The 125,806-nt window shown below is 32.3% G+C and overlaps 7 protein-coding genes across 7 annotated transcripts in view; 3 read left to right on the top strand and 4 right to left on the bottom strand.

Annotated features, from left to right (window-relative positions):
* Positions 1-1,529, top strand: part of LOTGIDRAFT_157466 (hypothetical protein) — a gene marked incomplete at both ends in the record, with an annotated part of 2,217 nt that extends 688 nt beyond the window's left edge. The window contains one exon of the mRNA XM_009049674.1: positions 1-1,529. This exon is cut by the window's left edge and continues 688 nt beyond it. Coding sequence (XP_009047922.1) covers positions 1-1,529 — 1,529 coding nt within the window.
* Positions 1,530-9,113: 7,584 nt separating this feature from the next.
* On the bottom strand, positions 9,114-35,529 carry LOTGIDRAFT_157467 (hypothetical protein; the record flags this gene model as incomplete). The annotated part of the gene is made up of 39 exons (XM_009049675.1): positions 9,114-9,303; positions 9,973-10,124; positions 10,924-11,073; positions 11,488-11,564; positions 11,855-12,023; positions 12,872-12,979; positions 13,926-14,068; positions 14,683-14,884; positions 15,521-15,658; positions 16,051-16,199; positions 16,662-16,791; positions 17,374-17,490; positions 17,950-18,102; positions 18,825-19,019; positions 19,685-19,822; positions 20,498-20,715; positions 21,206-21,389; positions 22,219-22,326; positions 22,999-23,196; positions 23,581-23,729; positions 24,001-24,078; positions 24,232-24,427; positions 24,574-24,733; positions 25,276-25,384; positions 25,967-26,193; positions 26,834-27,005; positions 27,240-27,306; positions 27,748-27,897; positions 28,140-28,282; positions 28,641-28,735; positions 28,969-29,166; positions 29,695-29,911; positions 30,535-30,743; positions 31,134-31,342; positions 32,050-32,223; positions 32,650-33,113; positions 33,489-33,639; positions 34,268-34,388; positions 34,826-35,529. The coding sequence occupies 39 exons, from the start codon at positions 35,527-35,529 to the stop codon at positions 9,114-9,116; spliced, it is 6,912 nt and encodes a 2,303-aa protein (XP_009047923.1).
* Positions 35,530-39,437: 3,908 nt separating this feature from the next.
* LOTGIDRAFT_111576 (hypothetical protein) lies at positions 39,438-46,897 on the top strand (the record flags this gene model as incomplete). The annotated part of the gene is made up of 9 exons (XM_009049676.1): positions 39,438-39,609; positions 40,051-40,229; positions 40,995-41,066; positions 41,551-41,729; positions 42,155-42,347; positions 42,848-42,939; positions 45,373-45,512; positions 46,327-46,448; positions 46,790-46,897. The coding sequence occupies 9 exons, from the start codon at positions 39,438-39,440 to the stop codon at positions 46,895-46,897; spliced, it is 1,257 nt and encodes a 418-aa protein (XP_009047924.1).
* A 2,087-nt stretch (positions 46,898-48,984) lies between these two features.
* LOTGIDRAFT_186121 (hypothetical protein) lies at positions 48,985-55,162 on the bottom strand. The gene is made up of 8 exons (XM_009049677.1): positions 55,002-55,162; positions 54,754-54,829; positions 53,874-54,064; positions 53,343-53,423; positions 52,920-52,976; positions 52,544-52,658; positions 51,776-51,903; positions 48,985-51,098 (listed from the first exon to the last, which is right to left on the bottom strand). The coding sequence occupies exons 2-8, from the start codon at positions 54,806-54,808 to the stop codon at positions 50,940-50,942; spliced, it is 786 nt and encodes a 261-aa protein (XP_009047925.1). The 5' UTR covers positions 54,809-54,829; positions 55,002-55,162; the 3' UTR covers positions 48,985-50,939.
* A 4,451-nt stretch (positions 55,163-59,613) lies between these two features.
* LOTGIDRAFT_212832 (hypothetical protein) lies at positions 59,614-70,951 on the bottom strand. The gene is made up of 14 exons (XM_009049678.1): positions 70,806-70,951; positions 69,450-69,612; positions 68,845-69,005; positions 68,147-68,254; positions 67,324-67,443; positions 66,547-66,662; positions 66,053-66,222; positions 65,441-65,603; positions 64,824-65,014; positions 63,463-63,618; positions 63,009-63,114; positions 62,545-62,688; positions 61,624-61,830; positions 59,614-60,885 (listed from the first exon to the last, which is right to left on the bottom strand). Exons 1-14 carry the CDS (start codon positions 70,933-70,935, stop codon positions 60,796-60,798), a joined length of 2,025 nt encoding a protein of 674 aa, XP_009047926.1. The 5' UTR covers positions 70,936-70,951; the 3' UTR covers positions 59,614-60,795.
* A 1,956-nt stretch (positions 70,952-72,907) lies between these two features.
* LOTGIDRAFT_99768 (hypothetical protein) lies at positions 72,908-73,147 on the bottom strand (the record flags this gene model as incomplete). Its single annotated transcript, XM_009049679.1, has 1 exon — positions 72,908-73,147. A coding segment is annotated over one exon (240 nt), but the record flags the coding sequence as incomplete, so codon positions are not given.
* Positions 73,148-79,907: 6,760 nt separating this feature from the next.
* On the top strand, positions 79,908-121,348 carry LOTGIDRAFT_212836 (hypothetical protein; the record flags this gene model as incomplete). Its single annotated transcript, XM_009049680.1, has 48 exons — positions 79,908-79,973; positions 80,367-80,463; positions 80,900-81,041; positions 82,123-82,244; positions 82,604-82,749; positions 83,325-83,416; positions 84,480-84,859; positions 85,282-85,451; positions 85,821-85,938; positions 86,733-86,908; positions 87,486-87,579; positions 87,725-87,824; positions 88,037-88,213; positions 88,771-88,993; positions 90,480-90,701; positions 91,435-91,639; positions 92,129-92,239; positions 92,818-92,977; positions 93,575-93,706; positions 94,078-94,217; positions 94,887-95,024; positions 95,456-95,710; positions 96,363-96,407; positions 96,956-97,164; positions 97,580-97,644; positions 98,397-98,485; positions 103,682-103,839; positions 104,336-104,478; positions 105,399-105,503; positions 106,080-106,210; positions 106,740-106,828; positions 107,264-107,500; positions 107,823-107,992; positions 108,550-108,727; positions 109,387-109,502; positions 109,834-109,984; positions 110,834-110,957; positions 111,896-112,033; positions 112,957-113,066; positions 113,712-113,890; positions 114,446-114,587; positions 115,464-115,598; positions 116,245-116,348; positions 117,177-117,269; positions 117,466-117,709; positions 118,153-118,228; positions 119,240-120,167; positions 120,924-121,348. The coding sequence occupies 47 exons, from the start codon at positions 79,908-79,910 to the stop codon at positions 119,377-119,379; spliced, it is 6,837 nt and encodes a 2,278-aa protein (XP_009047928.1). The 3' UTR covers positions 119,380-120,167; positions 120,924-121,348.
* Between the last annotated feature and the right edge of the window lie 4,458 nt (positions 121,349-125,806).

Raw genomic sequence — 125,806 nt, forward strand, 5'->3', positions numbered from 1 at the left:
CTGTAGAAAAGCACAAGAAAATCTACCATCAAGTCACCAATGAAGTTGTCTTTCCATCACAACCAATAAGATCTGTGGATATGTCTTATATCCCAGAAGCCAGTCGTAATGCTAACTATTCTGGTATGAACAGCAGTATGTTAGATCTAGATTCAGATCATTCTCCAGCTGGCGGCAGTTCTGCTTCCAACAGTTGTGATGGCTCCACCAATTCTACACCAGTACCTTTTAGACAATATTCAAAGGGGATGAATATAAGAAGCATTCTACAAAGGCGTGAAAAGCAAAATGGAGATGACAGCAGGATGAAAGATGTCAACAGATCTCCATCAAAGGCAAACAATGACTTTTCTGACAAGTCTGCCCAGTTGTCCAAGAATTTATATGACTTGAAAAATCCACAGAAAGAAAGAGAAAATATTCCTGAAATTTCAAGCGCTGAAAATGGTAATGAATGCAGATCTTACAAATGTGGAAAATGTGCCAGTATCTTTTTAGATGTGCGTGATTTATTCATTCACATGTCCGTCTGCCTTCAAGAAGAGGTTTCTGTCAAAACAGCTAACTTCAATTGTCCAATTTGTAGCTTCACCTCTGAAGAGTTGAACTTGTTTACTAGTCACATGATACGTCACACAGTAGATAAATTTTCCTGTGATTTATGCAACAGACCATTCTCCAATTTCAGAAATGTTTTGAGTCACAAAAGAAAGGTCCACAAAGTAGATCTTCGATGCAAGAGATCACCTACAAAGATAAAGTTTATTGGTCAAAATAAATCCAGTCCTAAATCACTAAGTGCCAAATCAAACAATCCACCTTATTCTAAAGAAACTATTGGAGATATTTCCAATATGGCTGATGAAGAGTCAAAGAAAGAAACCATGGAAACAGACACAGAACTAAAGCTAAAAAGACCGTCTGCTTCAGTTGAAAGCCAAACATCTAGTCAAGGGCAGTTAACTCTGGGCTCTATTGGTGGCGATGTGAAGGATACCCTAACATCAGGTCGCTATGCAAAATTAATATCTGATTTTGATGATTTTACTTTGAAACCATTTGCTTGCTCTCTATGTTTTTACCGTACTGAAGATCTGATAGATTTAAAATCACATGTAGAAAATCATGTTGGAAACAAAAGTCATCCAAATTTTGTTAAACTTAATTTTGAATCTCTGTCTGAGGTAGATTCTATAATAAAGACCAAAGATTATGTATATGATATAGCAATGTCCTCTGATTCTAATTGCAATCAAAATCCAGTAAACTTCACTTTCAATGATACAATTAATGGGGCTACTGTCATTTATCCAAAAGAATCTCAAAATCACACCAAACAAATAAGATATCTTGAAAAACTACTGAAAAAAACCCAATCTAAATCAAAGAATAATTTTCTTTCCAGAACTAGAAAACACCAAGCTTTGCCTAATATCAGATCTTTCCCATGTAAAATCTGTAAAAAGGAATTCAGCATGCATATTTTAGCAAAACGACATTTGGTTAGAATTCACAATGTTACAAAATAACAATAGTACTTAAAATGCAGCTTTTTTTTAGAAATCCGACTTAAGAGGTATACATTTATCTTATGCATTACAATGTTGAATATTTTATCAAATGAGATTGATTATGTAGTTTACTGAGTCTGTAAGCGAGGTAGCTATGGGTTACAACAGTTGCTATGTAATGACATTTTATTGAAAAAGAGTAACAAAGGTTAACAAAATGATTCAGATTTAGACCAAGTATTATGTTTTAATAGGAGAGGACTGTATACAGTGTTATTATCTAAACTGAACATCTAAATGAGGTTTATGTGAATGAATTATATATTAAATGTAGGCATTACATCACCATTTAAAGCATTATTTAGTCATATTGAAAGCATTCATTATTTATTCTATCTATTTGATACAAGATATATATTATATTATTATTACATTTTTTAGTTTAAAATTTACATGATTTACTACTTATATATATTATAGCATTTAGGTTTTGTCTTCCCATATTTTCATTTATTCTTTTGTGTTTCTTTTTTTATTCGAATTTAGTTGAGAATTTGATATGTATATACTTTTGGTAAAATGTATTTAGCATCTAAATTGCATGGGCTTTCTCATAAAAATTGCCATATTGACCAAAATTAGCAGTGTGACGCGAGGAATATTTTCTTGCCCTGGATAAGAGAAAATGGCCTGTTTGATGCAGCCTGGCTTAAAAGGCTACTTAGTTTTTTTAAATCTTTGATTAAAAACCCTGCCATGAAAATTTACTCTAGTGAACAGCCAATAAGGAAATCTTTAATGTTGCTGTGGTAATAATTGTTTTAAATCATCATTAAATTATTTTAAGAAATCTGATTGGTTAGAATGACACTGTCCAATCAGATCAGCTGACACTGTCGGTTAGATTTATGTTATATTACAAAGCCAACTACCTTGTCCACAAGGAGCTCCAAAATTTTTGAAAAGTGTCTTTAAGATAAGCTGGGATATGGTTTTGTATGTATAGGTTATAATTTCTTTTTTTCTTGTACATGTAAGTTAACTTAATATATGCTAAATACATTTTACTTTGATATTATTTTGAGGAAGAAGGGCATTATTGTATTTAATAGTTTAAACTTTTGTACCCATTTGATATCCATTGTGTTTCATTATTTACCACTTTATAACTCTCTGGCATACATAATAATTCATCTAGTACATTAAGTCTGGATTGTACTCCACTTAGCGAAGCACAGGTTTTTCTTCGCTTGAGCTTACAAGCTTCAAAGCTCAGCTTTCAGAGACACTGAAAAGGCAGATGAAACAAACTGGCGTTGATGTATTTGTTTTGACATCGCAAAGCTAAGCGAAGCTTCATTATCTTCCATTAGCTCTTTCACTTAGCCTTGACTGATGATATTAATGAAAAGAGTGATATATATTGACCAATCTTGACATTTATTGAATCAAACGGGTCCATCGTTGTGAGTTGTCTGATGTATGTAAATGAAGGTATGTAATGAGACTCAATGGGTCCATTGTACTTATGATATTGTTGAAAGCTTTAGATTTTTTTTTACTTTGGTACCCCTCTGTATTTTGCAATACATTTGTATACAATTTAATTAAGATATATGTAATTTTAATGAATGAAAATCTAATAGTGACACTTTTTAGAGGCATTCCTATTATGTTTATGCAAATGTACATACACTAATAGATTTTCATTGTCTAGGGGATAATCCCATTAAAGGGACAGCTGTGCCATTTTTGGGGGATGTAAATAGTCTTCAGAAGTACTAGAAATGTACGAAAATCGCACAATTCCTTCGAAAAATATCTCAAACTAGGAATTTTACTCACTAAATCTATATATGTCATAGAATATCTTAAAATGATGAGTCGTCGTTTTAACATTAAATGCAGTAATTCTGGACATACATGGATTTGAAGGCTCAAATTTTGACGGTGAGTCGTAAACACTATAATGATAGGCTTAGCTCTAGGATTTCTGAGACTAAAAAATGATTGCTTAAAAAGAATGTCGCATCTGTCCCTTTAATCCCCAAAACTTTGCAGAAAGTTCTGGACTTATCAATCTAGAGCTCATCAATGCTGCAGACACATGTTTGAGATAATCAATGCTCATCTGGACATCTTTATTGAAAATGGGGGCTAATTTTCCAAAATTAGACTTAAAGCATGAGGTTCTCTATATGGAACTCTTCATCTAGGAGGGTAGGAAATTGGTTTATTTAGATCTATATGCTCCATTTGCCTAAATTTGGTTTTTATGCAATTCCACAACCCAGTGTCACATTTTTACCATAATTATGCCTTATATATTTTTATGATTGTAACCTTGACAACTAGACTGATATTTTGAACTTGTTTATTTTAGAATTTCTGTTTAAATAGATATATAGTGATATAACCTTTTTAAGTTTGTCAAAAATCTTTTTTTCAATTTGATTTGATTGAATGCTTATTTAAACACTTTTGAAACAGTTTCTTTATACTGTGATATAGGCTTAAAAACTAAATAATATGGTGAGTGCTCGTAAAAAGAAAAAACCAAAAAAAAACCAAAACTTGACAAGCTTATATAAGTCCTTCATTTTGTAATTTATTGAAAGGCATTTCATTTTTTTTGTGACATGCACAGCTTTCTGAACCACAAGCATGTTATCTTGATTACTTATTCGATATGCGAACACTCCACAGGGTTGCCATTATGCTGAGTGGCTTCTATTGTTTATGAAAGGCAACTATGCCTTGCCTCATTACACCCACCATAGAAATTATCGTAGTGAAGCTAAATAATAAAGATTTTGTGCTATATGAAAAACCTATGAGACTGTTTAAAAATTGTGAAAAATCTGCATTAAGAAACTTTTAAAGAAATTGAATAAGAGCTGTACTTATGTTAATACTTCTATATTAGTATTGTATTCCACCTAACCTATTCAAGAGTCACATTTAAATATACTTCTTTTTTATGAGGGGTAGAAGGAAAGGGGTTGGGCAGGGGTGTAAAGCTTTTAATTATTTTGTTTATTTTATTTTATTTGAAAACATAGAAACATTACAATGTAATTACTTATATATTTATATTTAGATTGAAAGGATTTTGCTGCTGAAGGTTTTCGCTTTGGAGGTAAATCAAAAATTTTAGGTTAACCTGCAGTGAGATCAAAAGAATACTTTTATTTAGTAAGTCATTGAAGCATTACTATAGTAGGAAATATAAAATGAAGGAATTTCATATAATTGTATACAAACTGCATGTTTGATTATCATTCTGAAAAGTAACACAGGTAGATTAATTGAAGTGCTATCAACTGGTAAAGAAAATAATCAGATATCTTATAAGCTACCATGAAGATTTTCATAATACCATTGCACTAGGAAAATAGTTCAAATTACATACAAACTTGTATCAAGAGCATCTATAACTTCTATTAGCACCATTTTAATCTCCTGTTTGTTTCATGCCTGTGTATCCAGTAATTCCAGATATACTTTGTCAAGTTTCTTCAAGTATTCCGATTGGAATTATGTTGCCTGAGCATATGAAACACGCCAATAGAAGTTATATATGTCTGATATAGATTTTTGAGAAATGGTATCTTGAAATGTGCCATTATAAACTTTAAAGGGACAGATTCGCCATTTGTTTGACCAAGCATACTTTATAGGACTCTTCATTTCTTGAGACTCTGCCATATATACAAAAAAAGACATATATAGAAATAGTAGGTGAAATTCCTAGTTTGAGATATTTATGAAGGAATTGTACGATTTTTTTACATTTCTAGTACTTCTGATTGAAAGCTATTTTGATACATTCAAGACCTAAATCAACCCCCCAAAAATGGCGAATTTGTCCGTTTGAAGCTGTAAATTCATAGGTCAGTCCAAATACACATTGAAAAATAAAAATCAATTGAAATACAGAAAGTTTAGAAGTTAACTTTTTATACTGTTTATAACTGTTTGCAACATATTTGATTTTTGTGTATATTTTTTTCTATCATAGTTTCCATAGTTTTTTTTTTCACTTTAAAATTATTTAATTTTTGTTCTACTTAAGTAATTTATATAGAATATACTACAAATGTATCACACTTTTAGGCAAATATATAAATGCACGATCCAAGACGATTCAAACTTTAAAGCATAAACAGTCTATTTTTGTGGTAGGTTACATGTAGCTTAAAGGGATAGGTTCGCCATTTTTTTTGACCAATTGTATCTTAGTCTCAGAAACAGGACCTTTTTGGCTAAGCTAATCAGTAATAGTGTTTACAGCTCACCGTTGAAATTTTACCATTCAAAGCCATGTTTGTCCAGAATTATCCACGTTAAAATGACGAGTCATCTTTTCTTGAGAAATGACATATTATAAAGAAAATTGAATTCCAAATTTGTTTTTTTTTTTTAAAGGAATTTGTTTTTTTTTTTCAAGGAATTAGTTTTTTTTTTTCAAGGAATTTGTTTTTTTTTGTCCATTTCTCTTATTTCTGAAGACTATTGACATATATTCAAAACACAAATCAACCCGGAAAATGGCGATTCTGTCCCTTGAACAAACACATACGCTTTGGCCTGTAGAGATCCAATTACCATTTTTTCTAGCCAAAGACAATGTGTTTACATGTACCTATGAACAGATTTTTTATGTTTTGATATGTGCTTGTATGTTCACAAATATCTTTGTCCAATTTACCTAACACATGTATCATAATTCTTTCGGGTATTAGCAGTTAAAGTAGGATTGTAAAAAGGCATACTTGAAATTGGGATCTGATTTTGAATCTTTGAGTTCTTAATGCTGAGCTTTTTAGGACTTTTCTATTAAAGACCTGAGTGTTTAGGGTAATGGCACGTGAACAGATATATTCACTGATTTTTATCGGTGACTCAAAACTTAAGTTAAATCCACAACACGATTGTTTTATCTCCTTGTGCCTGCAGGACTAATGACAAAACTATAGTCGACGACAAAAATCAGCGACCAAGACTGTTCGTATTCCAGCACCCTAAGTTACTATTAAAATTTCATTCAGTTCTTTTGCATATTTTTAAATTTAGATTATAGTAAACATCCCAACCTAGTGATTTTGTTATTGAGGAATGAAGGAACCAATACATGTGTTAGGTATATCACATCCTGGAATACCCACAAGTGTTTTATTACATATCTTAAAAGCCTTCTTTGGTATAACAAGATAGGTGTATAACATCTTGGGAGTTTTATTACCATAATAACTGTATGTTTTAGACTTTACTTATTCTATAGTCTCCCTTGGTATATCACAGGGTAGTTGATTTTAGGAACGTAACTCTCAAATTAAGATCCTCTACTAAAAATTCAGGTCAAAATTTTGGAAATCCAATCAGACATGATTGACAAATATAAATAAATTGATCTTCATTTTAGAAATGGTCAACTTTGCACATTAAGATCATGTACTAATTTTAATCAAGATGCATGAAAAATGCAAATAGTATAGCACATTTGCATAGCAAAAGATCAAAAAATCAAAATTGCAACCAGTTATTTTGGAGATACAATCAGACATGACTGGCACATACAGATAAATTGATCTTAAGAAACATTTTCACTCGAATATTGAGATCTTGTATTAATTTTAATCAAGATTGCATGTAAAATACAAACAATATGGAGCTCTGATCAGACATAACTGGCAAATACAAATAAATCAACAACCCTGGTATATCAGGATGAATTGATTATCTTAAGATAACTATTAGAGTACTATCACATATTTTATGAAAGGTTGTTAAGAAGCCTGTGATAACTTTTGAATTTCAAGGAAGTGAGGATTATATTTAAGGGGGATAAGAAATAACAGTGGGTATTACAGGATGTTTATATATAGAATATATATTATTTGAATGAAGCCAGTATCTCTAGTCAATATCATATACGATATTATATTATTTAATAAAATATATTGGGAAAATAGTTGTATTTGTTTAACATATTGTCCAGGAGTGTCTATATTTCTGATTTTCTATCAGGTTTGCCCTGCAACTTTTTCATGTCGGAGAATATAACTGGACTGAACAGAACAAAGCGCCTCATTACCTCCCAATAATTTCAAAACTTATTCTACTTTCACTTACAAAATTGTGTTAGATGTATTCCCTGCCTTTCAAGATTAAAAAATCCATCTCCCCCACTCTATTGACCCCCACCATGATTAGTGTCCTCTAAAGTTTGTAAAGGGGAGCTGGGACTCTCCGATGGCCAACCCTGTTAATTATATACAAATGACTGCCAAGATCTGTTTAGTTCCACATTTCAGATATGCATCAGGCATCAGCTGCTTCAATACACAATAGTACAGGTACAGATTTCAAATTTTGCCTGAAATTTAGGGAGACTTTGTATGTTATAATAAACACACATAGATATGGTAATATTTCAGTTGAATATAAACCAAGATGGTTAATAACTGTCTATTTCAAAATTGTAACAAAGTTCTTTTAATACAACAATGAAATATAGCGGCTACAATTACTTCAATGATATACTTATAAGATATTCATCCCTGATTAATTAATATAGATTGTCATTTCTCAGATTGATCTTAAGCAATCATAGATAATTCAATGAAATTATAACATGCTATTATCATGATAATGCTATGATATCCTGTAAATATCTTCCAGAATCTCTTTATAACAAACTGTTCTGATGATAATGGCATTGCTATGATATCCAGTTAATATCTTCCAAATTATCTTTATAGCATACTGTTATCATGATAATGCTATTATATCCTGTAAATAACTTCCATCATAACTTTATAGCATACTGTTATCACGATAATGCTATGATATCCTGTAAACAACTTCCAGTATCACTTTATACCATATTGTACTATAACTTTTATCATGATAATGCTTTAATATCCTGTAAACAACTTCCAGTATCACTTTATAACATATTGTACTATAACTTTTATCATGAAAATGCTTTGATATCCTGTAAACTTCCAGTATCACTTTATAACATATTGTACTATAACTTTTATCATGATAATGCTATGATATCCTGTAAACAACTTCCAGCATCACTTTATGACATAATGTACTAGAACTTTTATCATGATAATGTTTTGATATCCTGTAAACAACTTCCAGCATCACTTTATAACATATTGTACTATAACTTTTATCATGATAATGCTTTGATATCCTGTAAACAACTTCCAGCATCACTTTATAACATAATGTACTATAACTTTTATCATGATAATGCTTTAATATCCTGTAAACAACTTCCAGTATCACTTTATAACATATTGTACTATAACTTTTATCATGATAATGCTATTATATCCTGTAAATAACTTCCATCATAACTTTATAGCATACTGTTATCATGATAATGCTATGATATCTTGTAAATAACTTCCATCATCACTTTATAGCATACTGTTATCATGATAATGCTATGATATCCTGTAAACAACTTCCAGCATCACTTTATGACATAATGTACTAGAACTTTTATCATGATAATGCTTTGATATCCTGTAAACAACTTCCAGCATCACTTTATAACATAATGTACTATAACTTTTATCATGATAATGCTATGATATCTTGTAAATAACTTCCAGAATCACCTTTTAGCATTTGATTGATCATGTCTTTAAAACCCAGTTCTGAAGCTATTTTATACTGTATCTTAATATCTTTACAATATGTCAATAACTTTTTAATATTTATCAAACATTGTTCTGGGCTCACTTTATTGCCTGATTGTTGATACCTGTAATAAATATACAAAAAAATGATAAATGTAGACCAACACCAACAGAAATCATAATAAAATATTCCAAACAGCCTGCAAAAGAGTCTCCAAATATCCAGCCCCAACCCATTTGCAAATAACTGCAGTAATTAACTATTCATTTACAGACTTAAAAATCTATGGTTTTTAAATTTCTCTATTCTTTGTTAGATAACATAATGTCTTGTTAATTTGAGAACTTAATTTTAATATAAACAGTAAGTATATCATTAGAACTTAACATCAGGGTCCAATTTAGAATGAAACATATGCTTTAACACACATAATTTCAGTTTTGGCTAATCAAGCTAGATTTAGATTCACATTTCATAAAAATTTGATAGTAATTCAAACTCTTCAAGCTGTAGACTTCAGATAGGTCTGGCCAAGGACATCAGTTCCTTAAGGTTATAGAAACCATCAAGAGTTGCCCTATATTTTTAGATCTGACAGAAAATTCTCTCAAAAAAAAATTAACATCTAATTTGATTTGAAGATCGTCATGGCTAATCATAGGATGGCAAAAGTGGTAATTTTGACTTGCAGACTGCAATACCATACCACTTAAATTAAACGGGGTGTCTCTTTGTTTGAGACCAGCTCAGGAAAAAATTAAGCTGAGTTTTTATTGTCTTAAAATAAACATACTTATCAACAGCATCTTGAATAATAGCTGGTTTAAGTTGAACATGAGATTTTAAGTCGTGTAGATAACGGAAATCGTTGTTAATAATAACATTATAATATATAGCTGTGGACCAATCACATCTCTTACTGTAGGCTTCACTCACTATCAATGTCTACAAAATACAAATAAGGATTTAAATTCATAACTAATGGTAGGTTGTCGTGCCTCATTCTTATTTTTCAAGACTTTTAACCCAAAATAGGTATAATGGGCAACAAGTAACCTTCTGTGGAGAAAAGTTTCTTGACGATAATTTGAGTATAAAAAAAAATTGCTTTCAGCAAGTCATATTTGAATAAATTATAGTGGGTTCAGAGGACTTAGCCGGATAAAGGAGAGCTCCCTTTACCTGCACATTTAATTTCTTGCAATTATCAGTATTTCAGGTTTGTTCAAACACAGTAGCATTACATCCTTTCAAATTAAAACATGCATGATAAACATAGTAATTTGTTCATGCATCATTATATATAACATCTAATTATATTGTCATCTGTTTTAGATGTACATGTTTCTTTTCTGTCTTTTGTTTAAAGATGGGTTTCCTTATTTGTTAGAGTCAAATTAAGCAAACTATTTCATTATAATCATTATACTCTTATTGCATATAATTAAGAGTTAAAACCAATCGTAAATTTCCATGTATGTTCAGTTTTGATAAACAAAATAAAGACTTTTTAACCTTTCTTGATCGGTCACTCATTGGAATTCTGCTGGTAATTCTCTTCTAATTTTAGCTAATTATGAATTAATAATGGACATGTGAGACAAACTGGTATTTTTCCAAGTCATTAGAACACCTCTACTTTCTATTCATATAAGTATGAGCATTACCATTTTCATACATGAAAATAAGGGAACCCATCTTTAAACCTACTTAACATTCCTTTTGTTATTTAACCAATACTTACATCTAAGAATTTAGGATGATGTTGTATAAACTCTGTAAGTTGTTCAGTAGTAAGATTAATGACTACTATAGATGAAGGTAATAGTTGTATTTGTAAAGCCACTAGTCTAGCTTGTCTAATACACTGCTGAGCATGTCTTACACAGCTATCCTACAATAATACATATCCATAACTTTACTTCATTTAGCATTTTGTTCAGTGCAACATATAATGAAACTTTCCACAAACCTAGAAGGCGGGGTCAAAACTAAATATAGGCAAATGAGGCAAATGATAAAAATATCAAAACAAGTGGTTGCCTAGCAACCAATTACCATATACGACCATTATAATGTGGTCGTATAAAATGAATTTTGTTCAAAATATTCAAAATATAAACATCATATAATGTCAACGGAAGGTGGTTTCTGTTAGAAGAAAAAATAGTAATCTGATTGGATAATAAAACTACATTAGATTTAGTGATTGACCAATCAGATGACTGTAACACTAAAATCATTTCAAATTAAGTTTTTTAGAATTAGGCCCCAGGAGAACATATAGGACTTCAAATATTCAACTAACCTTAACATATCGTTCTGCAGCATCAGCAAAATACTGGGCACTTTCTTTTAATATATCTTGGATTTCTTTGGTATTTTCTAAAATATTAAATTTTAAAATGGAAGACACAACAGATTCACAAAATAAAACTTCTATGTCCTATGTTTCTTAAGCAGCTGGGTATTATATCTAATTGTTTTGTCATATTGGGATCTTCAATATATATGATTTTTATAGTTTTTTGCTCAAAATATGTGCCAGAAAGTGCCGATTTTTCCTTTTTTCTTTCTTGGCTGGAAAGTGCCTTAAGCATTTGAAATCCGTACTCCCATTTGATGTCATCCTTCAAAAATTTGGAAAATTATTTTCAACATGACATTTCACATACCAATTGTTTTAGATTTAAGAGACTTTAAACAGTCTTTTCCTTTCTCTTCTAACATCTGGGCTATTTCTCTGTACATCATAAAATTTAAAGCTACCATTGTATATGTGTCGTTATCACTGGGATGAAATCGTGTTAAATAATCTAAAATAGCTATCTTTAACTTATCTTCCTAAAATCAAAGGTAATGTTTCTTGCATTAACAATATAATTTTCTTATAATATGTATAAAAATATTTACGTTCAAATTATGTAAATAATACTGTACAATTAATATACTACGTAACGCTGTACAGTACATGATCTTGAATATAAACAGTAAATAAGTATTACTAGTGATGATGCAGGCATACAAACAGTTTTGGTTGCTGTTTTTTGTCGCTGACTTGAATCTTGATTAAAATCTCATGTGTGCTTGCACTTCCATGACACAATTATTAGGTTACCAACAGGATTTATACTTGTCGACGATTTTTTTATCATCTGCTAGATAGACCGCCATCATCCAATCAGATTCATTGCCTTTCAATTGCATGTTCATAACATGATTATTGACATAGGGGCATATGACAGATTGGAGATTTTTTTGTTTCCTTGTGCGTTTGCAGATGGTCGGCAAAACTCACAACAGGAATCTAGTCGGCGACCAAAATCGACAACCCAAACCATTTGTGTGCCTATACGATTACTTGTTTATACATGTAAATGTAAGATGATTTTAGATGTTGATTGGTAGATGAGAAGCAGACTAGTGACCGTAGATATGGCGGTGAATCTTTTTAATTCTTCAAAAACTTGTTCAGATTATGATAATTCTATTTTGGAGCGTCCTCTTATGGTAGACTTATAAAGAGGTAGAGTCACACATATTCTAGTACCATGGAAATAATTTCTGCTTTATGAGACATTTGATTAAATACATCGTCAATGTCAACCAATATAAGCTTTATTTTTCAATCAGTAACATTAGATATAATTCTAGCACTATAATTACCACAACTAATTATAACAATGACTTACCTTTTCAATTCCCTTCTTGAGTAATCTTTCAAATTGATGGTATAATTTTAAAGCATCAAAAATATAGGTCATTTCACTAAATCTTCCTACCCCAGTTAATAAACGAATCTAAAATAGTGAAAAATAAGACAATGAGACCAAAAGCTTCGGTTGTCAGCTGGGCGATATTACTTCAAGTGGATATCACAATATTTATCATTGACTTAGAATAAACAAAATTTCAAAATTATAAACTTGGCTAATATATTCATCAGTAGATATACCTGTTGTCATAAATAACATAACAGGATTCTTATATAATCCGATAAATCCAAATAACTTAATAAAAATGCAATTAACTAATGAAAAACGCTTAATGTTATAATTAAGCGTTTTTCAATAATTACTTAGTTTTATGAATTTTCCAATTTTCTAGATTTGACATGGATTCTGTTGTAACTTTATGACACCAGGTAAGTTCACTGAATATATACCCATATTGACCATTCTTGAGAATTAAATTTTATGTTCATTCTATGACTTTAATGCATCATAGTATACTATTTTGTATAATATCTTATTGATGAGTGAGAGGGGGGGGGAGTTAATTTTGAAAAATCTCAAAATTCTCTTGTGGTGGTCCAACAGTCCCTATACAAATAAACCTTAAATTCGCAAGGAAATGCCAGGAAACCGCGTTACAGGGAGTCAAATTCTCTAAAATTTTGTAGAGGAGCTCCCTAAACTTCAGAAAATCGTGTTTCCGGACTTACAATGAGCGTCCTATCAATAAAGATAGCAATAAGTCTATAGAGAACACCACTGTAATGCGTAACAATTCATAAAGATTTCTGGGAAGCGAGGGAGGTACTTAAACTGCTCCCCTTGAAGTACTTGGCTGGCTACGGGCCTGAGGAGAAATAAGAACCATTTTTTGTAGAAATATTGTGATATATATATTTCTAGTAAATATTGTGAATCATCAGTCAGCCCAAATTTTCTTTAGAAAAATTGAAAAAAGAAATTCTAAATATTAAAATTTAACAAATAAACTCTTATAAAACTATGATCTTACCATTAATGAAAATTCTTCTGATCTACATAAAGTTTCTGTTATTCTTCTGGCAGCTCTTAAAACATGAGATATTCCCTCCATATTACAGGCTATTGTATAACAATCATGAGCTAATATCAATAGTTCAGTCTGGGTAGTCATGGCTAAAATAAAAAATTTGTTTTATTTGCTCATGACTTCTTTTTACTGTTTAGTAACTACACTACTTGGTTCATAAGTTTTCTATTCAACAGATTCCAAAACTAGCTATCCTGATAAAGATTTTGTTCCCAAGACCACTTTTTGGCAACTTGAGACAGATTCTTTTCCATTTGTATTGAACTGGACACTTTTGAGTAACTAGACATTTTTTTGGATATTGACTTAACTTGAATATTCATAACAATTTTTGTTTTTTTCATCATACTTGCACAATATTTTTTTTGAGATTTCCAGTGACAAGTTTTACACCTTCCCCTCCTTCTCCTTATTCAAAATGAGCAACACCATACAGTGTGCAATAAGGACAACTGCATTAACATCATTGCACTGATCATTAACAAGGCACAGATAGTAATGCACATGGTTACAATTTCTAGGCCCTCTCAAGTGACTAGATGCTTTTTTAAGAGGCGAAGGCCTTGATGAAAATGGTGAAAGTTGGTCTACTATCAAAACCAAGTCAGGACTGAATTTCTCGCCTTGTTTAAGTCAGAAAGCACATAATTTGCCATGTCATTGTGGCTCCTAGCTAAAAATATAGAAGCACATAGCTTACCACTTCTGGTAATTTCAGTTGAGTCTGTATTAACAGCTTGTAGCAGACGGTCACCTAATAAAGATGGATCTTGACAGAGTTTGAAATATTGTTGACCTCCAGTATTATTAATAACAGGACGTTTGGTTGGACTGCCATTTTCTAAATTACAGTCTTCATAATTTAATGTCTGTAATATGGAATCTGCCAAAAATCCTGCCACCTGAAATTGATGTCAAAGCAATGAAATAATTCATTACGAAGCAGACCATTCTTACTCTCTTTGAAACACCTGATGGTACTTCTGCGATTGGTACGATTTTGCCATACATTTGGATGAGATTTTATTTCTATTATTGGGCAAATTTTGTTGAACTCTCCTGTCAAGAAGGATGTTTTTGTGGTTGTTCTTGCTGTTAAAAACTGCATTATGCTGATCTATGCATTAATAAGAATATGTAATATTACTAGCCCGAAAAACCTAATCCTACCCCGTCCTCCGACGTGATATATATGGATGGGACATCTGCACTTTTAGGGTCAAACATAAAATGTCGCTTTTTATGGGAATAGACTTAACTACAGAAAAATCCTTCCCCTCCAAGGTTTTGTGGTACTGTTTTGGGCACGGGGGACATTGTAGAATATCTGGTAATGTCTTGATGGACAAATTTGTAGGGCTACATAATTACATGAATCATTTCACCTAACATGGTTTAATTTCTCAAACTAGTGTCCCAAAAGTTGGGTGGAGCAAATCCCATTAAATGTGAATTTTATGTCTGGTCCCAAAACGTGCTGATATCATGTCCTGGGAACGGGCAAGGACAAATCTGTAGGGCTACATAATTATACCTACCTCATTATTAGACAAGGAACTAGTTGCTAGATAGTCTTTAGCTAGGATGAATTTAGCTGCGAAGTTTGTTTTCAATAACTCCCTGAGTATATCAAACTCATTATTAACAACCACTTCTTGATATGGTAAATCTATCACCTGTTAGTGTTAACAAAAATCAGAAATGCTTATTTTCCATTATCAAAATTTCATCATGTATGTATGCAGATACAGAAAACTGTGCTTGGCAACTGATAAGCTAATATTTGCAGTAAATCCACAAAAAAAAAAACAATTTTCATTAGAAAATTTCATTGAAATGATGATGATGAAAACTTTAAAAGAAGTTATAACTCTAAACAGAATTGCTGAGCTTTATTACAATAACCAATCAATCTGTTCATAATTACCGTCTGCAATTACAGCTACTATTAGTCCCCAAAATTGTATCATGTATGCATGCAGATAAAGAAAATATCAGCAAATTGCAGTAAATCGAGAAAAAAATTTTTTTTTGTGAAAACATCAGCAACATCATTAGGAAAACTTACACAAGAAACTTTAAAAGAAGTAATAACTCGTAAACAGAATTGCTGAGCTTTATTACAATAACCAATCAATCTGTCCATAGTATCTATAATTCTTTCCTGTTCTATAGGTATACAATTCCATAGAGTAGCATTGCTGGATAAACTTATAGCTTAAATATAGATATATTCTTCACAAATAATACAGTGTTGCTGTAAATCATTTAAAGGGACAGATGCACCAATTTTTAGAATTTTTTTGTTAAGCCAATCAGTAATAGTGTTCACAGAAGAGGTGTTCTAATGACTTGGAAAAATACCACTTTGTCTCACATGTCTATAATTAATTCATAATTAGATAAATTAGAAGAGAATTACCAGCAGAATTTCAATGAGTGACCGATCAAGAAAAGGTCAAAAAGTCTTTTTTGTTTATCCAGACTGTACATACATGGGCATTTAAAACTCTTAATTATATACAATAAGAACATAATGATATAATTAAGAATACATGATAATTCATTAGAAAGACCAATTAATCAAATAATTTGCTTAATATTACACTAAAAAAATAAGGAAAACCATCTTTAAATAAATGCACCAATTTCCAAAACAGTAGAATAAAAGATACTTACAGCTAACAGAAGAAGTCATGCCTAATGGTGTAGATATACTCCTCCTGGGTGTAAACTGTGAGAGTAATTTCTTTAATACTGGATCTATCATATCAATAGTTATAGAACCAATACTTAATCTTATACAAGTCTACAATTTAATAATATTATATTTCAAAAAACACTTTTTGACAAAATTAATCAACAGGTACCCACTATCCGATGCACTAATTGCAAAAGGCCTTAAGCATATTTTGCGATTAAAGACATCATTACTTAGTTTCAGTGGAATTACAGGAACCACAGATGTCTGATAAAAAATTGGAATGGTACAAATGGATGCTATCAGTGTCCCTGATACACATAAAATTTTTTAGAAAGCCTCTTTACAATCCATTTAAAAATCTTGAACTACCTTTGTAAAATGAAAATGAAATGAATGGAGTTTTACATCCTACTTTTCTGCACCATGTGGGCTAATGAAGATGGGCAATGCCATGCAGGGTGCAATGAGAGAAATTTTGCCAGGACAGCGGCATTAGCCTGTCTTTTTCGATTTCCAACTGTCGAGGGATCTTTAACGTGCACAGCCTGTAGCACACGGGGCCTCGGTTTATTGGCCCATCCGAACGACTAGACGCTTTTTTCAGCCCCTCGTACCTGCATCACTGACAGGGGGAGAACTACCTTTGCAATAGCAATATATAACTTACAATATATAAGCACAACATACCAATATGATAGCTAAATCTTGACTGTAATGAGAGAAGACCGCAGCAACACGACAACTTTCAGATATATTTCCTTCTTTTAATAATTCTAATATTAACTCATCTAATGCTTCTTTACCCTTTAAAAAAATCAGAGAACTTCAAGTTTGCAACCATATCAATTGCATATCATATAGCAATAAACATACAAAGTAAACAGTATCAGATTATAGTACAAATATATTTTAGGACAGGCTGTAACCTGGGCAATTAGAGTGTTGAAATCTTAACAGGAATTTCCCTGGCTAAGTCAAACAAATTCTGCTTACTCTTTTCGAAACACCTGATGGTATTTCTCCTTTGAGGCGTCCATTACTATACATCTATAACTCCCAATTTTGTCTAGTGTTGGACGAGATTTTAGTTAACGGAATTGTTCAGATTTTAATGATAGTAGGTTCTAATCTTGGTCAGCTTGAGACAGTCTGGATCGCATGTTTGTTACAATTTTTCTGAAATATCTTATGAGCTACTTGAAATTTTTTCAGAATAACCTTTCTCTAATCAACTTACAAAATCATTAACCATTACTAAATTACCTTTGAGTCTAAGCTTGTGGTTTCAACTATTAAACTGGGCATTTTGCCAAAATGTAATAATTCTGATTTTTCAGGTTGTTTTTTGGTGGTTCTTTGAGACTGAAGAGAGGATAAAATCTCATCTAATGGTTCCATTATATCTGTTGATTCCTTCTGCAATTCAAAATGAACAAAATTCTTACTGTGATGTTTTGACTCAATATTTTGGTGTCTGTGTTATGCCAACTTGTTGATTTTTTTCGTCAGAAATGCCACACTATATCATATGGATCATAAATCATATGGTTCTCATTTAATACAATGAATAATTAAACCTGATTAAATTAAGCATACTTTAATAAATTTCAATGAAAATTAGACATTGAAATTTCATAAATATTAGTTTAAAGATGGGTTTCCTTATTTTTTAGTATCAAATTAAGCAAACTATTTGATTAATTGGTATTTCTAATGAATTGTCATGTATTCTTAATCATATCATTATGTTCTTATTGCATATAAATAAGAGTTTTAACCAATCATGACCTTTCTTGATCGGTCACTCATTGGAATTCTGCTGATAATTCTCTTCTAATTTAGCTAATTATGAATTAATTATGGACATGTTAGACAAACTGGTATTTTTCCAAGTCATTCGAACACCTCTACTTTCTAGTCATTTAAGTATTGGCATAAATGAAAATGAGGGAACCCATCTTTAAAGGTTGTAATGTGCATTGGAAATAGAGACCTTTAAAATCATGAAAAAATATGAATGCACAGCACAGAATAAGAAATGCTTAAAAGATAATTTTTCTTAATTTGTCTTAAATACAGATTTGCAAACCAGTAAGAGCAGAGTGATATCAAGAATAAAATACTTATAATTGTCGAACCTGTTGGATATGATGCTTCATTCTGTATTGCCACATATTTCTATAAACATCTTCTTGTAGAGTTTTATCTTTAGTTGTAGCTAACTCTTCAATATGTCGTAGACATTGCTCATAGATAACTGATTTCTCTCCCACATCTTCTATACATTCACTCTCTTTCTGTAACATAACATTCAAATTATACTTGCTCTCTTTCTATAACATAATATTAAAGAATCTGTAACATAATAATCAAACTATTCTCACTCTTTATGTAACATAACATTCAAAATACTCTAACTCTCTTTCTGTAACACTATATATAAAATATTCTCACTCGCTTTCTGTAACATAACATTCAAAATACTCTAACTGTTTTCTGTAACATAACATTCAAAATACTGTAACTCTCTTTCTGTAACATTATATATAAAATATTCTCACTCTCTTTCTGTAACATAACATTTAAAATATTCTCACTCTCTTTCTGTAACATAACATTCAAAATATTCTCACTCTCTTTCTGTAACATAACATTCAAAAAAATCTCTCTCTTTCTGTAACATAACATTCAAAATAATCTCTCTCTCTTTGTGTAACATAACATTCAAAATAATCTCTCTCTCTTTGTGTAACATAACATTCAAAATATTCTCTTTCTGAAACGCAAGATTCTAAATCATCCAATTTTTTCTGTAACATAACATTTAAAATAATCTCTCTATTTCTGTAACATAACATTCAAAATATTCTCACTCTCTTTCTGAAACGTAAAATTCTAAATCATCCAATTTTTCCTGTAACATAACATTTAAAGTTATATTATATAAACCAAATTATATCTTAATAACTCAAAATAAAGAACAGTCTAATGGGCTAACCTTAAAGAACTCAGCTGCTAAATTAACATTGACTTGATGTTGTGTGAAACAAGTTGAACAGTTTTGCCAGTAATTTCTTCTGGCCACTTTAGATAGCCACATATCACTAGATATCAAACTTTCCTTCTCTTTTTCCAACTGTAAATAAAATAATACACAATAAATATGGTGTGCACAATATACAAAAAAAGGCATATATGAAATGATGTATTCCAGTAGGAAGTAGTAAGTACCGCTTAAGTGCCGATTCTGAAACCAACAGCAACTCAAGACCAACATGTGCCCTATAGTGAAAAATATGGTATCTGCCTGCTTCTTATTTTATTTTGAATTTGCCACCATGTTGTTACCTCACTACTCAGAAACATTTGTTGCTCAAGACATACCCTACTACTTCACTGTGAATCGAGTTTCATTTGTGTAAAAGACTAATTCCTACTTGGAAACTTTCAATTTCCAACTGAATCCTTGGAACCCTGAGTGTAAATAAAATATAATATCATATACCCTGAAATCCCAAGTAATAAAAGTAAAAGCGTATGACGTTAATGTTGTATGACGTCACTTAGTAACGACCTGTATACTGGCCGCTCGGTTATATATTGCATTAGCGTGTGGCCAGTAAACAGGCTGCTAGGGTTGAAAGGGTTAAAGCATTAAACTCTCATGTGTATTGGAACACTGATAGCATCAATTTGCACCATTCCACATTTCAGTCAGATGTGGGTCTGGAATTTCAGTTAAACTGAGAATTTTAAGACATCATTATGGCAAAGGCCACTAAAATTATATAAGGCTTTTTGTGATACTGACCTGCGCAATAATAACAAAATCACCATTTATTTTGGTTAATTCACTAAATCTTTTGGCATCTTGGTAAGATTGTTTATCAATTAATAGTTGAGCAGATTTGTGGCATATTTCATAATAATTTTGGTTGCTAGGAAACAAGAGACTAGAGAAATCTTCCAGTTCTATAGAATTGGTATGAAGGATATCACATATTTTATGTAATTTACCAAATTCACAAACTGAAAAAAAAATGAATGTGTCTAAAGATGAAAGAATGGTGTAGAAATTCCAGCCTAAAGAATTCGTATTCCAGCGCTGCTGATTTCGCTCTATATGACGGACATGTCTGACATGTATCATCAGATGACTGATATTCACAAGGCTCTTTTGGGCATCAAATATAGGTTAGACATGAAGTGTCATTCAAAATCGAAGCACCATAGGTTTAGGCTCTCATGAATGGACTGCTGGAGTCTCCCTCATAAAATAATTGAAAAAACAAATTGATTTGGAGCATTCTAACACATATTTGTGGGGAAAAAAGTATAAAAATCACACTTTGAAATTCTGCAGAATTGAAATGGGGGTACAAATGTGGGTGCAAACTACATTTTAGGGGGAGAAATGTCCCCCCTGAACCCCCATTGGTGCCTCCATCAGTAGATCAAAGGTCAGGTATAGAAACTCATATAGCCCTTGAAAAATCAAGATAGCGTGTACAAAACTTACCGTCAAAACTAAAGACCAAAGCAATATTTTCATGATCTAATAACTGTAATAAATGTAGTAAGGTATATGTCTTAGATTGAGTTGTCAAATGATGTAAAATAATGTTATAAACAGTCTTCTCTATCCATTCTTTATCATCTAATTCATTCAATTTCTCTTCTTCTTTCTCTCTATTCTGTCCAAACTGCAATTATTCAATGGTCAATGTAAGAAAAAATGAACAGCAACGACCATGGTTCCAGAACGAGGCTCATAATGCAAACAAACAAAGGTATCTGCAGCCTGAAAGCCTCTTTCTCCAATCCCACTAACTCGAAACTAACAATATCTTACATCGTTAACTTTGGAATTAATTAAGTTTAACTTTCAGATGAAGTATCTATTTTTGAGAAAGGGCAGATTTATGCTCATTTTCATATTGTTGATGAAGTTTTTAGTGACATCACATAGGCTATTCATTCATATGACATTGCCATTTTATTTCCAGCTGGTCCTTGGAATTAATTTTTTGCATGGAATATGCACCCATTTACAGCTAGGTCTATTAGAATAATGATGGAAGATGATTTATTCAATAAGGTCATCAGACTTTTCACAGACATAGATTAGAACCCACTACGGCCATTTCTCCATAGTCAAGCAATTGACATTATGTAAAGAACTAACAGGCTGTGATACAGAACTCCACAAAATGTATGGATTTAAAGTAAATCTTTTCTGGTTTCTTTTAAACATACATGACCATAAACAAAATCACAATCATCATCATTGTCGTTCTATACTTTTTTGCGTTTTGAGATAAAAAATGTCAATCTGCTACTTGAAAACGGATACGAACATGCAACTTTGACTTCTGTTAAAATCATCAAGGACCAAAAACCTTGATAATTCACGATCATTCCAACAAGAAAAAAACATTCTTTCATACATTTTGTACCAGACAAAATTTCTGGTTCAAAATAGATTGTAATGGACATTTTGCTGAAATTCCCTATAACTTAATATTAACTTACCCCATACATAGCCTCTTTAAAATCTCCTAAATATAACTTACATACATCATGATTATTTCTTTGAATAAATTCAGCTGAGAACTTTAAAAATGGTAACAATGCTATCTCCTATAGAATTGGTCAAAAAAATATTAGTTCTTGAAAAACAAAGGATAACCATCCTGGGTCTGTACATTTGGAAGAAATCAAAGCCTCTAGTACATTCTTACAGCTTTCCAAAGATAATTTTTGATAACCAATTGCCTTTTGAGTTTAAACTTGTGTTAAGTATGCATTGATACATATAACATAGTACAATTAAGTAATCTCAATCTTCATGTTATGGCAAACATTTTCTAAACAGTCTTATCAAAATTAGACCCAACTCTCATTTCGTTTTCTTGTTCTTATTTTAAGTACCGCCACATCACATTAGAGTCTAACAACCAGAACATTTGTCAAAATAACCTTTAGTCAATCAAATTTACGCCATCTCCACGTTGGCATTTTGTGAGAGATCGTTAAAGTAGATGTCAAAACATTAGGTCAAAAGGTTAATTTAACAAATGTTCAAGAGTCCTATTTCTTTTCTAGTACAAGTCGTCATTTTAACATTCAAATGCAGATAATTCTTGACACACATGGACTTGAAAGCTAGAATTTTGACAGTAGGCTGTGAAAACTTTTTAGCTTTGCTAAAAAAATTCCTTTTCTGAGACTAAAGTATGATAGGTCAAAAAGAATGGCCCACCTGTCCCTTTTAGGGTATATGTTTATATTATTCCATATAAACAAACTTACTGGTTGAAATATATCAAAGGCAGTAGCCAGAGTAAAATCCCACTGGCATTTAAGATACACATCCATCAAGGCCTCCAACTCTTTCATTGACCATTTATATATAGCACTACTACCATGGTGCATTAGAAACTTCTTGTGTTCACCAGTTTCCATCATTGACACCAACCATCCACATAAACAAGGTAAAATGGCTGCATCCTGTTGAAAGATAGTTCTTCAGCCTCCAAAGACAATGGGTATAAATAGGGCACAGATCGACATTAGGGGTCAACTGTCAAGGTTGGATTCAAAATGCAGAAAATCTGAGGAGGCATCATAGTCACAAGCCTCTCATGGAGCCTCTAAGAGTGTTCTTACAAGAATATTTCGAAAAATTGATTTAGTGCATCACATACACATATTTTGGCCAAAATTTTCTAGAATTTGTTAGAAATAAAGTGAGATTACAATTTGGGCTGTAAATGCCCCCATGTGCCACTGCTTGTGGTTTTGATCCCACAAACATACAATTTTATTCTTGTTAAAAATTGATTGATTCCAAAAAACACATTGGTTCTATGGGCAGATTTATAGCAAACTTACATTTTCACAAAAAGCTAGTTCAGCAAAAAGAGGATTTTTTAAGATAACTGCATGTGTGAGGAGTGATTTCCATGGCGATGGTGTATTTTGTGCATCAAAGACAACACCAAAGACATCATCTGCTGCTGAACTGAGTGTGACTGTTGGAACTGAAAAATGATATTAGAGAGCTTGAACATGGTTGTTTGTACATTCTGATATTTCTGGACAGTTATCAAATTTTGATAAGAAGAATATATGAAAATCGGACAAAAACAGATCATTTTAATGAAAATATATCATTTGGATCTAAAATGCAAACAGCCATTTCAGATTTCCATTTACACATGTCTGGCAAATTTGATTAGTCACAGTATTGGTAAGTAAATTTGTCATTTTCAAATATTAAATGGATGAAATGAATTAAAAGTATGTTTGTACCTTCTTTTTCTTGATTAACCAGTAATTCTAATGCTGGTGGTAGAGTTATCTCCTCTTCCTCTTCACTACTCCACTCTTCTGCAACATGAAATTATTTTTTGAATTAGCAGAAGTCAGGGCAGCATTGGATGTCAGATCATGCATGGGGCGTATGGTTACCTACAGAAGAAACGAAAAAACAAAATCTGCATAATGTTCGGACTTTTATGATAAATGAAAAAGAATAGTTACCAGTTTCCCGAGAATTTGTTACACCAATTTTAGAATATAATGACGATCTCACATCTTTCTTGGTCATAGTTTTATCTGGATTACTTGCCCCTTGAACACTAGGGGGAGCTAGTGATTTAGCGTCTGCATTCTCAATAACATAATGAAGATGGTCCCTCAAATGTCTACTATGAAAACAATGCAGTAATCCTTGAAGCTGCAAAAAAAAAACAATGCTAGTATAAAGGATTCTCAAAATGAAAGTGGTTATCCTTGTAAAATATGATAGAAACATCCAATTGCAATTTGTACTAAACAATTTTCATTTAACAAATCTAAATGCAAAAAATGTTGGCAACTGACCTGTTGCCGTGGAAACTGATGATACTGTGCAAACCAAACAAATGACAACCATTTATCAGATTTAGCACAAATCTCCAGGAATTTTGTAGATAATGGTAATTTTTGTAGATGACAGAAAATAACTGCCAACGTCCACTGTTCTCCAGCCTCAAAACTACAACTAAATAGAAATAGAAAGGTACATTATATACTACTTATTGTTGAATATCTTGAGTCCAAACCCAAAAATTTGATATATTTCCCAAAAAATTGAAATGAATGGAGTTTTACTTCTTACTATTCTGCACCATGTGGGCTAATGAAGACAGGCAACGCATGCAGAGTGCAATGAGGAAAATTTTGGTCTGCTCTTTTTTGATTTCCAACTGTCAGGGACATAAGGAGACATCCAGTCAGTTGTTTTCCACTGCATCGATAATCACGTTTGGATCATGCAATTGAAAGGAAATGAATCTGATTGGATGATGATGCTCTGTCTTGCAGACGATAAAACTATCGACGAAAAATATCAAGCTGGTTTGATATTATAAATCAAGTCGGCAATGCGATAATCTTGTCGTGCAAGGGCACTCGTGAGATTTTACTCAAGGTTCAAGTCGGCGACAAAAAGCGCTGACCAAGACAGTTTGTGTGCCTGCACCATAAGATTCAATAGCTTTATAACAACAAATTATATTATTAAATTATATTTTGAATATTTACCTTGGAATGTTTTTAGATTTTATATCAGCGCATAGAGCCTCCTCCAATAATATCAAAACTTTTGGTGAATATTTTCTTCGACTTCTTATATTAGCTTGCAGAAGTGAAACTGAAAAACAATTATTGATATCAAAACCTATCATGTTGGTAGCATAAATAGTTTAAAACAGACTAAGCTTTTATTTTTAAGAAAAAATATTTGAGAATGATTTATCAAAGTGTTTCAGACATAACTGCATATTATACCTAACCTATCGGGCTGGGTGATATTGGTTCAAGTTGATATAATGATATTAAGCATTAACATATCACGATATTTTTTAAGTATGGTATTTACTGGTTTTTAATACAAAATTTTCAGATCTGGATCTTATCTGGACAATAATTTGATGATTTATCATGATAACTCCCTAATATCACGATAGGGTGATATTTTTGATATTTTTTAATCAGACGATGCTGCGATATGAATTGCTATACTGCTATTTATCATGATACTGCCAGTATATCTCCCAGCCCTACTAAATTATTTATCAATCATAGCAGAATTGAATATCGACCAGTGGTTGATATTGATTTTTGAACAATTCATTCATTTCCTTCTGATACTACATTGGTGTGTGCGGTACCTTTAAACACCACAATGATAGGATATGGTCCATTATCAAACTTGAAGAGACTATATACTCACTTATTTCTTGTTCATTATTTTTCATGGTTATTTTATGTTTCTCAATGTTTGCTACCAGACCAGTATTTTTATGGTTTAAAATGGTGCTTGCTACTTGTAGAAATGTTCTGATTAAAATACTATCTTGGCCTAACATATCAACAAAAGCTACACATGAACTGGTTACTGCTGGTTTAGTGAAATTTTTTACTGCTACCCATAAACTGATACCACATGCTGTTTGTATTCTACATTAAGAGAAATAATACCAATTGTAACAAATTATTTCTTTTGATGTTTTTAAGAATAAATTGCTTAAAGGGACAGATGCACCATTTTGGAGGGTTGAGATCAGTCTTGAATATATGTAAATAGAAGTAAAATATATAAAATGGCATAATTCCTTTAAAAATATCTCAAAATAGGAATTTTACTCTATTTCTATATATGTCTTTTCTATATATCACAGACAAGTTGTCATTTTAACATTCAAACGCGGATAATTCTGGACACATGGATTTGAAGGCTCAAATTTTGATGGTGAGCTGTGAATACTATTACAGATTAGACTAAAGAATGATTGGTAAAAAAGAAAGGCGCATCTGTCCCTTTAAAATGTGTGTTCGAGGAAAACCATGCTCTATTATCAGCAATTGTACCATACTTGGATCACTTAACATGAAAGCCAAATAGAATCTAAGAGGATAATAGGTGGAGCTTAAGTGTGCTACAACCAGTCCATTTTGATGTTATTACACACTGGAAGTCTACCCCTTTTTTAACTCATGGCTTGCACAAGCCGTGTTCCTTCCTGTCATTTTGATCCTAAACAGCATGGCAGCCTTGTCTTATAATTAAAAGAAAGAACACATTGTTACATGTGCCTACCTTTTATTTGATAGTGTAGATGTTCCTGGTGACAGCTCCTCAGCCAAAAAGGAAAGAAAAGCATAGCATGGTCGCCCTTGCTTTAAATAATAGGTGAAGCGTAATTTTTCTGCATAAGCAAACTGTGAAACAAGTTCAGGTTGAGAGAAATATGGCAGTGTTTTCTGACAATCTGTAAAAACAAAACTCATTTTTCTTACAATATGGACACCCAATGGCATAATAAAGGAGGTAAGAGAATAAATGTACATTTCACAGGCATAAAATTCTACAAGGACAGTGACTGGCTTACTTCGTCTGAGTAATGTTTTGTCTAAAGATTGGCACAAGACGAAAAAGATTTGGGAATTTGGTCTGGTAAATACTGAATTTTTTTTTTAATCAAAATTGAAATTTCAAATCTTACCTTCTCCTGCCAACACATTAGAATCTTGCCAACCAAATAATCTTCTTACATCAAATGGAGCATTATCCTGGAAACAGAAATAAGAAGATTATAACTGTGTTTCCATTGAGGGAAAAAGCTAGCTTTCGTGTGTTTCCACTGGAGAAATTGCCGAACTGTTTGGGAACCGAAAATCTCTATTTTTGCTAGCTTAAAGCAGCACCAATCATGCTTAAGTTTCAGAAATGGGAATTCTTTTAGCTAAGCCAATCAGAAATAGTATTCACAGCTCACTGTCGATTTGAGCCTTCAAATCCATGTGTGTCCAGATTTATCTTTGTAAATTTAAGACACTCTGTGATATATAGAAAATACATAAATAGAAAAAGTGAGTAAAAATCCTTGTTTGAAGTATTTATAAAGGAATTACATTTTTAATACTTCTGAAAACTATTTACATATATTCAAGATTAAAAAAACCTCCCCCCCCAAAAAAAAAAATGTTATTTGTATTATTTTGAAATCTTACCTTTAACAACTGGTAAAGATTGATGTCACTATTTTGAGTGGATTCTCTAAATGATGGTATCAAAGCTGAATACAGTTTAGGAAATGGTTTTAACGCTGATTCTAAAACTTTGTTATCCATCTGGGAAAATATACCTCCTTCACCAATCACCTACAATTTGAAAATTCAAACCATGTGTGCCAAGACATCCTAATTTATATGAATGCTATGTGAACAAGCCCATTTAGATACACAATTGCTGCTAACCATCAAACCTCAACTAAACAGTAAATTAAAGTAATCATCACAGATAGATCTGCCTTTAGGAAGCATGGACACCAAAACATCTGTATGCTTAAGAAATAAGACAAAGATATTCAAATGTTTGATATTGACAATGTTTCGAAACATACCTGATGTATTGGAGAAGGTGAATAAGACATGGTTGCTATGGCAACTAAGGTGTGTCCTTGAACTATCATATCAGCAATATCAAGGTCAGAAGACCAAATGTATCTTCCAGATGAAAAACTTGCTTCAAATATTGCATTAGGGCCTAAAAATAAGATATCTAAAATCACGAAAGGCAACGATGAATTGAAGATAAGTCAAAGATAAATTTGTTATCTATATTTGCATCAAAGATTAAGCCAGCATTTGCAAGTGATTTTATAAATTTAAGTAGCTAACAAAATTATGCGATATATATATATATACGAGTCTGATGTTGCAATATTTTGACACTAAAGTTCATAGTTCAAAGGTTAATTCAAAGGTCAGATTGATTGATGCTACTATGATAGGGATCTGCACTTCTTTTCTTCTTATAAAGAATACATTTGGGTTTTTTTTTTCTCTAAAATATGGTTTAAGAAATGTAAACAAATGCACAAAAACAAAGAAAAACATCTTACATGTGGTAGATTGAGAAACTTGGAATAATTTAGTAAAATACTGAAACCATTTAATCATATCAGCATTTTCGATTTCTATTTTCTCTGGATTTAGTCTGTAAAAATCAATATATACAAATATATTTGACATAAACAAAGTGATTTTTGTTCAGACATGATTGACAAAATACAATCTGCCTGACTTTAAAGGGGGATTCCGCTTTTCAGTCAAAAATGTTGTAAATTATACCTGAAAATATTTCTAAAGTATGCTATTTATATCTATGTATCTATATATGGCCAGGGAACAGCTGGGTGAAACCAAGCTCAGATAGCAAACAGATATTACCTATGAAGAGAACAATAACTCCATAAGGGATGAACCAATTGATGATTGACACAATAGTTAATAAAGTATAGATGGAATAAATCAATGTCACTCCAGTCTGTTAGTGGGTGTGGTACTTGCAAAACTCCTCCCACTTTCACCAATTCTGACATTATTCTTGGCATATTGACATGGAGATCTTCACTGAACAAACCATTTCTGAAAATACAATCATAAAAATCTTAAATAACATAACAACTAGAAATTTTAACAACAACACTGGGAAATACACAGTTTAACATTCAACTGTGGATAATTTTGGACACACATGGATTTGAAAGCTAATTTTTTGACAGTGAGCTGTGAACACTATTACTGATAAACTCAGCTAAAATGTTTCCAGTTTCTGAGACTAAAGCATGATGGCCTAAAAATGGCCTATCTGTCCCTTCCCAAGATATAACCCTTGCATCCCAAAGATTGAACCTACCAAAAAATAAAGTGAAAATCTGCGATAATCCAAATATTGCTCGCTTCCTAAGAATAAACCCACAAAAATAAGAAGTGAGAATTATCAACTTTCCAAAAATTAGGATGTTTGTGTTCAGTTGCAACTAAAGAGTGAAACAAGTTGAAAGTGAACTGACAGGAAACTGATTAATTGTAAGGAAATAGCAAACCAATTCAACTTCATTTCCTTACATATTGTGTTCAATTTTGGAGAAGTGACTCTGACACAAGTCTTACCTTAGTAATTCAGTAATAATTTTAGTTGATAATAGACTACCACAGTATTTCAAACTAGACCATAACCATTGTATAACACTGTGTCTATCTTCTGTAGAACTAGAGTTGAATTGTTTAATGATAATGTCTAACAATAGTAAGGCCTCTGTTTTTAAATTGTGACTAAGGACGAACTTCCACAATAACTGATGATTTTTATATTCTTTCATGTTAAAATCTACAATAGAATATACAATTCTTTCAAAAACTTTTGTGGACGGAATTACGGAATTGGGTGATGCAAATATACATATTTCACATTGGCGTATTTAAAGCGATTGTCAAAGATTTTTGTCATTGGTATTTCTTGAGAACAAATGAAAAGCAGGTGAAGATATCTGTTACTAGGGTTCCAAATTACCAAATTGAGATAGATTATTGATGACTCGATAATCAAGTATTATTTAAAATATTTCAACTGAGAAACCATGTAATTTGTTATTTTTATGTCATTGAAGTATATCATTGCTTTGATCGATTATTATAGTTTATTGTGGGTAAGTTATGTGCTGAAGGGAAACTTTGTGCAAGAAATTACGACTTGTTAACGGGTACACTGAAAAAATATAACTTTGACATATATTTGATTATGAAATTTGATAATCGATAATCAAAATTTAAATTCATAGTGACAATAATCAATTAACCTAGACCTATTTACGACCACAGAATGGAGTGTTTAAATTGGAGGACAGATATTGGTCAAGTGTATATTTGTATTGTATGATCAAGTGCTGAATAAGAGAATGGGACTCATAATATGAAAGCAGACGACAAAATTATGGACCAAATTTACCATACCTGGTTTCATGATTTGGGTTTCCAACAAAACTCTCTCTTTACTTTCATTATCCCAGTACTGTAACCAATCTAATATAAACTCAGAATAGTGTCTACTATCTACTACAGAACTATTACTTTTACTATCAATATCACCATATAGACTAGTTAGATCTGGTGTATTACTTTTTGTATCAGTTAGTTTTAGATTATCATCAGACCACTGACTACTGAAAGTCAAAATTTATAGCAATAATGGAATTAAAAGTAGCAGCCATATTTTAAAACGATAACAATTCTAGTGAATTGATTGTGTGTTTATCTGATCTGCATTTTAAAATAAGGTAAAAATGTCTAATGACTATCCATAATAATTCAAGGCCAAAATGGGAAATGAAGTCAGTCAAAGAAAAGTGTTCCGTGTTGGCAATATCATGACAAATCTTATAAACATAACATTACAATATTTCGTTTTCTTTCAGAAATCATGACGTAGAGCAATATGGTATTTTGGTATTTGCTATCATTGTTATCAAGAAACAGATCCTACATGATACGCTTTGATTGGTTACAACAACATCATTGGAACATGATTGTGATAGATTACAGTGGAGACTAACCTTGATTGAGAAGTATTTTTGATTAAAAAAGCTTGTTGAAAGGAATGTTGTGGATAATGTTGATGTAAGAGAAAGGTAAACTTTATTAAATCAGCTTGATTCTGTGATATGACGTCTGATTTCAGTAACTCATTCAAAATAAACTTCTGCAACTGAAGATCTTTTACATATAGTACAATCTCCCATAGCTTCTCTTCATAGTCAAATCCCTACAAAAATATACAAATATACGTTTTGTTTTAAGCTATCATAAGCTATGCCCTGGTTGAAAGGGGAGACCCTTTGATGGGATGGATAAGCTAAACCACAATGCCAATTGGCGCCTAAATTCAAAGAATTTCATGAATTTCTTTGAGGTTCATTTACAGTTAAAGAGATCCTCCATTTCCAAAATTAGTATTCCTATAGCCCGACAAATCTGAACCTAACCAGATTCTCCAACGAGATATTCTAATGGGATATCGGAATTGGGTTTAGGGCCAGAAGTATAATGTTGATTTTCATGAGAGTTGTTCCAATCCATTTTGGGTTGCTAGCTTTGAGAATTTTCACCAGGACAAAAGCCCAATTTGGCAGAACTTTTGGTATCCATTCAAAGCTGAACAATCAATCCAGATATTGCCAAATATTCTGCTATGCCTCTGTGCCCTACACAATACCATAATACAGTCAAGGGGTATGTTTTTCCCTGCTTCATAAAAAATGGATCAGAGCAAATCCCATGACTATATGTCTAGTCCTAAAACCAGTTTCTATATCCTATCACGTCAGAGGTACTGGGTGAGGCCAGATTTGTCAGACTAGCTGTCACGTTGCATATTTTGTGTTTGAAACACATGATGGCGGCATGAGATGAGCTATAGTGGATTAAAAGCCTGTGTAAAAATATGAGAAAGAAATAATGTTATGTATTTACCAAACTAAGTAAGACAGTTTTAGCTTCACTTGTTTGATGTTTTTCAAGGTGATTTAAAGCTGTATTAACACCCATTTTAATAATATTACTATAGTCTGATTGTCTCCCTTGTTCTAAGAGTTGGTGCTGTAGATTGGGTAAATCATTCTCATTTACAGCTGCCTCTACTGCCACCTACAAAATAAATTGAAATAAAATCGAGTTTTGCATGACCTACATTTCTGCCTCCGTTGAAAGAAAGATAACAAACACCAACAGAATGAAAAACACAAAACCTTCACCCCTGGCCTTTCCAAAAGCAACTGTTAACAAGTAATCATCTAAACCACCCAACAACCACAACCCCATTTATATGCTCTCAGTACACATTCGATTAAAAATAAAAAAATAGACTTTTCTAAAAATATCTAAAATGTTCCAAAAAATAATTTGTGTTGATCACTAAAATTCTGTACAAACAAGCCAATTCCTTAAAATTGAGAGTAAAAGTTGTATAGCAGTGGACCATAGCAGAAGCACCATCAGGTGTTTCGAAAAGAGTAAGCATGGTCGGCTACAATCTTTTTCACGATAGTATAAGATTAAGAATTTCAAACAAACCTCGATAGGCTTATCTGAAGTAGCAACTGATTTCATGCTAGAATCTTGACTACCAATACTCTGTCCGTCTGCTACATCACTCAATCTAGAGCTTCTTCTTTCAATACCTTTAGACTCCACAAGTTTCAAACAACACCGTAATTCAGCTATCAAGGTCATCAATGAATCTAAAGCCAATTCCAAATTTTCTTTCTCATGCTTAGCAGACGCAGTTGAACCTAATGACCTTGATACATCAAGACCATCATGCAACAAGCTATATAAATAGTTTAAGGTCAAGGACAGTAGATTATGTGCAAAGTTTTTTGATTGATTGTCTGCTGCACATTCTTTCACTGTTTCAACCAATAGAAATAAAACTGGTTCTAAATTCTTGATGCTATCATGATGGTCATAGGTTGGTGTCCAAAGAGATGCCTCATCTTGATGCAGGGAAGGAGAAATGGGCAGACGTTGTCTTGACACTGAAAAAACTGGAATCAAAATGTTGTAATAAAAAAACAAACCAAATAAACATATATGCCTTAATTTCACAATCAAAATTTGATCTACTAATGCAGAGTAGTGCATCGTGGGATTTGTTTATTATATCTGGTTCAATCATAGCCAAGGTGATGAAAGTTCAAACCCAAAGCTTTAGATGAAATGGCAAACCAGTTCAGCATTCGATTGTGCATTATCTGATATTAGTTTGTGTGGAAATGTCAAAGTTTAGGTTTTTTAGGTAGTAAACTGAGTTCAGTTGACAAAATCGTCTCAGAGACGCACCATGAATTGTAGATCTTGTCCTACCCTATAGAGAAGCTCTAAAATAAAACAGTAAAAATAGTTCAACTTACTGTTTTCTTTGCTTTTCAAGAAGAAAGCAACTGTGTCTAATTGTCTATGTTTTAAACCAACTTCTAATGCTGGTATAGGTATAGAACCTCTCTCCCATTTATTTAAATGACACAGGTAATCAGCTGCCGTAGCCCCATCATATAACATCATCTAAAATAGGCGAAACATTCAGGATCTCGTTATCCTTCTGGAATTTATGACTCAAAATGATGAGCACGTCTCAAGCTAACAAAACAAGTTTCCATCATTAAAAGAATACTACATCTTAAAATGGACATAGAATATAAAGCATCAAACTTGGTCAATATGAGTATATATTCACTAGTTGGACTTATTAGGTACCATGACTAAAGAATAGAATCTATATAAGACGATATATCCATTAAACTAATAATCATTGATAACGCTTCTACTTAGTTAAATGAATTATTACTAAGTTTTATGGATTTATTGGATTATTAAATTCACTGATGAACAAAGACTCATTTTGACCAAGTTTAAAAATTTCAATTTATGATCATCCTAAGAGGTAGTATACCTTTAAGTTAAGTCCTCAGCAGGTTTGCTTGTTTGAAAATTTTCCATATTTGAAGTTCTTATTTGGCAATATATGATAATTTGCTGGACAGAAGAGAGAAGTCAACACCAAGAATATTCTAGAATTAAAATTATATCACAAATTCCCATAAAAGGGGAAAACAATCAAAAGTATACACTATTGTCCTGTCGGTTAACATTTCGGCTAATTGCCTTCTTCAGAAACACCTTAGAATTTTACCTTACTAACTAATACATCAGGTTGACTATTAGATATTACGTATATGATATATTGATGTGAGATTATAATATGAGGACTATCATTATCTTCTGATAGTAATACTAACTGGTCCCTTGGTATACTGAAATAAACATATAACTATCATTAAAGACAAATAGGGCTGGGTAAAATGATCGAAATAATCGATTATGGTCGCTTGGAATTTATAATCCTGATTATTGATTATCAAATTTCATAATTGATTAAATGTCAAAGTTACAATTTGTTCACTATACCTGTTAACAAGTAGAAATCTCTTCCACATGGGTTCCCTTCAGCACATAACTTACCCACAATAAACTACATGTATAATAACCCATCATAGCAATAATAATACTTCTATGACACAAAAATAAGTCATGAAACAATTTTGGCATGTTTCTAATTTAGTATTAACAGCGTTTTTCTATAAGAGAGTATCTCTTATAAAACCTTATACCGGTACTATGTTAAAAATAAAACTGAAATCTTTCACTCAAAAGTTCAAGTTACAGCATCCTCCTATGTAAATCTACATACCTTTGAGTAGAAAATGTCTTTTTCTCCATATCTATTATAGATACGGTCTGCATTGAATCATCTTCACACACAAATGATACAGTTTCATTACAAAATACAATACTAGTTACATTCAAAATGTCAAACTTTGGGTCTAAATTGAATGTCTGCAAATATTTTATATTTGATACAGAAATCTTTGGCTTCCTTTCTTTTTCAAATCCTGAAACTTTCGCATCTGTCTTTGAAGATTTTTCAAACAGTCTCTTATACCATGGCTCTGCCCTTTTGGATTGGTCTAGATTCAAGTTGGATACACTTTCACTCCACAATGCATCACCAGTTTGATATGTTTTTAAATTTGGAGAATAAGCTCTTCTGTCAGATGTCACTCCCAAATTATCTTCCAGAAGACACAACGGGTTGGTAACTAAGTAGTTTTTCAGGCTTAATCTATGTATTTTGGCACCATTTTTCAATACCATTTCTTCCATTTCTTGTGAAACTGTCCACCATGTTTGATCATGTATGTCCACACCTGATTTGTTTAAATTGATCCTCCATACAACTGTATTCAATAAAATATTCACAGAAGCTAATGCATGGTTAAGGCAGATAGTGAAAGCAGCCCTGTTGTAAAGCTGGGCACCAGTGCTCAAGTGAGAATTAAGCCTTAGCAAAACCCTCTTCAGTTCGGCAGTTCCAGTCGACTCAGGGAGCCACATTGTCTCAGTGAGTTAGATGCTTGCTCGCTAACCTGAAGGTCCTGGGTTCAATACTGGCACAGAGTACTACAGGCTGTGCACGTTAAAGATCCTTCGACAGTTGGAAATCAAAAGAGGACAGTCTAATGTCTTTTCCCTGATTGCAACCTGCATGGTATTGCCCATCTTCATTAGCCCACATGGTGCAGAAAGGTAAGGCGGTTTGATTAATGAAAAATCACTGTTAAACTGATTCAAATAAATCTGTTTGGATAATGTGAACCACTGGCTGAAACTATACAATTAAAACGGAAAAGTATAAATCACAAAATTTTAAAAAGGATACTAATTTCTTGAGTTGTTGACTGTAATACTATCAAAGTATCTGCTACAATTTTATAAGTACTATTAGTTGATAGTTGACTCAATGGTAAAAACATAACTTCAATGGTACCAGCTTCATTTTGGTTAATGGTTATAAATCTAGAGTTATTGATCAGATATAGTCCTAGATTGTTAATACAATGTACTATCTCTAACTCTTCTATATTACTAATACCTAAAATAACCCGGAAATCATAGCTGAGAAGATATTTTTAATATAAGGTTACTTCAAAAGCATTAACTCTGGCATAACATCTAAGGGATTTAGCCAGCTCCACATTTGTTATACCAGCTGATATAGTTAAATTTCATCTGTATGTAACTCTTTTTATTATGAAAATCTGACACTTTGTTCACCTGCAATTAAGTAAAAGTCTACTACATCAGTTTAGACTTGATGATTTAGAGACATACACACATTTAGTTATTAACAATGAGGTACCTGACAGCACATGACAAAGTCAAAGTCTTTAAATTCTGAAAATTGATATTGATAGCTTGCTACAGTTAGGTAAATATCTAGATGAAATTATTGACACATTTTGTTCTTATATCCCCATCACAGTTTACAATACAAACATTAGCAGTAAGAGATGAACTACTTTCCATTTGGTTCCCTAGGGAAATGAGTCAAAAATCAAATCTTAGATCTTATATCCTGACAAATACTCAAAACAACCCTTAATTAAACAACTGTGGCTCCATTCTTCGATATCACTGATTCAGATTCAGATATTCTGACAGACCACTAAAAGAGGTACTTCGTTCAGGAATAACTGATGATGCAACTTGATTTATCAAGTCGGCATCTTTCCTGCAAGTCCATAAATCATATTTTTCATATGGTATAATTCCTTTTGACAATCTTGTGAATAAAAAAATCCCTATTTGTATCAATCAATATGATTTCTTATGAAAAAAAACTCTTAATGTACAAACCTTTTTGTGTCAGTATTTGATGCCATTGAGTAAAGTTGATATTTAATGTATTAATAAATGATTTATTATGTGGTGTATATGTGTAATATACAATATTCTTCTCATTATCAACTCCTAGTATTTTCTTATTCTTCACATCACAACTAAAACTATACATATCAACAATTACAACATTATTTCTACGTTATATTTTCTTCACGCTTTGAGTAGGGGCAATCTACTTTTGTTCAATAACATTCTCTCCATCAAAATCAGTTTTAAGGGTTTTCATGTAGCTTGATGGGTTTTGGGAAGCAAATTGTGACAACATATACAGTCGAGTAACCTAATTTCGTGGAAACCTATTATTCGTGGATTTCCGGAAAGGATTAATAATTTACATGAGCGACCTTGCGCAACCTCCGCATTAGTTTGTTTTGATAAACATGGGTTTTCTCTACAATGTCAGCTAGTAGAATGAATCCAGTAGTTGCCAGCAAGGTAAAATGTATTAATGTATACTTTGACAAATACAAAATGGCGGATTTCAGTTATTACCAAACGTCACCATTTTTTATCGGCCGAATTTCCTTATAATCCCAAGCGGTAATCAGAATTTCAAGTGTCGTCTGCTAGAATATATTTCAACGAATAAAGTCACGTGCTCAACTAGCAGTTTCTGTGTCATCAGAAAATAGCTATGGAACACAAAGTGGACCATATTCTTATGTTGTTTCAGTGACTTTTAGCAATAAATCACGCTACGTATCTTATTTTGTCAGTCACTATTTTATTTTAAATCGTGGTTCTTTGAAGGAATTGTCACTAGTTATAATGAATTGATATTAAAGATAAATACTAAGAGAAGTTAATTATACCATCCGGTATCGATACAACGTATTTTTCTAGACTTATTTATAGATCAAACATTGTACACGAAAATAGGTGAAGCATTCTGCTGCCATTGCCGAGTTGGTTGTTCATGAAATATGGGTCAAAATGAAGGATTCATAAAGAAAATCGAAATAAACCAATTTTAATTATTTTGTAGAATATCTGAGGAAAAATCTAAGACATAAAAAAAAAATTTCGTTTTTTTAACCTTGACGAAATTTGGTGTTGAATCCTTATATCCACGAAAATAGGTTACACCACTGTATGGCTTGAGTACTTGCTAAATTTCAATGAAGTCAAGGAAGGGTTCAACATGGCTTATGGTTTTCAAAACTCCTTTTAGTTTTAACACCAGTCAGTGTTAGATGGTGATGAGAACATAGTCTCAAGAAAGCACAGGCCTGGGTCACAAAGTAAAGATTTATGATAAAACAAGGTGCAGATAATTAGATACGTTAATGATAGAGATGGGAAAGTTTATCCTCAGCTCTATGTGCTACAAAGGTTGCATGTTATTTCAGGCTATCATTGTGAAAGACAGGAGGTTTGAACTGCTGTATTGGCAAGAGTTCACTATTCACTGCTGAACATTAGCCCAAATTAAAAGATACTGGTGCCAGTTTGTATACCTCTTCAAGCCAGGGTTGATGCAAATGTTACTTTTAGAGCCTGCATTGATCAAAACTGCGTCTAAACTGCCATTTTGTTGATAGACAATGATAAATTTTCCAGTCGAATCTAATCTACATTTGTTTGCAGAAGTCACACTAACTGCATCGCCCAATCGAGCTATTCTACATTGCAAATTTGAAGTATTTTCCTCCAGGTAAAGTTCATCCATCCTGTAGGCTGCCATTTTAGGTGTCACATGATTAACATTGTCATTTGGGAGAATTCATTTAGGCGAGGGAATTTAGTTTTCATTAAAATGTCTGAAATTATTTCCAGTTGAATTGTACGTTTTTTATTTTTCCGAAGAATAAATAGGGTTTTCGTGAGCTTCAGATTTTAGAGGCATCAAATATGAAAACTTAATTCGGGATAAAAGTTTTCATAGTTACTTATTTGTATAATACTGAAAAATATTTTTTGGATACGCTTTGCTAATAGTTACGTTGTAAAATTGTGAATAGTCTTTCTGCGTCCGCATACAATATATCTTGTGAAATATATTTTTTTAAATAATTTTTTTACTTTCTTGTATTGTTTACTTTTTTGAATAAAAAAAAGTCATTTCAAATCATAAGTGGTTGCTGAAATGATTGTAGTACATTTTTTAAGCAAAGAACTACTTTCTTAGACTAATGGATGAATATGGTAAACATGAACCTTGACCCGATGGCGAAAGAAATACACAAATGCAAGAAAGAGAAGCTCGATTATTCTAAGCCAAAACAACTTGCATTGCGGATCATTTGAGAAATCTAGATATGAGTTCAATCCAAAAAACAGTCTACACATTTTGTTCAAATTTCCAAAACAGGCATTTCATTTTTCACGCAAATTTTACAAATTTTCTGAACAGAACATATTTTGTTCCAAAACGCTACTTTCGATTTTCTGGACATGTCAAGTCTTTGTGGGAACCAGAAAAAATAAACAATATTGAAGCTAAACCTAAAGCTTTCCCCATCTTGACAGTAGACATAGATAAATCCGAAAAATTTGACAGAAATAAAAGCCAATATTTATTGAAGGAGAAAGAATATGAGCAAGTTTTAAATTTGGCATCTATGGGAGGAGGTGAAAAGGCCATCCACAGGCATGTCCTAAAGCAAAAGAAAATGCTGGTCAATGATAGAATAAAGTGTTTACTAGACAGTGATTCACGGTTTTTAGAACTATCTGTTATTGGTGGAATGGGAATGAAATATGGTGATGTACCAAGAACTGGCATAGTCACAGGTTACTGGGCTTTAAACCTACCAGTTAATAAACATGATAATTTTTTCAAATGGCTTTACAATAATTTCTCATCAGGTTAAAAGGGTTAGATGGTACATTTTTTGATCAATCGTACTTTAGTCACAGTAACAGGAATTTTTTAGCTAAGCCAATCAGAGATAATGTCACAGCTCATTTGAGCCTTCAAATCCATATGTGTTTAGAATTATCTGTGTTTGAAGGTTATAAAGACTAGTCGTCTTTTCTTGAGACACTGCCTGTATAGAAAAAACATATTTAAAACTTGTGAGTGAAATTCCTAGTTTGAAGTATCTTTAAAGGAATTATGCAATTATTGTACACTCCTAGTACTTCTGAAGACCTATTATGAATATTCAAGACCAAAATTAATCCCCGAAAATGGCAAATCTGTCCCTTTAAGCTTGAAGTGTATAATTTCAGGTATTGGTAAAGTTTGTAGTAAATACTGTATGATTATAGCTAATGATGCAACAGTAAAAGGTGGTTCTGTTTATCCTATAACATTAAAGAAACAACTGCGAGCCCAAGAAATAGCTCAACAGAATGGTCTGCCATGTTTTTATATTGTGGAATCAGGTGGAGCTTTTTTACCCCTTCAGGTAATTTTTTACTGGATAGTAATTGAACATGTCATGGTATATCAAGGGTTTTGTATGACAGTCAGTTCTAATCTGAGACGTTGACCTTGAATTTTTTATCTTCACTCATAATTCTAGTCAATCCAGCTGTAAATAGGTACAGTAATCCAGAAAAGAGGTTGGGCCAAGTACCAGATGTTTTTAAATGAACCTAAGTCTGTATCCATGTAAAATGTAGTTCTTTAACTTGTCCCTACTCTCTGACCACAGTGATTTGTGTTTTGAATTTTATAAGTCATTCCACTATTGTCTATTCCAAAATTTTCAAATTTGCATTAGAAAGTCATTATGAATACATACTTTAATATGAATATTTGGTTGTTATTTTACTTTGATCTAAGCACATTTACCAGAAATTTTAGTGAAAATTGCCCTCTAAATTTATATTTAGTGATATTGATGTCTTTAATTGAGATTTTCATGAACAATTTAATAATCTATAGAGTTGTCAATTCAATTCATATAGAAATGAAAAAAAAATTAAAATTTATTATGTGGTTGGATATTCTGTTTTTGTAATATTTTTTGTCAAATGCTGACTTGTTTAAGCTAAGGACAGACTGGGCGATTTTTATTCGCTGGTACTATGACCGAATTTATTTCGGCCAATGCAGTAGCACTGGACACCTTAGGCGAAGTTCGCTGGCGATTGACTTGCTCAAACCATTCGCCATGAAAATTCGCCCAGTCTGTTCGCAGCTTTAGAGCACATATCTTTGTTTTCAGGCAGAGATATTTAATCCTGGTGGTCAGACATTTTATAATGAAGCTATAATGTCTTCTCTTAATATACCTCAAGTAAGTAGATATCTTAACCATATTTACTATTTTATCAAATACGATTCTGATCAATATGATATATCATTGAGTGGACAATGGACATTAAAAATATATTTTGAAATATTTATTACAAAATAGTTATTGAATGAAGATTTTGAAATAAAGGTTATAATAAGAAAAACTTTTGCAAATAATTTTTAAAGAAAGGTATTACATAATGGAGAGACAAAAATTGAGCCCACAAATTAAAAGAAACCATATAAAACAAGAAATATTTGTCAAAAAGTCAAAACTATCTATATGATATTTTTCTGATTCTATGCGAGAGGCAGTTGAATAGCTTAGTTGAGTCTGAAAAAAAATTTAATACTTATAATTTAGTTTTACCAATTTAACTATTTTACTCTTTATTATTATTGAAACCACGAAAATTTGCCCCCCCCCCCCCAATAGGCCTATTGATGACTTCATAATTTATCCCTGTAAGTCATGTTTATTATAGTTAGCTATAGTATGTGGAAGTTGTACAGCTGGAGGTGCATACATTCCTACCATGGCTCAAGAAGCAGTTATAGTACACAAATCTGGTACCATTTTTCTAGGTGGTCCACCATTAGTCAAAGCTGCTCTAGGTGAAATAGTGAGTGCTGAAGAACTTGGTGGTGCTACATTACATTGCAGGTAACTTATTCTTAATCTAATACAATTCTTTTATTATCATTTGCAACATGTCATTCGAAAGGTTATGTAGCACAGTTGGTTACAGCATATGAAACTTTATTTTGCTTGGTTCCCCAAAACATAGTGATAACGGATTCTAATCTTGTGCATGTGAAAGTCTGGTGTTTACCTGGTTTGACCTTGAATAAATCAAGGATCCTCTTGAACCTAAGTTGTTATCCTTTCTTCAAAAAGAGAGCAGAAATTTTCATTATTTTATTTTGGACTTTTTGTTTGACTAAACTAGCAGCAATGAATGAAAGACTTGAAGGCAAAGCATTTGGGAATATGAATATTTTCATTGGAAATTTTGTATTAAAATATTTATTTTAGGAATATTTTCATTGGAATTTTGGATTAAAATCTGTTTATTTTTTTTAATACAGTACAAGTGGGTATACAGATTATTTTGCTGAAAATGAAAAAGAAGCTCTAAGAATGGGAAGAGATATAATGGAAAGTTTAAATATTGATGATAAATCTATTAGTGGAAGACAGAAAGATGTGATAGAACCACAATATGATATAAATGATATACCAGGTTTTATATCTGATGATAATAATATAGACATTTATCAGGTATATAGTGATAGTGATATGATAGTGATATGATAGTGATAATGATATGATAGTGATATGATAGTGATAGTGATAGTGATAGTGATAGTGATATGATATGATATGATATGATATGATATGAAATGAAAATTAGGATATGATATGAAAATTAGGATATGATATGATATGATAGGCCTACATGATATAATAGGATATGATTTTGATTTGGACAGTAAAAGGGGTTTTATACTAATCTAAATATTCAGCCTAAAGAGCCCGATTTCAGCTCTCCATATCTCTTTTCAAACTTAGAATCTGATCGGGGGTTCTCCTACATTCAACAAATGTGTAATGCATCAATTTCATCACTTTCAGGTCATGATGAACATTCCACTGTGCATTTATTTCCATATATTGTAGACGAACCATTCTTCGGATTTAGAAATGCTACAGATAGCTGAAAATAAGCTTGTTGACTACGTGTTTATCACTTTATAATACCATATATATTTTGCCTGTAGGTAATAGCTAGGATAGTTGATGACAGTAGATACCATGAATTTAAAAAGATGTATGGTACAACATTGAAATGTGGATTCTCTTATTTAAATGGGTATGTTAATTAATCTCTAATTAGTATATATAAGATAGCTTACTTAGTCCACTTTGTCTTGATAATGAGTAATTATAATGGACTATTTTTTTTTTTTTTAAATATACACAAATAAAGTTTTAAACAAAAACAAAGATTTCTCCCTTGTCCTTAATGGAAAAAATGAAATCAGTTTTAAAATATTAACAGACTTTTTAATTATGCTTGTGCATACTCCCCCTTTCATTCTTCATTTTACAAATTCCAATGCTATTAAATAAACCTTTCTTTACTAGACCGGAAAAAAACTATTTTTAACCTGTATTGTTCATGGTGACTTGGTGTGAACTGTTCACATTAATCTAATTAACTAATCAGTGATTAAAGTAGGCCTTCATGTAATTAAGCATGTCATTACTTGAATCATGTCATGTTAAAGTCAGACAGAGTTATAACATGCCAGTGTCAGACAAATGTTGAGTCATATCATGCTAGTGTCACACAAATGTTGAGTCATGTCTTGCTAGTGTCAGACAAACATTCATTCATGCCATACCAAAATGCAGGATATAAAAAGCAAGATTACATTTCCAAATCATATCATATCCAAATTTGTAAACAGTAAACATTTATTTGAAACAGAAACTTAAGATGGCTGTAAAAATTGTCTTGTGTTTAATTTTGGTGTCAGCCATGACAGTTTGGTGTGTTGATCCACCAAGTTGGTTTGGAAGATCTTTAAAAGTAGTTCAAACACAGAAACATAATGAAGAATATAATGTTATTCCCTTAATGCCTCAAGGAGAAAATTGGATGGCGTCTGCAATGGTGGAAGCAAGTCCATTTTCTAATGTTAGACCCAACTTAGAAGATTTCAAAGATAACAGTGTGAAATATGAGTTGGTAATACCAGAAGCAGACGACAGCGAAGAGATTGAAGAAATTGAGTGCCAAAATGGAGGTAGACTGCTAATGAGAAGCTTTTGTCAGTGTCCTGGTGATTTTTATGGTAAATTTTGTCAACACCAATCAAAAAATAGATCATGTGGTCGAATTATTCATGGTGCATGGCTGGAAACAGATTGTAATTTATGCCGTTGCTATGATGGTTTATTTCATTGTATTCCTACACCCGAAACAGATTGTTATTCTCCAAGACCAAAGTACCAGCAGTTTTTTGTATATCCTTCCAAGCCTCATAGGAACTTAATGTTTGAAAATGTAGATTCCGGTTCATCTTTAAAATTCCTATCCTCTGTATGTGTAATTTCTTTTGTTGCTATGGTATTTTTGTTATGATTGTTATAATGGTTGTTATCCTTTGTTATTTTTTGTTATTTGTTTAATACTTTAAATAGACTCATGAAAATATCAAATAAAACTTAAAAGTAGAATTCTTTCTGTTTTTGTGTGCTTTCATTCATAGATGCTTAATCAATTGAGTGAAATCATCTTCAAAATGGTCAAGGTATTAGTCATATTACGAACTTCGACTTATACATTGACCAATGGCCACCTTTCATGTCTCTCCGAAGTTTGTAAATGCAGTGATTTGATTGGATTGTACGCTAGTGAATACAGTAAATAAGAGACTTAGACAGAATATATGTAAATAAATATGCCATAATGTTTACAGACTTTCTGTCAAGAGCTCTGATTGGCTGTATTCGCTGATTGGCTGTATTCGCTGGTGTACAATCCAATCACATTGCTATATTTCGTGATAAAAGAACAATGGCTATTGTAGTCAAAGTGGAATGGAGTCCAAGCATAATTCAAACATTAAGCAGATTTTCTGCTGCTGATTTGAAGGAGCATTTCAAGATACATTTAATATGAGTAAAAAGGCAATAAATAAAAGGTTATCTAAGTGATTTTGGTTTAAGTGTTAAAGTCTGGTAACCTTGAATAAGTTGTTTTTCCTCATAATCCATTATTGGATGTTGATCATAATTATTATTTACCTGACTGTAAATAGGTAGTACAGATAATCTCTGAAAGGACAATGTGCTAAGAGGTTTGACTATGGACCATAATTGGTAGAAAGGATCTTCATGAACCTAAGTTGTTATCCTTGAAAACAATGATTGTGCCTCTCTTTCTATGACTCTACTTACTCTTACAGGGACATTCCACTTTTTTTGTGCTCAAATTTGTGAAAACTATAACCAAAATTTATAGCCATTATAAAGCTAATCACCAAAACTAGGTCAAACTGCTTAATTAACAATTAGTACTCTTAGTTTTTAATTAACCCTTTTAAAACAAATTCAGTTTAATCAAGTAGATTCATAGATATAAATAGCATAGGTATAATTTAGGACGTTTTTTGATAATGTCGAAAATGTTTTACAAAAAAAGCGGAATTGCCCCTTTCAGATGTTGAATTGAATGATTTGGTATGATTTTTATGCTGGGCAGTCATTATTAGATACAACTTTTTTTATTTTTCAGTTATTTAGTAGGTATTATTGGAAATCAGGGACCAGTAACAGAAGAAGCAGCCTTAAAAGGCAGCCATTTTGTACAATTGTGTAGTGAAAGGAATATTTCATTAATATTTCTACAAAATACACCTTTAACTGATGAACATAGTATAGGTACGTAAATTAATCATATTTTAGCTCAGGGGCAAACTTAAGGACATCTTAAGACTAATGACATGCAACTTAATTTAATCAATCAGAAATTACACTAGTGTTAGATGGTGATGAGAATATAGTCTTATGAAAGCACTGGCCTAGGTCACAAAGTAAAGATTTATCATAAAACACGGTGCAAGTTAAAGGTTAAGATAATAAGATACGTTGACTAAGGATGTCTCTGTAATACTATCTGTGTTAATAGTCAAGTAAACAAACGATTGTATCACAAAGAGGTTTTTAACACAGCCTTATAAAAGGGTATTAAACTAAATCTGCCACACTTTGTTTTGTGGTCGTTGAAATGAGATTGGTACTATTTGTATCTGACCAATCAGAAGGCACTTAACAAAAATGTAGAATGGGTAAACAAAACACAGTACATTGTTAATGTATGGAAATACTAAAATCATTTTTATACGCCCACATCTCTCTATGTGGACGTATATTGTCGGCACCCCTGTCCGTCCGTCGGTCTGTCCTTCCGTCCGTCAACATTTACTTGTAAACGCTCTTAAAACTAGATCTTATGATGGAATCAAATGAAATTCTGTATGTGTATACTTATTCATAAAACGAGGATCAAGTTCGAATTTGAGCTATTTTCGATCGTTAGTAGCAGAGTTATTGCCCTTGCCCCAAAATCTTGAATATGTTATTACTCTCTTAGTTTTCAACTGATTTTGATGAAACTTAAAATAGATGTTTCGTTTTTACCAACCGCATGCCGTGGTGGGCGTATATGGCTGTGGTCCACTATCTTTAGGTTTCGAATCATACAGTTTATTAAAAGCTCAGGGCAAATTGATGGCAGCAGTATCCTGTTCCATGGTGCCAAAAATAACAGTTAAAATAGGCAATTGTTATGGTTCAACTCATTATATGATGGTTAGTAAAGTGAATTTGTCTTCCAATAATAAGGGGACATAGGTAAAAATAACATGAATTGTATTAAAATTCTTTCTCCTTATGTACACAGATTCATAAGTTTTGTTAACAATGTAAAAATATTCTTGATTTTTAAATTATTTTCATTGTCTATAGAGGGAGTTTTATGATCTTCATTTTGAATTTATTTGAAAACGGTTTGAATGCTTGTATGACTCCAGCCATGTTTTTATGACTCCAGTCATGCTTTTATGACTCCAGTCATGCTTTTATGACTCCAGTCATGCTTGTATGACTCCAGTCATGCTTGTATGACATAAAAAACTATCTCTATCTTTCAGGGAGGAAAATGCATGAGTCCTAATTTTATTTTTAGTTGGCCAAATTCTTCTCTGGGTTTAATGAATCCAGAAATGTTGGCTCAAGAATTGCTTAAGGTAGGGATTTAAATTTGTATAAGACAAGATTCTCAGCAAAATATTGTTCTTAATGAAATTAAAAACTGTAAAAACATTGAAATTTGTACTTGAGATCATTTCCAAGATGTTCGATTTTAATGTGATTGTACATTTGTTTTCCATTCTCACATATCCATCTATAGGCTAAAATCTAAATATGACATCTTAAAGGCAATGGTCACCATTTTGGGGGGTTGATTTGGGTCTTGAATATACATATAATAGTCTTCAGAAGTACTAGAAAATTGCAACTAGGAATTTCCCTTCCTTTCAAATGCAGATAATTCTGGAGCTGTGAACTACTGATCTTAGCTTAGCTTAGTTTCTGAGACTAAGATACAATTGCCCAAACGAATGGTGAATCTGTCCCTTTAATGTTTAAACTTCTAAATTATTTTTATTTTTTTGTGATTTCTATTTGGTTCAGGGAAAAACAGATCAGCTAGATACAGAAGAATTCCAAAATCAAGAGAGAGAGACAAGATATAAATTGAGCAAGAAAATGGCAGCTAGTTCTACTTCAGCTAATTTATTAGATGATGGCATTATTAAACCTCAAGACACACGAAAAGTAAGACACTTAATCCATCATATTGTCACTTTTATTTTTATTGTATTGTGCCATGTTTACACAAGAATCTTTTCCTAATTACTGGGTGTTCAGTGGCGGTGCCAGTGGGGTTATTTGTCCCCTTAGAAAAATGGTACCCCGACTTTATTTCGACAAATCTACCTTTTTTCTCCAAAATATGTGTCAGAATGCACAAAATCAATTCATTTTTTTTAACATTTTCTTGAGAGAACCCTGTAAGACTCTCTATGAGAGGCTGGCGACTATGACACCATCACAGGGTAACCAAAATTTGAATTCAGTCTGAGCAGTTGTCCAACCATTGAGGTAGTCTGACCCTTATTTGTACCCCCAGTCTTGGAAGGAACTACTGCCAGTGTTAGGATAAATATGGCCAATATTGAAGCAGTCTGGCTGAAATCATCAGTACTTGGTAATCTAGCTTGCATGGAGTCAGAAAAGCACACATTCTTCATTATTTGCAGCCAAGTTCCACCTACATAATACAGAAAGATTTCTGTTGCTTCCACATAGACCAGTCTGTATATTCAGTTGCCTAATTAGTTTTTCTATTAAAGTTGTGTTAATAAGATTTAAATGGACAGTTTCACCATTTGATTTGGATCTTGTAATATATGTTATCAGTCTTCAGAAGTACGAAAATCTCATTATTCCTTCAAAAATACCTCAAACTAGGAATTTCTCTGACTTTTCTATTTTTGGCAGAGTCTCGAGAAAGGACGAGTCATCTTTTTAACTTTCCAATGCTGATAATTAAGGACACACTATGAAGGCTCAATTATGGACGGTGAGCTGTGAACACTATTACTGATTAGATAAGCTAAAAAAAACTCTTGAGACTAAGGTATAATTGGTCAACAGATGGCAAACCTGTCCCTTTAAAATCTATCCTTTTCCATATTATGTATTTTCCAAACATGTGGAATTCAGTTATATGAAAGACAACCCTAAAATAGGCTACAGCTTCAACAGTGTGCAACATTTATGGAGATGTACCTCATATAGTGTTGCTAAAGGATATTGCTGTTTTGATTTCCCATTTGAGCAACAAATCTTGAGAAATATTTATAGATTTTGTACTTTTTTTTGTTTTGGTTAGGTATTGGCTGAATGTTTACAGATTGTTCATGCTTATCTACCTCAAACAACAACTACAGAGTATCCAGTTTTCAGAATGTAAACAAAACAGTGTGTTTAAAGAATTCATGTTCTTGCCCCATTTGGTCCACAAATTTCCTATGACTGCTTTCATTTGATGAAAACAGTGTAAAAATAAGAAAAATCAGCTTAGCCACAATATGCTTAAATTAGAACACATGCATGATTTGAGTAGGACAAACAATAGTTCTATGGACAAACCACTCTTGCAATTGGTAAAATTGATGCAACCCCACATCATGGCCGATCTCTGCTATTCAGTTTCAGTGGAACAGTGTAACAAACAGTAAATTGCTAATATCATGATAATCAATGTTTCATTTCGGTGCCCATTCATTTAATACAATTAAAGAGATTGCAAAGAGGTTTTCTAAATTTTTATGTGCATCAGGGACACTGATAGCATCAATTTGCACCATTCCAATTCTCAGTCAGACATCTGCGGTTTCTGTAATTTCACTAAGACTAAGTGTTTGATGACATGCGAAGGCCCTAAGTGATAAAGCATATTTTGCAATTAGTAACGTCATTTCACACATTTTTGGAATTGCAGGAACCACAGACATCTAACTAAAGATAGTAGACTACAGCCATCTATGCCAACCACGGCATGCGGATGGTAAATATTCAAGATTTTGGGGCAAGGGCCATAACTCTGCTTGTAAAAATAGCTTGATCTTCGTTTTATGAATATGTATACACATACCGAATTTCATATGATTCCTTCTAGTTATTAGAGCGTTTACAAGCAAATGTTGACGGACGGACAGACGGGGGTGCCGACAATATACGTCCACATAGAGAGATGTGGGCGTATAAAAATTGGAAAAAATTAATGCCAACAGTGTTCCCTATACATATAAATTTTTGTTAGAAAACCGTTTACACAATACCTTTAAGGTATGACATTTAATAGCTGACATTTAATTAAAGACTTCAGCAGTTGACATGTTTTGTTTTTTTTTAATGGAAAATATCTATAAAATATAATTGACAATGTTAAATTGAAAAATAAATTAAAAAAACATTAACAAAACAAAAATAGTTTTAATTTTTTTGAGCAGGAATATCATGAATATTTAGTCCTATATTAGAAAGTTAACCTCCAAAGATAGCTTTCCTGATGAAGATTTTATATCCTAAACATGCTTAGATAGCATGAGATGGGCTGTGACAAGACATTTACAAGGAACTATCAATACACCAAATGATGGCCCCAGTCAAAGAAGGGAATTAAGGATGGGAAAACAATCTTGCCCTAGCCATTATTCACATGTGCAGATATTACCTTTACGAGTCATGGATAATAACCACCAATGAGGATGTCAACGATGATACAGGTAGCTGAAATTGAGCTCTATTAACTGATTAATCAATTCTGTAGATGAATACATTTTTTTTTTTCACACACTAAATTTTAATCTAACTTTTTGGTCAAAAGAATTGTGCATCATCAGACATTCAATTACGAGATTCAAACTGAACTATATTGCATGTATGAAAATTAAACAGAATATACAACTGGCATAGTTGTTTTCAATTTATTTTAGTCTTCAAGCCTTGAAATTCAAAGACATTTGTGACTATCTGGGAACAAGTAGGTCAAACATGAGCAGTCAACTTTTCTTTTCATTATCAAAAATATCATAAATTATACCTGAAAATATTTCTAAAGTATGCTATTTATATCTATGTATCAACTTGATTAAACTGACTTTGTTTTAAAAGGGTTAATTAGAAACGGAGAGTACTAATTGTTAATTAAGCAGTTTGACTTTTTTGACAGTTTTGGTGTAATGACTTAACATTATTAATTGAAACCTTCAGGATAAGTAGCAGGGATATTTCTCTCCAATTAGACGTTTGTTAAATCCATACAGTAGTTTTCTTACACTCTTCCGAAAAGCTTAAATGGATATACATCATTTTGTGTCTTGATATATGTTAATAGTCTTCAAAAGTAGTAGAATAATAAGGAATAATTCCTTCAAAAAATATATCAATCTAGAAATTCATTTCCAATTTCTATGTCTTTTCTATATATGGCATTGTCTTAAGAAAAGACGAGTCGTTTCTGACACTATATGATTGGACAAGTCAATGGCACATCTGTCCCTTTATTGTTCTTATGTAAACTTTTTAAATAGTTTCAATAATTACATGTATTTATTCTACCTAAAAAGGAAAGTAGACTAGTCCTGTTAACACAATTTGTACCCAGATGTGCACCAATATAATTTCTAGACTAACTATATACTATTATGGTATGGGTAAAGTCACATATTATCTGGCTTTCTTGATATAAGCTTGATAGTAAAAATTAAGAAATAAAGATAAAAATGTCGTGGAATATACAATTCCAAATCCTGATATTAGGCGTGGATATCCACAAGGCACCATAAAAGAATAAGTTAGGTATGTTGTTGCTAATATAAATTGTACCTGAAAATATGAAAAGATTGAAAATGGTTAATAAATGACTTGACTTTTCTTTTTTGATATCTTCTCATAATTTACTATAATAAATATTTAGTTATGCATCCTTATTAAAAAAAATAAATAAATTGTTAAATAGTTCTGTTAAATGCCAGTCAAGAACATATAATATAATATTAAAGGGATTGTAAAGAGGTTTTCGAAATTTGTTGAGGCAGCATAAAGTTGCATCATTCCAATTTTCAAGAAGTCTATGGTTCCTGCAATTGCATAGAGACCTAACAAATACAGAGATGCTTTGCAACAATTACAGCTTGCCTTTTCAACAAGTTCATAGAGCCATGCTCAAGCGCTGCAAGAGGGTCATATCAACACTTTCAGAGTGTCAGATAAATAAAACTCAGGCTTTGAACCAAAATTGCAGAGGTTTTAATGCATGATCAACAAATTCTGTATTACAAAAATAGTAATCAACAATTGCAGATTGACTAATCAACAATTGCAGAGTGTATAATCAACAATTAGGGTGTTTCAAATAGAATTACAGAGTGTCTTATGATGAACAATTGTAGTTTGGCAAATAAACAATTTAAGACCCGTTGAATAACAACTACAGAGCGCGTTATTACAACAATACATAGTGTCAGTATGATATAAACTAAGAAATTAAGCTAAAAACTTACAATTTGTAAACGAGTCAGGTATTTTTTCCACCAGAGGTATTTTTGCATGTGAGGTCCTAATGCTGCTAAGCCATAATATGAATACATTAATATGTGTATGCAACAGTTCATTAAAGCTGGGAAGAATTCTGAAATTTCAAATCATGAGATGAAATAAAATTTTATTTAACACTGTTTTTCTGCACCTTCTGGGTTTAGTGTTAATGGTTTCTCGAAACCATGCAGTGTGCAATGACCTTTCTTTTGCAAAAACTAACTGTAAAATACACTTAACATAAAATGCATAATAAGGCCAAGACTTGACCTGATGTTTTCACATTTAAAATGGAAAGTATGACCCATTTTAAAGGGACAGATTCGCTATTTTTCAGGGGTTGATTAGGGTCTTGAATATATGTAAATAGTCTTCAGAAGTACTAGAAATGTATGAAAACTGCATAATCCCTTCAAATATACTTCAAACTAGGAATTTCACTTTCTATTTAATTGTCGTCATTTTAACTTTCAAACACAGGTAATTCTGGACACACATGGATTTGAAGGCTCAAATTTGGACAGTGAGCTCTGAACACTATTACTGATTAATAGCTTAGCTAATCCCGATTCCGAGACTAAGTAGTTTCATCAAACGGTGCGACACTGTCCCTTGACATGACTAAACAGTAGACTATCATTGCCATTTGCCACTGCTTACTGTTCTATTATATTAATTCTTTTGAGAATCAAGATAACTTCTTTAAGAGACCAGTAGATTCCTTAAACACTTACTCATTCCTCCAGGCATAAATTTGGTGACAAACCAACAAACTAATACCATGGTACTATGATGATAAACATGTAAAAATGTCACTTGACTTTGCTTCTTTTTTGCAACAATAAATACCTTGAAATAAACAAATAAATACCTTGAAATAAACAAATAAATGCCTTGAAATAAACAAAAAATACCTTGAAATAAACAAATAAATACCTTGAAATAAACAGATAAATGCCTTGAAATAAACAGATAAGTAATAGATAATGAATAGATGAAAATTAAACTGAAATTAGTAGATATTTACTTGCGTGCCAACGACATAAAAATAAATATGTGAAGAGCAATGTTCAGATGAAAAAAAAACAAAACAAAACCAAAATTACTTACTGTATCTAACAATTCTATAACTTTAGAAATAAAATAGAACCATGAAGCACCAGCCATCTAGAATGAAGATTCATTGCAAATTTTGTTTTAAATACAGGCTTTGGGAAAAATGCACTTAACCATTTGGTAATACTGTAACGGAGTCGCACAGTGTGGACTCTCTGAAGGGAATGCTGGGTTGACAAACAGACTGGCAACATGTTGCCTTGCCTCTATAGTAAAAAATATATTTTTTATATGGCATATTTCTTATATGGCAACATGTACATAGGGCCTCAGCACATTGTCCTATTCTAACGACAAGAAGTGTATTCCGTGTTACGAATTCTGCATATATTTCAAATTTGGGAGCCCCTAGTTATGGAACAAACTATAAGCTGTTCCTAAATGCTTGTCAAAAGAAAAAAAGAAAATGTAACTTACCCTTATGGCCATTGGTGTATTGCTATAATCAACTACCATACAACCTTTATCAAAATCTACATGTAACACACTAACAAAAATCTGAAAGTGACAAAATAAGTTAGATAGCAATCTTCTAGAAAAATTGTTTATACTGTACCCCCACTTCATTTCCAACAAATCTAAAAATAACATTTTTTTTTTACATTTTTGCCCCAAATCAATTCTTTTTTTCAAAAAATTTCTCCTGGAAGAAACCTTTCTCTAGAGATGCATCATTTTGAATCTGTTTTGAATCCATCACTGTTTGTTTCCGAATCTTCCAGAAATGACCGATTTAATAAATCAGGGGCAATTAGTCTGCAAAACTAAACCTAAAATGTTCCAGTCATCTGATTGGTCAATCATTCAAATTGATTTTAAATTTTGTTTTATTATCCAATCAAATTACTGTATTTCTTAATACTGGATAATTCTTATCTTAAGTTAAGTTTTTGAGAATAAGGCCCCATACTGATCATATCATCAGTAAATATCAAAATCTGTTCTTACCTCATATAATGTATAACTGGTTAAAATGACTAAAGAAACATTATAAGTCATAAGCAGTTTGGTAAATACGTATGGTTTTCTATTGGCCATATGTTGAGGACCAAGATGCTTGACTATTAATAAATAAATAGCTACTAATGAGATCACTGTTACTGGACGTTCCATAAGGGGCCAATCTTTAACTCTTGGGTCTGTAAAATTGAAGTAAGATAATGTATAATATAAAATGAATCAATTGTATTTTTGAGAACCTTATAGTTATTTTGGACTGTTTATGCCGTTTGGATTTGGTGTAGAAAAGCAGTCTACTTGGTGGCATAAATGATAACCTTTATCATAAAGACATTCCAACACGATTATGATAATGTTATCTCTTTAAATGGCCACAGTATTGTCCGGGAGACTTGCAGGCAATTGTTTCACAATGTACAAGGATAAATGAAAAATTTAATTTTGAAAGTAGGGGGTGAGAAAACCTGAGTCAGCCCTTTCCTTGGGGCGAAGGAGTGGGTATACCCTATTGGTTTCTATAGCCTATTGGATAACTATTAAATTTTATTGGTTCAAAAGGAAAATAATAGCAGAAAATATTTTGTTTCAAAGAATGTAATTCAGTCGGAATTTTAAATTTGTGAGATTAAACAAACAGCTAGATCAAGGCTAGAGCTTGTACTAATACATGTACTACCATAACAAGATCAAAGTTCACCAAAGTTCCTCTAACTATAAAGCTTTTTTATGTATCCTATCTAAAACATTGCATATAAATCAATAATTATAAATATATATGGTCCAATGTTCAAAATTGATGTGTTGATTTTCAGAAATAAACGCTGCAGATGTTACAGACAATTATATAGTTAATATCAAGGCTTTTTACCTGCATATTGGTGATACAGACGGCTAACATTCCACGTTAATGATGTTCTATTCATTTTCGAATCTTACAACCGTATCTGAAATATGGAAAAAATTGTTTTGAAAACTAAAAACAAACTGGTGAAAATTGTCAAATAATTATGTCAAAATAAAATGAGCAAGAGAAGTTAAAAGTACAATATATGGTCATGACGAACGCTTAATTAGAAATGTATTCAAATTTGATGGTGACATGAGAACATTTAGTACAGATGTTTAGATTGTCAGTTTTACGGAGGTCATGTCCCAGTCCATTCCACACAACTCGCAAAATCCATCCATTCATTATTAGGCTAGGTCTATGGCATTAACATCTGAACTTTAAAACGATATTTAATCAGTGTGAGGCAGATCCCGACCATTTTCCCAACAATAAGCCGCGATTTGACGAGGTACAGTGTCCGTACATGACACCCCTCGGTCGTACCTCGTCTAGTCGATGATAAATTAGTTTCCAAACGTGTCGGCCTTCTTCACGGAACTACTACGTCACCTGGATACATGACGTTACAACAATTTCTATGACGTTTTGTTGTCGCACTTTTTCGTTCGTCATATTTTTTTTTCATCCCTTGGAAAATAAACTGTAGGCCAAAATGAAACTTCACCACTTTAAAGTTTAATATGAATTTTGACAAAAGAATATATGTATATAGCACGTTCGGAACTGATCCATCCAAAATATATTGCCCTCAGTGGTGGGAAAATCAAGTGAAAAGCGCGTGCCCCGTGAATGCACGTGCACCAAAAAAACGGGTCGATTAGCATGTCGGGAGTAAGACCTACCTAAACGGTATACAGCAAGTTTATAAAGTCAAAGTTTCCGTGTAAACTGTATTATACAGCTTCTATAAGCTTACATTTCACAGTTTGAGACAGAAATTCTATGGAAGATCAAGATTAGCCTAGGTTAGGCCCCCTACAGTTAGAAAATCAACACGGGGATTCTCCATTTTGGCGGGAATATAATATGTTAACAAATTGAGAGAGAATAACTGAGTGATTGATGCATCTTACTATGCATATACCGTGAAAAAAATATTGGCCAATATATAGCCTTATTCGCTTTAAAGCATAGCATGGGCAAAAATGACCAAATCGTCTGTCTCTGAATCTCTTTCTCTTTAACTCGTTCGTTGGTGACGCCAAAACATGTGAATACTGAAAAAATGCGAATTTCTTAAACGCGGGTGTGTCTGGTCAGGTAAAAACAAACAGTATACATTTTGAAAACAACACGAGGTCGTTTGTTTACACTATTTCGTAATAGTATTTTTAATAGTAGCCTATATAGCCTACTAATCTAAAAGGAAACATCATTGACATTCTTTACAGTTATTAAAGATGTAACTTCCGTAAACTATACCTAGCGTAGCCTTGAAATTACAACAGTTTAGCCTACATGGTTACATTATATTAGACTACACACCAACGCCCACTTTGTTCGTATTTCCGATATAGGTCTTATCAATGGATGTAACTCACAAACTCGTTAAATTGTCGACTTGTACTCTTATTCGAACTTGTCCAAAATCTTGTGGATATATAATACATACATTTACACATACAATTTTATGAAATAAAAAAAACAAACTGTGGCCTGTATACGCCACTTTTAAAATATTCTGTGTATATCAAGGGTGGTTTATCCAGGAAATATCTGTCTAATCGATCTCAAAGTCAAGCCTGTTTTTAAGTTATAACCTACATTCAAAATTTTTATAAAATTCTGGCAGTAACTGTAACCTTTATATATCGCATTCTCCAACCACTTTTAACACATTTTTGGTGTATCAAGGGTTGTAACTCAATATATATATTTGAAAAAAACCTTCCAAGATTCAAACTTGTCCCAGATCTGGTGAATATAATAGGCTACTATACACGCATTTTTTTTTCTCAATAATCCAAGACTTATGGCCTGCGAACAGACACTCAGTGGTTAAGGCAATATAAAGCACATCATAATGTGGGCGTAAAATAATGTGCGAGCACTGCAAGGGGATCGAGTAAATTTTGTTTATGATACTCACAGAATGAAGGAATCTTTCAGTAGAAAACTAATTTCAGTGATTTTTTAATCATTTTATAATACACTCAAGATTTTCAGGAATTACACGAAGGGCGTTGCCTTGGTCGAGCAATCGGAATGTTACAATATGAAACGGCTACCAACTGGACCATCGAAAGTTTTTCTTCAAATCGTATGTGGGCTAAGGTTAAAACTTACAATTTTATGTAACGCAAAAGTCCTAGAAGCGGTTGTAAAGAGGTTTTCTTTCATGATTGCATTTCTAATTTGCATACAATGCTGTCAGTATGTAAGTGTATTTCTTATAATGTTGTCGAATCACCGGTCCAATGCTTGAGTATGGCCTGGTAGGCCTGCACTGCACTGCACTGCACTGCACTGAACTGAACTGAACTGAATTGCAAAAGTATCTCGTACTACAATAGCTTCAAAAAATGAAAACACAAGTCTGCATACATACAACTGAACTGAACTGAACTGAATTGCAAAAGTATCTCGTACTACAATAGCTTCAAAAAATGAAAACACAAGTCTGCATACATACAACAATCCGAGTTTGAGAGAAAAAGAAAGGCCGAAAATCCACCAAATTATTTAGTCAATGAGTTTATATTTTGAATTCAAGTAAGGTGACACCAAAAGGGGTAAGAGTATAGGGCCACGCCAGTCAAAATGATTCGTTGATAAAGCGATGTGATGATCGGTATTGAATAACTAATAAATGCAGGCGTCACGTAATCTTATACAAGTCACGTAAGCTTATACAATAAATAATACAAGTACAGAAGCCTTATAAATACTCAAAATAACCGAGAATGAATCGTTCAAAGAAAAGTTACCTCAATGTGATCACTTGTCACTATTTCCACTCATAGTACGTTCACCTTTATTCAAATATTTCTCAATACCGGCCTGACTGCTTTAACTAACTACACGATGCATTCGAATATATGTGGTTCATATATACTAGTCGAGAAAACGAACAATCAAGTGAACTAACCACGCTTCACGTCAATAATTTCATAGTATAACCAACCATCAAGCGAGTATCCAACGACCCGTGTCTTCCGTTACTAGGGAAGCGATATAGACATAGCAATAGATCGTGTTTACAGCTACAGGAATTGGCTTTAGTTTCAACTCTTGACGTCGTTTCTATTTAGTTTACCGCTGAGTCGTTTTGATTTAGGCTATATAGCATGCTTAAGTGTACACATACTTTACTGGGTAATATGTTTTACATATCAAAAGTTTAAAATCACGTTCAGATCTGTAAAGGGACGAGCCTCAGCCTATTATAGTTTTACGCTTCATTGATGGTAATGAATTATATTAGGTCTTAAAGGGATTATACAGAGGTTTTCTAAATTTGTATGTGTATCAGGGACACTAATAGCATCAATTTGCACCATTCCAATTTTTAATCAGACGTCTGTGGTTCCTGCAATTCTACTTAAACTAAGTGTTTGATGGCGTCGCTAATCGCGAATCTTATGTGATAAAGCATAATTATTTTGCGATTAGTGATGTCATTAAACACTTAAATTTAGCGCAATTGCATTCACAGGAACCACAGACGTCTGATTAACAATTGGAATGGTGCAAATTGATGCTACCAGTGTGCCCAGTACACATTAAAAATTTAGAATCCCTTTAAGGTATGACATTTCATAGCTGACATTCATAAAAAAAATATACTTCAACTGTCTTATTCAAACCGTGCAAGTTGAGACTGGCACGCGCATCGTCTTAAAACCCATGGCCCTTCTTAATTAATAGATGGAAGCTACGCCTACGGTGTACTAGCTATGGCCGATTCGAGTTTTCAGTGTCTAAAAGCTTTCGTTTCTGTTAACCAAAGTTTTCAACTACACGTATTGAAAAACCTCTTTATCAAATCAATTTTCTCCAAAATGTTAACAAAATATTCTTACTGCCATCTGACCTAAATTGTCCCAATTATCCCCGCTTTCCCCTACAACAGCTCAGCTGACGACTGACTCGACACAATCATAATACAGACATAATTGTGAAGATGTGAATATTTTGGCGTGGTAGCACCAAGTACATTAGGCCTAGAGCCATTCGCAAAAGGCCACAGCTTCCTGACCAACGCAACTTCTTACTTACATTCATAAATTATTATGTAATGTTTAATAAAATGACTGCCCCCCTGTGCTAGGCAAAAATGAGTTATCTCCCTTTTGACACTCAGAAAAGGACTTCGAGTTTTTTTTAAAGGCTTGTTGTTTTATTGTTCAAGGGTATTTTTGCTTATATATTAACTTTCTTTCAGTCAATATTTTTCAAGTAAGACATAAGTATACATGTACATACTTTTTATCAGCGAGTCTGTTCTAGTCTACATTCGAAAAAGCTCAATCAAGGTCAAGCAACTCTATATGACTAGAAGGGAAGTAACTCTTGTTATTAAAGGATTAATCCAGACCACAATATGAAGTTATTTCAACTAACATAATATTAATTATGTTACACTCCTGTATATATTCATCAGTAGACCTACCAAGTGTCATAACTATACATCAGAATCCCAGTGTGATTTGATAAATCCATAAAATAAGTAATTATTCATAAAACTAAGTAAAATTATCTAAAAACAGTAAGTTGACTGATGAATATATACGTAACTCAAGTTTGAGAATTAATTTTATATTCATTCTAACAAGTATTATTCATTAAAGAAATTTTATCATGGGTTGTCAAATTGTGTATTGCTAGGTAGTAAAGGTTGTAACTTTAAACTAATGACAAAGCACAGACACAGGACTTAAGTTTTAAGTTCTTTAATTTGAATAAACAAAACGTGTGTTAATAATAATAATTAGATGTTCGTAAATCCGTGTCCTGTACATTTTAATAGGGTGTTGGATACGGGATCACCATTGATATACTGCTATAACAATCAACTGAACTAGTTTATTATTCATCACCTCTGATAATATTTTAACTCAATAAATATAAAAATATATATCAAATTTACATATAACTTTGGTAGGCCTACACAAGTGTCATCTTGCTCCTTTAGAACGAGCAAAACAATTTACTTGTCTTGTACTACACAGGAGCCAAAAATACAACTGATAATTAAGTAGACATATTTCATTTTTTAAGAAATCTAAAATGCCAAAATTAAGAAATAAAAATCTCGAAAATTAACAAAAAAATTAATCAAAAATATGTGAAACAAACAAAAAAAATTTTCAACAATATTTAAAAGGGATTTAAAAGAGGTTCTATAGCCTTCAGGTACAGTTTCCTGCGCTCTGTACAAAGTAGAGTTATCCGTTATCGATACAGTATACAAATTAAATACAGAGAATAAGTATTAGGCACTCACGAGTTTCATGCTGTGCGATCTTCAGACAACTGATCTATTTCACCCTATTGAAATATAACATGTTTCAAGTTCTGTTTAAATACTTTAAATATTTCTAGAATAAAACAGAAGTAAATCGTAAACCAAAGACATCTGACTCAAAATTGGAATGGTGCCATCAATGTCCCTGAAACAACATAAAAAAACTAAGAAAACCTCTTTACACTCCTTTTAATAGAAGATGTAATATCCTCAATACACAAGGGCTAGAACATTTTATTCTTAACATGGAAAGAACACAAATTTGTTAATTTATCTATAATAGTAGCACAAAAATTTCAAATTATGAACACTTATTTGGAGAGTTATGTTGTATAAATACCTCAGACAAAAATAGTTTTTCAAAACTATTTATATTTTTTCACTGGTATATATCATATTAATATGTTATTAAGATTTCAATACAAAAATACATCAAAGAAGTTTCATTAGGTTCTTTGTCAATCCTTTCAGCAAGGTAAAGAACAAATGCCATCACCATGTTTGATCATTTTATCACATACAGTGTTTCATTGGAAAAAATACATAAAAACTGTGTCTTTATGAATGACACATTTTTTCAGTTGATTCAAATTCTACAGTCTAGAGGGTAATATTGGTACATCAGCTAGCTTCTTCTGTTCTTCAAAAAAAGGTTTTAAATGTTTATAATAGACATCTGTTACCTGAAATACAGGAAGATCATAAAGTCTGAAAATTGTCATTTCATCCCAAATTTCTGTTTAAAATGATGGTAATCGAGTTAAATGAAGTAAAAAAAATGTCAAAGACTATTAATAAAATACCCTTAAAAAAGTTGAGTGAGTTGAGTCTCTGAATGAGAATTATAGTTATTTCAAAAAGTATAAATTATCATGGCGTAGCCCTTGGGAATTGTCCCACAATTCAACATAGGTACACAAAATAATTTCGTTTTTCGAGTCTTATATCAAAAGGGAAGCAACTGGAAAAGAACTGGATTCCATGTTTGTTCTCAGACCACTAAAAATTTTTTTATGTAAATGATTAAGAACGTAGTCCATGTTATTTTTAGAAATCCTCTTTCTCCCTCGCTTTGGGGATTTTTGCATGGCTATTTTTGACTAATTTTTGGTCTAAATTTGGAATTTGATGTCTGAAATTGCATTGATTTAACACGGAAACAGATGGCAAATGAAATGCCGGTCTGAGTCCGTTTACCTCCTCTTAATAAGAAGAAACACATTCATTCATAATATAGCTAATGACAGGGTCCAAATATGAAGAAGGGCAGTAGTGAAAGATGTCTGCATATAGTCGCTCATATACCAACCGAGCATTAGTGATTCAATAATCTCTTTCGCCAGTCAAAAATGTACTGGGTTACATGGGTGATTTGCTTTATTTTCAATCAAATCTCACTGGATTTCATAATATAGACCCACCTCTATCTGATTCAACTTCGACTCTTTAGCGTACTCATATAAAGCTTGGTAGACTTGACCATCATAACGTCCTAGACAGCTAGCTAATATTTCATCAGGAATATCAAAACTATCCACAATATTGACAGCATTTGGTCTAATTTCTGCTAGTAAATCTAGTAGTTTAGTATTCAGTAATTCAATTTGTTGACTGTTCAGATAACCATCCTAAAAATAGAAAAAAAACATTCTAGAGTATCCTTCAGGGTTGTTTTTGAAAGGTCTCAGATGTAAATTCTTCAACTACATAAACAGTTTGAGCTTCAATTTGACTGCAAGATAGATCTAGCTGACAAATCATAACAGATTCTTTTTTCATTTTTAATGACGAATCACACTGAATTGTCGAAATAGGCAAATCATACCATATCCTTATTGTTTTTTTACCAGACAAATCATGACGGAATAGCGACTGATTCTGGACAAAATCATGACAGATCCTTCTTGTACATGACAGATTATTGCTCTATTTTTCAGAACAATCATGACAGTTTCTTGTTGTATTGTATCAGATTAATCATGACAGTTTCTTGTTATATTGTATCAGAAAAATCATGACAGATCCTTCTAGTACATGGTTAATCATGGCAGATTATTGCTTTATTTTGTCTGAACAATTATGACATTTTCTTGTTGTATTGTATCAGAAAAATCATGGACAGATTGTTGCTGTATTGTTCCATAAAAATCATGACAGATTGTTGCTGTATTATTGTATTGTATCAGAAAATTGTGACACATTCTTGCTGTATTGTTTCAGAAAAATAATGACAGATAGTTGTTGTATTATTGTATTTCATCAGAAAAATCATGACAGATTCTTGCTGTATTGTTTCAGAAAAATAATGACAGATTCTTGTTGTATTATTGTATTGTACCCACCTTTACAAAATCACCAATATTTTCTAGAATGGTATAAATACAGTAAAGTTGGAATAAGGCTTGCAATACTTGCTGTAATTTTGGTCCCGGGTCACGACTTATTTGTTCTAAGTAGAATTTTACAACACAACATTCACAATGAGCCTGAAAATAACATAATATAAGTTAAGTCAGTCATAAACTTAATCTTGTTGAAAAAATATTCTGAAATACCTCTTCTTTTCAAAGGCAAAATCTTCCTGAACAATTTAATATCAGTTAATTTAAGTCTCCCAATCAATTTCAATGGTAGTTTTATAAGCCAATTAAATTGTGATGTTTCTTGGAATCTGGAATTTCTCGGTCAAGGTTTTGTAACTTGCCAGTATTCTGTCCTGATTTTTGATTTTTTGAGAAATGTTTCAACACTCAGATATGCACATGGATTCCATTCTATTCTAATCTATTCTATTCAAATTCGTTACCTGAGCAGCTTTGGTCAACTGAACAGATGTTAAATGCCATGCTTCTGATTGTGATTTACCATTTTTTACTAAATATTGTATTCTATGAGCACAGTCTTCTATCAATCTACAGTACATGTGTAAATGATAAAATAATATTTTTCTTTTACTTCATGAATTAAAGGATCCCTCACAATTGTAAATTGAAAAGAAAAAATTTATTTAACTGCACATTGCATCGCATGACAGTCAGCACTAAGAGTTTGATTATGTCAATAATCACATAAGGCCCTTCTCGATTAGTGACATCAGCAAACCTTTTGTTTTAGTAGAATTGCAAGAACCAATTGATTAAAAAGTTGAATGATGCAAATTGATGCTATCAGTGTTCCTGAAACAAAAACAAAATTTAGAAAACCTCTGTACAATCCCTTTCAACCTACATGTAGGAGCAGGTTTTATATTGGAAACATACCTTAAAGCTCTGTGTTCAAAAGCTGATACAATAGAATTACTATCAAACTGGCTGTTGATAGAACATGTCCTGCCATCTACTGGTTGTTTTAAATAGGCAACTAAGTTAGGCAACTCTTCACCTTGTTTTGCCGATACTAAGCACTTTGTTAAATATCTGCAAAAATCACAATTGCTGATTATACAATAATGTGACATTTTATATATGTATATACAGTGGTGTAACCTAATTTCGTGGATATAAGGATTCAAGACTGAATTTCGACAAAGTTAAAAAAACAAAATTTTTTATGTCTTAGATGTTTCCTCAGATATTCTACAAAATAATTAAAATTGGTTTGTTTCGATTTTCTTTATGAATCCTTCACTTCTCTTAGTATTTATCTTTAATATCAATTCATTTTAACTAGTGACAATTCCTTCAAAGAACCGCGATTTAAAAAAAAAAATAGTGACTGACAAAATAAGATACGTAGCATGATTTATTGCTAAATGTCACTGAAACAACATAAGAATATGGCCCACTTTATGTTCCATAGAAATGGAATCCGCTAGTCGATCATGTGACTTCATTCGTTGGAATGTATTCTAGCAGACAACACTTGGAATTCCGATTACGGCTAGGGATTATACGGAAATTCGGCAGATAAAAAATTGTGGCGTTTGGTAATAACTGAAATCGGCCATTTTGTATTTCTCAAAGTATACATTAATACATTTTACCTTGCTTGAAACTACTGAATTCATTCTACTAGCTGAAATTGTACAGAAAACCCATGTTTATCAAAACAAGCAAATGCGGAGGTCACGCGGGGTCGCACATGTAAATTATTAATCCTTTCCGGAAATCCACGAATAATAGGTTTCCACGAAATTAGGTTACTATATGTATATATCCTTTCCATGTCTGATTAAACATTATTTAAGTAATTTATCTGTGCTGTTTCTGCAACAAAATGTCAAATGGCTATATAGCTTTTATGAAGTCATTATTGCAAAGATTCTTATTTATAATTAGAAAGTTTGTGATAGTAACGTTATAAAACACTGTATTTGCAAGAACCACAAATGTCTGACTGAAAATTGGCATGGTTCAAATTGATACTATAAAAAATCCGTACAAGCAAGACAATTCCGTTTATCAAAATCTTTTGGATTTTAGGGGTTGGACGGTTTTCTTGGTAAAAATATGAATTAAATTATATAGTTGATAGCTGATATATAGACACAGCTTCTGCATGATAGGCTTTGATTGGTTGAGATGAACATCAACAGTACGCAGCCTTGGTATAAATCTGTTTTGATTACAATGGAGACTGGCCAAATATAAATTAGATTGTGGTATTTCTGACAAAGTTTTACCTGGCAGTTTGTAACAACAGAACTGTATTTTCTCCTTCATAAGTAGCAGCCGGTGTAATATTTACATAAAGTTTAGGAAAACCACTAGCCTGACTGAAACCATGTCCACCACAGGCCATACGACATCTCTCAGCCATCTCATTAAATTTATATGAACTACAGGCCTTCAAACCAGCACTTAATGCATGCAACTGGAATATACAATAAAAGAAACGCCTTAAAAGGATAGATTCAACATCAATTTGACCAATTGAACTTTAAGTCTCAGAAATGCGAATTTTTTAGCTATACTAATCACTAAAATTGTTCAGAGTTCACCGTTGAAATTTGAACCTTCAAATCCAAGTGTGTCAAGAATTATCTGCATTTGAAAATTAAAATGACGACTTATCTTTTCTTGAGATTTTGTAGGAATTATGTGATTTTCTTGCAGTTCTAGTACTTCTAAAGGCTATTTACATTTAATCAATTTGAGAATGAGATGAAAATAATTCAGCTGGCAAGATAAAGATGACACATGATGTATTTGTTGTGAAATTTGGCAACAATTTGTACTCCAAATGTTGGAAAAAATGGAGCTATGCTGTTAACTGCTACCTTAATAAAATCTCACTCACCTGAGGGAGTTCATCCAAGGCTCCTTGCCTTATTTTAGACGTCACATCCATGAATATACGACTAATATTCATGCCAGCAAATATATAGGCAAGGGAAGTTGCTAAAGCAGGAAATAGTTTATATTGTTGTGTCTGATAGTCTAAAATTTTTCTTTCTGTTTCCCTGAAAAAGGTAAAACGACGGAAAAAGTGAAAAATCACATATGCAGTAAGGCCCCTTTGACATTTGAACTACAACTGGAATCAAGTCACTGAAGTTTTCATGCAAAGGCCTACCAATAAGACTTATGGCTTCTATTTTCACTGAATCCTAAAAAAAATAACATGTTGTTACTCGGAATTTCACAGTGAGTCAACTGACCTATTTCAGCCTACATCCCTACTGAAGTTTGACAAGTAGAACTTATTCTCATGTCTAACAGTGAGACAAGTTTGTAACGTTTGTTTAAAGAAGTGTGTTTAGCAGCATTAATGGCGGAAAGCTTCTCAGTTAAACACAGGTTGAATCGTTTGGTGTTCTGAATTTATATGCAGATGTCGCACAGGAAATCAAAAAGTGGAATGGAAAGTATACATAAAAAGTCTCTTTTGACCCATGCTTTCGATACTTACCCAGAACTATCTGTGGTCTGACGCCTAACAGCACTGTAACGGATAGCAATAGTACAGGCCATGCTTATTGATCTACCACAATCACCAGTTATAAAGGATCTTATAGACACCATTCCACCATACAATAACTTGGAATTCGCAGGTTTTGCAAAAACACCACTTCTTGATACCTGAAATTTCATATTTGGTTTCAGAAATCAGTGATTTTTAACCAATCAAAACAACTCTTTTCATACAAGAGGGGTTGGTTGTACCACGTATCATCTACAAGATTTGTGCTTTTTTAAAGAAGTATTTGGAGCATAAATTACATAACATCATATTATTAGCTGATTTCTGAAAAGACCTCATCCACAGCTGTTGACACATGTTTCAGATATAAAAACCATTATCAGGACTAATGAATTGTATTTCCACATTTGGAATACCAAGCAACTGAATGAAACCAACAGGAATAAGGAATTGGGTTTGTCTCTATAACATTAGACAATTACCTTGGAATATTTCATTAACATATTTTCTCTTGGAATTCTGACATTGTTCATCCTTAGGTAACCATTATCCATAGAATCATAACCAAACTTGGTACCAATATCTCCTACCTCTACTCCTATAACATAGAAACATAACTTATATTATACACTTTACTATTATCTATTCATTAAAATTTATATAACATAGAAACATAACTTATATTATACACTTTACTATTATCTATTCATTAAAATTTATATAACATAGAAACATAACTTATATTATACACTTTACTATTATCTATTCATTAAAATTTATATAACATAGAAACATAACTTATATTATACACTTTACTATTATCTATTCATTAAAAATTATATAACATAGACACATAACTTATATTATACACTTTACTATTATTTATTCATTAAAAACTAGTATCACAGACACATGATTTATATTATACACATTACTAAGTCTATTATTAATTCATTAAAAATCATATAACATAAACACATTACTTATATGATAAACCTTACTATTCTTTATCAGTTAAAAATTAAACGTTAAAGAAGTAAACATATCTAAAATATCTATCTATTTAACAGTAAAAAGGTTTAGTACAAACAAAGAAAATTTTGAAAATTAAATCATTTTTCTGGAAAAACCAAGAATGATTTCAAAATTTAAAAGAAATTAATAAATTTGTGTTCAAAAGGAGATATGATCAATTAAAATGCTATGGAAAAGAAATGCTGTTGAAATGTACAAGTAATGTGGAAAAAATTTGAACTGACCTGGCATTGGTTGATGTGTATTGACATCACGAATATTAACAATAAATGACTGTAAACCATGACAATGACCTTGTGTATAAAGTTGGGCTAGTACCAGACAATAATTACAGGTTTTTCCTACTGAAATACATTAAAACACGTATTTTATATACCCTTTGTCTTGAATTCCTCAACAGTTTCAAATCCTAAGAGAGTAGCCTAATATCGCTGTCTGTAGTAAAACAGTCGGCGGTTTGAATTGATTTATAATAAAATTCTAGAAATCTGATCAAGTTTTTACAAAATTGAAATTTCTTGACTGTTTAGCTTGACACAATTATATTGATAACAATTACTTTAAAAAATAACTTGAGATGTTTCGACGATGATGCTTTCGGCTGTCATCATTGCTTGATAAAGATGAAAGCGTCATCGTCGAAACATCATAAATTATATAAGTAATTGTTATCAATATAATTGTGTCCAGTTATTCATATCCCAGTTACTAAATGCCACTCAAGAAAGCTCTTGACTGTTGTCTCTTTAAAGTATGCTGTTTTGCTCAAGATTTTTTGCAGCTGTTCGGGAGGGGATTGGAATCATTTGTCTAGCTATGTGGTTGATTGTCATTAGGTGTAATTTTGGTTGGTGACTGAATGTTTAATGTCAAATTGATCATGTTCATAGTTTTAGTTTAATATTGTTTCTTTCTTTTAACTTTTTGATATTGTTTAAATAACATTAGCTACTTTAAGCAGAATTGCGATGGCAGCCATGACATGCATACTCTTTTTAACTTCACAGGTGGAGAATTCAAGTCTATAGGTGTTTATATCAAACTTACAAGCTCCTGGCCAATATTTCATGGCTGTTAAAGTTGGTGTATTGATGATAAATTCATCAGTTTTCCCATCAAATGTTGCTGTGGTCTCCAGACCTCTGATAAATGTTCCTAAAATGTAAAATTAAAATACTTACAAAAACTAAATTCCACAAGCAAACATAAGTTTGCAACACGATTAAACGATTAAACATTACAGAAGGAGACTAATTCTTATCTTTTCAGAAATTTTACCAAGAGAAATGATAATAATTTAATCTTAGCCATGCATAATAAACTTTCTAATATTTCTAATCTTTTGCACCTTGTTATAGCATGAATCTTTACTTTGTGACCTAAGCCAGTGCTTTTATGAGACTACATTCTCGTCACCATCTAACACTGATTAAATTTTATGTCACATTTTTCTAAACTTTATTCCCATATCAACACAAATCGTGCACTTGCAAGTGCAGCAGCAAATAAAACATCACCAAAATAATATCATCATTAATCACCTTAAATTTTACCCAATAGGCCTATAGATCTTAAATTACATTTATAGGAATGCAAAATAAACCTTCCAATCGAAATGGGCTGACCGAATTATAATTGAAATAACAAAAGCGATATTGATTTCGCCACTCTGATGTCTGTTTCAGACAGATTTGTCACTGGGTTGTCTCTTAATTGCTCGAAATAATAAATAGTAATTTGCATACCATGACCAAGTTCAGTTTGAGCATATGTTCCCAGAATCTGATATGATTGTATTAATGGCAGCCATTTTGATTTCTGTTCTTCTGTACCTTGATTTGTAATAACATCGGTAAACATACTATTATGCAGACCAAATGGAGAGTTTTCATTGGGCATAAAAGCTCTAAAAATAAAAATTACACAAGATTATCACCTGTAGGCCTACCTCAGCATGCAGTTGGGCAAACTGTCCAAATTCCCACATGATCTTCCTTGATGATCAAAATATACATTTGATTTTTTAATTTTTTTTGACTGTAACTATAGAATTTTCAATAGGAACAAGTGCAATATATATCTCACATATTCCCTTGAAGACCATATTATTTTCAGGATTTTTCAGAGAATGTTCTAGAAATGAGCACTTCCTAACTTCTTATTATTTGAAAATGTCCAATCTAAATCCTCTTTTCTCCCACCTTTTCTTAATCAACAGTTCCAATATAAGTCTCTCTTTCCAAAGTTGTAGGCCTACTATTCTGAACAACAAGTTGCATATAGAACATTCTAAGTTTATTATATTTATAGTTAGTTAATAAATACAGGTAGTTAATAAATGGCTTCTTACTGGTTATAGAAATAACGATCAAGTGGATCAGTCAATCCAAGTTCCTTAACTCTTCTGGCCTGATGTATTGCTTTCTTCACAGCCAATTCATATCTTTCTTCTCTCGATAGTGTTGCCCAGTTAGGTGAATTCTTAAAGGTCTTGTCATTGATAGCTAAAGACTCTGAAATTCAAGAAAAAGTCTTCCACACTACTAAAGTCCTACTTTTTGTTACAGTTCAAATTCCGCAAACCATAGATTTTCTTATTTAGGCTATATTTTTTTTTAATCAGGTACAGTGGTGTAACCTATTTTCCTGGATATAAGGATTCAACACCGAATTTCGTCAAAGTTAAGAAAAAGAAAAAAAAAAATTATGTCTTAGATGTTTCCTCAGATATTCTACAAAATAATTAAAATTGGTTTATTTCGATTTTCTTTATGAATCCATCACTTTTACCCATATTTCATGAGCAACCAACTCGGCAACGGCGGCAGAATGCGTCACCTATTTTCGTGTACAATGTTTGATCTATAAATAAGTCGAGAATGGATACCAGGTGGTATAATTAACTTTTCTTAGTATTTATCTTTAATATCAATTCATTATAACTAGTGACAATTCCTTCAAAGAACCACGATCTTAAAAAAAAATAGTGACTGACAAAATAAGATACGTAGCGTGATTTATTGCTAAAAGTCACTGAAACAACATAAGAATATGGTCCACTTTGTGTTCCATAGAAATTTTCTGCTGACACGGAATCCGCTAGTTGATCACATGACTTCATTTGTTGGACTATATTCTAGCAGACGACATTTAGAATTCCGATTACCGCTTGGGATTATAAGGAAATTCGGCCAATAAAAAATGGTGACGTTTGGTAATAAGTGAAATCCGCCATTTTGTATTTGTCAAAGTATACATTAATACATTTTACCTTGCTTGAAACTACTAAATCCATTCTACTAGCTGATATTGTAGAGAAAACCCATGTTTATCAAAACAAACTAATGCGGAGGTCGCGCAAGGTCCCTCATGTAAATTATTAATCCTTTCCGGAAATCCACGAATAATAGGTTTCCACGAAATTAGGTTACTTGACTGTATAATGGGTAATAAATAGCCTAGGCTACTGTTGTTGGCAAAGTTAGAGAATTAAGATTCTATGTTCATTCTAACAATACTCCTTGATGTAGGCCTAATTGTGAATTGACAGTAAACTCGAATCAGAAACAAAAGTGATCTGCTAGTAGTCACTATTAATTGTTTTTGATACGAAATCTCCACCATAGCCTAGAGGCCCAGGTTTACTAGACTGACTCAAAAAGGTTACCGTTAATGAAAGCGCATATGAGACAAAACAAAAACTTACGGATATATCTCTTTCGGCGAGTTTTCTCAGGACCCCCATGAAGTAGATTTGTCAGCTGTATTGGATCAAATGTGCCATTTTCTCGTTCGATTTGTAAATCGGGATGAACTCCAGTTTTCATTGACGCCATGTTGTTTGGATCAAAGTTCAACAACAGTGCTTTATCACTTTATATGTCGAGTCGACCAATGTCCTTTGACATACTTTTTGTTACCTACTATAATGATAACCGTCATATAATCACTCGAAGAGGAAATCTAATCTGTGACATGAATATTATGATCAAGTGACGACAAGGATGATAACTTTTATATTTCATCAAATCATTCTTGCACATTAGTATGGAAGGGTTTATGTGCCATATTTTTTTAACCAAGTAAAAAGTTTTTTTTGTATGCTTCACGGACAAAACAAGTTGTTGACAAGCAAGATACGCCCACTTACCTAAAAGATTTTTATATAATTCTGACATAAACTGTCATCACCATCTACGGTTGAAACTCCCCAATATTTTTTGTCGAATCGACCCCAATTTCAAACTTGTACAAGATCTCGTCCAAATTTTATAAAAATGGGATAACACTGTAGCCTTTATTGCCTTCAACGGTAATATAATTTCAGTGTATCAAGGGTTGAAACTCCCATACCCTTTCATAAATGGTACTTTTATTGGGTGATTTGACACGGAATGACCCAAAAGTCAGATAAAACCTGAAGCCTATATTGCGTTCACAAGCTAATTGTGGACAGACGGACCAACTGACAGAGAATAGAATATGGGTATGCTAACTGATGCCACAGAAACATCATTGGCTCTCTTCTTGATATGGGCCTGTTTACTGCTAGTTTTAGTTCATCCAGGTCTATCAGAATATAATTCTAAAAATATGTTAGCTCTTACAGGTGGTAGGGAGAATTCTGTTTTTTCGTAAGACGAAAAAACATTTTGCTCATATTTATGAAAAATATATATACCAAAATCTAGAGAAATGTGTTCCTGGATCTAACTAAATAAATCCCTTTTTAATGCCAAAACTATTTATAAGGTTTACGTAAACTTTTTAAGTTCGATATGCTATTTGGGATGTGTTAGAAAACTACCGTGTGGATTTAAGCATTATAAACGCCGAAATATTTTACAGGTCTCCACTAAACATATTGAGTCTTCATGAGTTCCAACACCAAAACTGCTTCATTACAATTAGTACATTTTTAATTAATCCCTTTAAAACTAATTCAGTTTGATCTAGTAGATACATAAATGTAAAAAGCATATTTTGAAAATATTTCCCGGTATAATTTACAATGTTTTTTAAAATGAAAATTGTGCAAAATGTTTCTTTAATCCCCATAAAAATCAGTGTTTAACAAAATGAATAACAAAAGGTAGAAAAAACTTTTATTGAACAATGATTTGATTGGTTGAATAACCTGAGTGACCTAAAACTAATAACAATGACCTCAGATAATAAATGCCAGGAATCATTCACAGAAAAAAGATGAAACAGGCATCTATATTTAAATGATTTTATAGACTAAATAACTGCAAGTGCATGATATGTACTGACTACTATCCAATAAAAAATAATTCCAAACATTGAAGGCAATAATACTCCATATTCCATAAATGGCTTCTACTAAGTGTGATATATTCCTGAGTAATACTTATCTAGTGCTCGCTATTGTAAACACATGTTTACATTCACATTTTGATGACAAGATTATTGTTTATCCTTGTTATTCATGGACACAACACTACTTTTACTGTCATTTACCAAGATTGGCACTATTCTGCATCAAGCATTCCTTGATCCTGCCAACCAACCTCTGCTCACTAAACTTAATTCATCTAAGAAATAGTTCTTGATTAATTTCATTCATGGATATTGGGCAAAAATGACAGTCAAGATCACTACTTTCCAATGAAATGACATCGCCTCTGGGTCTAAATAAAAATTTAACATCAATCGGTGTTAACAGTCATAATAGACAATAATATTGGCTCGCTAAATCAAGAAGTATTATAATTATATTCCTCATTATCATCAACTAGACTTATCATCATCTTCTTGATCTCTACCATCATTATCATTATCATCATTATCACTATCTTCATCATTGTTTTCGTTTTTTTCTTTAAGTTTGTCATAGTATTCTGCATTATCTTTCATACACTGTGACCACTCTCTCATTTGTTCATAACAATCGGACCCTTTTGGTTCAACTTTACTCTGTATAAAGCAGGTAAAAGAGTCTCGAAATGTTTGGCCACAAGGACCATTCTGAAATCCACCCATACAAGGACAATCCCAGTTGATTTCGCCATTTTCTAGAATTGCACCAGCTGAAAAGTAAAAGGATGAAATTGATTGAATGAAGGAATGTTTAAGGAAAACAGTTCAGTAAAGTCAATTTAGTAATGAAAAAAGAAATCCATTGTTTTCCTTCAAAAAAAACATAAACACTATGAATAAAAATATCAAAGAAACTTTTTTCAAAAAGTGTAAAGTTTAATGTTTCTCATCAAAAGGAAACTTCCATATTCAATTCTTCAATCCATGTTTCCAAGACTTAATTACAGAAGATTACAGATTAATTTCCAAATAAGATAACCAATAATGATAATGTAGATGAGTTTCTAACATGTCCCCCTTTGGTACTGTATACAGATGTAATATCAATATCAATGAATGTAGATATTGTTATAATATATCTAATCTTTTATAAACTTTATTTGCATTTAGCTTTTCAAGCATAAGTCTGAATTTCAAAATTTTTCACCAAAACATTCTTTTACAACACCATTTAAATATCAATATTTCAAAATATGTAGTAATTCTGTACATACTCTTATTTTAAATAAAAAAAACATTTGATTAATATTAAGAAAGAATTAATGGAAAATGAAAATCTGAATTACCTGGAACACCCTCGGATTGATCATCTTCTTTACTGTTGTCACTTTCATCTTTCTCATGAACTACCTTATCTCTTTCTGAAATGAAAAAAGATTTAATTATACTTTTCTGCTCCTGATTTGGCTAATGAAGACGAGCAACATCATACAGTGTGCAATGTGGAAATTTGATTACCGGTACATATTTATTGCAAAATGACATAGGTGGCAACAATTCACATGAAAAGGAAACAGCTCAACAATTTAAGGAAATTCATATTCAAATTCACTTCCACGACACAGTGAATCTGTTCCACTGCACAGATAATCAGATAAGCAAGGTAGAATACAAGGGGTTGCATTTTATCAGTTTTATTTCAATCCGACCTGAACAATTTTGTCCTACGACTCAGCACTGTTCAACTCAAATTCACTTTAATGAAATGAGACAATGTCAACAGAGTTGAGTTGAGGTTGGCGAAACTAAGACACAAAATTTCATTCACCTTTTGAATCTGCCATAATCGATTGTTTTCTGTCAGGGCAATGTCATTTCTACCAATGATAAAAAGCACTATGATAATTTAAAAATTAGGCCTTCATAGTGATATAATCTGACGAAATTAGTCTTTGAAATAGTAAAATAAAACGTGTTTTGCTTAACCGGATGTTTACATTTTTTGGAAACAGACAACAATTTATTCTACCTATGGTAGATAGAGTTATCCGCACTGATTTTCTCACCAAATATTTATATTGTATGCATAGTATGCATCTTTGGTTTTATGAATCAAATGTTGTAAAAAAAAACAGACCATATGATAGATGAATGTAAAAAGTAAAAGCAGAGCCTATATAAACTCTGGTAAAAGGCATGATTTGTAAAATGGAAACATTTACTGTGGTCTGTATGGAGTAGTCTTGACTTTCCAGTTCTGATGAAATAACTGATCTACTTACTGACCTTAGATATTATGTAAACAAGTCATCAAGACTCTTGTTCTTGGAAAAACTGTAGCCTATTAGGGTTGATATTGCGTATCCGTTTGACAGCTTTTGAACAGGTAAGCGTTTGTTTTTTTGTTTTTTTTTATCTAACTGAATTATTCAAGGTGAAGAGACAATATATAAATAAATACAAAAGAAAAGATAGCCTATTCGAGTCAACAGATTAGGCCTGATTAAGATCCTTTTATAGGATATTTTGTCGGAGATAATTTAAAATAATATTAAATGCTGAGTCATTTATTCAAACATCTTTTTAGCCAGGGTGAATGTTGGTTAATTTGATCTTATTTCCATATTAAAGTTTTAAAGAGATTTTTTTTTTTTATCATGAAATCAAAGGGCCAGGCTCAAGCAGTCGTGGAAGACTTGGTTTTTATTAATGATCAACAGTGGACAACAGTGTCAGTTAGGGTGAGAAGGATTAAAGATGGATATCTTACCCTTACTTTTACTTAATAATTCAATAATTATCTAGTAGTCTACCCATCATTGATTTAATATTCTTTGAATTTACTGGTTCCCTGTAATATTCCAACATTAACCTGATGATTTTGTTTAAAGGGATTGTAAAGAGGTTTTCTAAATTTTGTATGTGTATCTGGAACACTGTTAGCTTCAATTTGCACCATTCCAATTTTCATTCCGATGTCTTTGGTTCTTGCAATTCCACTAAAACTGTGTTTATGGCGAGGGGAGCACCGGAAGCTACTATTGGTATCTATGCAGTTTCCCTCTATTGATGTCATGAAATATTCAAAAAATATAATTTGATTGATTTGCAGATTGTCATAATGAAGCTTGGCTAATCATAGGAAATATTGATTCATTTTGACTTGCAAACTGCGATACTATGCCACTTAAATTGAATCATTCTTTGAACAGATAGTTTAGCAGGCAACAAGTCAAGCTTTGATAGGTTCTTGTGGGTTACATGGAACAAATATTGGTCTTTGGTTTAAATTCGTTGGTTTACAAAAGACTGGTGATATTGCATAAATCATCTCTTTCCAATTGCCTGTGAACACTCTAGAAATCACTTGTTGGATTTGAAAACATGTAAAAAAAATTATGACCCAAGGATGAACCCTATTGGAAAATATGTTTTTGTTAACTGATTCCCTTCTTGTTAAAGCTTCCATTTTTGAGATCATAAATACTTTATAGGTGGTAAGTTAGCTTTAGACCTTTATGTAATTTTTAGAGACCTATATAGCTCATGAACAAATCACGTGTATTACATGTGGTTGAGTAACATAATTGAAATATTGCCAGATATTATGACAAAGCCTACAGGGGTAAGGATTTGTATCTTTCTTTGTTAAGCATGGTTGATTTTTGTAAATAGATCTTTTTGAATACTGTTTTCTATAGTATAGAGCTCTCATATGCAGAAAGTCCCAATATAACAGGGCCTAGTTTTTCTGTCTTTACACCAGCGGACATCCGTCTTAATAGCTATCAGAGGCTGGAATAGAGACAGATGTTTTGGTCTACATCTGATAGAGCTGAATTTCAGCTTTCCATGTCACTTTTATAAAATCGCATCAGGTTTTTCTACAATTTAATCAAATTTAAAAGTTTTAGATCATGTTTACTTTTAAAGAGACGGATGCGTCATTTTTAGGGGGGTTGCTTTTGTCTTGAATATATGTAAAAAGTCTTCAGAAATACTACAAATGTACATCACATAATACCTTTAAAAATACTTCAAACTAGGAATTTTACTCACTATTTCTATATATATCTTTTTTATCACAGAGTATCTTAAATTGACGAGTCGTCATTTTTACATTCAAACACAGATAATCCTTGGTACACATGGATTTGATGGCTCAAATTTCGACTGTGAGCTGTGAAGACTTTTACTGATTGGCTTAGCTTAAAAAAAATCCCGTTTCTGAGACTAAAGTATGATTGGTCAAAAAAAAAAAAAAAAAAAAAAGGCACATCTGTCCCTTTAAACTAGCATTGCCTCTTATTTTTATGATGTAGTTTTTATGTAGCCCCTATATCTAAATTATAATTGTTTGTTTTTATATAGACTATCCTTTATTAAAGCCTACGTGATCATTGAACTAGGTGTAAATGTGTCATATTTATTTATAGCTGGCAATATTCTTTAAAGGTCATTATATAAGATGGTTTTTTTTTTCTGTTTTTTGACTTACTGGTTTTGAATAGATATTTTATGATTTCGAGAAAATTAGAGGTATGCATTATGCTGTTGGTGGTCAAAATATCAAAATTTTTGCATCATAGAAAAAGTTTAGATTTATGACATTTATTTACATTATTCCACAATAAAAAGATTTTTCTTTCCTTTTTTGGTCCTTAATTTAGGCAAAAATCTGAACTGATCGCAAAAGGGTCTTATGTGATAAAAGCAAATTTTGCGATTAATGACATCATCAAACACTTAGTTTAAGTGGAATTTCAGGAACCACAGATGTCTGAATGAAAATTGAAATGTTGCAAATTGATGCTATCAATGTCCTCGATACACAGAAAAAATTTAAGTTTTTTTCTTGATCTTTTGGTCTCAAATCCAGTATAGATCCATCAGTACTTTTCAAACCTGTTTGGCCTTGCCAGCAATACATGTTGAAAGGTTTGACATTGAATCGAAGACAAAATTGAAGCTCTGTTTGCTACAGGCTTCGGAAAAAATTAATTTTACTGCCACTTTCTTGGCAAAATTTCCCTCATTATGCACTGCATGGCATGAAGGCCTGTCTTCCTTAGTCTTATCATGGCAGAATATAATATATTCAAATTGTTTATATTTTGAAATTTCAGGTTGAGTGTCCTCTAACTTAAGAGTTATCTTGACACCAGATTTAGTATTTCCTATTCAGTTTTATTGATCAATAGAAATATTGCTTTATCATGGTTGTTTATGCTAGATATTAGGCAATATGTAATTTATATGATATATTACTCTATAAGCTTGTGTATAGTCACTGTATAAGGTGATATTTTCTTGGAAATTTTACCATTTCATAAATGTGTAAGTAAGCTTATATAATGTTCTTTTTTTTCATCCTAGTCAACAACAGCATTTGAAATACTTTGAAAAATCTGTTTTTTGGAATTTTGGAAAACTTCTGATGCATATTCATGTACGGTACTTTATTAATCTCTTTCTTGGATTTCCAAGTAGTTCCATTAAAACGTTCCCGCCAACAGGTGACGCAATTTTATATCCCACGTGATATTCTTATGCTGATAACTTATCTAGATCATTTCCAGAGGAAATCCACATAGATTTATCTATCTGGATAACATCTGGTTATAACTGCATAAATTTATTTGCCATTTCGAAAGCAACTGGTAGTTATTTGGATAAAACTGGATAAAACTGAATTACTTTTGCAGTGCAGTATAACACCCCAAAAATTTCATTTGTAAAGAGGTTTCTGCACAACAAATCTCTCAACTGATCTTATATATACGTAGAACAAAAAGTTAAGGGCCACAAGATTTTGAACCATTGTTTCATAAATGAATTCAATTCACAATCATACTTGATAACACAGATGTATATATTTGGACCTAATGTTAAAAACAATATGTATTCGTGAAAAAATCAACAACAGGAAGTGGATGATCATACATTATATTATCTTTATAGCCCCAAATGCAAAGTATCTGTTTTTCATCAGTCTTTGAATGTCCTGTTGAGGATTTGCTGCAATGCTGCATCCAACTCTGTTACAGGTCTCTATGACGTACGCGACATCCCAGAATATATTGAATTAAAGTTAGTGGCGCTTAACTTTTTGTTCTACGTATATATACACTGTCTAGATATATGTAAGGGCAATTATCAAAGTAACAGCTTATATAACCTTTATAGTGTACATAGTGTGCGATCAATATCTATATAAAATTACTCTATATGTGAGTTGATAATTTGCTTTGAGCTAAAGGTGAAAATTGGTGTTAACTAAGATATATTATGATCAATCTGTAGATGGATAAATATGTTAGATGGATAAATTTGATATAGGTATGTTAGATGGATAAATTTGATATAGGTATTTTTAGTGTATGTTAGATGAATAAATTTGATATAGGTATGTTAGGGTATGTTAGATGGATAAATTTGATATAGGTATGTTAGATGGATAAATTTGATATAGGTATGTTAGGGTATGTTAGACGAATAAATTTGATATAAGTATGTTAGGGTATGTTAGATGGATAAATTTGATATAGGTATGTTAGATGGATAAATTTGATATAGGTATGCTAGATGGATAAATTTGATATAGGTATGTTAGATGGATAAATTTGTTATAGGTATGTTAGTAAGGAAGAAATTCCTCATGGAAATTATAATGTAAACTACAGAAATCAATTTATAGACTGATTTAGAAGTTGAGTGTATTCCACAAGTATTCAACTTCACATATTACATGCAATAGGTTGACATTTGTAACAGTTTTGTCTACCAGCAATATTCACTGTAAAGATCATTTTGATTTATTTTCTTTTCAAAAAGGTTATCATTTTCATTAAAATTACTTTTTTGTACTTTGTATTTAATTTGATTTATACATGCAAATGTCTTGTCTTGAGCTTTGAGAGGGCTTAATTTTCTCTTCAAAATAAGTTCTGAGCGGTGGGGGTCATAACCTAATGGCCCACCCCCCTAACGCCATTGCATATCATTGCCTGTCAAGTTATAAAGGTTTAAGTTGAATTGAGTGTGTGATGGATATCATATGAACATGTGTTCAATCAAAATCTATTTTTTGTTGCAGATAGAAAACAGTACAATGTTCAATAAATAAACAAAATGAAGATACCACATTGAATGAGAAAAGTAGATTTTTTGTAGACGGTAAGTCTATTATGATTGATACTCTTCACTCTTTAAGGAAAGAAAGGTCATTCTCAATTATAACTTGGAAACTGTGACACTCTGCAGCAGTGGCATTTTTAGGAAACATCAGGTGAAGGGGGCCGAGCAGGGACCACAAAATTTTCCAGGAGAGGGCCACTTCTCATTTCTTTCACTATGTAAAATGATAAAAACTTTGAAAGTGGGGGGCCAATGCTGGGCCAGTAACTTTTCTGGAGGATCATAATAAATTTATTTTTTTTGGAATCAACATTAGTAATTGTGTTTATTAAAAATAATACTGATCACAATTGTTTTTTTTTTTTCAGAATAACAAAAATAACTTTCTAAGATGGGTTTTGGAACTCAATTACGTTTGTTATTATGGAAGAATTTTATGCTGAGGAAAAGACATCCTGTAAGTACGAAAGCCTATGTAAATTATTGGAATAGCCCAGTATCTGCATTTTATTACATGACTTAATATCCAACTTTCTAATGCTGTTATCACAAAAAAGGTCTTGGTCGACTAGAAACTTATCAAAAGTTTCGCCGACCGGCTGCGGGCACACAATGATACAAAAGATCACCATTTTGTCATTTTCCACTGTGTTGATAATCATGTGTGGATCATGCAATTGAAAGGAAAATTAATCTGATTGGATGATGAAGCTCAGTCTTGCAGACGATAAAACAATTGACGACAAATATCAATCTCGTTTGATATAATAAATCCTTGTCATGGAAGCGCAGGCACACCTGAGATTTTAACGAAGAACTGTTAATGAAAATCTTGTTCATCTTATTTCAGTTAAGAGTGATAATAGAACTATGCTGGCCATTGTGTTTATTTCTTATCTTAGTCTTAGTGAAGACCAGACCAGATTTAGAAGAGAATGTACCAGAATGTAAGTTGAACGTTTTAGTGTTAGGCAACTCTGATACTTATTTAGGAGTGGAATGGAATGTTAAAAGAAAGAAGAATACATAAGCAACGAATAGAACTCAATTCTAATCATCTAAAAATTAGATGTGCAGTGTTGTTACATACGAAACATACAGTCAAGTTGATGGCCAAACCTCTTTCCTTATTCAAGTTCACCAGTTCACACGACCGAGATTAAAACCTACAACCATCGACGTATACAAGCATGGACTTCAAATTTTCTAACCTACTGCTACAGACCTCAAGCTTCTGATCTTTAATGATAAGTGAGAAGAGTTTTGCCATCACCTATCACCAGTCTGTGTTTGTGGACAGTATCCCTCTTTCAAATTTAATGTAACTGTTTATGTGTAGTGTAATGATTGTATTTTCGATATGTTATTATTTCATATCTTCAGGCCATTTTGATGGAAAGGCTATGCCTTCATCTGGATTACTTCCATTTCTACAGTCCTATTTATGTACCTACAACAACACTTGTCATATGAAAGTAACAGAAGATGAAACAGCTGGTGATGTCACTGGTTTTAACAATTCATTGTAAGTTTTCATTAATAGTTTTAACAATTCATTGTAAGTTTTCATAGATAGTTTTAACAATTCATTGTGAGTTTTCATTAATAGTTTTAACAATTCATTGTAAGTTTTCATTAATAGTTTTAACAATTCATTGTAAGTTTTCATTAGTAGTTTTAACAATTCATTTTAAGTTTTTAATGATATTTTTAACAATTCATTGTAAGTTTTCATTAATAGTTTTAACAATTCATTATAAGTTTTCATTGATAGTTTTAAAAATATATTGTTAGTTTTCATTTATTGTTTTAACAATTCATTGTAAGTTTTCATTAATAGTTTTAACAATTCATTGCGAGTCTTCATTGATAGTTTGAACAATTCATAGTTAGTCTTCATTGATAGTTTGAACATTTCATTGCAAGTTTTTATGGATAGTTTTAACAATTCATTGCAAGTTTTCATTAATAGTTTTAACAATTCATTGTAAGTTTTTATTGATATTTTTAACAATTCATTGTAAGTTTTCATTAATAGTTTTAACAATTCATTGCGAGTCTTCATTGATAGTTTGAACAATTCATTGTTAGTCTTCATTGATAGTTTGAACATTTCATTGCAAGTTTTTATTGATAGTTTTAACAATTCATTGCAAGTTTTCATTAATAGTTTTAACAATTCATTATAAGTTTTTATTGATAGTTTTAAAAATATATTGTTAGTTTTCATTGATAGTTTGAACAATTCATTGTTAGTTTTCATTGATAGTTTTAACAATTCATTGTAAGTTTTCATTAATAGTTTTAACAATTCATTATAAGTTTTTATTGATAGTTTTAAAAATATATTGTTAGTTTTCATTGATAGTTTGAACAATTCATTGTAAGTTTTCATTAATAGTTTTAACAATTCATTGTAAGTTTTTATTGATAGTTTTAACAATTCATTGTAAGTTTTTATTGATAGTTTTAACAATTATGTAATACCAACGACTATTTATTTATTTATTTTTTTTATTGTATTAATTTTGAACGCCAAAGGATAGAAAATAATTTAAATGGCCTGTTTGTAACATATACTTAGAAATATACTTTATATTTGATAGGTTGACACGATTTGTTAATGATATAGAAACTATTCTGTCTAGTAATATAGATAGAAATGAAATCGCTAGGGCTTTAGAAGATTTGAGTAATTTACAGAAACTCTTGTCTATGATAAGAAATGGTACATCTGAAGGTAAGACACAAAAATACATCAGCCAGCACACAAACCCCAGCAACTTACAATGTGACATCAAAAAAGAAAGAAGCAAATAGTCTGTGGTCAAACCTCGTGACAATGATCTTTCTGAGAAATTTACACTCATTAATAGCTTTTTGTATTGTGTTGAATATGACACTTAGACATTAGACATGTAGATGCTGATCAAAAATAGAACCCACTACTATTTTTTTTTTTTCAGCAAACCTCAACAAGAATTTAATGCTTGATCTTATTGTCATCACTATCATAAACATATTTTACTATATTTTTTAAGTCGTGGCTATGATATTTTAGCAGTAGCCAAATTGTTTATATTTTAGGTGAAATAAAACTAGGGAATCTATTGGTTGATCCTGATAGATTACGAGAACAAGTAGCCAATCAGAGCATAGATTTATCAGAAGAGTCTTTAGATCTTTTGTTAAATGGATCCATATCCTTAGACAAGGTAAACTCTTTTTTATTGGTAAAATTTGTACAAAATATATAGGATATAAAGGGATATATGGTAATATATGATAATCTTGATGATATCTTGACACGTATCTCTTGATGTTACTTTGACTTTGGATTAATTCTGTAATCAGTTTTATCTAAATTAGACGAAACTTTCTTTCCTTTTTTTTGTTAGCTTTATTTTTAACCTAGCCACTTCAGTTAGTGTCTAAAGACTGCCCTTTTGAACATTCATCCGTTAGATGACACTGCCAGCCAATCAAGTTTCTGCCCCCTCCAACGCTAAGATTTTGTGACACAAACGAAGAGTGTATTCGTAGAATAGTTTATCAACTGAATACACCTTTTGTTTGCATCACAAATTACCACGATAGACATGGCAGGAATTTTATTTTGATGAAACCGTTACTGAATACTGAATAATGCTTTTTTCAGGTTCTTGACATATTCAACTCTTCATCATTTAGAAATATTTTGAACAGAGCCAATGAGACCACTGTTCGAGAAGCTATTTGTCAAGAAGAAATACTAACTCGATGGTTTGAATTCAGTGATCCTAACACTGCATCTTTACTACAAGATCAGATCTGTAACTTAACTCAACTACAGGCTCAAGAACTGTATGATGACTTTATGGCTGAATACAACTCAACATATGCCTTTAATGAAGTAAGTTTGTAGATCATCAGCACAATTCACTATGCTGTAATGAATATACTGAATAACAATATTAGCTATAAGGATTGCTGAAAGGGATGCTGAGTTGAGAAGCTGAGTCACAAGCTGTGCATGCCCTAGTTCACTAGTAACACTTGCGAAATGTGGCGTATTTTAGTGGCGTTTAAATTTTTTAGTCTTTTGACTTAAGTTCTTCTATATTCTGACAAGGGTTGAAATCGTTACTAGTCAGAATTCTTTCTTACCTTGAGAAGATCACCGAGCAGACAACAATCCAATTGACTACCACTGCCATATATGAGATGTGTCGAATATGAAGTTGTAACTCTGGTATAGAAAGTGACTACTAAACTGCTATTTCTATTTTTCAGATTAGAGAATACTGGACAAAGAACCTAGGTGTTGGTCCTAATTTTGATCTGGAGCTTGTAGAGATGCTAGCTAAAACATATAGTGATGTAAGTTTTACAGTTTTAAAGGAAAAAATTACCCTGTTGCATAATGGCACCATGTGCTTTTGAAGGATGAATGTATTTTGGAACTTGGGATCGAAAACTTAAATCAAGGAATGCCCATTTTATAAGAATTGCAGGAATTAAGGAATCTATATGGGTTTGTAGACTACTATCCTATTCAGATTATGAAATTAGAAAGTTAATCATACAATATCTTTCAGATCATACAATGTCTTTCAGATTATGAAATTAGAAAGTTTATCATACAACGTCTTTCAGATCATGAAATTAGAAAGTTTATCATACAAATCTTTCATATCATGAAATTAGAAAGTTTATCAAACGATAGCTTTCAGATCATGAAATTAGAAAGTTTATCATACAATATCTTTCAGATCATGAAAATAGAAAGGTTATAATACAATATCTTTCAGATCATGAAATTAAAAAGTTTATCATACAATGTCTTTCAGATCATGAAATTAGAAAGTTTATCATACAATATCTTTCAGATCATGACATTAGAAAGTTTATCATACAATATCTTTCAGATCATGAAATTAGAAAGTTTATCATACAATATCTTTCAGATCATGAAATTAAAAAGTTTATCATACATTATCTTTCAGATTATGAAATTAGAAAGTTTATCATACAATATCTTTCAGATCATGAAATTAGAAAGTTTATCATACAATATCTTTCAGATCATGAAATTAGAAAGTTTATCATACAATATCTTTCAGATCATGAAATTAGAAAGTTTATCATACAATATCTTTCAGATCATGAAATTGGAAAGTTTAGAGTTTATTCTGAATGATTATGAACGAATACAGAATGATTTTAGAAATAGTAATATGACAGGGGGTAATGGTACTCGAAATCTTCTGGAATCCATGGGAACACTATTATGTGGACGCTCTCAAACCTTCGTGAATTTAAATAATGCTGACCGCCTGGGTGGTTCTAATAATTTCTTTGGTGGTGGTGGTAATGATGATGATGAAGATGCCAAAAAGAAAACAGCAAAAATAAAATTGGCTTACAAAGATGCAAGTAAGTGGCTATTTTCATGTTGAATGGGATATAATTTCAGCTACTTGTTGCATAGTTCAGAATCTGGCAAGATATAACCAAAGACAAGGGTGGCGCTTGATTGGTTAGCTCTGAACCTTGATCTGAGTTTCTGGCCTAAATCGAGCGGTACAAAATCACATAAAATTTTCCCTCCTATTCCTTTATCCACCATTTTGAATTCTGTCTGCACCTGCTATTCTTTCAGCACATGTGTAACACATTCTGAACTCTGTTCCAACTTGTTTTATTGTACAACCGGATGATTCTGTGAATCCAGAATATGAAGGACTCACCAATTGAGCGCCCCCATTATGATATCGTAATATCAGAGATATTTAATGCCTATTGTGTTATTTTAGCTCCATTCTGTCAAGATGTGTTTGTATCTATCGAAAGCAACAATTTATTCAGCATTGTATGGAGGTATTTGAAACCTATTGTATTAGGTGTTATACCTTATACCCCTGATACACCTCGAGTTCAAGAAATTATTAGACTGGTAGGTTTCACTCATTTATTATTACTAATACCTATCTTTACTATTATTTTTTGAAATCATAGATATATTTTGACCAGGCCACATATCCTCGAAATGATCTCCAACAATTCTTTATGGATTCTGTAAGCATGTTGTCGTCCATCCGTTCATCGATAAAAAACGGCCATGATGCAGTACAATAAAATTTGCTTATAATTCTCCATAGACTAAACATGAACCAAATGTGAATGGACAGCAAACAATGATTTGTACTTGCAATCAAAGCTGCTGGTGGGCGTATGTCACCATGGTTCTTACGTCTATCCTTATTTTTGAAAGTAGATGTAATAAAAAGTATGCCCTTCAGCATTATACTATTATCTATTGCAGGCCAATCAGACATTTTTAGATATCTCTGAACTGATTAACCTAGCTGATGATTGGGATAGGTTATTACCACAGATATATAACTACTTAAACGGTCCAAATATAGATTTTATCAGGGTAAGTTATACAAATTATACAGAGATATCAATTTGATGTTAAGTAATCAAACATAAAGCACCGTCACCCATGTCCCTTGGTTTGTCCCTCCACTATTGCTCTTAAACACTAGAAGGCACAATTAAACACAATTCTTGACTGATTTATTATCACCCAAGATTGAACCCTATTGAAAATTTTAAAAAATCACACATTTTGGCAATATAATTTGAATGATATTGATCATTATCACCCAAAAAATCAATCAATCATTTTCTCCTTTCTAGTATAACTAATGCAGTCATGTATATAAGAATTGTTGATTTTAGAATGTCCAAGATCAGAAAAGTTCTGCAAACAATTGTACATATTTGGTGCCTTAAGATTTTTTCAGTGCTTCCATTAACTAGTGTTATAAGTTTTTTTTTTATCAATGAAATGCTGTGTTTTAGCATAGCCTGACCCTTCCAATTCCACATCATATATTTGATGAGTCGCAAGTTTTTGAGAATTTTCATCATGGCAAAAATTTTGATATCTACACAAAGCTGAACCACCAAAGAGTCCATCAAGATTTTACCAGATATTCTACAATGTCCCTGTGCATAACACAGTACCATAATACAGCTGAGGGGTAGTCTTTTCCTTACTTCAAGCAACTCTTATAGTATATAGCCTACCCATTGACCTTTGACATTGCTAGTTCATGAATCAATCATTTTCTTCAGCAATTCATCAACACAGGACAGTGTCGATATTTTGAAGATTCAGTAAAAAAGGCGCAAGCTGGAGAAAATCAAGTGATACCCTGGTTACAAGGACTAATGGGAGACAGGTTTAACCTGAGTGGTATTCCCACTTTAAATCGTGACTTTAAGATATGTGAATATATTGGAAGGTTTATATATAATGGAGAAGATGAGAGTGGTTATGATTGGAGAGATTCTCTCAACTATACTGACATACAACTACAGACTTTAAAGAAATATCTACAGGTATGTGTATCATATTTTACTTTTTGTCTCAAGCTTTTGTCTTCCAAAAAAATGAAAGAAAAAGCATATCTTACAAGGATAACAACTGGAAACCCATCTTTAAAGGAAGTAAGAAAAGAAAAGAAAAGAAAGAAACAACTATATTTTACAAGAAAAACAACTAAAGATCTTAGTTAATGATCCTTTCTACCAGTTTGTCCTTGATCAACCTCTTGGCATTGATCTTCTTGGATTTTCTGGGCAAAGTTTTGATTGGCTGGCAGTGCAGTGCCAATCAAACAGACAATTGTTCAAAAAGGCTGTCTTAAGAGCCTAACTGAAGTGGATATATTAAAAATAAAAGCTGATAAAAAACATAAAAGTTCAGTCTAATTTTGAAACCACTTCATAAAATTTTCACTTGCTGACTGAGATTAGAACCAATGACCGCCATTTGTACAAATGCTCTAACAGACTATTATACAAAAAACTGAATAGAACAATTATGTTTTAAATAGTACTAGATGTGTACAGACATCTTTTCTTCACTGCTGCTCTTTAGTTTTATTACATTACATTTTATTGAATTTAATTTCAGTGTTTTAAATTTGATAAGTTTATACCATATAAAGATGAGACATCTCTAACTATAGATTCAGTTAAACTAACTAGTAATAATACATTATTGGCTGGTAAGAAATGAATTTATATATTAAGTACAGTATAACAGTATATCAAACGAGTTCAATAACGGTATTCATTGAGCCTGTGGGAGAGACAAATTTTTATTATATTTTACTTTTGAGTGTTTTATGGAGATTTTTGTTTGTTTTTAAGCTTTGGTATTTAATGAAATTGATGATAACACAACCCACATTAAGTATAAAATACGTATGAACTCAGATAACGTAGATAGTACCAAGAATATTCAAGACAGGTTGGTACCTTTTGTGACTTCAAAGAAAGAAGATACAAAAAACAAGGATACTGTTTGTGAAATGGTCCTTGGTGAAACCTTTTAGCATTTTTCTTTCCCAGATTATCCATACCGTTGTCAAGCAACCAAGATTTTAACAGACTTGAGTCCAAGTGTCTTTGATACAAATCTTCACATCAGAAAGATAAAATATAAGTTTTTATGATTTACAGATATTGGAGACCAGGAGCTAGAGCTAGCCCTACACAAGATTTAAAATATGTTATGTTTGGTTTCGCCTTTATACAAGATATGGTGGACCATGCTATAATACAAGTACAGACTGGAGAACCATCTAGAATCGGTGTTGTTTTACAACAGTTTCCATATCCATGTTATATCAATGACAAGTAAGTACTAAGTGTATGTCAATTAAGCAATAAACAAACTGTTAACCTATGGCGGTTATGGTCGTATATATCAGGACAAAGGTTGGCTCGAAAATTGAATAAATGCGCGTTAGTGCTGGTTATTAACTTTGTTTTTGGCAGTTTCACAATCTCATTGGTCATAATGATCTACTTTGAGTTTCGCTATCCCACAATTCATAGTTCATATTAAGACATGGGTTTTGCATGATGCGCTGTGATTGGTTGAAATGAATGTCAACATGGTTTCATTGCCAAAATTGAAATTTTAACATAAAATGTATTTATCGCTGAATGTCAACTGCTCTATGAATTGTAGTTCCCTTTGTTATAATAATGCAATGCATGGTGGATGCCAAGCATTATGGGATTTCACTTGAAAACATGTTGGTTTGAAAACATGCTGTGTCAAAAAAAATTAAAGTGTCGTTTGGTGAAACCAATATTCAACAGTAAATTCCAGAACTGTTTGAGACACTTTCTGGTGACTGACCATGTCAAAATAATTCTCAGAATTAATGTTAAATGCTTATTTTCAGATTCACTCGTACAATATCTAGAACTATACCATTATTTATGGTTATTAGTTGGATCTATACGGTAGCCATGTTGGTTAAAGGTATTGTGTATGAGAAGGAGGAAAGGTTAAAGGAGGTCATGAAGATTATGGGACTAAGTAATGGAGTACATTGGTTAGCTTGGTTTATTAATGCCTTTATAATGATGTTTATAACTGTAGTCATACTGGTACTTATTTTAAAGGTAGGGAACTAGAGTCATTTAATCAACTCCATTAATTTGCAAACATTACTACCTGTTTTGCTTAATAGATGCTTCTTAAAGATGGGTTCCCTTATTTTCATTTATGAAAATGAAAATGCTAATACTTATATGAATAGAAGGAAGAGGTGTTCTAATGACTTGGAAAAATACCAGTTTGTCTCACATGTCTATAATTAATTCATAATTAGCTAAATTAGAAGAGAATTACCAGCAGAATTCCAATGAGTCCAAGTCAAAATGTCTTTTTTTGTTTATCCAGACTGTACATACATTGACATTTATCATTGGTTAAAACTCTTTATTATATGCAATAAGAACAAAATGATATGATTACGATTAAGAATACATGATAATTCATTAGAAACACCAATTAATCAAATAGTTTGCTTAATTTGACACTAAAAAATAAAGAAACCCATCTTTAAAGGAAGTAAGAAAAGAAAAGAAAGGAACAACTATATTTTACTAGGATAATAAATTTGGTTCACAGTTAGAGATCCTTTCTATCAGCTGGTCCTTGGCCAAACCTCTTGGCATTGATCTTTCCTGGATTATCCATGCCCATTTACAGCTGGGTTAACTGGAATTATGAGTGAAGATGACTTATTCAAGGTCATCGGACTATTATCGAGATCAGAACCCACAGCTGCCATTCACTCAACGTAACCAAGCAAATGACGTCAAATGACCAACGCTTTAACCGACTGTGCTATATAACCTCATAATTTATATGCAACAGGAATCAATTTATAAAGATAAAATCTTAAGATCTAGAGGTTTCTGTATACCAACTGTTTCGTGGCATTTTTCAGCTGGGTTCACTCGAATGATGACTTATTTAAGGGCACCAGACTTTGATCCTGTCACTAAGGACCTCCAATTCACTATTTTATTCATGAAAAAAAAAATTCCAAAGACACTTTCTGACAAAGCTACAATCAAACCTACAGCTTAATGTAATGCCGGAGTAGAAGAAGAAATTTGATTTGTTGGAATCTTCATGTTATTTGCTTCGTTCTATCAATTAAATGGTGGTTGTTGGTTGTAAAAATGTTAAGAGTATGAAAGTCGAGTGACCTTGAAAAAGTCTCATCGTAATATGGGTAGACCCTCTGTAAATACATGCATTATCTAGGAAAGATCAATGTCAAGAGGTTCGGCAAAGGTCCAGCTGGCAGTGGTAGAGCCAGGTTTATTTCCGAGGGGGGCAAAATATCTGAGATTGGCCGAATTTCAAACCTTGTTATGAGATATTTGCTCGAAAAATTTGACTTCGAGGCTGCGAGGGGGGTTGGTTGTCCCATCTGCCCCCCTTTGGCTCCGCCACTGTCAGCTTCTTTGAAAATCATGTAAAACATTTTTTTTTCTTTCTCATGACCATCATTATTACACTTCTAACACTGTCCCCATGTTTCCTTTTGCATTGGTGATGTCATCATATAATGATAAATATTTTGAATTTCAGTATGGTGGTATATTAGAGTACTCAGATCCAACTGTAATACTGGTGTTCCTATTGGCCTTCACCTTCTCTACCATAATGCTGTGTTTCTTCATCAGTACTTTGTTCTCGAAGGCCAATTTATCAGCTGTCTGTGGTGCCTTTATATACTTCATGTTATATCTTCCCTACACATTTATTACTAGATGGGAAGAAATTATGACCACTTCTCAAAAAGCAGCTCTGGTGAGTTTATTTTTAGCATTTTTGCTGGATTTAACCATCTTTTTACCTTCATCTCTCAATAGGAGAGATCAGCAATGACATCATTGATAATAGTATGTGTATCACATGATATACAAAAACTTACTGTTGTTAGAGTGGTTTGTCCTACCACTTGTCCTTCTTAAGTCAGACGTACGTTCTATTTTTAGTCTATTATGGCTAAGCTGATCCCTCCTTTACAGATCGTAGACTGCCATTTTGAATGATCTCTCTTGTCATTTTCTCATGTATCATTTTTAGGTTTTAACCATGTGTCATTTTTTTGCATACTGACTTTTTTGAAAGTCGCTTGACATCATGAAATTTAACTATCTCTGTCCCAAGTACGGGGTTTTAAATGCTTGAAAGAAACACGGTAGAAAGATGTAATGGTTTCAGATGCATTGAAGAGACAATGATGTATGTGTAACTGATTACAGAATATTTGGCAATATAATGATTGACTCATTAATGGTTCAGCTTTGAATAGATACCAAAATTTGTTCCAAATTGGGCTTTTGTTATGGTGAAAATTCTCAAAACAAGCGACCCAAAAATGAAGCAACTCCCAAGAAAATCAACATTAAAACCCTAAACCCAACTCTGATATCCCATCCGAATATCAACTTTTGAGAATCTGATGGGGTTAGATTTCTTAAGCAAGTGTAACTGGTGATAAGTTTAAATAAGAATATGATATATTTTGTTATTTTAGTCTCTCGCTAACTGTGTACCACTAGGATTTGGATGTAGTTATATATCTAGATATGAAGAACAAGCTATAGGTATACAATGGAGTAATATTGCCAGTAGCCCTATGGTGGATGATGGTTTTAATATGCAGTATTGTATTGGTATGATGATTATAGATGGTATATTATATGGTATTTTAACATGGTATATTGAGGCGGTATTCCCTGGTAAGGCTATTTATTGAATTAAATTTTTTACCAAATTAAAGATATTCAAAAGAAGTTTTTATTTCTATTGTGTGCGCAAAGTAAAAAGTTTTTTGAATTTTTTCTTTACTTTTTAAGAGAATTGTAAGTCTTGGAATGTCTTTGCATTGATAAAAGTATTAACGTGAGCGCACATTTTGTTTTTACAGAGGCCGTTTTTCAGCCAAAATATTGCCTTTTTTGGATATATATTTCTAGGAGAGAAATGTGTTTATTTTCAATGTAAATTTATAAAAGAATTATATTTTTATCAACTCAAAGACATTCTAAGACAGTCAGTATTCTGATATTCCAATTCTAATAATAATAATGGGAAAAATTCAAAAAAAATTTTATTTTGCTCAAACAAAAGCTTTCGTATATGTTACACTATATGCTCCTATTTATACCATCTCAATTTCTCATCCAAGTCGTGTTATTCACCAGTATAAGAAAAACTTTTTCTTTTAGGACAATTTGGTATTCCAAAGAAATTCTATTTCTTCATACAGAAATCGTACTGGTTTGGTGCTCAGTATAATGTGGATTCTGAAAGTCCTGTTGAAGCCATGCAGTTAGGCTGTAAGTCAATTAGAATTTTTGATTTAAAGGTGGAGTGTGTTTCACCTGAATAGAAACAGAAAATGTGAGGTTTTACTGATATTGCGAAGCCAATTTTAGATTTTCATTATTGTCAGTAAAAGAACATTCTTTTTTTATGAACTTCCTTTGGTAAAACAGATTTTAAAAATTCTTTTAACCATAAGGTTTATTTTTAACTTTTCAAAAGATATTTTGATATATGCCTGTAAACTGACACACTACCACCTTAATAGAATACAAATTTCAGAAATAAAGTGAGATTATTTTTCTGAAGGTTTATGCGTGATGGCTACTACATTCCTAAGACAGCACATCAATGTGTAATCTTTGGCTGTTGTGTGGTTGATATAGCTTTTGCATGTTGTCGAACGACCTACCAACAGGATGCCCAATTCTGCAAATTTTTTTTGTAATCAAATATTCAAATTCTCTACAATAAATCAACAAAATATCAATCATTAATATTTAGTCTTGAAATATTTCTCAGAAGATTTGATAAATTACTACTGGTGCCATCTTTGGTTTTCGTTGCACAGGTGATAAAGAAAAAATAGAAGCAGAACCCAGAGATAAATCGGTGGGTGTAGGAATACGTAATCTGAGAAAAGTTTACTCCACTGGAAAGAAAGTTGCTGTTGATGGTTTGTCATTGAATTTCTATGAAGACCAAATCACATCTTTCTTAGGACATAATGGTGCTGGTAAAACCACAACAATGTAAGTTTTGACTTTTCTGAACATATTTTGTACAATATTGGAAAAATAACTAGAAATCATCAATTTTGTCAAACCCTGTGCTAATTAATTTTTAATTATTGTTTATGATCATATTAATTAATGATATGATTATACTATTTCATGTCCTCTAAGCTATGATTTGATATTATCATTGATATTATATGGTATTTCATGATACTAAATGATATTTCATGATATTCTATGGTATTTCATGATATTCTATGGTATTTCATGATATATGATATTTCATAATATTATCATTGATACTAGCATTGATATTATATGGTATTTTATGATATTATATGATATTATTTGATATTATCATTGATATTATATGATATTTCATGATATTATCATTGATATTATCATTTTATAATATTTTATGATATTATAATTCATATTATATGGTATTTTGTGATATATGATATTATATATTATGTTATGATATTATATGATATTTCATGATATCATTGATATTATATGATATTTTATAATATTTTATGATATTATCATTCATATATTGTATTTTATGTATTTTATTTTATGTATTTAATGAAATTTGATATGGTATTTTAGGTCAATATTAACTGGTCTGTTCCCACCAACTGAAGGTACAGCCTATATTTATGGTAAAGATATTAGAACTGATATGGATGATATTAGAAACAGTATAGGAATGTGTCCACAACATAACGTCTTATTTGACAGGTAAAGTTTTCTTGTTGTTTTCAAAGGTCAGGTATGAAGTTTAATTGAACAGTGTATCATCCATTTGACAAGAGCTGTTAGGATACAAAACCATCATCGATATTGGCTCACAGTTTCGAAAGCAAAAGTTCAATTAATGAATGAGATTTGCAATATGAGTGCAAAGAAGGACATTGATGGCTTAGAAAATTGACCATACATAAGCAGATATCCTTGTTTTTCATTTTTTCTATACAAATCAGAAAAAAACCCAGAACATTTAAGCTTGAGTAAAGTAAGGCCTTACTTCCAGTAATAAGCATTTGGGATTTGATTTTAGGATAACTTATGACTCAATGAAACAGTGAAAGCATTTTTTTTTTTTTTTTTAGATTGACTGTAGAGGAACATATTTGGTTCTATGCCAGTTTAAAGGGTTGTACTAAACAGCAAGTACAGACTGAAATGCCCAAAATTATCGAAGATGTTGGTTTAGTTAATAAAACTAAAGAAATGTCCAGGAACCTATCAGGTAACAATAGTTTCATTGACCTGCCACCATTTTGAAAAAAGGCTGTTTAGAAGTTAACATCATCTATTTCTACAAATTTATATTTTCTACATTCCCACCATTTTTATTCCTTGATTTATGTAATACTAGAATTACTAGAATTGTAAATGCCACTGAAGCCAAATGGTTTTTGAGATAATGATAGCACAAAAAACAATAACCCTGATCTGGAAACAGGAATGGTGCAAACAGAAAACAGAAAACCTGGTTTAAACTGGAAACAGGAATGGTGCAAACAGAAAACAGAAAACCTGGTTTAAACTGGAAACAGGAATGGTGCAAATAGAAAACAGAAAACCTGGTTTAAACTGGAAACAGGAATGGTGCAAACAGAAAACAGAAAACCTGGTTTAAACTGGAAACAGGAATGGTGCAAACAGAAAACAGAAAACCTGGTTTAAACTGGAAACCGGAATGGTGCAAAATGAAAACAGAAAACCTGGTTTAAACTGGAAACAGGAATGGTGCAAACAGAAGCCAGAAAACGTGGTTTAATACAGTTTGCATTAAGTCACTGTTTTTCCCTTTTACTCTCATCTGGTCAATCCATAACAAGTACCGGTATGAGTCCAAAGTTCAGACTAGTGGCCCAAGTAACATTTTTATAAAGAATTGAATGTGTATTTGTAGGTGGTATGAAAAGAAAGTTATCTGTAGCTATAGCGTTTGTTGGGGGATCTAAAACTGTGATATTAGATGAACCTACTGCTGGTGTTGATCCATATGCTAGAAGAGCCATCTGGGAATTACTTCTAAAACTAAGAAAAGGTAATGAAACTCGTGACTCTATAAGGAAGTCAAGGTGGCAATTCATTGGAGAGTCCTGAACAGGTTCTGTCTGTTCGCATTCTGTCACCAATTGAACGGTACAGAACCAGATTATGTTACATTCAAAAATTTCCCATCTATTTCCTTCTCCGCCATTTTGAATTCTGTCTGCACCTACTATTTTTTCAGCACACGTGGAAAGCGTTCTAGTGTTTTATTGAATGTTCTGGTGATTCCATAAAAAATGTGCAGAACTCACCAATCAAGGGGCCCCCTATATCCCTTTTTTACACCATTTGCTAGTGCTCATACGTGAAGTGATGAACCATGTTTTGATATTTTACCGTTAAATTACTGTTGAGGAGGTCAAGGTCACAATGCCCCATGAATTATAAGCTCTGAAATGTCTTAATCCCCACTGACCATTTCAGGACGAACTATAATCTTGTCTACACATCATATGGACGAAGCTGATATTCTGGGAGACCGAATAGCCATCATCTCCCATGGTAAACTGTGTTGTTGTGGCTCTAGTTTGTTTTTAAAGAGTAAATTTGGCAGTGGTTATTACCTGACACTGGTAAAACAAGATGGAAATGGTGCAGTCAATGTTGATGATGATGATGATGAAGATGGTTTGAAGAAAGCTTTAAATGATGATGATGGATTGAGACCTTCTACTGCTGGTAGTATCAGGACTATAGTTGATGTTAAGGTATGTATGTGAATGCTTGTATATAACAAACTTGATCTCTGAATATTATGACTCAGAATAACTATTGATCCCAGTTTCCACTGACTCAGGGATGGGAAATACTCGTCTCCTGTCATTAAAGATTTCAGAAGTTGATGCTGCAGGATGTTGTAGTTTCTATTGGGCAGGATTATCACTGGCCCTCCTAGTTTAAAATTTCAAACCATAATGCTATATAGAAACTCCACTGCTGTAGTCTATGACCTTCGACCCCTCCACCTAATGCCTTATAGAAACGCCACTGCTGTAGTCTATGACCTTCGACTCCTCCACCTAATGCCTTATAGAAACTCCACTGTGTAGTCTATGACCTTGGACCCCTCCACCTAATGTCTTATAGAAACTCCACTGCTGTAGTATATCACCTTCGACCTAAAGATGCAAAGAACTGTAATTGTGATAATGACTGTCTATGAACAACGTTTTCCATGTTGTAAAGACATTCAAAATCCAACAGCAAAGAGCATGGATAATTTTACATGTTACAGAATAATAATACAGAAGCCCTTTGACACCTCTGCATCTGCCTGACACCTCTGCATCTGCCAATGTGTATCTTGTTTTCTAGCCAATGGTAGGAGGAGATGTTGATGAAGGTTTTGGTGAAAGTAATGGAAGTACAACAGGAAGTAATGATACACCAACACCACCTAGTGATCCTGGTATGATCCCAGGTATTTTATTTAGCATTCAGCATGCATGAATAAAGATCTGACAGAGACTTGAGACTGCTGTTTGTTTATAGACATGATCTCATCTTGGCAGTAAGGCAATGTTTCAAGGAGTTTTCCATATAAAAGTGGATAGTGCTGTTGGGAATTTGAAGTTGTAGTTGTGATGAAAAATAACTGATTTCACTTCCAAAGCTATCCCAATGGTAGAAAAAAACTGTTAAAGGGATTGTAATGAGTTTTTTAAAAACTTTTTGTTTGTATTGGGGACACTGATAGCATCGATTTGCACCATTCCAATTTCCAATCAGATGTCAATGGTTCCTGCAATTCCAGTAAAACTAAGCGTTTTTTTATATCAATATCTCTAAAATCTGATCATAATCACTGGAAGTGGAACCACAGATGTCTGATTAAAAATTGGAATGGCGCAAGTGTCCCAATACATATAAAAAGTTAAAAAAAACCTGTTTACAATTCCTTTAAGAAATGCAATTGTTTTGTAGGTTTGTCTGTCGGTAGAATAACAGGATTTGTACAGAAATATGTCAAGAATGCTCAACTGGTAGAAGATAATTCTACAGAATTGTGCTACCAACTACCTACTGAAGCCATGTCTTCTGGTGATTTTGAGGCTTTATTTACCCAACTTGAAAGAAGTCATCATGAATTGGGAATAGACAGTTTTGGTTTGTCAGACACCAGTTTAGAAGAGGTATTAATATTAATTTTTGAAGAGCTCTGTTGCTGTTTTGCATTTTTTATGAGTCAGTACCAGGATTGGGTCATACTGATTAAAATTAAGCTCCAGAAAATATCAAAACAGAGCTTAAAATAACATGTTGTTGTTACTTAGAGTTTTCCGCTATGTGATGTTCAAACAACTGACCTACTTTCAGCTTGTGTTGAAGTTTGACATGGAAAAATTATTCTCATGTCTACACTTTGAGACGAGTTCGGAACCTTTGTTTAGAGAATATAGTTTGTTTCATTTACATTCTGTGCGCTACCCCACTCAGTCATGATCTAACAACAATTACAAGAGAGTCTCTCGACCAAAGTATGGCAAATTGAGAGAAAAAGTTGTATAGTTGTGGACTCCTCTATTATATTTCTTTGTAATTTTCTAGGTATTTTTGGCAGTAGCTGATGAGACCAATGTTGATGATTTAACTGATGAAGCTACAAGAAACAAGTTAGAAACAACAACAGAAAGTAAGTCCTATTATACTTCATTTTGATTTTATATTATGATTTTTAACAATTTGCATTCTACATTTGATTCTATTTCATTTTTTTATTAAAAGAAATTGTGAAAATTGCCATAATTTTAATGAAATGAAAGTTGTGTATTTTTAAGCAAACCTTTTTCTTTTTAGAAAATAATAAAATATGTCAGAATTTAACTTTAGCCTTTCACCTTGTTTTATAAAGTCTGTTTGTATTTGATGATAGACAAACTATATGTAGAATTCTTACACTGAAAAGTGATACAAGTAGTAGAAATTTCCCTCTATCAGCTGATTAAGCAAAAAATAATATTTTGGAAACAATAAACAATGATTAATTGATAGAAGGGGAAAGATTGGAGCGCAGGCTTTTGTATATTATACACCCCAATTCCAAAAAAAACCAATAAAAACCCAAATAATGTTGATCCAACCATAAAACAAACTCAAAATTCAAAATGATATTGGAAACAATTGGCAATACATTGGTAACAGCTAATGAACTTTTCAAATGAGGAAGTATATCAACCATAAAATCCCATTTACAGTAAATTTTCTCTTGATAACGCTGCCTGTATGAGAATGTGAAACGTTGAGTTCATAAATGTTAAAAATAGTATATCCATATATTTTGTGAATATTTAGTAAATTTTCATGTTTTATTATTGTTAACTATTTTTCCAGATGGTAAATATCCACGTCCAGTTACTAGACTAAGCTTTAGGAAGAAGAAAAAGTTTAATTTTCTACGGAACAGAAGAAGTCGTATTGAACATACTGAACTAGTAGAAGATACTGATGATAATGGTGAGTACTATTTAGATATTTAGACATTCGAACAAGTTTCTGCTTATACGATTCAAACATTAACACGAACAGCCCATTTTATTTTTAGGTGGTTTAGGTAGTATTCAACACAATGTAAGCTTAGTCTGTATAGGCCTATTACTATTTGTTTTACCTAAAGATAAAATGGACTGATTGTGTTTTGAATCTGAATTGGAAGAGCAGAACAATCTTTGCTAATTTAGTTAGTTTCTTAGTTTGTTTACTAACAATAATAGCTTATAAAGGTATATATTTTCATATGAAAATACTATTTGATACTAGTGAGTTGTTACTCTTTAGTCTTGAAGTCTCAAAGTTTTATTGGATCGTAAGGTTAATTGAGTACAGAAAAAATATATTAAGATACTGCAATCATCTGGCCTTTTGGGAAAAACTTTATTTTTCAATATCTAGAGTTTATGACAAAAATACTTCAACTTAACAGTGACGGCGCCGATCGGAATAAAATGTCTACCTTTTTTTATCCAAAATATGTGTCAGAATGCACAAAACCAATTTTTCTAAACATTTTCTTGAGAGAACCCTCTAAGACTCTCTATGAGAGACTTGTGACTATGACACCTCCACAGGGTAACCAAAATTTGAATTATTATTATCCCCCCATTGAATCAGTCTGCCCCTATTTGTACCCCCAGTCTCGGAAGGCTGGCGCCGCCACTGCAACTTAGATACTTCCCTTATTTGTGGCTAAGATTTGTTGCAAACTCCATGTGCATTATATTCTGAACAAAATCTTAATATCCTTTGTATTTCCTCTAAAAGCAACAAAATCACCTTTTAGGAGACCAGGTAATTGATCAAAAATAGTAACTGGAGCCAATCTTCCAAACTGTTGTATGAAGTTGAAGGCATTTCAAATACCATCTTCATACTGTCCAGCTATTATGAACTTAGTACTTATACCTTAACTTCAATAACTACTGTTCTTATGTCACGGAATGCAGTGATTTGATTGAATTGTACACCAGCGAATACAGCCAATCAGAGCCCGTGACAGATAGACTTTCTGTCAAGGCCTCTGATTGGCTGTATTCGCTAGCATACAATCAGATTAAAGATTAACAATCTTCCATGATACAAGAATGGTGGCTAATGCAGTCAAGGTATAAGTATGAAGTGCGATGTTATTTATATAATGTTCAGTCAAATTTATCACATGATTTATAAGCTTACTAACAAATATAAAAATGTGTTAATAGTTAAAAGTAAATATACATGCATGTGGAAGGTTGGCTCTTTAGATTATGCTTAGGCATCCTCTTCATTACCTCAATAGGTTATACATGTTTAGGTTTTACACTAATTGTATGTATTATATATAACATGTTTTAAGTGTTTTCTATTTTTCATGGTTATATATCACACATTTTCTGTGTTTTATATGCTTTATGGTTATATATCACACATTTTCTGTGTTTTATATGCTTTATGGTTATATATCACACATTTATTGTGTTTTATAAGCTTTATGGTTATATATCACACATTAACAGTGTTTTATATGTTTCATCGTTATATGTTTTATATGCTTCGGCCATTGTTATATCAAACATGTTGTTCACTGTGTGTGTTAGGATTTTACTTTAATAAATTACATCTTTTAGTGTAATATATGTCTCTTAGTTATAAATCACATATTTTCAGTGTATCCATCTGTACCAGTAGGCTCTGTACCAGTAGTCTCTGTACCAGTAGTCTCTGTACCAGTAGGCTCTGCTCTCATGTTCACAAGTCCATCATATTTCCTTGTAAAACTTCAAAACTCTAAAGTTTACACCTGATTTTGCTAAAAAGGCTTTAGTTCGAGCCCTTTTGAATATAAACCCAAGTGATCTTGCATATTGAATATAGGCTGTGCAGGTTATAGATCCCTAGATATTTGGAAATCGAAAAATAGCAGGATAATGCCGCCGTCCTGGCAAAATTTTCCTCATTGCACCCTGCATAGCATTGCCCATCTTCATTAGCCCACATGTGTGCAGAAAAGTAGGACGTAAAACTCCATTCATTTCATTTCATTTCTTCTAAAAATTAAAAGTGCTGAACTCACTTGGTTTTTTAATGGTTTTCTTAAAACTTGATATGAATAAATGTCATTAGTTACTGTTGTAGTTTGCAATGGTTAAAAGCTTGCCCAAATTGCAAGAAAAGATAGGGGCTGAAATTTTTGACTGAACAGTTTACAATTTTTTCGCGATGTAATTCATTGAAAATGCTTTATCTTTTAGATTTCAACCAATTTTGTATATTTGAAGTCTTAGCAATATGCAACAATTAAATTGTTACAATTTTGGAGTTTGGGGTTTTAAAAAAGGTTCATGTATTTTTCCACTGTTTTCTGTGAAACTTGGAATAAAATTCACGTTTTACCAATTGCATACCAAAATTGACGTTTTAGGGCATGATCAACTATATTCTCTACTGTAAACAGTTGTTTATTGTTTATTTATATATTTTGAGTTGATGTGTTTTTGTTTCTGATTATTTCAAGTGTTTGGTAGTAATGAGAGTATATATAGAGAATTATTACATCCAGAAGGTAGTCTTATTCTTACTTGGCTTAGAATTTGGATCCTGGTGACAGCTTAGGTTTAAGATTGCAAGTAGTATAGGCTATATGTGTATGCATGCCTCATGATTTGCTAAAATGATATTTTCGTAGCATGGGTCACAGTAAGAAGCATGGTTTTCTTTTATTTGCTTTTCCAAAGTGGCAAGTTGAATGTAAAAGTTTATTTCTTAAATGTTTTTTTTTTCATAATGGCATTTACACAACTCTTTATCTGCATAATAACAAAAAATTTAACACAAATGTTTTTGCCAAGCGTTTGGGTTGATTATGATGTCTGTGGACTCATCCTGTCCAAACCACACCCTCATTCGTCATACTTCCTCGAGTCTGTTGTAATACAAGTGAGAAAAATTATGCATTCATAGCTAAATATTTTCCAATCAGTGGCACCACTGTATTGGTGGCAAATTTCAGCCAATCAAAACAAATCACTTGTTATGATGCTTTGTTTGTGAACATAAACAAAACGAAAGCAGCTTGCTATTACATATTTTGATGAATATGTACAGTACAGAATTGAGTAAGATTTCCCTTAAAGAATTGAAGCCCAGAAAGAAAATCAAACCTTACTGTGGAATATTTTTTTGGAAAGAATTTGTTCTTATCTCTTCAAATGGATGGTGGCGATGTTGTGTTTTGTTTACATGACCTCATTTCTGTTCTACCGATCTGATTGGTCAGATTCAAATGCCACCAATCTCATTTCCATACCAACAAAACAAAGTGTAAAAGGTTTAGTTTAATATGGGTAACGGGTTAACAAAACCCATATTTGTGATACAATATCTATGAACTATACATATCTTTAAAATATATTTGAAATACACGACAATTATTTATCAAAGAATAAAAATATATTTTAAGAAGCATCATGATAAATACCCACATTTCCCATTTCAGTTATCAAAGTCATACAATTATTTGTTTGGCTTTTGCTTGAATCTACAGAAAAAATTAACATTATCACTGACAGTATACCGGTACAATTTGATTTGATCCTCAGGTTGTAGTGATAGATTTTGAGAGAGATAGATAGTGAATTCGGCTAATTATAAAAGAAATGGGATCGCACAATGGGTTGATTTTAATTGCAAATTGCAATTGGATACTGCTTGAATTGAGTCGTGAGTGCATGTTAAAGTGATACTACGTCTTACAATGAACATAAAATTTAAGTTCTCAAAATGAAAAATGTGAGTATATATTCATCAGTGAACTTACCTGGTGTCATAAAGTTACAACAGAATCCCTGTAAAATCTGGAAAAATTGGAAAATTCATAAAACTAAGTAATTATTGAAAAACACTTAATCTTGATATTTTTTCAATATTTATGGATAATTACTAAGTTTTTTGATTTATCGTATTATATAAGGATACTGTTATGTTATTTATGACACCAGGTATATCTACTGTTGAATATATGCTCTTATTGGCCAAGTTTAAAATTATTAAATTTTATGTTCATTCTTAGATGTAGTATTCCTTTAATATACTCTGACTCACAGCTTGCTTTAGTTTCATTTGGTTTTATTTCAATTTAAATGGGTGTGGTGCCAGGTAGGGTATGCTTACTCTTCTAGACACATGATACCACTTTCATTATGAAGTACTTACTCATGTATGATTGATATACTTCCTCATGTGAAAAGTTCATTAGCTGCTACCAATGTTTGTCAAAATGATTGGGTTTTGTTTTGCAGTTCGGATCATTAGTACTTATTTATTTCAGCTATCTTTTTCTATCTTAATTCTTTTCCCAAGAAGATTGTATTAACATTATGATGACTTTATCTATTAACTTGCATGTGAACCCATATAGAAGATTTTCATTCTAAGTGCTATGCATAGTGACTATATATGTATAGAAAACATGTTAGATTACAGTGGAAGCTGAAAATATCAGGAAAAGTAGAAACAACATTGTAAAATTATTTTGATAAGATTGTGAACCAACCTTCTTTGTCTCAGACTGTAAAATTTAGAGCAAGTTGGATCATGAGCAATATGGCGATGGAAAAATACTGTAGATTGAGTTTAATGTTCAAAACATCCAACTAGTCAAGAGCCTTATCATTAAACTATTGGTAGTAAATTTTACTCCATCTGTGGAACAAAATCATTTTGTAGACATTACCCTGTACTTAATTGCTCATTGTTGGTCCAAAGGTTGGTTAGTCAGATTTAATGATACACATATAGGCCCGCTCTCATAGGTCTCAATAAATTTTGGAAGCATATTCATTTTTTCTTGTTTTTTTTTTATATCAATTGTAATCTAACAAGTTTTCTACCTCAGTGCCGTTTTTATGACCCTATGTTAAACCAATGGAATCTTTTCACATAGAATGCATTTCTTGATTACAATACCAAATTGTGTGATATCTACTTGGGGTAGGCTGTCTCATTTGGGTCTTGCTATACCACAATTCATAAGTGTTATCAAGAATCAAGACACTCTTTGATTGGTAAAAAATAACGTCATAAGCACAGAACTGCAGTAGAATACTTGTTAGATTACTATGGAGATGCAAGATATTAATTAAACCATATCATCTAATAACACTGAGTTTTGTTTTTCAGTTTCTATTGCCTCCAGTACCTTAGAGAATAGAGTTGGATTTGCTAATTCTGGTGTTCAGAAACTTCATGGCTGGTCTCTTATATTCAATCAGTTTCTGGCTTTATTTATCAAACGATTCCACCATGTCAGACGCAGCAAGAAAGGTTTTGTTTGTGAGGTAAAAAATTAGTGGATTCTTCTAGAATTTCAAACTTTTAAAGTGCGTCCTGCATAGGGAATTGCCAGATATTTTCTCCTTAAAAACCACCAGGAGTCTTTTCAGTTTATTATCATTGATTGAGATCTTGAAGGTGTCCTCGAAATCATTATTTTTTGTGAGATCTAAATATATGAGGATTCATTAGCCAAAATCAAAATGAATCTATCAAATTGTATATTTTTCATGGAAAATTTTTGCCAAATCTAGAAATATACTACAGCTCTCTTTTCCATATCTTTAAGGAACTAATGTCATTTTCAAATTTTCAAAAATGGAACTCAAACATTTTAAATTGCTACCAAATTTTGATGTGATTTTAATCATACTTTAACATGGATAGCCAAAACTGAAATTTGGTGTGATAACTTGTTAATCAAATTTTCTAGTCTAAATTTAACTCTGCTCTGTGTGATATAAAGATAAATACTATATATAACAATATTCTTTATTACAGATCATTCTACCAGCTGGATTTGTTGCTCTAGCTATAGCTTTTAGTTTAATTCTACCACCATTGGTAACAGAACCTCCATTAGAACTACATCCATGGTTATATGTACCTAAAAAATCAGAGCCAAATCTCTACATGTTTTATTCGTAAGTTGCCATTGAATTTTTTTGATTTTTGTTTGTTATCAACCAAGGATGAACCCTGTCGAAAATCAGAAGAATTGAAATAATCAGGTTTTAGTTATTGCCCTTGTTGTAGTTGTTATATGTACTACAGCATCAGCCATATTTAGCTATTATTGGTTGTCAAGTAATGACAATCTTAGATGTACAAATTTTGAATATCCCTTTTGCAAAATATTGCTGTTAATTTTTGGGTGGTTGGAAATTTTGAGGACCATTTACTTTATCTTGATATTTCAAAGTCTATTCAACATCTAACCCTTATACAGTAAAGTTATCACTGAAAACCTTTTACCCACTCTTAGTTCTACTTACTTCAGTATTGAATTTGGCCTGTTTGCAAAGATGTTACCTGTTTCAGATAAGTTTGCATTATCAAATTATTGATGAAAATATGTGCATAACAAGTTATTTATATATAAGGGTCTTGTGTACCTGATAAACCAATTGTATTAAAGTGATACTACGTCTTAGAATGAACATAAAGTTTAGGATCTCAAGAATGGTCAATATGATTATATATTCATCAGTGAACTTACCTGGTGTCATAAAGTTACAACAGAATCCCTGGAAAATCTGAAAAATTTGAAAATTCATAAAACTGAGTAATTATTGAAAAACGCTTAATGTTAATATTAAGCGTTGTTCAAAGTTAATTGCATTTTTATGGATAATTACTAAGTTTTTGGGATTTATCGTATTATATAAGGATACTGTTATGTTATTTATGATACCAGGTATATCTACTGTTGAATATATGCTCTTATTGGCCAAGTTTAAAATTTTTAAATTTTATGTTCATTTTTAGACGTAGTATTCCTTTAATATAGAACAGTTTGTAGCGCTATCAGTGTGACTTGACAAAGAAAATCTTCATATTTCAGAAATGATAATCCAAGAAGTACCTTAGCTAATAGTTTAGAACAGGCATTACTAAGTAAACCCTGGGTTGGTACTAGATGTATGAATCCTGATGTTTATTCTATAGAGTAAGTAATGTTTCTTCTCTTCAATCCTTTCTAATTTCCATTGTTTTAAAGATGGGTTTCCTTATTTTCATTTATGAAATTGAAAATGCTAATACTTATATGAATAGAAAGTAGAGGTGTTCTAATGACGTGGAAAAATTCCAGTTTGTGTCACATGTCTATAATTAATTCATAATTAGCTAAATTAGAAGAGAATTACCAGCAGAATTTCAATGAGTGACAGATCAAGAAAGGTCAAAAAGTCTTTTTTTTTTGTTTATCCAGACTGTACATACATGGACATTAAAAGTCTTAATTATGTTCAATAAGAACATAATGATTAAGAGTACATAACAATTCATTAGAAACACCAATTAATCAAACAGTTTTGACACTAGAAAATAAGGAAACCCATCTTTAAACTAATATTACCTGAAATGTGTAATAAATTGTATGATAATACTGTAGTTCTGTTTCGCCATCTGTGTGACCAATTGCAGTCTCCGAAACAGGAGTTTTTTGTCCAAAAGTATCCACGTTAAAAAGTTATAAAGACACCTTGTCTTTTTTGAGACTCATTTAACCTTATTCTTTCAGTGGTTATCCATGTGAAGGTTCTTCTAATTCACAGTACCTCAAATGGACAGAAAGACCTAAAATGACTGGTAATCTGACTATTGATTCACCATCATGTGATTGTTCGCGAGGTTTTCCAGACTGTCCAAAAGGTGAGGAACATGTACATCACATTATCTAAAGCTAAAATAAAAAGTCTAGCCATCTTATTTTTCTCTGTTACCTTCACAGCTTTTGCCCTCCATGATCTTACAGATTTGTAATTCAACACATTTTTAGGTCAATAAAATATTTGACCAATCAAATGCTCTGTTCAATAAAATATTTGAGGAAACCTGGGTACTTATTCTTGAGAACATAAATTAAGATGATTTTAGTATTACAGTAATCTGATTGGTCAATCTGATTTTAAATAAAGTCTTATTATCCAATCAGATTATTGTATTTCCTAAATTCAGGGTTTTATCTTCTTTAAGTTTTTTGAGAAGAAGGCCCTTGGGTTTAAACATTGACTTTTAGTAATGTCTTTATTTGGTTGACAGAATTTGAAAAAGAATCTCACCAGATCATGGACCACTTTTTAGCAATGTTTTGTCACTGGTTGAGATCAAGTGTTATATTTGAAAGTTACTGGTAGGCCTTGAGGGCAGGGTTAAAATTTGTGAAAATGGTATTTTGTAGGTGCTGGTGGTCCGACACCCTCTATGAGTTATTTACCTACAACTGATTACCTGTATAATATGACAGCACGTAACATTAGTGACTGGCTAGTAAAAACTAATCAACAATATAGAAAGAAAAGGTATTTATTTATAAGTTATTATTTTGACATAATTTGTATGAATCCACCAATTTACCTTCCTATAAATGTGCTTCTATGAAATTTTGTTCCTATGAAAATATACTACTTCATAGCATTAGGGTAACAATGCGTGTGACAATTGTTAAAAATTTCATGCTACAATTTTGGAGATGAAACTGTATTTGATCTTAAAGACAAGTTCACTGTGATTGGCTTAAAATCCTACCTTTGAGTTTGAAATAATGGGGATTTTTTTTTAAATTTACAAGAAAATAAAACTGAAAGATTTCTCCCTCCATTGACACTAATGGAAACACCCAAATGGAGAATATTCACATATGCTTAAAAACTCTCATGTATTAGTGAACACTGGGAGAGAGGAGTTAGTTAAGTTTTTACGTAGCTGGCACACATTCCCTCTTTTTCAATTTGCTTTGACATGTTTATCTTTCATTATAGATATGCTGGTATTTCATTTGGTGACATCAATCCCTTAGCAGACGTCAACTCCAGTCAAATTGTTGATATTATTAATAGACTATCTGAAGCAGCTAATGGCGGTCAACCTATAGTGAATAATTCATTTTTAACAGACATAGACACACTGGCTAGAGGCTTTTTAACAAGAAATGTGGCTAAGGTATGTTTATAATGCTTATCTTCGTATTTATCGGCAAACTGAAATTTGTCGATTTCCTAATTCATATGTGGCACAGGAAAGGTATCCTTACTTTCTAGACACCTGATTCCACTTTTCATTTTGAAATACTTTCTCATTTATGATTGATATACTCATGTGACCAGTTCGCTACCAATATTTTGTTTTGAATTTGGGGTTTCGGCCAGGGGTTAAATTATTGAAAAAATATTTCAGACTACAAAGCGACTAATTAACCCCCAAAATTTACAAAATTACCCGCAGGTTGAAAGCTGCTGACCTAGAAGGTTATTATGTCTTGTAGGTATGGTACAATAATAAGGGTTGGGCATCATCTGTATCCTATATGAATGTATTGAATAACATGATATTAAGAAGTAAACTACCAGCGAATAAAGATCCAGCAGACTATGGTATCACCACTATAAATCATCCCATGGCATACAATCAAAAACAATTCAGTGCTGAAGCTATGTAAGTATTCACACACTCTTGAAAGTTTACAACTATCTTGAAGTAAGTTCTATAAGGTTCTATAGCACAGTCGGTTAGAACGTTGGTACTTTACATGACATCATTTGCTTGGTTATGTCAAGCATATAGTGGCTGTGGGTTCCGATCTCAATCGGCATATGACAGTGCGGTGACCTTGTTTCTTTCTTTGTAATTGTCAAAAAAGCACCTAATGGTTCATTAAATGTCTACCTTATTAATTTTGTCAGTTTTTGGACTAATTAATGTTAGATTACAATATTTTTTTTTCTGTCTCTTTGGTAATCTAAGTATTCTGTCACAGTCCTTTCCAATGACCTTATTTTTAACCAATCAAAGTGTGTGTCATATAGAGTAGAACCTGTTTCTTGATAATGATGACAATTGTGGCAAAGCCCAAAGAGGCTGTCATATTGCTCCACTTCAGATTTTGCTATCCCACAATTCATCATTGCTATATTATTATTATGGTGACTTCAGATATGTGATTTTGAACTGTATAGTCTCAATCAACATGACTGTTACGGTTTATTTTCCAGATTAACCAGTGTAATAGATCTGATAGTGGCTATCTGTGTGATATTTGCCATGTCTTTTATACCAGCCAGTTTCTTAATATTCCTTATTGAAGAAAGAGTCAGTGATAGTAAACATATGCAGTTTGTTAGTGGTATTAATCCTACTATATATTGGATATCAACGTTTGCCTGGGATATGGTAAGTGATATGTATTCTGCTGTTTAAAGGGATACAGTCTGTGTTAGCTCACAGGAGAACAATTCAAGAATTAAAAATTACTTAAAAGGAACAGATGCGACATTCTTTTTGTCCAGTCAAACTTTAGTCTCAGAAACAGAAATATTTTTGCTAAGCCAATTAGTAAAAGTGTTCACAGCTCACCGTCAAAATTTGAGTCCAGATTTAATCTGCGTTTGAATGTTGATATGATGACTCGTCATTTTAAGATAATCTGTTATAGGCTGTAAAGAATAGATATATGTAGAAATAGTGAAGAAAATTCCTAGTTTGAAGTATTTTTAAAGGAATTATGAGATTTCCTTACATTTCTAGTACATCTGAAGACTATTTACATATATTCTGACTCAAATCAACCCATAAATGGCGCACCTTTCCCTTTAAGCAATACAATTTATTTTTCAACAAATGTACAAATGGCTATATAAGCTCCACAAGCAAACTTTTTGTATGAGGGTGTGAAAGGCCACACTGGGCTGACTCTTAGAAGCACTGGCTGTGGAATCAGAATTTTTCTTACATTGAGGTGGATTCTAACCCTAAGCACCTAATCGCATAGCAGGTATCATATCTGACATAATTTTATGAGTAAATTGAAGTAAAGCAATTTTATTTTTCAGGTGAATTATTTAGTACCAGCCACATTATGTGTGTTAATATTTTTGGCCTTCGACCAGGAATCATATGTTTCTGCTTCTAATTTCCCATGTTTACTGGCTTTGTTGTTCTTATATGGGTAAGTGTAGATTCTTAAGTAATATTTGTGTGTCAAAATCAATAATAATTAATACTATAAACCCAGAAGTAATGTTGATGTAATGTAGAAATTTTCCTTCTTGATTACCACATAATGGTCTTATTTTAAATCATTGAGCTGTGGTGACTCGTTGAGTTCCCCTCATTGAATACTACATGGCATTGCCAATCTTCATTAGCGCAAGTAGGTAAGAGTAGGATGTAAAACTCCATTCAGTAGTTTATCTTATTGTAAACAAACTGAAAGCAAGATTGTTTGTTCTCTGAGGTGACACAGATAGCTGATAAAGCAATAAGTTGTTATATTTCAGTTGGGCTATTATTCCATTGATGTATCCATTCTCAAGACTGTTCAGTGTGTCTAGTTCAGCTTTTGTAACAATATCATGTGCCAACGTATTCCTTGGTGTAGTGTCCACCTTGTCTACTTTCATAGTAGAATTACTAGAACAATCAGATAAGGTAAACAAAATTTATTAAGTAGTCATGCTCTTCCAGGTCATCACACCAAAACTCAGGCAAATCAGGTTTGAGTTTTGATTCACATTCTATAACAATTCAGTAGAAATTCAAAATGTTTCAGTTGTAGACTACCAATGACAATAGCTGCAGTATATTTTTGTATTTACCAATTACTATTTGATTTGAGTCACAGATTGTTGTGATATATTGTAATTTTGACTGACAAACTGCGTTGCGATACAGCATAAATTGAACCCTCTTATACTTATAGGGATGTCTGAAATCATATACAGCCTCTTTATTTGGACATTCCAAGTAATAATAAATCCAATATATGTCTGGCTGTAAAGTTTAAATCACCCTTTATTCATTAATTTGCATGAGATTTTCAACTATGACCATAGTAGTTTTCTCCAAATAAGCTTTTCGACAAACAGTATGGATAGTTTATATCAACACAGCTTTATGGAACATCAATCACTGGTTAAAGTATTATGCAATGTTTCTCCCTGTCGTCCTCAGGCACATAATGTCGAAACGTTGCATAAAACTTAGACCACTGATTGTTGTTCCATAAAGCCCTGTCTATATATCGTGCTCACCATTGCTAAATGCCATTCAAAGACAGTATGGATATTTTTGGAAAAACAAAGGTATTTAGCAGTAAACAAAATAAAATGTGATTTTCTATGAAATGAAAATTTACTTTTAATTGCAATGTAATTCAAGATCATGCAAAAATATTTTTAGTAGTATCCAATAGATCAGAGAATTTTTTATAATTAAAAAATTAATTTAGTTAGAGAAGTCAATTATATTTTATTAAATGTTGCTATATATCTATTTTAGGAATTGGCTGATATTAATACGATATTAAAATCAGTATTTCTAGTTCTACCACATTATTGTCTAGGCCGGGGTTTGATTGATATGACACGTAATCAACTACAGTATGATCTCACCAAACAATTCTGTAAGTAATATCACTAAAAGAGGCAGTCTGATTTTTCAAGCAGGTTGTGAAAGTTAGGTGCTCAAATTGATAATTTATCCATTAGATTTTTTGAAAGTTTTGATTACAAGTATCTTGCTGTTAATTTTTAGAACACCAAAACTATTTAAAAGGTTTATGTAAAATATCTAAAAAAGTCGCAGTAGAATTTTTTTTTTTTTTGTCCTAAATGCACCTCTGTATAACTTAATTAGTTCAAACTGCTTTTTTTTTAAGTAGATACATAGAAAAAAAAAAGCATTAAAAATCTTTTCATGTATATTTTACATTGTTATGAAATGAAAAAATCCTTCATACTTAGCTAAAGGGAGATAACTCCAATGAATGAAGTCATAATAGTTTTAACTTTGTTCTGTTGCAAAGAACATTGATTTTACAGTGTTCATACAATTTTAATAATATTCAAAGATGCTATGTATTGTCATTTCTTTGAATGCTTTAAAAGTGCTTAAAGATTTGTTTCCTTATCTTTTAGTATCAAATTAAGCAAACTACTTGATAAATTGGTGTTTGTAATGAATTATCATGTATTCTTAATCATATCTTTATTTTCTTATATTGTGTGTAATTAAGAGTTCTAACCAATCATAAATGTCCATGTATGTACAGTCTGGATAAACAAAAACAGACCTTTTGACCTTTCTTGATTGGTCACTCATTGGAATTCTGCTGGTAATTCTCTTCTAATTGAGCTAATTATGAATTAATTATGGACATGTGAGACAAACTGGTATTTTTTCAAGTCATTAGAGCACCTCTTCTTTCTATTCATATAATTATTAGCTGTAGCATAAATGAAAATAAGGGAACCCATCTTTAAGTGCTACATAGTGCTTCTATTTATAATGGATATTATGCATTATTTGAAGGTTAATTATTTATTTTCTATTTTTTTTAAGTTCCTGATGCCAAACCTTCCAATATCTTAGCTTGGGATTTAGTTGGTCGTAATTTATTTAGTTTAGCCATGTTAGGTATTTTCTTCTTTATCTTAAATTGGCTTATTGAATACAGATTCTTTATCAAACCAAGGTATGGTTCAATTTTATTACTATTTTGATACAATTATTTAGAATCATTTGCTTGTTGCAAGGGAATGTTGGTTCAAAATTGGTTTTGCCTTTTGCATTCGTAGTATAGTATAGAATATTGGGAAAAAATCATCTTTTGAGGCTGATATTCCAGACTAAAGACACCCAAGTCACAGATTTTGTTAAAATTTGCTCATTTGATGCACAGTAATACAGCATCGTGTCCAAACCACACCCCCATTCATCATACTTCCATACACAAGTGCGAAAAATTATGAATTCATAGCTAATTATTATCCAATCAAAATTGCCCCCATTGTATTGCTAGCAAATTTCAGCCAATCAAAACAAATCAATCGTTATGACGCTTTGTTTGCAAACATAAACTAAATGAAAGCAGCGTGGCATTACATATTTTGATGAATATGGACAGTACAGAATTGAGTAAGATTTTCCTTGAAGAATTGAAGCCGAGAGAAAATCAAACCTTACTTTGGAATATCAACTTGGAAAGAATGTGTTCTTATCTCTTTAAACGGGTGGTGGAAAAGCTGTGTTGTGTTTTGTTTACATGACCTCATTTCTTTTCTACCGATCTAATTGGCCAGATTCAAATAGGACCAATCTCATTACCACGCCCCCAAAACGAAGTATAGTGGGCTTAGTTTAATACAGGTTAATAAGACCATGTATTTGTGATACGATAAGTAATACAGAAACATCCCCTCTATGGTTAAAGGGAAATCATGCAACTTATATACAATTTATATTTTAACATTAATTTCAAAGCGGATATAGAAGTTTATGACAATCTCTCAAGATCTAATTTCAATCTACGTCCCATGATCTTAAGTTTTCATCACTGTAAAATAGAAACATTTATTATCTTTTCTTCATTAAGTTAAGTTCTAATTGTAGAGTTGAAGAAGTAAAAGAAAGTGAGGATACCAATGAAGATATAGATGTCTCAAGAGAAAAACAAAGAGTGCTATCAGGAGAGGCAGACAATGATGTTTTAGTTCTGAAAAACCTTTCAAAGGTGAGGCTATCTCCTTAAGGATTTCTGTACAAATACTTTAAAAGCAGCCCAATGGTGATAATGGCTAGTTTTATTGAGATTTTCCCCCAAATTATGTTAAGCTTGAGCTCTGCCACAATGAAACTTGGATACATTATAAGAAATTCTATTATACATAGCTAGATCTTAGACAAGTTTGACCTTTTCGAAACACCTGATGGTACTTTTCTTTGGAGGAGTCCTCTACTATAATATTTGTACACTTGATTTTGCCATGCTTTGGACGAGATTTTATTAACGGAATTGTCTTGCTTATACTGATTTTTATTATTCAATTGTTAATTGTGATCATTAATTTTTATGAAGCTCATTTTGGGCACAATATGCTATATTATCTATTACCTTTCTATGAAAATAGCAAAATTTTTAAATTAAAAGTTACTTTATATAAACAAATTAAAATTTTTGGTTGTAAACTCAATGTTGTCTGTGATAAATAGCTTCTTTCCTATAGTACATTATGCCACTCCTCTGGTAAAATTTCCTCTTTGCACATGGCATGGCATTGTCCATTTTCATTAGCCCAATTAGGTACAGATTTTAGACTCTTTTTCATTTCATCTCCTAAAAGTGCTTCAAATTATTAAAGCAAACTGTGTCTTTAAGGTATTTTATGGAGCAAGGAGGAAGAAATTGAAGGCTGTAGACAATCTATGTGTTGGTGTACCAAGAGGACAATGTTTTGGTTTATTGGGTGTCAATGGAGCAGGAAAGACCACAACATTTAAAATGTTAACAGGAGATGTCCCTATTACTGGTGGAGCTGCTCACATCTGTCAGAAGAGGTAAGCTAACATTGCTGTGTTAATGGGAAGGATTCAAGTTTGACTAAAGTTTCCAATGGGTACAGGTGCCTTAATCACGTGTCACCAAAAAAAGATGACATTCCAAGTTGATCCCTCTGACTGGCATCACTTACAGACTGGAATTGAATTAACCAAAAGTAATATTTTGATCTGGGGTCAAGGCTGGTCAAGCCTTTGTGATTCAGAAAAAATGAAAATAAAATGAATGGAGTTTTACATCCAACTTTTCTGAGGGATGAGGGCAATTTTGCCAGGACAGGGGCATGCGTCTGCTCAAGGGATCTTTAACGTGTACAGCTTGTAGCACACAGGGCTTCATTTTTATTGTCCCATCACTGACAGGGGGAAACCAGGTTGAAAAGTCTGAAGGCATTATCTCAACCTATACCGGGATAGAACCCTGGACCTTCAGGTTAGCGAGGAAGCATCTAACTCACTGTGCCACCGTGGCTCCCGCTTGTGATGTGAGTAGCCACCATGCCACCTTAATTCCAAACCAGGAATAATTCATGTTGTTTGTTTTTATATTTAAAGTGTATTAAAAGAGAAGAATGATGTAAGACAGCTTATGGGTTATTGTCCACAATTTGATGCTCTAGATAGCTTATTGACTGGTAGAGAACATCTAGAGTTTTATGCTAGAGTTCGTGGTATTGATAGATCTGATGTTAAACAGGTATATTGACTTGATTTTTATTTCTAATTCTTCTTAGTTTGAAACGTAGGTATGCAGTTTCCCTCAGTGTTTGCCAGCATCAGACGCAACTTCTAGTCAGAACCTGGAGAATATTGGGGTAAATCCTTTTTTCCTTGACCCTAAAACTAGGTTTCTCTACTAAGATGTTTAATTAAATTGAGTAAGACTTTTCATTTGAGTAATTAAATGATGAAACAAAATATAGATGCAGAATAAGAAGATCCATGAAATATGTATACTGGAGGATAATCAATTTTGTGTGGTTAGTTGTGGTCTGAATATTTTGCTGAGTACTATCCCTTAAGATGATCTGATCCTAGATGTTCTAATGCTACGTTCGATACCACTCGTGAAAATAGTGTTTACAACTTTCTCGAAGTGCGAAAATAGTGCACAAAACTAGAGACTGTTCAGACGATATTCATGACTTTGTAACTAAGGATGGACGACGAAATAATGTTAGCCATTTTTCCATGAGGTCAAAGGTGAAGGCCTTTGAAATTATGAAAATGGAAGTCGTAAATTTTTCTCTATATTCACGACTTCCTAAAGTAGTAAATACGAGAAAAACCTACTATCGAATGGAAATTCACATCATTGACCCTGTGAACGCAGCTTAATTGTCATGCATCGTGTACTATCTACAAAATTGACTTCAAAATATTATCAAAACCCATATATTTGTTGACAATGGAAGAAATGATATAATCACAATTATTCCTCTTTTACACTCTAAATAAGGCAATTCAAGTAGCTCGTTTCACCCTACTTTAGTTTATAATGTAATTCTTGGCTAATTTAATGTTTACTAATGAATATACTAACAAGATTGTGATGATGGTTTTATATTTGTAGGTAGCTGATTGGGCCATTAGAAAGCTAGGTTTGGTACAGTATGCTGATAAGTCAGCTGGTACATACTCTGGTGGTAATAAACGTAAACTCTCTACAGCTATATCATTGATTGGTAATCCACAGATAATATTCTTGGTATGATATTCTGTACTCTATAAAGATCAGTCGTTATTTATAAGAATTGACAGAAATATTTTAAAGCAACCTTCTGAAATCATAAGCTCTCTTAGTCTTAAAAATTTGGAGAAAAAAATCCCACAAAAACATTGGTAATTGATTAGATTCTTTAGATTATCATCTGTAGATTTTATTTGATTGTAGACAAACTTTATGTCAAAAAAACACATAAAAACAGCATTGGTAATTGATTAGATTCTTTAGATTATCATTTGTAGATTTTATTTGATTGTAGACAAACTTTATGTCAAAAAAACACAAAAACAGCATTGGTAATTGATTAGATTCTTTAGATTATCATCTGTAGATTTTATTTGATTGTAGACAAACTTTATGTCAAAAAAACACAAAAACAGCATTGGTAATTGATTAAATTCTTTAGATTATCATTTATAGATTTTATTTGATTGTAGACAAACTTTATGTAAAAAAACCCACAAAAACAGCATTGGTAATTGATTAGATTCTTTAGATTATCATCTGTAGATTTTATTTGATTGTAGACAAACTTTATGTCCAATGTTTCTTCTGAAAATGAGTAGGGTAGACTGTTAGTGTGTTGGCATGTATTTCATTCCACTGTAATTCATTCAAATTTGAACAGGATGAACCAACAACTGGTATGGATCCTAAAGCTAGAAGATTCTTATGGAATTGTATAACTGATATTGTTAAAGATGGTAGATCTGTTATATTAACATCTCATAGGTAAACATTATACTTGATATCATTATTCTGTTATGTTGGGGGCTCTTCCACTCTTGATGTTATATTTACTGCTCAGGTCCAATTGTTTGAGAGTTATCCCCCATTAGCAAACCAACTGTCCAATAGCAGGGGCTAGTTTTGGATATTGTCAATTATGACACGATAGATATATATCGTGATACAAGGGTCACGATATGATACGATAGATATCGTGATATGGGGTAATGGGATAAAAATTAACATTTTATCTTCAAAGTTTCTATATATATTAATTCATAACTTTATAACTGTGATATTTGGTAATATAGTTGATGGAAGTGGCTAGTGTCTACTGTCTTAAAAAAAAGTTTCTAACAATTTTAGTGAAAACAATTGTTATATCATAAAATAACTTATAAAAATCCCCACTTTTTTTATGGAATAAAACGTATTGCCAAGTATCAATACACGACTTCACGATACAATACGGCATTGTGGGATGTCGTATCATGATACATCGATTCACCAATATATCCTGCCAGCACTAGAGGGGGCACTCGATTAGTGAGTTCTACTAATTAATCACTTAGTGCTCAGCACGAACCAAAGAGATCATAGAGATAAGCTCTTGAATCTTGCCCATAAAACAAGACACTTGCATTAGTTGCAAGCTTTATAAATTACCAAATTCCTAAACAGAATTGCCTAATCCCGACTATCAGTAATCAGCTTGCATATGAATATGGAATCCAAGGATTGACTTAAAGGTGTTGATGAAAAGGAAAAATTGGGATATATGATTGCAGAACAGTTTGACTCAAATCATATCTTTTCTATGTAATATTGTAGTATGGAAGAATGTGAAGCACTATGTGGTAGATTAGTTATTATGGTTAATGGTAAATTTAAATGTATTGGTAGTACACAACATCTCAAAAATAGGTTGGTATTTTTATAATTTATGACACATGCACTAGAAGACCCCCTAAAATGTACTCTTCTCCAACAACAAATTGCCACACCCCTGACACCCCAGTGTGAAACCCCCAGGGGCTTAAAACACCCCAAGTTGGGAACCAAGTTCTTGCAGTTACAAAGTTTCAAATGGTATATAAGTAACCTCCATTTTTTGTTACAGATTTGGTGATGGTTATACTCTAACAATAAGAATCTCAGGTCAAACACCAAATATGGAACCTATAAAACAATATATCATGGAACACTTCTCACAAGCTGTGCTCCTAGAACAACATAATAACATGGTTCAGTATCAACTAAAGACCAGCTCCCTATCATTAGCCAAATTATTTAGTTCTCTCCAATCAGCCAAACAAGAATATCACATAGAAGATTATTCTGTTACACAAACCACCTTAGATCAAGTAAGTTGTCTCTAATTGGGTGTGCAGAGCTGTGATGGCACGCATGCCAAAGGTCCAGGGTTTAATCCCAGCATAGGTCGAGATGATACCTTTGGATTTTTCAACTCGGTTTCCCCCTGTCAGTGATGTAGGATTGAGAGACTGACTTGGAAAAAGTGTCTAGTTGTTCAAATTGGACAATAAACTGAAGCCATATGTGCTACAGGCTGTGCAAGTTAAAGTCCCTTTTCTAAATGGGTGTGCTTGATTCACTGTTCATGACAATGTTCTTGAGGTGACTTTATTTCGGTGGTGGAACTGGTGGAAGAGTCATGCAATGATATTTGTGTAACAATCAAAACAAATCATAAACACAAAGAAAAAAGAAAAATAAAGAAAATTGAGCTCGTCCTATCTTTCCAGTGCTAAAAACTTACAAAATAATTGTCCCTTTCCAATTGCAGGTATTTATTAACTTTGCCAAGAAACAGACAGATATTGAAGAGACTGTTGATAACGAACTAGATATAGAACTCAGAGGTAATTCATTATTTAAAACTAATTGCTGGCAACTTTCTTTTGTTGTCTTTTGTTCCACAATGAATTCACTGTCCCTCTGCAAGGTGCAGAAAGATAAAGATAAAAACAGCAAGTAATTTCATTGAAATATTTTGTCAACAGGAAATAATCAGTGCAATCAAGAATAAAAAAAAAACAATCTATTTTGACAAGAGTAATCTAAAAGATTCTTGCGGGTCATGTGCAAATATACCATTTACATATGGATTGACTGAAATAATGAGAGATGACTTTTTATAGGTCTCCAGACTTTCACTGACTGACAGAAATCCAAGTCCATCACTTTAACCAAGCAAATAATATCATATTTCTTGGCATAGAGAAAATAGCTTGTGAGTCTTATTGACTAGGTTTGTGGCACTTTCTGCCTGCTCTCCTTATGATTCATACACACGCCACTATTTACAATGAGGTACCCCCCTACCAAGAAATAAGACGGTGGCCTGGCCTCCCCTGCTCCTCACCCCCATTTGAGAATTGCCTAGTTCCATTGACAATTATTCTGTCCTCTCTCCTAACAGGGTTCGCACAGCCTTGAAAAACGCTTGAATTCCGTCCGTTGCCTTGAAAAACCTTGATTTCAAAGAAGTCTTTGAAAACATCATAAAAAACCCATTTTCTCTTGAAAAGTCCTTGAATTTTGAGTCAAATTGTGTATATTTTTATCATTAACCCCATTGTCAAATATTAATTATCTTTATTGATTTCACAGTTCAGAAGTAAGGTACATGTGTATTCTGTCAGACTAATATCCTTGAAAAGTCCTTGAATTTCAAAGCCCAGAGTCCTTGAAAAGTCTTTGAATTTTTGAGGCAAAGTGCTGTATGAACCCTGTCCTAAAGATTGGTAGAAACATCACTACTTACCGTTTCCTCAGAAAAAAACAAAATAAATAAAACTCCATTTATAAGCTGTTTAGTTGTAAAAATCATATATCAGTAATATATTTAAAAAATTTTTTTTTTTTTTCAGAACCAAGATCTAATGCGATGTATGATGAATACAGTTTAACTGGTAGTACTGCAGAATTAGTACGTCCAGATAACTTTAGAAGTAGTATTCGTTCCTCAGATAGTAGAGGTTCTCAGATGGCTGATGTCTCAGTCGCCTAAATTTAGAGATATTTTTTTTTTAATTTTGATAGTACTTAATTTGGATGTATTTTTCTTTTTTTTTTTTTATATTTGCTGAACCAGCTGAAATAGCTCGTTTTACGCTATTCAAACCATTTTGTAGAATAAAATTACATCTACCATTAAAGAAAAACATGCAGGCAAAAATGATTTCATGTCTATTTTGATTGGATTGTACTTTTATAAATACAGCCAATCAGAGGCCTCGACAGAAAGTCTGTGAACACAAAGACGTTGGATTGCCATTTTTGGTGTTAATTTGGGTCTTGAATATATTTATATTTAAATAGTCTTCAGAAGTACAAGAAATGTACGAAAATCATATAACTCCTTCTAAAATATCTCCAACAAGAAATTTCACTTTCTATTTCTATAGATGTCTTTTCTACATATTGAAAATTGGAATGGTGGAAATTGATGCTATCAGTGTCCCTGATACACATAAAAATTTAGATAACCTCTTTACAACGCCTTTAAATGCTTTCTACATATAATATTCTACTAACATAAATTGTCTAATTAAGGTGGAAAAAATACATGCAGTTAATGATTTATCTTTGTCAGGGGCTATTTATCTTTTTTATTTTATGGAAACTGTTCAGAAAACATGTATTTTTTCCCTTCTATTCATTCATTTCAATTTCTTCCTCATTTTGTTCCAAACAAAGAACACAACTTTAAATAAACAAATTATACTTTAAGGTGAACTACCTCTAATAATGATAAAAAAATTGAAACTTTAAAACTTGATTAAAATGAGTCTTTGCATATCAGTGGATTTACCTGGTGTCATAATTATACAACAGAATCACTCTATAATCCAATAAATCCATTAAACTTAGTAATAATTCATCAAACTATGTAATTTTGAAACATGCTGAGAGGTCGTATTTCTTAAAGCGACATTTAGGGGTTCACATTAAATAACAGAGCACAATTTCATTCCACTTAATGATGACAATGTAAATTGTTGAAACGTTGTTGTATAAAAACTAAGGAGTAGTATACATACCATAAAATTGTGTTCCGTTATTTAAAATAAAAAATATATATCAAACTTTTTCTACCTTAGGGATGACCACCGAGTTTTATATCTAAATAAGATTGTAAAGAGGTTTTCTAAATTTACTGACGTTATCAAACATTTAGTTTTAGCAGAATTGCAGGAACCACCGATGCCTGATTGAAAATGGAAATGGTGAAAATTGATGCTATCAGTGTCCCTGATACACATAAAAAATTTAGAAAATCTCTTTACAATCCCTTTCAGAAAAAATGTTTTTAAGATATTAATTAATAAATATATCAGCCCGGTCAATATTTCTAGAGATTTTTCAATTTGAGATTTTTATATCTTTTTGCATTTTATATTCCATAATTTCTGTTAATATGTATTTTCAAATTGTTGAAATCAGTACTATTTTAATACTGAGATTTCAATTCACACAAAATATGAGTAAAATCTGATATCTCAAAAAGAGAATGGTTTATTCAGTTTTCACAACTGTTGCAGCGAACTATAAACATCAGTGTACTTGACAAAGGTCAAGATATGAAAACTGACTTGTATACCCTTGAGTTATCAGGTTTTATTTGAATTTGTCATATTAAGATTATTGAAGAAATCCATAGAAATAAAGCGCAAAACAAGTGCATTATTAACTAGGCATTGACAAAGGTTTAAATATGGCTTATCCACTTTAGACTTACTCAGATATTTTTTTTCTCTTGTGATTTTGTTATATATTTTGTGACATTTTTCTTTTGCTCAAGTTTTTCTTGCACTAATTTATACATAATAGTTTTATTTTAGGTTATAAATTGTGTGTGATTTAAATGTAATAATGCACCATGTGATAGTAAAATTTACTATTATTATTATTATTATTATTATTATTATTCTGTGATGTTTTGACTGTTTACTTGGATAATAAAAGTATGACATTATATTGTGTTGTATTAATGTATTCAGAACCTTTTTAAAAGATCTGGGGAGCCACGGTGGCTCAGTGAGTAAGAAGCTTTCTCCAGAGGCAGATCCAAAGGGGGGAGGGGGGCAGATGCCCCTCCTCGCAGCCCCGATAGCAAGCTTTTTCGGGAAAAATGTGATAACAAGGTCAGAGATTCGGGCAATCTTTGATATTTCGACCCCCTATTTCGACCTCCCTATTGGACATAAACCTGGCTCCGCCACTGGAGGTCCAGGGTTCAATTTTGACCTTCGGATAGTTCAACCCGGTTTCTGGTTGTCAGTGACGAAGGTGAGAGGGGCTGACATGGAAAAAAGCATCTAGTCGTTCGGATGGGACAATAAAACGAAGCCCCCTGTGCCGTGCATGTTAAGGATCCCTCAAAAAGAATTCATTCTGGTAGATCAATTTAAGAAGCATTAAATAAGGATAGGATAAGATACTTCTCTAGGGGATTCCACTTATCATTGGAGATCATTACTTGTCGTCGTGTACCGACCAATCCATTTCAATCCATTTTAAACAGTTGTTTATTACACCATAGTTTTCGAGTTTTTTGTCTCGTGTCTCACAGAGTCGAAGGCTTTGGTAAAATCTAGAATCTTGTACATCTATCTAGAGAAGCTGTCAAGTCTGAAAATGTCAAAAGATTGGTGGCGCAGAACCTACCATTTCTGAATCCGTCCTGGCGGTCGATAGCTGTGTTATTCAACTACATAAATTGTCAATTTGCTCGTCTCATTGTCTTACATAATTTATGATGCTGGTAAAACTGACGGTTCTGTAGCTGCCGGGGGGAGACTTCTTTTCTTTAATAAAAAGCTTTGGTCCCTTCATCCGTTGATTTTTCTAAAAAACGATAATAAGTGGTTGTTTTTTGAATATTCCTAGGATGCTTTTCGTCTGGTCCTGGTGATTTGAGGTCTTCAGACTTTTCAAGTTCGTGGTTATCTTTTAATTTCCATTGGTGTCAGATTGTAGGGTACGTTCTTAATGTCCTCCGCAATGAACTGATGTTGAAGAGTTTAATAATTCCGCCTTTATTGAGTATTTTGCTGTTTCACAGCAATCTTCATCATCAGCTTCTAGATAGGATACCCCTTGTTTGATCTCTTACTGCGTGCTTAAGTATAAAATGCTTTGGGGTTTTTCTTCATAACTTTTCATCACGTCCCTTTTTGCTTGGATTTTAGCTCTTGCTGATGTCTTGTAGATTTCTTGGCTTCGTTTTGCGATGCTGAGTGAAATCCTTGCTCTTCTCGAGAGATACATCATTTGCCAAAAGTTTCTTCTTAGTGCCTTTCCTTTGTACGTTTCGAGTAGCGTTCTGACTAAATGTTAAATAAGTTTCATCTCTGGTTGATTGGTTCACTCTCTAGATTTATATTATTATATTTTTTATCTCGATCGTCTTGGCATAAATTCCCTTATCATATTCAGTTTCGCTTTATTATCAACTCGAACGTTAACTTGGTGACAAATAAAAGTGAAATTAAGGAATAGACATTAGTGGCGTCTTTTACCAATGGGAGCATTATATTGAACATTTCCATTTGTCATTATTAAATCCAGTGGGTTCTGAGATTAGTTTGACCTGAAGACGAAGGTTGGGTCGACATGTTGTAAGAAAAGGGTGTGTCTTAAGGGGTTTCTATGATAAATGGGTATATATAAAAATGATATTCTCCAGTTTGCGACCATCTCGAAAACTCCCTTGTTAAGCCCCGTGATCCAGGGGCTTCCTTATAAACACCAGTGAAAATACTAAAGGTCTTTGAATGATTGCGTTTTGGGACGTGATCCAATGTCTTAAATATATTGTTTTTATTGATAGTTGGTTTGAATATTTAAAATTTAGCTCGGATTGCCATATTAAAATGTACGAAATGAAATTAAACGAATGGAGTTTTACGTCCTGCTTTTCTGCACCATGTGGGCTAATGAAGACGGGCAACGCCATGTAGGGTGCAATGAAGGAAATTTTGCCAGGACAGTCGCATTAGCCTACTCTTTTTCGATTTCCAACTGTCGAGGGACGTGCATAGCCTGTAGCACACGGGGCCTCGGTTTATTGTACCATTCGAAGGACTAGACGCTTTTACCTATTAAAATGTGAGAATGGTGGTTGATTTTTGTTTGTGATGGACATCATGGACAAGGCTTTTATGTTGATTTCGGCGAAGTTTAAGTTGGAATAAATACTTCCTTAAGAAATAGGAAGAGTAGCATGTTGAATTATAGCATACATTGAGTCCTATCAGTATTGCTGTGTTTTATGTTTCATTCCAATAGACTTTCCCAGCTTCATCTTCTGGCAAATAGATTTCTATGCAATCGTTCTAGTTCGAATGATTAGAAACAGGCTTGTTTTCCTTTTATTCGATATCTGATCCGTGAGCAAAAAAATCGACTGTGAGATTATTTTTCTTTTCCTCTGCATATTGTTTTGAGCATTTATTACTTGGTTTAATTGACTAAGGATATGTTTATACCGCATCCGGACGGATTCCGAGTTCATTTTGCACGCTTGAGTTATAGCCTGGAAATCTACCGATAATCATGGGATAATTGTAATAAGGTTTTGATGACATTTTCCGTCAATATCGGCCTTATTAACACGACGAAGTTGTTGATTTGTCATAGCTTAATGATGTTTGACCGGTTTAGGGTTATTGGGTTTATGGTTAGATAATTAAACATTTCAAATTTCACGATTTTCTTTCTCGATTCGCTGGGTTATAGATTTCATGGATCGAAGTAGTTCAGCCTAAAAGTTCTATCATTAGGTCACAAGAAGCTGAAGAGACACGTCGATCACAGACAACTATCATTTGTGCTTGGTTTAAATTCAGAACTACATTTTCCGACACAGAAATTGAAAATTACCGTAACTTGGTTGTTTTCTCACCCTGTCGATAGCTGTCAATGGAATCGCAGGAAACTTTAGTTAACTAACGAAAAAACAAATTCAATAACCATGGCCATAATCTACAATATTATGCTTGAAACTACATTTTGATTCGATACATGTCATTGGATTTTTATTTAACCTTTTTTATATGGAAATTCATTGTATTTGTCGTAAGAGATAACACCGAAACTGACGTTACGAGTTGAACTCCGATAAACTCCCAAGCCTATTTTGACCTCAGGAGCAATAAATAGGAACCAATTTATTGAAATCATGCCAACATAGACCAAGATATCATCGATGTACATATCACTTTACATCTAAAGCAGCTCTGTCTGTAAGGACCGACGTGTGAAGATACTTAATTTAGGCAATACAGGACGACATTTTCATGGGCGTGTAAAACTGCTATTGTTATTAAAGGACAGGTGTGCCATTTTGGGGTGTTGATTTTATTCTTGAATATATGTAACTAGTCTTTAGAAGTACTAGAAATAAACGAAAAGTGTATAATTCCTTTAAAAATATTTCAAACTAGGAATATATTCCGATATATAGTTCTAATATATCCTTTCTTAATATCACAGAGTATCATAAAATGACGAGTCGTCATTTTCACATTCAAACGCTGATAATTCTGGTAACACTGGGAATTGAAGGCTCAAATTTCGACGGTGAGCTGTGAACACTATAACTGATTGGCTTAGCCAAAAAAAATTCCCGTTTCTGAAGCTAAAGTTTGATTGGTCAAATAATGGCCCTTTAAAGGCTATGATTCGTCATTTTCGGGAGTTGATTTGGCTCAACATTTGTAAATGGTCTTCAAAAGTACTAAAATTACACGAATTTCTTCAAATATAACTCAAAGTAGAAATTTCACTTTCCATATCTATAAATATGTCTTTTCTATAAATGGCATAGTCTGAAGAAAAGACGACTCGTCATTTTGGTCAAAACATGTCTGTTTAAAGGCCATGATTCGTTGATTTGGCTCTTTAATATTTATAAATGGTACTAAAATTAATGACGGTGAGCTGTGAACATTATTACTGATAGACTTAGCTAAAAAAAATACCCGTTTCTGAGACAATGTTACAATAGTTCAAACGAATGGTGAATCTGTCCCTTTAAATCTTATGTGCCGGATAAGGGTCAAAAGGTTTTATTACAATTAAACCCATCACAATCTCATTCGATATGTCGATGTCATTGCATAACTTGAAGTTATACTACTACAGGGCTTATAAAGAATAGTCTTAATCAAGCGTATAGATTTATTGCTCTTTCTGCCTGGAAGATGGAATGAACACGAAAAGGTCGTATTGAGTTGACCAAAGGGCCTAATCCTTCCAATTTCAATCTTGTTGGGTCGATAAAGACGTGCTCGAATTACTAATACCAAGCACGACCCACGTGGCCTTCTTTACAATTATAGAAACAAAGCACACTCGGCTCTGTGAGAAAGATTCATTAATTCCTGCGTTCCATTACCTCCCGTGAACTGATCGATGTAATCAATGAATAA

The sequence above is a fragment of the Lottia gigantea genome (assembly GCF_000327385.1).
Source record: "Lottia gigantea unplaced genomic scaffold LOTGIsca_14, whole genome shotgun sequence".
In the NCBI taxonomy this organism is placed as follows: domain Eukaryota; kingdom Metazoa; phylum Mollusca; class Gastropoda; family Lottiidae; genus Lottia; species Lottia gigantea.

Coding starts and splice junctions, on each gene's coding strand:
- LOTGIDRAFT_212832 (XM_009049678.1), bottom strand. CDS start 70,935: ATGGCGTCAATGAAAACTGGAGTTCATCCCGATTTACAAATCGAACGA. Junction 65,015..65,440: donor CCTTGGATGAACTCCCTCAG/GTGAGTGAGATT, acceptor TGTATATTCCAG/TTGCATGCATTAAGTGCTGG. Junction 63,115..63,462: donor TTTGAACACAGAGCTTTAAG/GTATGTTTCCAA, acceptor CATGTACTGTAG/ATTGATAGAAGACTGTGCTC.
- LOTGIDRAFT_186121 (XM_009049677.1), bottom strand. CDS start 54,808: ATGAATAGAACATCATTAACGTGGAATGTTAGCCGTCTGTATCACCAA. Junction 53,424..53,873: donor CCAGTTATACATTATATGAG/GTAAGAACAGAT, acceptor TGTCACTTTCAG/ATTTTTGTTAGTGTGTTACA. Junction 52,659..52,919: donor TTATAGAATTGTTAGATACA/GTAAGTAATTTT, acceptor GTTTATTTCAAG/GTATTTATTGTTGCAAAAAA.